Here is a 144,179-nt window from a genome sequence, read left to right as displayed (position 1 = left end):
GATACACAAGAAATTGATTTCTCTCAAGTGATTATATGGTTTTTAAATCGTTGCTAGTTTCCGGTTAACGAAGCAGATAAGCCATGACCCATCACTAATGCAGATAGGCCCTCTGGAGCCATTTGGGAGATGGAAAATGCAGACATATGGACATCGTATTTTTTGTAGCATTTGCTAATCTCAGTTACAGCAGTATTGCTTGTAGACGAACATCCTTCTACAGCTTCATGTACCACCACCAGTATGTATTGTGAGCGTTTTGTCATTTTTGGTATGTTTATCAATGTGAACACAGTGGAGTAAGGGATTCGACTACTGAATAATATCATATCGTCATTAAACCTGCCATTTTGCCATACTGCCCATCATATCACTTAATCACTACCAGCGACAGAACGGACGAATATAATCGTAAAGGAATATCTACAACATTTCGGCTTTCTGAAGGTAGTTTTACATCTATTTTATCTATCTTGAGTATTCATTCCATCAGCGTTTGTACATTGTACATTGATCATTATTTGTGATATCACTGTTTGACACGAATAAACATCTTGTGGGCACACACATTTGAGATAAACTGTTAAGAATCCCATTTTCTCCGTCGCAACCTACAGGAGTAAGCTTTTGCATCCAGTAAGTAGCAACAATAGTAATTTCGTTGGTATCCGGGTTCCTACGAAAGGAGATTTTGATTTGAAAGCTCGTCCTTGATTACAAAACTGCATCCATTATCTGGTTGAATAACACATGGAGAACTCTTTCAGTTCTTAGTTTAATTACAAACTGCAAGAGAATGTAATCCTATTCGCTGCTGCCAGGAGTCGCGTTGATAGTTTCATGGTTTTCATTTGTGCACCAAGCGGAGCTTCTGTACAGTGCTTAAAGACAGATACTGAGGGATTACATTTAATGTCTCCCGGCCCTGCTGAGACAGATGATTATTATAAGATTGGGGTCGTGTACAGTGTGCTTTCCTGTTTGGAGGTTGTCATGTTCGTCTACACACTTATCTCGACTAATGTAACATTTTGAAAACATTCGTGTTTCATTTTGCGTATCATCTTTGTACCATGGTGATTTAGTTTCTGTAATGGATACAGTGCATGAAGCCGGCGTCAACAAACGACAACAAAATCTAGTGCACACATCTATGCAGACGGCAGTGTAAACTGACAACAATGATGGTCACCACCGCTGCTGTCAAAAGTGATATTCAAATATACTCGACATACATGCTACGGGAAAATAATGTCAGCTGTCAAGAATAACTCCTACTGGACTGTATTTTTTTGGAGGAATAGTAAATGACTTCAGTTTTAAGTATATGTAAGTGTGTTTACCAAGCGTGGGAGGAAATTGAATTGAAGTGCCGTGTTTAAAACATCTATAAGCGGTTGACGGTTGTCGGAAGTTTTAAAAGCTTATCACGTCTCTTGTTGATTCACTTTACTCAATACATATGTTCGTAATAGACACGGCTACTTACTCTCAGCTGTCTCTTCAAACCTGGCCAAGATAGTTGTGACTATAAATATTAAACCGCAGATTAAGCCTGTTTCCCGTGGAAAGTGCTAAGCATAAGGTTTCACTGGGACAGTATGGTAATCAATGCTCCATTAGATCAGGAATAGATTACCTTAGGTTGCCTTTTAAAGTGCTCAACGCACCATGATATGTCAGATGCTCTTCTCTCACAGCCAGCCTTGTTTCAGGACCGAGTGTTGAATGCCACTGTGTCACGTTTGTGGCGTTAATCGTATCGGTGAAATCAACGGGCCTCAGTGAGCAGTATTTAATGCCCCTTTGAGCAGTTTTCCAGTTACATGTGACGGCGTGTCAGTCTGAAGTCTGATGTACAGGTCCTAGATGTTAACCACTCTGGTACACCCACGGAAGGATATGATCATATTAAATAATTAATAAGAATCGGGATTCGAACCCACTATCAACGGATTCTGGACTGTCGAAGGGACGCAACTCAGATGTTGCAGCGGTCGGGACTGTTAGGCATTCTAAGCTCCTGTTATTTTTATTTTCATGGATATGCCCGTCACAGACGTTGTGAAATTCTCGCTGTCTTGTATTTGGTACAATAACACAGTCAGAGAATCCAGAATATGTGGCACAGTTCACACGAAGACCGCCGAGTGAGTGCCTCAACTCGCTATCCTCGACTGCGGTTCAGCAGTAAATCATTAATTTTCATATTGAATGCTTTTGCATCTAAGGTAAGGCGATTTAGGCTCAATGTCACCGCAGAAACAGTTTAAGCAAACTTAGCTTCAGTATTATTCGTTACACTCCTCTGCTAAGTCTAACAAAATCTAGCAGAAGGTCGCATATGCCGACGTTCTGGTGCATCGTGTTCATAACATGGTCAATGCATTTGCGTAAGGGTCAGTTACTCAATTTTAGTCACCTTACACCTATCTCGAGAAGCATATGCGGACATGGCGTTCCTCGCAACACTATCAAGATTACATCTACAATCGGTCTCATAGTTGTTTCAGCTCAATTATCAAAGGTTTCGGTTCTAATACCCTGTTTAGTGAGTGTGCAAATTACCCAGGAAGGAGAGTTGCTACGTTATTGATGTAAATAGAATATCATAATTCTCATGAACACACTTAACAAGGAACACGTAAATAACTGTTAGACACGTGAAAATATGAATCCTAGACCAAATCTATTTGCGGTGCAGTAAATTCGTTTAAGTTCCTGTGAGGCTATTGTCATTACACTTGCGGACAATGAATCACACGAGGTTCTGTCACAAACGAATATATATCTGACAGTTTGACGTGCACAATGTCCGGGACAATGTAGAGTCGGCTTCTATAGTGTCACCACCGGTCGGTTATTGATCACCTTCGTTCCTTACATAAGGAGTGGTCGAAAGAACTGAAACCATAATCTTAAGATTATCGTAGCTAAAATGCCGACATGATATTCCACTCAGGTGGAACGGAAGGCTATGATACTCGATTGTACATTACCGAGTGTGATGTTGTCCAAATTAGAACGTTAGATGACCTCTGATACTCCAGTCCAACAATACTGACGTCGTGCTTGGCTAGGATGAATTGTATACATTCAGTCTTGGTCTGATCTGAGCAAGGATTTTGTTGTTGGTGGTAATTGGAACATCAGTCTCCGCGGCTGTTGTATAACTCAACAGGCCAACGCGTTTCTCTAAATTATACAGCCATCTCATCTGTTTCCAGACTTCAAAGAACGTCATACGAGCGCTGCCTGTTGTCTGAACAGATTCCAACGCCTTAGTAACGCATTCAAAAAATGTCGTGGTGGTCTGTTGACTTCCCCCCGTGTCTTCGACCGTTATCACATGGACACATTCTTCCATTGAATCATATTTCATGCACTGTGGTAGTAATACACGAGTAGGTGTAGTCTATAATGTAACTGGGACAAAGGGTCTGTTGTACTCACAATCAGGCGAATACTATTGGGAAAATAGTCGAGTTTTGCTAGTTTTGCTGCTGTATCTGATATTCTGGTTAGTTGCATTTATATGTTATTGTACTTTTATGTGTCAACCACTATATGGCTGAAATAAACATCCATACTTATGCTCTAACAACACACGATCAACACTTCATCGACGGTCTTGCTTCATACTTTAAATGGAGTCTGCCAATACAAAACTTGGCCAAAAACAACCTCGCACAACATAGATGACTGTGGACTCTTGATTCTGAGGCGTCTGGTTCAATCTGAACATGCTGGCCACTAACGACATCCACATGTAAATCTTTTCAATGACATATTCAATGTATATGAGCCTTAGCATTCTGAAACAAGTCATTCAGCATTACTCAAAGCCAATTCAGCAGTTTGACTGGAGATTGGCGTTCTACATGAACCCAATTCCCTCAAGCTACAAAGAAGGACGTCTTCAGCCTTAAAGGTTACTCATGGTCATCCGCGAATTTCCCTCTAGCCCTATATGACCCAGTGATCTGTTGAGCTAGTCATGCCTCCATTTACTACTGTTAAGAATCTCCGAGCCATTAAAAGAAAGCGTTTGAATCGCGGATACAGATGAATGTTAAGGACACAACGAGAGGGGATGGAAAAAGGTCATTTCAATTACAAGTTGCTCTTGTATAATCGAAAGAAATGCTCAGGGTCAGCGGATATGACTATACTAACTCAGCTCTATGCATATACTATAGTTTCGTGCACAGAATACTAGTTTTGAAACAGACCTCGTCCACATTTGGATTTTATACCAAAGGTTGTACAGCACTCCAATATCCTCAAGCATGATACTTTCAGAGACAGACAATACATTACGCACGACAAACATCTTTGATGTCAAAGTAAGTTGTGATTGGCAATCGAAATCATCTCTCAATAACGGTTCAAAGTGCTATTCTGGAACTGGAAGAAATACTTTGGGGTTCCCATTTCGTCACGACCAGCAAGATGTTGACGGTCAAGTTTACTATAACATGCCCTGTGGGATTGTGCTGTTTCAGAAATACATAAATCTTGTTCATGTGAAAGGGCAAATCAGTTGAAGGGAATGTGCTCTTTGGTGGTTAAGTTAATCATATGTGAATGTGTATCTATGTATGTTTATTCACAAATTAGGGAAGGAAGCTTCTCGTTTAGTTCCTCAGGTGGGAGAGTGGTGTACTAAGCTGTTTTTGCAATGGAATGAACTCGGTCTGTGAAGGTAGTGGGTGAAAGTCAGACTTAGACCTTACCCTCACCAAACTTGATTACTAATCCTTAGGTACTTCAACCATTTACGCCCAAACTAAAACACACAATATCAATGTTTTTACAAACAGATTCAAGGATGGTGGCAAATTGCAAGCTTCACCGATATTTAGAGAATGGTAATCTCAGCCAAATGTTCTATCTTCAGTATTCAGCAAGCCGTTCCCTGACATGAAACCTATCTACCAACGCCGAAACCATAACCTGAAATGATGTGGGATATCATCACATGGAGTGTATTTTCACGGAACATTTAACGAAGGAACGATACGTTGACATCTTAAACGATCACCTGCTTGCGACGTCCCAGACACTGTATGAAGACCCAGACACTGTATGAAGACCCAGACACTGTATGAAGACCCAGACACTGTATGAAGACCCAGACACTCCAGCATGATAACAACCCAATACACTTTACGAGCTATACAAAACAGTGGTTGTCGGATGAAAATGTCGGTTTTAGAATGTTCCAGCTACAGCTCAGATCTTTATCCTCTTGTGAATGTGTGGGGACTAATGATGGACAGAATAAACCAAAAATGACTCAGACATATTGTGGATATGGGGAGAGAAGTGGTGGAATATTGAGATACGCTGTCACACATTTTCCTACAAACTTTGATCGGTTGTGTGCCTTGGTTCATTCAATCGTGTATTGGAGGGCAAGGAGGTCTCATAAAGTACTGAAAGGACAGTTGGACTATATGAGAACCATATCTCAACATATTCATTTAGGTAAAACTTATATAGTTTTTATAAATGTATAAGATATTAAACATGTGCATAGACAAATGTTTCAATAATTGCCGTGAATAGTATATATCCTAACCATAACAACCAAACAACCAAACTAGGTGTGTATCGAAAAAACACATTATTCTACATGTGTAGATGATTATGGGTCGATAGGTTTGACGCTTGGTATATTGTAAAAATATGTCCAGAATGTACATATAGACATTACGCTTACACGTGAACGTGTTTAAGGATTTATTTACATCCAAAATGGAATAAACATTTATTCTGTGCAACAAAACCCCGCTTATTGTCTGAAGACGTAAACTGAACTACCGTCTCACAGCCTGAACACATTTGCGCTTTGAAACTTTTAAATCTGAAAACAAAGTTAAAACATATACAATGTACTAAAACATGCATAGTGTAAATCCTGAGGCATTAAATCAAATATAGATAGGGTGTTCATCTATGATATGAATTATAGTAAGATACGCACTTTGGGTGCACCGTCACATGCAAGAGATATACAACAGTAGAAAATGATACAGTGTTATGATAAACGTGTGAACATGTACTAAGTCGGTCAATGGTGGCTACTAAGACAACTGAGTGAGTGCAGCTTCAGCACTATTTCAGCAGCATCACGTTAGACCAGGGATGGACAAAGGGAACTGATGACAACAATCGAACATGATGCAGACAATGAAAGTATTCACATAAATGGACGAAAGTAACCAACCTTCAGCGTAATACCATTTTTATTCAACGAACTACTGATTTGGTACTATCAACTTATGTTGGACCGTAAAATTCTTTTCCAAACTCACTTCCTTGAAATACATCGCTCGTTTGATACAAAAACATTAACTCGTTTAATAAACATGGTATTACATGGAAGCAAGATTAGGTTTCTCTCTTTATCACCCTCACACAACGTTTATACTGCTACAAATAGGTCCCCCGTGAGTTAACAGACTTTCTACTATTTGGCAATGTGGGTCTGCTATGTAGTAAACAGATCACAAATAACACAAGTGACTATAAAAATACACGTTGGAAGTTGTAACAGGCAAAACAGACCTGGCCATACTCGGATACTGACACAATGACATTTTCAAAAGCTGGAAACAGTGTACATTTAGTATCGACTGTCCTTTTCATGCTTTTTCGAATGAAAAGTATATCTCTGTCTTTGTCGCCATATTGTTTTATTTTCAGGGGGACAAGGCGATTGTTTAAATCAGTACCCCAAAAACATCAAAGTATTCAAAATATCAAGTTTTTAAGAGAAAGATGAGAGAAAATACTTGAAAGAGTGCCCAAGTATTCGAAACAACGCGCAGATATTCGAAATCACAAATGTATGGAAAGAAATATGAAGTAACGAGCAAAATAATCAAAACAATGAAAAACTACCCATATCTCAAGTTTTGTCCACAAATTAAAAGTAACGAGAAAATACCATAAGCAATAAGAAAATAATCGCAGCAACGCGGAAAGTAACGAAGCGCTGAAACATTTAGCTGAAACAAATGTTTCATACCACATTAGACTTTTGTACCTGCAAGGGGTTTTCACCTCGTGAAGCACTAAACACGAATGATCTGTAACTAATGACGTCTTCGCTTCAAACACTTCTTTGAACGCTTAAACCACTAGGCTACCACACCGCTCACCCCACCACTCACCCCACCACTGATGTTGAGGCAGCGTTAAGGTGTACATCACTCACTGCTATGTCACAGTCATTTTCGAAAATCGAAAAATATGGATTCAACATGTTTATTTACAATGGATATCTAACGGATTTAACGTATGCAAACGCACCAGGTGACCAGTGTTTCTTCTGTCTTTGCGGAAACCACATTACTGTCACTTATGAGATGACAGGTTTCAAGCTAGCAGACTAATAGATTATTCGCCATGCGCTCCATTGTTTCGCAAGGCCAGCTCGTGAAACAAATTGGACGATAATTTGATGGATGTGTATGGTTGCGGCAGGATTTTGTTATCGGGATGACACTTGCATTACGCCACGTGGGTGGAAAATTCCTTGTTGTCCAAACATCATCAAATATAACTGTCTGGAGTCATGATTCAGGTATATTATCAGCTGTAATTTCAGAATCAGGAGGTGCTCAGGGCAATGCTATGCTCACGTTATGACAACATCTATTTGCAACCCTCGCCGTTATCAGAAGCGAAGTTCTTTTATGTGTAATTTGAGTTTGTGAATGCTTTGATTTGGGTGTAAATTACGAACGGTGCTGTTCGAATGATATTTTCTTATATCACATGATACCAGAATTCAGATAGTTTAAAACCTTTAAATCTGTAAACGTTTTGCTAATGTCTTTACTGTTAAACTGGATTAAGCTGGACTATGAATTCATGGGTATTTAATAAGCAAACGGTTGAGAAGGAATGGTTCTTACCTCTCGAAGTGGTGAAGGCCGTGTCCAGATCTAGTCACAAGATTCTTTGTGCTTGTCAGTTTTTCCTTTCAACTTTTTTTTCCATTTCTGTCCAAATGCTGAAAAACTGATTTAACAGTCGGATTGATTAGTGATAAATTGTTTCACGGCTTTTGTTCGAAGATGTATGAGAATCACCAAGGAAAGTTATGCTAGGTTGATTAGGTTGGCTAGGTTAACAGGTTGATCAGTGGAGTGTCTAGCTGAAATGATTTTGGAGTGCCTTGAGTGGTGGTATAATTTCAAACCAAATTTCAACAAACATCTTTCATTTCTGAAAAGCTTGGTTCTGTCCTTTGCAATTTGCACATATTCGTTCTGCTATGCAGTTTCTACACACTGGTCATTCCCCCTACCATTGAGCAGATCGATCTCAAGAGTTGGATCCACGGCTAAAAGTTGGGAGTGGAGGAGGCACATTCATCTCCTCCCTGGTTTTGACATTTATCGACTTTTGACAGGGAGAAAGGTCAAAGAATAAACAGACACGTGTGTGACAGAATGATGTCAACCGCCTTTTGTCTTTATTGGAAACTGCTTGAAAATTGTTAATGCTTGGGTTTTGCGTTCATTTGTAATTTCTTGCATGACATGCCGTTAAAGGCACAACAACTCTTCTCATGCACAATACATGGGCAGGAATGCAATGTTTTTGTGCACGGATGCGGCATCCTTAATACTGGCAACTGTATTTAAAGAGAACATGTCAACAGGAGGATGGCTTCGTGAAAGCTCAAAGTACGACAACTTGTTTCAATATTTACGTCCCCAGAAATTCCAGAAACAACTTTGAAAATGGCAAGTAAATTCAGTACAACTGACTGTTTATCTGCTGTCAACAATACAGTGTGCTCAGGAATTCCATAAAACAGACACATTTTTGTTAATTCCAAAGTTAACGCTATAAGTTATCTGGAAATCTGTGTACGTAGTACCATGTGAATCCAGCAAGCAGCAAACAGATAAGATGTAATGGGTAAGTATGTTGGATGCGTGCCATCCTTCATAGAGGATTACAGCGTGTTCATCCAGGGTGTGGAGAGGTTTTTGTCGCAGTGGAATTTGCTTGTTAATGACATCCCACAGTACCTTATAGAATTAAGGTCTGAGGAGAGAACGCTTGACATCGTAACATGTGCACGACAATAGCAGGATGGTTCCTGGCATTGTGTTAGAACATGGCACCTTGTGACTGTTGACGAAACAATGGAAGCTAGACAGCAGGCGGCATTCAAGTTACCAATGGCGTCCTACCTTCATCACAAATGGTGTGGCTCCCCACAAGAATTATAGCGAAGTTCAAGGGACATAATCACCCTTGGTCTGCTTCGTGCCAGACCAATGTTTCTTAATCACTGCAACATGCTGCCTACAGTATTACGGTTGCTGTTCAATGTTCTTGAGGCATAGGTCTGTGGTGCCCCCATTTACAACATTCATACGCCCTAGACTCTAACGCTGTTCTTGGGTTAAGCTGGGCATCTGTCTTTATGCTGCATGTCCAGCATCGAACTGATCCGTTTCAAAACATTTCAAAGCAATTTCTAAACACGCAAAAACGTACATTTTGAAGTAAATGTTTTTCAAAACACCGCCGTCGGAGCGCGCGCACCAAATGATTAACTATTTAGCCAAGACCCTAAAATATGCTATCCGACATCTAGTCTAAGCTGCGGCACAGTTTTTGCCGATTTATAGAACCGGGTCCATACTATCTTACGACATCCCGGCAAGGAGCGCTGTTAATAGATACAGTACAGTCCCTCACCAGACTCACGTCCTCCACCGACGCGCAACCGGCAGCAAATAGGTTCCTAATTTTATGACCAGCAATTGGGTAGTAAGGACATTTTCTACATCACCAGCATCCCGGAGAAGAGCGCTTAGCGTTCCTCGGCGTTCATCTTGCAGAATCAAAATTACCGACGGTGAAACTGGCTAGTCCGGTGTTCGAGATTGTGATGAACGATCTACAACGTCAGTGGATCGCGACACCAAGTCACTAAGATTGATCTCACATCTACTGACCAATGACACACACAATACATAATCAGTTAAGATTAGACTCCGAGAATGTCCATCCAATACCTTTTGTCTCGTGTTGCATTGACCTATTCAACATGGCAAATGAAGTACCCACAACGAACACCACCACCACCGCCGCCGCCGCTGCTGCTGCTACTACTACTCCTACACGTCACATCCGTTCCGACCACTTTCAGTTGTTGGCGATCTGTAGCCCACTTTTTATAATTGTATTGTCTTCTTTAATAAAACTGTTTCAGTTTTACCTTCTCGTTTTATATCCATGCCCATATACTTTGTATTCTGTGATACTCTAGTATATTTAGTGTCCACATGCATCGTCAACAGGTTTTACTCTCAAAAATGTTTTCACTTTTCATTTATTATAAATTGTTTTCGCCACGATATGCCGAAATATTGCCAATGTGACATTAAACACTCACTCACTCACTCAGGCTTACCCTTGATAAAACTGCTCTCCAGTAGTAGATGCATGTAGCGAGATGGGGTGGTCAGGCTCACTGAATTGTCAGACACATGTCATCTCATCCAAACTGGGTTAGATCGATGCTCAGGATTGAGAGCTGCTGGATACGAGACAATACTGAATGTTTGAAATATCTAATGCATGTTTACATTCCAGTTGAAATTGATTGCTTGCATTCCACTTCTTTGATAGCAGTGTGCCATAAACGGTAACTGGTTAGCCAAATACATCCTTCAGCTAATAATGGGTCAAAGGATTATATTTCTTAACCTGTCAACTCATACATTAGCTATTACGGTCCCTAACCACGGGACTGTCAACGCGATATTTTACACCAGTCCTTACAACTTTCATTTCCACCCTTAAATAATCAATATGGTCCTACTCAAAATAAGGTTTTCAGTCTTGAATACGGTGTAGTAAGTCCTAAAAGTGGAATGAGACATCCGGTGCGGACGGTACAGAGACATACTGGAACTGTGGTATTAACATTAAATATAGCATACTGGGTCCCGATACACAAAGCGTTCGTAGAGCTACGGTAAACGATATAATAAAGATAGGTCCTAACCTAACCGCTTTGTGGATCTGTACCCTGATGAGAATTGATTGTTGCAAGTCCCAGTGTATTCGACGTTTTTCTGCTTTGATATCATGAAAAGTATAAAATCGAATGATTAACTCACTTTTTGTGGAAAATTCACATGCCCCCTTACTTTGAATCACCCTGGTAATAACATAATAGCTCGCCGCTTATGACATCCCGCACCCGATCGATGGGTTATATAACACAATAATCGCTCAGAAGGAAATTTGTCTTGTCGATTACTTGGAGTCATTAGTTTTGCTTGTAGATTACCAACATTATGGCGCCTGGCACAATATGCTCTTCAGAACAAAGTAACCCAGTGAGAGGGTCTTCTGATGGAACAGAGATTATCAAATTAGGACGTGTTGGTGGGAGATGATGTTCCCTGCAAGACTGCCTCGGGGATTGATGTATGTGATGGCACTTTTCTGTGATAGCAAGCGTTAATACATTTTCGTCAAACAGGCCGGTCATGTTTCACATCAACCAACTGAGAAAGAACCACGCTTTATGACCTTACACGGATGATTAGTAAATCTTTATCATGAAGTCATTATTGTGTCAGAACGTATGAAATGTTGTCATTGTAACTGCACAATAAACAATTGTTGCCATGAAATTGGAACTAAACAAGCCCCGCACACGTTATGCAGTTGGCTATATATCACCGACCACAAAACAACCGTCTTTTCCTCTGTAATAGAAAACGGCAGGAACTTAGAACGATGCCCGAATAATTAAGCATGATCTACGCAGAATTACTGCCGATTTCCGACGGATATTTGCGTTACGAGTGGCATTTTGTATAGGCCTGATTAGTTTAGTTTGTCCATGTAAGATGACGAAATGCATAGCGTATATGGTGTGAAATACTTAAATATGGGTCATGTTTCAATCTTGATCTCGATACGTATATATGTTAGATACAATCATAATGTCCAGCCATTCCTGCGACTGGCATACACAGTGTGCTAAGGATTTTTATCTGTTTTATCAGTCTGTGTGTGTCATTTGCTGTAACCAAAGAAATTTAATAATCCCGCTTCGTTAGACCTGACACAACATATGGACTCGATCAGAAATGTCTAATACATCCACTGCTAGTATTGTAACCGGATTGTAACTGTCAAAAAATACCAGTCCCATAATCCCTCATTTCAAACAATATGTTTGTGAAGTACACTTGACGGACCCCTTTTCTGACACCCGAGAACTGTAGTATTGGTATGTAATGTTAATATACTAACCAGCAAAAGAAACCCTGTTTCGGAAAAAGCAAATCTCATAAAAGTAAGCGTTCATGTTGATGGAACGTGCATGGTGACGTGACGTAATGATCCCAGGTAAGACAATGTCATGCATTTTGACGTCCATACGAAACATTAGCGCAAACTCACCAACAGTACAGCGAAACCATAATTTTAGAACGTGTATTGCTGGTTATGGATGGAAAGATGCATTTCACCCTGGGGTATCTTTCGTAAAGATTTGTGTCAAAAAATATTTCAGCATTAACGCTAGGAGATGTGCACGGCACACAAACGATGCCTAGACAAACGACTGAGCGGAGGGGAATAGCCAATGGAAATTTGCACGGAGCTATCATTGCAACCGATGTAGCTCGCTGTCATCTTACCACTATTACATGACTTGTTCAACGTCATCTGCTAACTTGGGTTGTCCTGATCGCCTTTGTACCGGACGGCTACGAGTGACAGAGTGACAACTCAGGCGCAAGATCAGTTCATCCGTGCCACTCATCTAAGGAACCACACGCAAGCAGCAACAGTAACAGCAGCCTCAGCTCAAGGGTCAAGGGGAGCAGTGTCCAGCGATATGATTAGGCGTCGTTTTCGGGACGGAATCCACTGCCGACGGTCATAAGTGGCACCAATTTTGACATGTCAACAACGTCAACGGCGTTAACAACCCTCACACCGCAAGTGTGTCGATGGGTTATCTGGCTCAGGGCAACATTAGTGTTGTTCCATGGCCGCCTCTTTCTCCAGATATGGCCCCCATTGAATATTCTGGGACGAAATTCGACGCAAGATCGCTGCAGGTAGACAGCTACTCACACTTTCACAGTTGGAACTTAGACTGGTGTTTGTGTGGAATCAAGAACCCTTTCAGACCCTTGTGAACTCAATGATGCAGGGTTGCATGGCCTGTGTGCTAGCTCAGGGTGTCCAGACGCGCTACTAAACAGACTTTTCGCGTTCAGGGGTGTCTCCAATTGACGGACAGTGATCAGTTTGAACTTATTGCATTTTAATGTCACCATCAGTTTTCAGCTGTTACATTGACAGTGTTGTCTATAGCATAAACAATTAGACAACTTCGCCTGTCTTCTATTTAGAAACTTGACAAAGAGCCAGACTTGCGTTTCTGTTGCTGTTCAGAATATATTCTCTTCAAAAAAGTAGGGGAACTGCACTTTCAATGTACGATTGTCGAAATTGGGAGATATATGCGATTTAATCAATGTTGATACAATAACAATGGATGTTTTGAGAATGCATCACCACATAGATTTTACTCAAAGCAAAGCTGTTCGTTCAATGATCCCCCTTGTTAGGTGACTAGAGTATGACATGAACATTTCAGGTTTACAGTTTTCAGTCAGTAGTGTGTGATTTGACCCTGAAAACGCTGACCATGCACGGATGAAAGAAATTATCGGAAAAATGGTCTACAGTAATTTATCGACCTGCCTGAAAAACGTCAAGATTCATAATGACACCCCATGCACGTGTAGGAGGCTCCCATGTTGTGCACGTGCTTCCCAGTCATTGTGTTTGCGTGTGGTGATAACGTGAAATGATGCTGCATACACAAGAGGATTGTCATTGTAACGTTCCTCATTGGCTTTCTGTCTACCAGACTTCAAAGTTCAGGTTCCCCTTCTTTCTTTAAGAGTATTATACGACTGTAAATTGAGTTGACAGATTAAGAACAAGTAAAAAATATACGCATCTATCATGCAACCAGATATTGCTTATCATTCACAGTTATCCATACATCGAATGGAATGTCGTACATCAAATGATATTAACTTGTCTGTGTACATCGCGGATAACATGATTGCCATGATATTGATACAAACAGTGAAGGGCAATTTGTAATGTCTGGTCGTGGTACTCAATTCGTGGACTGTCGATTGCTCCGTGTTCTTTTAAAGGTCCCGATTGGCTGTGGGGCATGTGTGGTGGTGACAGAGTATAGTTACGTTGATAAAGTTAGTTGTGAGAATAGATACAACCACGTGTGGAGTCGTTTGATGTGGATTGTTAGCAGGTTGTCAGGGTGTTGCTATGGTGCGTGCCTACAGATGGTAAGAAGGCTCGAACATCACTACCAAGTACGCGCAGTGAAATTGGACAAAGTACTAGACTATACGTCCCAGCCGGCCGAGCTGTAAATGTGTTCATCGAGAGGATGGAAAGCCGCAAAAGACTGACATCCAGTCATCGGGGGAAAAATACCAGCGCCGTGAGCTTGTACTGGCTGCGTGGATATGTGCTCTACAATAAATAAAGATACGGTAACATAATGATACTATATAGTGAATCTCACCCAAGTGTCTACTGATATATAAAGTAACAAATATCCGAGGCATTCCGAGGATGTGTTTACCTCTATTATCCATACAGTGACACATAACCGAGTAGATAAACTTCGTATGTTGCACACATGTAATAAACCCTAAAACGAATTTCATTGGTCAGTTATCAGACCATGACCTCCATGACCCCATGGAGTGTGGAATGTGGAACTACTTTTTTTATTCATAACGTTTCACTACAAATTTACTACGTATGCTCAGTCTCGCTACTGCGAGAAACAACCAATGAACTGCTATCAAATACAAAACGTTACAAACAATTTTTCTCACACCGTGTTTATTGATATGAGATTTCAAGAAAAGGTAAAAATAAAGTCGGCTCGATAAAGACAAGTGGAGCACACGCCACTGGCGAGAAACGGCTAACTAATGACAGTGCCCGCAAACATTTGATTCAGAAGTTGCAAGACAATAACGTAGCTTCAACGCAAATCATGCAAGTGTCTGGACATAAAATTGTACAGGATGTGAACAATTATTCACGCCTTTCTGATGCACAACACTGGGGAAGTGGGAAATCTGCCTGCCATGTTTCCATGCTCGCGTTGCGCGTCTTCAATCGTTCCGTCATCGGCAGTTTGTCCGAAATAAATCTAACATCCCAATGCATGTCGTACACAAACACAAGCAAAGCCTTGTCTAGTGATGCTGTTCACACCATCTTCAGAAGTCCAATATACGGGGGGATATTCCACATCAAAATGGACAAGTCTTTTATGGCACTGAGTGAGACCTTGCCGTTACGAGCCGTCGCCGTGTTGCTCGCTCTCCTCTCAGTGACTTTCTGACGACGAAAAACTTCCCAGTAACAATGTTTCCAGCTATTCAATTCTTACAGCTAGCCAAGTCGATAAAGACTAAATTTCTCTACACAATGTGTTTGTATGTTTTTGTCTTTGTGCAAGAGTAGCTAGTCAACATGTCGCGCTCTTTTCTTAGTAGCATTACACAGAGAGTTTACGTCCATAGTGCCGTTCCTCGACCTTTACGTCAAGCGACAACAGTTCATGTGGAGCTGTTTAGAAATAAAAAGTTAGTTACAAATGGATAGTAAAGAAATTAACACACTCGCAAGTGTGTCATCTTGTTTCTACGAAACTCGTATTAAAAAAATCCATTTTATGGATTTTTTCTGACACTCGTTGCGTAAAAACAATATGAAACAGTCACTTGTGTATTAATCTCTTTTTATCAACCAATTTTGATATAATTGATATCAGAAGACTTAAGGGTGAGATTGTATTTATCATCCAAAATCATTCTTCGTTAGTTTTCAGTGAAAAATGTACATCTCTTAACACAGCATTGGCATTAGATTTGAAGTGTAACGATGTCGTAGGGTTGTGACGTCATCAAGTTCATGACGTCATAGGATTGTCAGGGCATTGTGCAAACTCTACTGTTAAAGCGATATCTCTTAGGAGGTATCGTCTAATCTCACACACGCGATATGTCCCGTGGAACACAGTTTCCGATGATAAACTAATATATATCTCGATGTAGGAGTCAATACATAGGCATGTTCTAATGCATGACCACGCCAACAGGTCACGCGGGAATAGCATATACAAATGCTGTAACGTGACCTGACAGAGAGGTATGTTTTCCTACCAGAGCAGGTTCCAACTCATCAAGGCATATGGTAAAGTACGTCTGTGTGGTCCTCGAAGAGAATGTTGTGTCTGGACTTGTCATCTGGACGTGACAGCTTAATGTATATTGACTGGGAATGGTTGACGGGAAGCGATGCTACTTGAGTTGAGAGCCGATCTCGCCCTGCAACGTCGCCGCCACGATGGAAAGTATCTAAAATACTACTTTCGTTTTTTCTCAACATGACAACACAGAACAATTCGTCACACATTTGTAGTTACTGCAGATTAACTCCAGGGAGTTCAAACAGACAATATATATACTTACTTGTTTTTAACCACGTTGGGCGTGTATGCTCTGCTGACAGTGCATTATACTTCTGTCGGATTATTCTATTTATGGTCAGTTCAGGATTACACGATCTTTGTTTGGAATATTGTCCTTATTTGTCAAAGACGAGGACTGGTTCTTATTGTTCTGTGTTTTAAAAAGTACTGTTTCACTAGTGAACTGCCGAACCCAGCGGTTGTTGCAGGGGGTGTGATCGTGATCTTAAGTTGTTCGTGCAATGAAAACAATGACCGCAAATGCTTGTCTGACAGACTCGCCTTCTTATTGATTGTATGCAAGTGAGTGAATGAATTTCAGCAATGTCAGAAATGAGTTCCACATATTGTGCACAGGTGGAAAGGGGAACCTTGACCTTTTGTGTAAAGAGGGGATGGTTTAAACACTGGGCTAGCCCCTGCCCGGCGATTGTTCCGTGTTAATTCGAGACATCAGGCAGAAAACGGATGTTGTTTCTCAAAAGTTTCCACAAATTGTCCGATTCATATCAACGCATCAAATATTCTGTCCCAGTGTGGAATAATAATCCACGACTATACAAACCGCAACAAAATTGTGTCATAAAAAAGATGGAAAAAAATACCGCAGCGTCCCAACATTCAATGGTATCAACATGCTACATAACTTACTATTGCTTATGGAATAATTAGACTAAGTTTTAAACTAGAAATGAACAAGGGTGGAGCATAACAAACGTAACGTCGCTACCTCCTCTAAACGTAAGATATCACCGACGGCATATGCACTATTTGAATAATACTGTTTACCTCTAAAATTTACACTGTCCTAATTACCCAGGTATACATACCGTATGGTTGTTCAGCGATTTTCTTATTGTTCCCTCCGGACAAGGACGATACAGTACAACAGCTGCCCCACACGCCTTAAATACCTTTCTATGGCACATATACCTATATATACCCTCTCAAGTTTATTTATGTATTTGAAATTCTGTATTTTAAAAGAGGATGGAAGATATTTTGTTCAGTTTGCGCAATAATCTGTTTTACAAAGCCTAAAGCCTACACTTTATCAAATTTATTAACAATTTTAGACTGATCCCTGCTCTGATACAGAGATCAGGAGGCTGTAAGTTGTCTTTAGATTAGCATTAGGTTATTAAATCTGATATCGGAGTGCATACCTGTCGTCGTGGCCAGCGTGGTAGTACAAATACACATTGGATTTAGAGTGGTATCCTACTGATCACGTCTTAAAATGTACTACTTCGTCCTTTGAAGATAAGGCCTCTAAACATCCAAATTACAAATTAAACACAATGTTTGAAAGCTAATATCTACTAGCTAAATGTGCTTTGCTTTTGCAAAATCCCATCTTATTGTAGCCGGAGCATCAAATGTATTTACTGTTGAAAGGATAGCTTGGAAATAGTTTCCCCAAAGGTAATTCGTGGAGTAGGTTAGACTCAGCTACAGCCAGATCTGAAGAAAAGTGCCTTTTCCAGGAAGCAGATACACACTGAAGCCATCATTGTTTTGGCATACTCATTACATATGACGTCGGCAATACCCTGCCTCAAAGAGTTCTGTGTGTAACAGCATGGATTTCGTTATGGCCATTACAATTATCCTATATTGGGTATTTGATAGTACAGAGACTGAAGAACTAAAGACATCAGTATGTTGTCAGTTACAGACATCAGTATGCAGTGAGATTGCAATGCAAACTAGGCCCCTCTGCAGTTGCTTGGAGATAGGTTGTAAGTATAATCTGAATGTGGATGACATGTCGCCCCATCACGACGATCCCCCAGTCGATCCATCAACTGATCAGGACTCAATGTGTTTTTGACCTGTCTACTGTAGATACGTGTCTTGCAGACAGTTTAAGATGCTGGGCAGATAGCTGCAATTCATTTCAATCACGATTTAACCTTCTTCTGTGCAGTATGTTAAGAAACTATATCTTTGGACGACAGACCTAGCTACAACCTCCCTACATAGCCATATTGTCCCATGATAGATGCATGTGTCACTGTCATCTGGGGCATTTACTTAACAATGTCGGCAGAATATACAACCGTTTTAAAACTTTAGTATACACTCGTATGGTTGATTTTGGTTTACCGATTTGTTTCAGAATGAGCTTGACAGACATGATGAATATACGTTGGCCAATTGGCTGAACGCGTCACTCTGCAGTGGCAAAAAAAACTTTCACGAAACAACCTGGGAGAGTGTCTGTTTAATCGTTTATTGACTGATTGTTTTGGATTGTAAGAAGAGATATTCTGGTCTCTTTGCTTGGTTTGGTTCATGAATTTGCACTAGTGATTTATTGCATAACCGTGTGTTTCTGGTTATAATGTTGATTTATGTTTGTTTGACACAGTCTTTAGGGACAGATGAATACATCCCTGAGCAGTAAACTTTTCCAGGATAGTATCATAATGTTTGCTCTACAATGAGGACCTCACATTCCATTTGCAAGTACGTACAACGTGACTCCAGCATTAGAAGTAGGCTCGCGAGATTTCAGTGACCCACTCACCATTGACATGACAATCTCTGTTGGACGTGAGACAATGAAAACAAGTAAGTACTCTATGCAATGATATGGATTAGTGTCTCGGGAGTCGTAACACCAGTCACTGACCGCAGAGTGCTTCTGGTATTATGATGGGATCCAACTTGCAGTCATACACAACAACACACTGTCACTGAGCCACCCCCAAAGGTTTCTGTTGCATGGATCAGCTCCTTGTGAAACCATACCATTCGTTGTTGTTTTCCAGAAACGTTCAATATGCTGACCGTTCCTGTCGGCGAGAAATATCGCCTCCTTGTGGTGGCACACGTAGTGAGTCGACGTCTTGCGCCGGACTATATTACTATTAGGATTCAAAGTAAATGTTACTAGACATTTAGACATTTATTAGACAAGATAAGTTAGATAATAAAATCTGTCTACTACGGACAGTAAAACAACTCAAATATCTATGCTTACACAATGCCATTTAGAAAGTGGTCAAATATAACATGTCATATTTGGGATTACACTTTCGTAATAAAGTACAAATTCCAGTATTTTTTTTGGGGTTTTTATTTGTAGATTCCCATTCGAGATTCGAATCCGCACCCTTAGAGTCAGGCACCTAATTGCGGGTTCAAATCCCGGATGGGACTCAATAAACAAACAAAAGGACTAGAATTAGTACCTTACTGAGAACGTTTAATCCCAGATATGACATATGTTATAAATGAAATATTACTGCTGGTGGCCATTAAATTATTTTATTGTTTAAGACAATGCAGTATGAACTTGGCTATCTATCGTGGGCAACAGGGCCATCAGTATATATGAGACAACACATGATGACTGACGTTGATTGCCCACTAACATCTTTTTATTCGGGTGGTCAGGCTCGCTGACTTTTTTTTTATTTACACATTTTTTCAGGGTACAGGTCACATGTTATATGTTGTTATCGAGAAAACGGAAGAGTATACAGGGCTGGATTCAAATATTGCTATCCTGCTTGCACCAGGCGGGTGTAACCTATGACAGCCGCACCATTCAAATTTCAAAACTGTACGCTTATAATGTTCGACTTAATGCTGATGTATTTCTCAAAGATTGCCTTGCACCTTGTGCAGGTTAGATTCATAAGTAGGTTCGTTAGGTAAAATTGGTGCCAGTGCAAGCAACAAAGCATTAAATCCAGCCCTGATATGTATTCACAGGTATGTGATGGTGTTAATGTCGTAAACATACATGTATATTGCTCTACATTCTTTGCTTAATTTCAGTGTTAGATATGGACTATATCCAAGCAGGTAGTGCATTACTAGGCAAATACAGTATGTAGTGATGACCAAAATGTTGTAAACTTATCATATGAACAAGCTGTAACTGCTATACATTTTGAAACATAATAGTACTGGCAGCAGATTCTAAAGATATTCTTTTGGTCTGGTATTATTCCATATTTTCGGTTGCGAAAGATTGTTTGTTTAGTAAGAAGCAAAATTATATTCAAAGGATCATTTCGATTTTCCTTTAATCCAAATAGTATGGTTTGTGGGATAAATTTAATTCCAGCATCAGACATGAGTCACTCTTCAATTTTCTTCCAAAGTCTATTTATCACATTGCAGTCCCAAGAAAGGTGTGAAATAGTTTCACTGGAAAATTTACAATAGCTACACAGGGGTGAGTCACTGGCTTTTATTTTATGTTGATAATAGTTCATTTGGAACCATCTTAATTCTGTACTTTGTGTACATCTAAATGGAATAATATTGTTAATTCTCCAATCTGATTCATCAATGTTAGATTCAAGTATGGTTTCCCGTTTTAAACTTGAGGCTGATTTTTTTAATTTTGACGGGAGAAGAGTAATATAAAACAACTTGCTTCCCTCAGACTGTAGCAGTTTATGAACGTAGTAAGGTGCTAGTTCTAGTGTTATGTGGTCTGAATTAAGGGTAGTAATATTTTTGCAGGTGTTTAGCACAACTGATCATACTTTGATAAGATAAGAAATTGGCATTGCAATGAAAGTTAGTTACAAATTAGAGAAATCTAAATATTTTCCATCTTTATCCAGTAAATCTTTGACTGACCTTACTCCTTTCTTGTACCAATCTGGGTAGAAAGGTGTTTGATTACCAATCATTAGTTTGTTGTTGAACCACAGATGAAATGTCAGAAATTCCTCAACACATGGTGATTGTTCCAATAAGGTTTCAGCGTAATCTGCCCAAGCCAAAAGTACATCACTCCAAAATGGATTGTTGATGTTATCTGCATATTCTCTTATTTTGCTTGGACCGATTTCAAAGAAACTTACAGGTAGTGAACAGAGATTTATGGAGAAAAGGTTTTGTAGGTTTGAGTCTTTTAACAAGATTCTTTTTATCCGAAAACGTTTTTGTGATTGGACTGTTCTTAAGATATGCGGTAATTTAATTCCTCCACCTTTATGTGTACAATACATTTTCTCTCTCTTTATTTTGTCAGTCTTTCCACCCCAAATAAATTGAAAACATTTCCTTTGCAGTTCATCAACTAGACTCTTAGTTGGGTTAGGTAGTGTTGAGAAGAGATGGTACAGTTTAGGCAAGAGAAGTGATTTCAGTATTGTATTTCTTCCTAATGGAGGTAATGTTCATTACATTTGATATGTTTTGTATTTTATTATTATATTTTTTTTACCATTACATCCAAGTCTACATCAAAGTCTATTCCTAGCAAATTGAAGCTCTCTACCCATTCAAGGTTCCATTTATTACATAGTTTATGTTTTGATCTCTTTTTAGATCCGATCCATATAATTTTACTTTTTTCAATGTTAATCCTGAAAACATAGCAAAGAAAGATAATTCATAAATTGTTGTATATAAAGATTTCTCAGTTCCATCGAGAGTAATAGTTGTATCATCTGCAAATTGTGAGAGAGTATACTCAGTGTGTCCAGTTTTTACACCTTTAATATTTTTGTTATTTCTCAGCATAATGGCGAGGATTTCTACACACAATATAAAAATGTATGGTGATAATGAGTCGCGTTGACGACAGCCACGAGATATTGGAAAGAAAGGAAAGATTGGAAAGGTGTAGCAAATCCATTCACAAGAATACAAGATTTTATATCTTTGTAGAGTATATTTATCCATTTTTTTTATTACTGGGCCAAAATTGAAAAAACTTAGTACTTTGTCTATATATTTCCAGTCAACTGTATCAAACGCTTTTTCGAAGTCTATTTGAAGAAGCAGTCCTGGGATTTGATAGGTTTCAGTGTACTGCATGATTTCAAAAATAAGCTGGGTGGCTTCGCCAATGTAGCGACCTGACATAAATCCTTTTTGATCTTTATTGATCAAATGTGGCAAGACAGATTTTATTCTTTGAGCAATGACACTTGAAGCTAGCTTATAAGAAACATTAAGGAGTGAGATTCTTCTCCAGTTTTTAATAAATTGTTTAGGTCTATTTCCCTTTGGGATACAAGTTATAAGTCCTTGTTTTTGAGTAATAGATAATTCGCCTGTATCAAAAGAGTAATTAATAGCATTTAAAGGGTATTTGTTGAGATCTTTCCACAAAAATTTGTAAAATTCAGAAGTGAAACCATCAGGGCAAGGGCTCTTCTCATTTTTTGTTCGTTTTAGGGCTTCTAGTAATTCTGTCATAGAGATTTGACTTTCTAATAGTGATGCTGCGTCATCATTTAAGATTGGAACAGTGATATCTTTTAAAACTTTGTTTAAATCAACATGTGATATTGCCTGCTGTTGATAACGTTTATAATAGAACATTCTACTAACATCTTTATCTTCTTATACAATACAGCTATTTACTTCATGTTACATATTGTACTTCAGTTAGGTGGGGTTGATCACGCCAGGAAGAGTAACGAACGACGGAAAGAAGTCGTAAACAAATAGATGCGATTGTGAATGAATATTTCTCTTCTCGGCAATAAATTATCTTTTATCATTATGATTCTCCGAATTCCATTTGAACCATATGATCGCGTTTGACTATGACCGATACCATATGACAATCAAATATGTTTTCATTCTCTCCTGTTGTTCAGTATGTGTGTAATCATCAGTGGTGCGCGTTTCCCTGCAGCAAATAGTTGTTCGAGTGGTTGGAGAGGATAGGCAATTTCAGTTATGATCTGCATACACGAGGGATAGTTGGCAGGTTCTCAACGTATGTGGTATAGGTGGACTACATATATGAGTTGGTTGATGTTGGCACCACATCTACATGTTGGCACCACATCTACATGTTGGCACCACATCTGCATGCTGGCACCACATCTGCTGGTTGGTACCATGTCTGCATGGATGAGTATCGAACTTTTGCCCGTTCGGTTTTTTATACTGGATGACACAGGCCTCGTCAACATAGAATACGTGATGACTGTGGGATATTCTGTTTTACCGTGTGTTTGTTAAAGTGCAGCCTGCAAGTACAGACATCACCGTCCAACTGTTCATGTGTTCTCTACATCCCCTGAATCTACATGACTCATTCTGAAGCTTCCTTACATTGCTATGGGGTTCATGGAAGACTGCACATACTTCCACGTTCGCGATGAAAAGATGCACAAATCCTGATATTAATATCGTCCTTAAGGCAGTATTTTCGATGCTAGCAAACTAGTTATGCAATAATTCCGAAGTTCATTCGCCACTAGACCTAATGACGGGCTGTCACCATGGTTACCGCAGCGGTCCCCTCCCAGCATTGGCAACGAGGTAGATTTTAAACACAAAAAATGTAACTTGCGTTGCAATTACTTCGAGGAAGCCAATTACAAAAAGTATGTCTTCCACAGAAATTATCGTATGACGACAAAGATGTTCTTTTACAGCATCTGTGTAGCATGGGGCGCACACAGACTGATGGTGAACTGAAAGAAACATCCCTCCGTGGTCAACCGTCGCCATATATCGGCCAGGATCAAAGGGGTCACTTCATCTCCTTCCGGCTCTATTATGGTAGTGATAACAGAAACATAATGCACACAAATACATGTAGCTGGAATCACATGCAAATGCACATGTCTGCCTTCACGTGTATGCACAAATTCTATCCCCTAGTTGAAATAAGCTATTCAAGAACATTATAGAGCATAAGACAGAAAGACCCATCTCCTGACTGTATGTGTGAAATATTCTGATCGCAAAACGATACCCACATATTCGTACATAAGTGATATTTGATTTTTGGTCGTCTAAATATCAGCTGTCAAAGATCGATATACATGCCAATCACCTCAAAACGGCAGGAGTTGTGTGAGAATCAATTAGTTTGCAATCAATGGAGACTAATTGCTGCGTGGTACATCCATATGAATGATTTGATTTGATGTATGCCTTGAGCACTTTTCGGGCTGCCACGTGTTTGTTCAAACTCCCTACTGTAGGGTACACCCTACGATATATTTTGACAGCAGAGTTGATGCTCTGGCGCCTTCAGGTGCCCTCCACTGCTTGATATTTCTATAAATATGGAACCTCTTTGGAGTTTATTTCAGCTGATGGCATATCTTTTGAAAACTGAAACAACTCGTGTTGCCAGTATATTCAAGTAATGCCATTTAAGATATACTTTTTATTATATTTGTCTTATACTGAACACTTTGTTCCATGCTAAAACGGAAACAAAGTCTTGTTCCTGAAATTCTTATATGCAAGGTTACCTATATCATCAGAATGAGCTCTCAAAATATATATATATTTGTTACTTGTTGAAAATGATTTAATAATGCATGTGTAATAATCATGATTGCCTGATATAACTTCTTATGTCTCTTTTTACAAATAAGTATAAAAAATAATGTATGGCCATTTTGACCTTTTGGTGTGGCCATTTTGACTTTTTGGTGTGGCCATTTTGACTAAGGGTTGTGGTCATTTTGACCTTTTTGTGTGGCCTTTTTGACTAGGTCAGTGTGGCCATTTTGTCGTGTGGCCATTTTGACCTGATCTCTACACTTTTTACAGCATCAGTCACGACTGCCAGCCATATATTGATGATAAACACTCACATTGTAGCCCAACGTGCAGTGTTTACAATTTTGTCTATTTTAGATTTGAGATGAACTGCGAGAGACCCGTATCAATAATGGAAGGATTACCACCATTAATAAGATATCACTACACTCGATTGTGAACTAAGGGTTACATACAGGTGCTTGGAAAGCTACGACCATACGCACGTGCCTGCTTGTGCTTGTCCAGGGTAAATGAATACCGGAACACATCACAAAGTATCTGTCATTAGCGAAAAGGTTATTTGAGATTCGTGTGCATTGTCCAGCACATTGAATACTGATAATGTGAGCATGGCCTTTGAATGTCAGCTTTTTTCACAATTACATGTTTAAACTTCATGTTTTCTCTAATAACAGCAGTTCCAAGACCGCCACGGAAATCGAATAACAATCTTTCCAATGAAACTGTAATTCATATTGATTCAGGGTATAAATCCTTTAAACCCCAGAGCACGATTTCTGACTCAAATACAAGCAGATAATTGGGTCACCGTAATAGTTTAATGTAAATCCCTATGGAAGCTATTTTTTACCGATAGCAAAGTTTTTCATTCTAAAAGCTAATGCTGAGCCCTCTTAAGCCTGCATAAATTATTCCAGAACCTGTGTGGAAGGCATGCAATGGCTACGATTGAATATGACATTTGTCATGCTTTCTACTACTGCCTTTGTGGTGTAGTGGTGTAGATTACAGTGTCTGCTCGCAGAACGGAAGGTCGCGCGTTCGATCTCTGGCTGCTCCACAGCGAGCCGTAACAAACGACTGTTAAAACAACACCAGCATACATTCACGTGCAACTCCGCACAACCAGGTGAGTGAGATGACCTCACTGGTCAGCCGCTGTTGTCACCCCTCGCTCTGATGGCACAGTATTACATGATGATGTCCTAAACAACTTTTTCCGTGATCGAGAAATAGATGTCAGATTAGGATCCTGTTGGGTACAGAGGTTTCAGTACCATGCCTTTTTTACACTTATCCCAGATAACATTTATTTAATCTACTGAACCCAAAAGAACTATACATATGTGCAGCGAATGCCATATATCAATCTTTGGTTCTCTTTGAAATTAGTATTAATAAGCGAGTGTGCTTAACAGTGATTTTAGTACTATTCCGGTCATCCACGATCATATGTTCATATCAACAGGAGAGAAGCATGCCACGCAAGGAATATTCGTCATAGGCGTTATGTAAAGAGGGAATAACAAAAGTGACAGTTGCGTCTTTTGATTTGTGCTGTTTCTCCTCGAACAGGAAAGTGCTGGTTTATGTAAACATGCTGAACGAAACAAGTCACGTATTGTAGCAGAGTGTTCATGTGTGATGGCGAGGCAGGTTGTCAGAGTGTTCATGTGTGATGGCACGGCAGGTTGTCAGAGTGTTCATGTGTGATGGCGAGGCAGGTTGTCAGAGTGTCCATGTGTGATGGCGCGGCAGGTTGTCAGAGTGTCCATGTGTGATGGCGAGGCAGGTTGTCAGAGTGTCCATGTGTGATGGCGAGGCAGGTTGTCAGAGTGTCCATGTATGATGGCGCGGCAGGTTGTCAGAGTGTTCATGTGTGACGGCGCGGCAGGTTGTAATCCAAGGAAATCCACACTGTCACTTTTGGTAATAGCATGTTCAGGCCATAGACCGAAATCTTGAAAAAGAGGCAAGAGACACTTGATTTCGATCTATTTTTGGACTATTTAGAAAATGGTGTGTCATTAAAGTCCGCAGTTCCATTCCTTGACTAAATAGGCCAACAGCTGTATATAGCTCTAGGTCATTATGTTTGAAAGGACCTCCAAGAGCAGCCTCTCAAAAAATGCCCCCGGCTTTTATTGACCTGCAAGAGAGCAAGATTTAATGTAATGGGAGGCCCAATCTATAATACTAGACACACAAGATTACATTTGAAATGCATGCGTTGAGTGAACATTGTCAGTATGAGTAAATAAAGCATTTTGTCACAAGCCTTAGCTCTTATCTCTCCCTAAACAGCCACTGTAGCCCACATATGTCCACTGTCAACAGTTTGACTTGTTGACAAAATTACAAAATTAACAGCATTTGTAGCCTGTATTTGCGCTCAGGTACCGCAAATCGCTGTTACATTTGCTGACACAAAGCTTTGGAGTTCAGCAATAAACCATCAACTTGGAGACTGTCTAGAGATAACTGAGTCCAGACCGGGATTGTTAGGTTAACGTTTAGAAGATTTATGTTATTTTTCACCATATTCATTAGCGATACTGCAGTATAACTCATCATTTTAAGTAATCAAATCCGGTTAAGAGAGACAGTCCACTTATTATTTTTAATCTATGTAACTAGAGAATAAGGTATACACCAAGCCTTGATCCTTGCTCATACACCCCACCTTATGCATCGACAAGAACAGACTGCTGGAGACACATGTCTGCAACTTTAACGATTGGAGAAAATGATTTTATACAATACATGCTGTGCTATAATGAGACGTAGGTGTTAAAGCGCAATATCTGGACAGCAACCGACATTTCACTCCAACTTTAATGTGTAGTCTGCATCCAGCTGTGACTGTGACTAGCACAGTCGTGCCTGTAGTAGTGTAGTCACGTTTGTTTAAGAAAATGATTGATGTGAAGTAATTCCTACTTGCATCCATTCCTGCCGCCACTGTGCATTAAACTACATATCAGCGCTGGACATGTGCTTGAGACTAGTTTCATATGAACGATAACGACAACCAGTTCCATAGAGTCCGCTGTAACGAACTGTACAGAACTGTAAAATATCATGATATAATTTCTCTGAAACATATTCTACCCATTTTTACCTTCTAAAGAAAAGAGCATAGTCGATGTTATACTGTGCGGAAAAAGAAACGCACAGACGAGAAATTTGTTGCGGAAATGTATTTTCAATCTTGTCTAACATTAATAGACTTTAGTGCGTGATATTTTACACCAGTTTAGAAGAAAGTAATGTGTATTCAACCAAGTGGATACTTTTAGACAACGAAGACGCCGAGCGCGATGATGACGACGTAGCACGACCCCGACGTCAGGTTTCCAGGCTCTCAGACCAGTCTCTTTCAGCTTGTTTCGAACGCTTTGACCGGATATCTTCTTAAGTCCAGGCACCCTTGCTACTGTGCTCTCACCCGTGGCGCACGCAGCTGTATTACCCGGATGTCTCGATCTTGAGTAAGTCGAGGTCTGCCTGTACGGATACCTGTTTGGTTGGAACGAGCTGCAAGCCATGATATCTTGCTCAGACTAACAGCCAGGCGCCTGGAAAAAGAAGACTGTAATCTCCAGCATGCATTCTTTTAATGGCGATGTTACGAGTAGCAGAGTCAAGACGTGACGTGGTGATTTCACCTTAAAACGCCCTTAAAACGAAAGCCAGTTTCTGAACGTAATCTTGAGCTTTATTGCCAGACAGTGAATGCGTTTTGCTGTACAAGTTCAACTGGAAGCTGATTTCTGTTGCATTTCTAATCCTTGTAAGAAATCTCATTAAAATCAACATTTTCAGGGAGAATCGATTTTTTACTTATTGCTTTCATGTTATCAACACTTTTCTTACATATTTTGACGATTGTTTAAACACAATAGACAATTAATATTAGAAATTAGAAATATTAGAACAATTAGAAATACAAATAGTATGTGCCTTTCTTTTGTGGGAAAGTATAATATTGTAGTGACGCTGCACCCGTCTTCTGTAAGCCTATGTTTGTCGCAAAACGATCGGGTGATCAAGCTCGCTGACTTGTTAATGATGCCATGCGTTTAGAATATTGCTGAGTGCGGCGTTAAACAATAAACATCTTTATACATTGTCTGAGAAGGATCTACAGTTAGTAACCCCTTACTGGCTACATGTCTATAATTAGAATACGCCAGCACGCACAACATAGCCGATAATCTTGAGAAAACAGAAACCGCTTTCAACAAACCAGTTATCTTTTGCCATCTAATCCTGGTGCAGGAGGCAATGCTAAGTTAGTGCAGGTCTCGTGTGTTTATCACGTTGGTGTAGCCCATGAGCACTTAGTCCCAGACCTACAAACACTATCAGGGCACTGACACTGGTTCGAGTATTGTGAGTATAAACTTACGAGAAAGAAAATGAAAAGCCACATGTGTAAGATACATCTCAAAAGGCGCTTCTTTTCCAGTCATTGTCGGACCATATTACAAAATACACCACGGAGCTGCCTTTAATGAATCATTTTTGATACAAAACAAGCTGTATATCGAGAATGCCATCTGCCAGAGGGATTTGCTCATACCAAGACTTCGCTTTTGTATCTGTCAGAGGGACAATGAGGACCGTTTACAGCACAGTGTTAAGAGTAGATTATACGACTCTTCGCTTAACACGAAGCCCTCACGCTGCGATTTAGGTTGACCTAGCACCTTCAGCACTTTACATAGGCAACAAAGTCAGCATCTCCCGATCGTCGAATGCCCATGCTATTGCTAGTGCGTTATTGCTTGTGAGCAACTGGTATTGTAACTATTTGACAATGATTCCAACACATCTTATTGACAAAATCGAAATTCTTGTGATCAACACAAAGAAAAACGAAACTGGCCTAAGGAGAGGAAACATTTTATTGCACGGCAAAGACATGTACACTTCAGTTGGGAACTTTAGTAGTGATGATGTCTTCAGTGCCCTTACTTTGATGTCTGTTTTGTCTCCGATTACCTGCCCTTGCGCAATACAATGTATCGTGAATATGGACGGTATAATTCCAAACGGTTATATTCCATGTCAGTACAGAATGAGATCCAGATTTGTTGTACCATCATAACCCAAGACTTCCCTTGCTATGAAATGCCCAGATGATGTGCCAGCGGGAAAGGATTCGTTGTTTTGTGAGAACGTGCGTTTCGTTAACGCTGATTTGGGCAGTATCACACACGTCACGCTGACGTGCGAGGAGAGACAAAGTGATGTGGATGTTTGATGGAGGTGTATTTTCAAATAGTTGGGGAACAATCCAGGTGTTGCAACTAGGTCAAACCGGTATCCGACTCTAAGTCACAGTGTTACTCACACCGAGAGACGCAACTACACACCTTGAATACCAAGGAATCTCTGCTGAAAGCGGAGTCGATTGTACAATTATTGTTACCAAACGGCGTATTTTCACGTGTCGTCCATGAACACGTCATGGTGCCAGCTACTCACCTGTGTGAACGTATTCCCCCTGAAAGAATAAAGTCATTAGTTTTTTTATGTGGTTGTAAGAGTTGATGAAAGAGTGGTGGAACGGGTTGCACAGCCAGTGTTACCAGTCGAGGGCGGACTGTAAATAATCCTTGTACATCGATTTAGATATTAATTTTAACTTGCTTCACACCCTTCTAATTCGTGGATCGGTGTATACATCAGCCTGCACAGGCACTTCCATCACAGCCTCGCCCTGTTTAATCCCCATAATCTGCATCCATTCACAGCGGCCAGAGTAAAAACGCCGGGGCTTACATATGGTTTTGAAAATGAAATTTGGGTGAACTATCAATATAATATAGATATAAAAAGCCTTGCAACCTATCGGGCTTACACGAGACAAATGGCTTGCTACTCGCATGCACACTGACATTGCTGTCTCTTTCCGTTTGTTCTGCACGCACAACACATCAGTAATGTATATTTATAAATATACCAACATTTACAGAAAATAGACTGAATAAATATTTTTTACTGATTCCATCTGTCAGATGATGATTTGTTGTCATTACAGTAAGTCATATTCCAATAACAAGTAACTATTGATGCTTCTGAAATATATAATCCCGCCATTGCAATCAGTAACACTCTTGAGTCGAAATAGATACAAAGTGTAGTTTTCTGTAGTTAGTATGACAATGTTGTCCCTGGGAAAAATAAGAACCATGAACAATGCGGTTCTTCTCGGCGACTATTCACAGCATTATATGACGATGTTCCTGGTCCTGTTAGACGGGAGATCAGGCACACTCCTTATATCCGCTAACACCTTGGGTTTGCCTTTAGGTCTGTCATGGCTGAATGAATTATGTCCTCCATGCAGAGGTACATGGGCATTTTACGGCGCTACAGGTACCTGTAACACCTCCAATTGCTTTTGCTTTTCTAACATAAGCGTGTAATCTGAATAAAAAGGACCTCTGCATTCACCACGGAGACAATATATTCTTATCGTCGAATACCGATACTATTTAATCTTCTCATGGCAGCATAACGCCAAGACAGTGATTCACAAACACATTGTTATGGCATACTCCTAACGTACTAGTTATGTACGTGTGCCAGCAGGAAAGGATTCGTTGTTTTCCCTTATGTGGTAGAAACTACATGTGTATTTGAACATACACCATATATAGGCGGTCTATTCATAATCGAGTCCGGATCAGGAATAGCGTGAGAATGAGGCAGGAATTCGTGGTCTACAAACTTGCTAACATGTGGCTTAAACAAAAGTAAGGTCTGAAATCACGCTCTTGTCATTCCGATGTTACCCTATACCAAACCTTCCCCAACGACAATAGTGGTCGACAACTGAAATGGAGTACACACTTTGTCCTGCCAAAGTCTCTGCTGTGGTGGTGGATCAAATATCTCCTCACTATCACCTGCCTCATCATCACCTGGCGAATGAGGAGCAAGTGAACGCTCCGAAATGCCGTGTTATTCACAAAAACGAAGTTGACGTCCATAAATCTTGCACTTCTTTTCTTATGCATTCCACTTCTAAATGCCCTCCAAAGATTTCAATACTTCCTCTACAACACTAGATGCATCGCAACAGTGTCTTAGTATCACTCTGTACGGCGTTTCCAGATCTGAACCATATAGTGTGTATGTGGGTTGAACTCTACGCGGACGCACCAATGTTCACTCTATGCAAAGATGTGAAGAGCAGTGTACATGGTCGTCACACCACGTAGAAATATCAGAATGCCCCTTTCAGGCGAACTTCTCTTGTGACAGGAATCGAATCACTTTGAAAAACAAAATTAGTGTCATATGCATCATATGTGCACACATGACTGTTGCCAAGCGACCATTGTTTTTGTATTTTGTCATGGTAATTAAACAATAGAAAGTGACATCAGTGAAGTGAGTGAGTGAGTTTAGAGTTACACCGCACTCAGCAATATTCCAGTGGAAGCTGTCTAAATCGACTTTCACTGGGACTGAAGAAATAATCCCGTTTAGACAATGTGCCGGATTGTAGAGCTGATGATAAATGTACAAGCTGCGGATGGGACTGAGATTTTAGGCCTGTGTTTACAACTTGCCAGATTGGACAGATGCCGGTTTAGACAGCTTCCACTGTATATGGCGTTGGTCTGTAAATAATCGAGCCCGGACCAGACAATCCAGTGATCAACAGCATGTACATCGATCTACGCAATTGGGAACGATGACATGTGTCAACCACGTCAGCGAGCCTGACCATCCAGTCGCCTCTTACGACAAGCATAGTCCCCCTTTTATGGCAAACATGGGCTGCTGAAGGCCTATTCTGTCCTGGACCTTCACTGGGTCTTACTGCACAAACTACACGAAAAAATGGATGAAAAAGAAATTATAACAAGTATGAAATTAGATTTATACGAAAGTGGTGTGAAGTTATGCATTGCAAGAGCATTTCTCACTCGTTTCATACATGTGGTATGGCACAAAGGCTTGCCTTACAACCTCTATGTATTGAACAGTATCGATTTTTTTCAGTGGTAGCCTATGCGATGCCATTGTTGAGAATCTACACGAGAAACCACTTCAGATGTCCACGTCTTGATATTATATGACAAACACTTACTCTGCATACTGACAGAACAAGTAGGGTGTGTGCTGACATATGCATGTGTTCACACTGACGTACGAATATACCCTGAATGGACAAGGTTGCTGGCTTCAGGGCGCAGCCCAATTTGAAGCGCAGGTAAAATATGCAGGCTTCGGCGTTTTCCCAGACACTTCAAACCATCCCAAATGAAATACACTCACCGGAATATTGTAGCACTGTTAGACCCACTACATCATTGCATCGACGTTAGCAGGTTTGTGTTTGCACATAGTCGAACGTCAACACAAATATACCCGATCTCGTGAGCTAAAACATGAGCTACATAATTCCATGGGGTTTGAAGAGGCAAGCGTAATTTGTTGTTTCACTAATATGGACAACAGCTCCTAAGTAACATTTTGATTTGAAATTTCAGTTCGATTTATCTAATTTCGTACATTCGCCGGTCATAAACGTGGTGCTCCGATGGTGACAATTTTAATTTCCCTGGCTACACCCAATTCAGTAGCACCCGAGATAAGTCTTCAGGGGCAATCAGAAACTCTGGAGGAATCCTAGTGCTTATTAGGAACACATTGGCTAAGTATATATCATACCTACCTTCTGAATCCTGTAATGTGCTTTGGCTCAAAGTGCAAATACCTGGTAGCAACGTAGTGTTCTATGGGGTGGTTTATTATTCACCTGCAGGCTCCAGTCAACACGCCGAAGAGAACCTCTTTGATCTCCTCTTACAAGACATAGAGAAGTACAGATCTGCACAACCGCACTGTGACATCATACTGCAAGGGGACTTCAACGCCAGAACAGGAGCCGGAAACCACTGCGATTACATTGAAAATGACGACGCCCACTACTTACCCATCGATGACGATATAAACTATATAGAAGATACCCACCTTCCACGTACATCTCAGGATCACGTGGTTAACAAACGAGGACATGCCCTCTTGGACTTCTGCATGTCAACTGGACTCCGCATATGTAATGGTAGGATAGGCAGTGATCAGGATCATGGACGCTTTACATGTTTTGCAAATAGTGGTAGTAGCGTTGTAGATTATGTATTATGCTCAGAAAGATCATTTGTATTGTTTGAAAAATTTGATGTAATATATAACGAAGTAGAAAGTACACACATGCCTATTGCCTACTCATTGAAAATAACAAAGCCTGAAGGATATGTAAACACAACATACGATGAACTGCAACGTGTTAGGTATTCTTGGAGTGACGATCAACGAGGATTATATCTTGACCATTGGAATCGCCAGAGAGACTCTATTGCTCAGGACAATTTTATATATCATATTAAATGTAATAACACTCAAAAAGCCTTTACATGTTTCCAGGAAGTGCTCCATCACTGTGTCGAACCGTTCAAGAGGCAGAGTTTTGGTACTCAGCCTGTTGTCAATCGCAACAATAACAATAGCTGGTATGACAACGAGTGTCGTGCTGCACGTGCAGCAGCCAGACAAGCACTTCGTGAACTACGTGACTCTAACAGTGAAATGAACAAGGACAGATACCGTGAATCCCAAAAGATGTACAAAGAACATGCTAACGTGTTTAATAATTTTGTACAAACTTTAAACAGTGCTTTACTATCCAAAGACAGTAAACTATTTTGGTCTTATTTTAAATCATTTAATACACAACGTAATAATATCTCATGCGCAGATTGGAATGAACATTTTTATTCATTATTTCAGGGTACAAACTTTGCAGACAGCGAACAAGACTTTTATGCTTTTGTCTTTGACTTTATTGACTCTATTAATGACGAACTTATCGACAGTACAGTTGATAATGACTTTCTCGATAGAATTATTTCACATGAAGAAATTACTGAAGCTATTAATGATATGCAGCCAGGAAAAGCCCCAGGTTTCAGCGGAATACCCCTTGAGTTTTACAAATATGCACCGTCTGCGTGCTATGAGATGCTTAGATTATTATTTAATATAATTCTACAGACTGGTAATTACCCTAAAGAGTGGACGTTTGGAATTATTATCCCGATATACAAGAAAGGTGATCCTAATGAACCAGGCAACTACAGACCAATTACCCTTCTTGAAGTGGCATCGAAGATATTCGCCAAAATAATTTGCAACAGGTTATCAATTTGGGCCACGAGAGAAAATACTTTAGCTCCAGAGCAAGCAGGATTTAGAAAAGGTTTCCAGACTACCGATAATATTTTTGTTTTAGACACTGTTATAAACAAATATTTATCACTGCATAAAGGTAGACTCTACTGTGCGTTTATAGATCTAAAATCAGCTTTCGACTCAGTCCCCCGTAATGGCCTTTTGTATAAGCTATGGATTGGCAACGTTAAAGGTCGAGTCTTTAGACTTATTAGAAATATGTATGAAAACGTAAAGTCTTGTGTTCTTGTAGGAAATAATTGTACTCAATTCTTTGATTGTAATTTCGGAGTTCGTCAAGGCTGCCAGCTTTCCCCCTTTCTCTTTTCATTTTTTATAAACGACTTAGTGCAATTTCTTGAGCAGGATAATCAGTGGTCTATCAGTATCGGTATGCTGCAATTGTTTATATTACTGTTTGCAGACGACATAGTGATGATGGATAGTACAGTTAAAGGTCTCCAGAAAAGGTTAGACAAATTGTCAAGGTATTGTGATAAATGGCAGTTGCTAGTTAATTTAAATAAAAGTAAAGTTATTGTCTTTCGTAAGAAAGGTAAACTTAAAACTTATGAAAGATTGTACTATAATGGCCAACCCGTGGACATAGTTTCTTCCTACAAATATCTAGGAGTACATTTTTCAAGCTCCGGCAAATGGTATATTGCTCAAAAAACTTTAGCTCTCCAAGCTACTAAAGTTATCCAGTGTTTAAAGTCTAAGATATATAATTTCTATAACTTGCCTATCAACATGCTATGTCACATATTTGATGTTAAGATTCGGCCGGTTTTATTATATGGTAGCGAGGTGTGGGGTTTTCACCCCTCACCAGATGTAGAAAGAGTCCATGATCGTTTTTGTAAAAAGCTCTTATATTTACAAAGATCTGTACCGAATATTGTAGCACGTGGTGAGTTAGGTCGCCATTCACTTAGAGTTAACTGTTATGTAAAGATTATCAAGTATTGGATAAGACTCTTGTATCAAGATGATAATGTTATTCTTAAGAAAGTTTATTCCTACCAGTTATCATTAGCAAATCAGGGTTTGAGCTGTTGGGCATTAAAGGTAAAGTCGTTATTATTTGAGTATGGCTTTGGTGAAGTCTGGAGTAAGCAGGATGTTGGTGTTATAAATCATTTCATTTCCTCTTTCAAGCAGAGATGCATAGATATTGATAAGCAGCGCTGGTTTGAAGATCTCCACAGATATAACAAACTAACTTTGTACCGCTCTGTAAAACAAGAGGCAGGTTTTGAAAAGTACTTATCTTGTATTTCTGTTAAGGTTTATCGTATTGCCCTTACTGCATTCCGCTGTTCTGGCCATAGATTATTCATTGAACAGGGTAGGAAAATAGGTTTAGCCAGGGAAGAGAGACTTTGCCCCATGTGTATAGTTAGACAAATTGAATCAGAATATCACTTTTGTTTGGTATGTCCTTTTTATGATAGTCTAAGACGCTCCCTCATTCCTGCATACTACTTCACATTTCCCTCAGAAACCAAATTTCAACAGTTGTTAGCATCAAAAAATGTTCATGTATTATCACTGCTTGCAAAATATGTATTCCTAGCAGTTAAACTACGATCACGTTTTGTATTGCCAAATGTATAACTGATGTTCCAGGCGCTTTGTTGTGCTACACACTGTATTTCTCTTTTAAATGTATAATGGGCCAGTGGCCACCCATACTGTCAATAAACTCACATTCGCCGGTCATAGTCTTTTGTGAAAATTCCATCGAAGAGTTCTCTTACTCAAAATCACGAGTCGCTGATATACTGTTTGTACCATCTCTCTTTGTACCACTTCACCTTGTACCACTTTACTTTGTCACCTCACTTTTTGTCTCCTCAGTTTGCGCTAATCACCTTGTGCACCCTCAGTTTGTACCCTTCACTTTGTACACCCTCAGTTTGTGCCCTTCCCCTTGTGCCCCCTCGGTTTGCGCCCTTCACCTTGTGCCACCTCGGTTTGTGCCTCCTCAAGTTCGGAAATATATGTGCAATCTACTGGGAAAGTAGATACTGTTATTATCTGAACACGTCTATAACACCAACGAGCACAAGTGAATCAGAAATACTTCTGCGCCGTGGATACATTTCCACAAGACTGAGTATGTTCAAACGGTTGTCAGGCCTGTTGACGGTGTGTTCTGTTAACAATGTATTGCAAATTAGTTACCCGACTCGAAAGTCTAGAATCTAAATTATTAACTGGGCTCCATCGTCCCTCTACGGGAATATTGCTGAGAGTAAAGAGTGTGAAACCCTGGGAAACGCAAATCCCACTCACCCACATCTGTAGCTGCTTGACGTCGACGCCAGTTTACTCCTTGGATAACCACAAAACAGATGCCTTTACGGCGATCGCGGGCGGTATAGCAGCTTAGTGGTTTCAGCGTTCGCGCGTCCTGGGTTCGAATCCCGTATGGGTACAATGTACGAAGCCTTTTTCTCTGTCCCCCGTCGTGATGTTGCTGGAATATTGTCAAAAGCATTCTAAACCACCCTCACTCACTTGAATCCTTGAACAAAACTCACTCAATACAAGAAATCGCTTCCAGGAAATATGGCAAATCCCAAGATCCTGCAACCCAGTGATGTGGCACCTTGAAACGCCGAGACAAACAACCACGCCCATTTCCGTCATAGAACTCAACCCTATGAATGAACCATAGACCCCAAAGATTCAAGGACCAGTTTCCAAGCCACAGCTATAATTCCTGGATGTTGTATTAATTTATTTAACATTGCCCAAGAGACTGCGGTGAACTGTCATTCTCAATTAGAAACCAGAATAAAAGTTTAATTTAGGATAATCAGATGGAGTGCTTTCTAGGTGCTTAGTTTCCCATCCCACAAATTCTACATTAATCATTTCTCACTGTCCTTAGGGTCATGGCAGAGTAACTAAACTAGCTAACTATAATTTCACTGACTCGTCACGGGATGATATATCATATTCTTTCGCTAGCAACTTCGGAGTTTTTGTCCCCGGCAACAGAGATAAGACCACCCAGTGCACTGTGAAATGTACAGTAACAACTTTTATCTGTAAGAACCCTACAACAGAATTTCAACACCCAGTAAATGCAATTTCAAACTACACCATATTAGGATATAGTTATTAAATACCAACGACGGGGAATACCCAGACTCCATTACCGAAACAGATAATATTTGGCGCAAACGGCAAAAAGGTAACATGGATACCAATGGGTCAATTAATAACAGAGATGACACAGCAATGTCCTCGTTTAAATGGGTCAGTCCTTGTCATGTTTTTAGCAAATATTAACCATTAATTGCACAACGTTTTAGTTGTTAGATTCTCTCCTAACTGTTTATCCAGAATGCTGTGCCCACGGTATAAAATGTGGCGGACAGAAAATGAACAAGAATGGTAACTAAAACCTAGCTTAGCTAATAACGGTGCCCACGTCTTACATCATCAACTCTAGGTGTCACCTTACGTTATTCAACGTGACTCAGACCAGATATGTTTATCACGTGGCGTTGAAACCAACCTGGACGGGGATTGCACCCACGGAAAAAAAACTGAACTAGTTTCATACGATGTCACATCCTAGAAAGTGGTCCAGTGACCCACATGCATGTATGTAAAAATCAGATAGAGCTTCCTTCTAGAGTCAATTACACAGTCCCCGGTGGCTCGGGAGTTTTCCGGAACGGCAGTCAATGTGGATCAAGGTCATTCTTCATTAATCACTTCCAGGACATGCTCTAACGTGGTGGCTCGACTCCATATAATTGGTCGTGGTAATAATGAGTGGGTTCTGGTTTTGCATTTAGACGAGGAGGCAATCTAAGTGAGACCCACAGAACATCAGTGACGTGAAAATTGTACTGCGTTGTTCAAATACTCCTACATGTCGACGCTCGGCAGACTATAATCGGAAGTCTGGGATCATTACGTGCCATTGTTCAGTGTTTTTTGTCCGGTCTCCCTTTATTGAGATGAAAGAGATTACTATTTTCATTGTAATTGGTTTTATTGTGCATTATGGACTTACTACTACTTGTGTATGCGACATGAAATCAAATAATAACGTTTCAAATCCGACAATCTTACAATAGGCTACAACCGGCGTTAGTAGGCTACAATAGGTTGCAATAGGCTACAACAATCTACATCAGTTGCACTAAACTACGACTGACTACAACAGGCTACAATGTATAGGAAACAATAAGTTTCGAATCACACACCTAATTTTAGCTGTTCCGTGTCAGTGCAATCTGTCTGTGAACTGTGAGAAAGTTTAAAGGTAGTATGTGCATGTGACGCTGTGTTTGTAGGCCGGAAATACGTTAGTGTAACCCTCTTCGAGTGTTACAGGTCAGTGTCACGTCCCTGCTTGGCCCTGATGGAGTAGGATACATGATGTAGGAAACAGTGGGAAACATTTCAGGTTTATTCCACAGTTCACACAATGTAATTGTCTCCTGTTATTCTGTCTGCGTCTTCGAGAGCACCTAAGCTCTGATCATCCTTTTTGGGCGCTGCATCTCCCAAGCCTGGCTTGAAGATGTGCTGGAGAATTGAGGCTGCCATACAGTCACCACTGACATTTGTCATTGTTCTCATACGGCCCCTGAAACAGAAACACACACATTCCATATGTGCACGCTGTTGGTGCTGACTATAGTCGTGTGGAATATATAGTTTTGTGTATTTTATAGTCATAAGTATATTATAGCATATATATCTGGTAGTAGGTAGAAGAACTATTGACATACATTTCTTCCTTGACTGGTTCTTCTGGTTGGACTATTTGGGTCTTCACCCATCAGTGATCACAATGCTCTTGAAAATGGAAACTTTAAGCCAAATTTACAATTATTGGCGTCTCAGACAATCACATTCAAAATGTGCTTTGTTGCGTTTTGTTTGTTTGTTTGTTTGCTTTTTGTGTGTTATTGTTTGTTTGTGTGTTTGTTGGGTTTTTGTGGTTTTTTGTTTGATTGTTGTTGTTTTGTTTTGTTTTTGTTTTTTGTTTTTGTTTTTTTTCGGGGGGGGGGGGGGGGGTCTGTTGTTTGACGCTAAGACAATCGGACAGTGTGAATGAGGAACTAGAGATAATCGAGCCCTGAGAAGACAATCATGAGACTGACATCATGACCATCCACATACGCATTTGGGATACGACAACATGTACTAGCCATATTACCGAGGCAGACCACCTGATCACTTCTTACGTGATGCTGAACATAATTCTTCACCAGTAATTAATATGACCTGCAATACGATATTCCTCTGTGTGTTTTCCCATCATCAAGCATCTCCTGTAGACAACTGTACTGTTCCGGAACGGGACCTTACTAGCATATGGCATAGCTGGTCCTCAATAGTATATGTACTCACAGACACCAGTCGACAGCTAGCACCATGTATAGGTCCTTCACCGGCAGTCCCACAGAGATCATCACCATCATCGTGATCATCAACCCAGTGCCAGGAACTCCAGCTGCTCCTATACTGCCCAGCGTGGAGGCAAGGCTGGAACAAGAAACAAGACACTTGTGTCCAAGATGCTTTGAAGCACTGACCACGTGTTTTATTGTGTTGATGGGACAAGGTCAAACTTCCTTTGCATACCAGTCTAGGATACTCACGTACTTGACACGACATTTTGATGTGATCGTTTCGACAGAGGTTGTAGCAGCTCATGTGATAAAGAAGCTAAACAATGAACGCGGTGGACATACGTCATTACCAACACCAAGTTAGCAACATTCCGACCAACCACCACTAAGCACACGAACACATGGTAACGCCCCAGATCAAAGCTCAGTACACATTTCTCCATCTCAGTATGATTCACAATCCGATATCTGTCTATACGGTAGTCGAGATTATCTGAGAAAGGACTGGAGTGATGCAAACGTTACTAAACCTTTTACTCTTTGGTGAATCCTGCAAACACGTGTATGCTATTGCAGACAGGGAAACGTAATCAACCCTTAATAGAATCAGAACTGTTGGTTCCATGCGGGAACGAGGGTTATGCGTGTTTTCGACCACGACTTTAGATAAATCCGTTTTCACATTTGAGGTTCCCTCAAGAGAAGACTGGTCATCATTTTTTCTTTAGAAAACTATCGGCGGAAACCTTTGTGTTATATTAGGTCAACAAGATTCGAAGTCAAGATTGTCTTCAGGGTGACGTAAAACAATAGTACGCATGAAGTGAAATTGGAACAAAGCTAGTACGTTTTATGAGCTCTTATTCAAACCTGGGAGCATAATAAATGTTAAGTACCCCAGTGTAAGCACTTGTAAAAATTCCAAATGAATCCTGCTCAACTGAGCCAGGTAGACAGAAGTGACGACTTGGAACATCGCACCTCCATCCATGTTAATGGTAGCCCCTATTGGTAGAACAAAACGGGTGATTGTCGGGTCAATCTTCAACTTTTCCTCACAACAACGTATTGTCACCGGAAGTGTGGCTGCACTGCAAAGTAAGTTGTTGAATCTAAGTAACTGTTGCAAAATTGTTGACTTATTGTGAATGCGTATGCGTGTTGATAGATATCGTAAGCGACGACTGGGAGTCTAAGTGTGAAATCCACTTTGTAAGTAATTCATACTATGCATTATTCGTTTAAAAATTAGTTTCATGCAAGGGGAAGAGGAGCGCAGAACTGTAACAATGTGAAAAGGTCGGACCCTAAATTGATTCTTTGATGTTATACATGCAAAGACTGCAGCTGATAGTCAACTGTAGACAAACCTTGAATCAGTTCCCAAAGCTGTGGCGAGAGCTTGTAGTATTCCAAGAGACACTCTGAATGGGTTCTTCCTTGTGAAAGCGAAATAAATCAACGGAATGATGAACACAGTATGAATAAAGAGACCAGTTAGACCAGTGACCATGTACATCCCAAGATGCTGAGCCGTCCCTGCAAGATCTTTTGCACCTAGAATCTTGCCAGTTACCAGAGAGAGGATTCCAATCGGCGAGTACCTGAGACGACAAGAGGCAAACTTACATACTGATAAAAACAAAGTTCCTATGTCTTGCCTAGCGTCACAGCCATAAACATACTGTCACTGACGCCATGCTTGGAAGATTTTGGTCTGTCATCCTTTAATTAATATTAATATGTATTTATGGATTGTCTCAAAATTCCGATCCACGGTTGATTTTGTGATCACAGTGATCACGTTTGTCAGTTTTTGAGATGCACGAAAGACGCAAACAGACATAAACACCAGTGGCTGTGTAATCCTATTTGAACTGTATTTTGACATCGGGCTGGTGCAGTCAGTTAGCAATGTACATGCTATATCGGTTGTAGGAATATACGTTCACGTTACTTTAATTAGAGGATATTCGTAAGCAGAGTCGTGTGTAATGACATCCAACAGCACACACTGTCCTGAAGGACCCAAGACGTTCCAATCGAAACCCTCAGTGGACAGCTGCCACTTTGATATTAATTCAAAAAAATCCAACTTTGTTTCACTACCACAACAGATCGACTTTCAATGGAAAGCAATTAGTGAAGAAGATATCTGTATCACTAGAACTAATGATGACAGAGGGTGAACCCGAAAAGGATAAACGTGTCCTGCCCGACTGGAAGGCGCCATAACTTGCACCATTTAAAAATGTATTTGCTGTCTGTATGAAAAAATCTGAATTCGTCAGTATGACGATTAGGAGAATGAAGTTACAACACTGTGTGTATAACGGCGTTGCTATGTTATGACGTCACTAAGCTATGATGTCACAGTGCAAAGGACACGGAGCTCTGCATATAGTGTGCGTCTAAAGTACATCAATATACTAGCAGTGATATATGATTAATTTCATTGCATGCAGATGGACAAAAATGGGTGTACAATTTAAACAAATTTTTTTTTGAACCTAAAAGGTTTGATGAAGTAATTTTCTTCTATTTTTTTTCATCACTGTCCGACAAGATTTTGTAACTGGGAATATTGTAAAGTTTGGTTGTTTGTTCCCAGCACATATTTCTACATGTCCACTCAGTGTATTTCAACGACAGGAGGGGTCCCAAATTCTCACTCTTGACCGCAGGACATCTCCCGTCTGTCCGATATACTCCTCGCCGCATCCACCGCACTTTATGACATATATGACATTCTGAGATGCGCATGCCATAGTTTCACGTACTTCGAGGACATGACCACTCTTGCATGTACCTCAGTTTGGTGGCACGCATTTGGTTACAAAGTGTATGTTTAAATTTGCATTTTCTAGATTGTACAGTTTGCTTGATACTCCTACCCTGTGTTTTGCTTTTAATTAACTTGACGTGTGTCAGTTCATCTTTTAAAATGTCGTATTTTTTGTAAACTTTAAGGCAGGAGAATTTCACAAACTTTAGTTAATAGTTCAGGATTTCGACGGTTGAAGGTGGATACAAACTAGATCTATAGCATCTTTAACTATTTGTCTCGGGCAGTTTCTTTGTAAAGCTTGCAATTCATTTATCTTGAAGTCTGCACGAGGATCATACATCAGATTGCTAAGACACATGCATGTGTACGAACAATTATCGTGGAATTTCGCCACTTTTCACTGATGTACATCATTTACAGAACTCATTTACCGAACCTCACTGACGATAATCTTTTCAACGAACCTCAATGACGATAATCTTTTCAACGAACCTCACTGACGATAATCTTTTCAACGAACCTCACTGGCGATAATCTTTTCAACGAACCTCACTGGCGATAATCTTTTCAACGAACCTTACTGACGATAATCTTTTCAACGAACCTCACTGGCGATAATCTTTTCAACGAACCTCAATGGCGATAATCTTTTCAACGAACCTCACTGGCGATAATCTTTTCAACGAACCTTACTGACGATAATCTTTTCAACGAACCTCACTGGCGATAATCTTTTCAACGAACCTTACTGACGATAATCTTTTCAACGAACCTCACTGACGATAATCTTTTCAACGAACCTCACTGACGATAATCTTTTCAACGAACCTCACTGACGATAATCTATTCAACGAACCTCACTGACGATAATCTTTTCAATGAACCTTACTGACGATAATCTTTTCAACGAACCTCACTGGCGATAATCTTTTCAATGAACCTCACTGGCGCTAATCTTTTCAACGAACCTCACTTGCGATAATCTTTTCAACGAACCTGACTGACGATAATCTTTTCAACGAACCTTACTGACGATAATCTTTTCGACGAACCTTACTGACGATAATCTTTTCAACGAACCTTACTGACGATAATCTTTTCAACGAACCTGACTGACGAGAATCTTTTCGACGAACCTTACTGACGATAATCTTTTCAACGAACCTTACTGACGAGAATCTTTTCAACGTTACGGATATTGTTTTACAATACATAGGTCCTTGTGCATACAATACCTTTAAACAGTATGGAATATTTTGCAAAATTTAGTTTAGGACTGATGCCTGAAGGACGTAGCTATATTCACACAATTCAGTCCAAACTTTTTACGGGAAGTGAACATTTCAGAAAAGTATGGCAGTCAGTCAGTGAGGCCTTAGACGTCTCCTCGTCCAGTAAAGAGCTCGTTCGAAATCATCGGATGACAAAGTTACTTACCACATGGCTGAGCGAACCATTTTCATTGTGATGAAAGAAATCGCGTTGAAGAATTTGAGAAGAACATTGCCAGGTTTTGCCATTTTCCCAAGTACGGCTCCAAACACGCAACAATAAACCAGCAGGCCTGTAGAAATAGTAACATATTACAAAACACGGTTCAGAAATTGAACAATAACATGTCATTAATAAGATTATTTCTGCTGACCGTTTCATTTTGCATGGAATATGTGTCATAAGAATTCGTCTCAGTTCTTATTGCTTGTTTATCACTTTCCCTAAAGCACATGAAATATGCTTTTCGTTGGGGTAAATATCCCCCAAATCATCTATAATATCAAGAGAGTATCCTTTTTCAAAAGAAATGTTGTTTCTTTATTGGACATGTTTATCTCCCCGTGAAGATCTGGGTTATGTGTTTCCAGTAACCCACGCTTGTAAGAGGTGACTAACGGGATCGGGTGGTCAGGTTCGCTTGGTTGGTTGACACACGTCATCGTATCCCCATTACACAGATCGATGCTCATGCTGTTGATCACTTCATTGCCTGGTGCAGACTCGTTTACTTACAGACTTACTTATTTTACATGCGGCTGGAATATTGCTGAATGCGGAGATAACAAACCATCCACCCAACCTTTCTGGAACGGTGCCATGTTTTATGGAATACAAATGACGCTTGTGCCATGTGTTCTCCTCAAGAGAGTTAAAGAACATCAGTTTCATTCATATTACAGGTGTTAAACTGTCAGGAAAGAATTTGTTGTTAACTTTTTACAGTAGTATATAATGAGTAGTATTTATTTTAATTTTCAAGTTAACCTATCGGAGTTAGCTGAAAATGCTTAATTTGTGAAAACAACCCTTACCGATGGTATTAACTCCGTCCTTGTATTCAAGTTTTGCCACCCACGTGGGACTGCTTCCATTATGTAACTTCATCTCCATTTCATGTTGTACTTGGGCTGATACATCTGTTCCAGAGACAGACGGGTTTGTTTCATTCTGGTCTATGTTTTCCATTGATGTCTCTTTCTTCGTGTACCCTGTGCCAGTAGTTTGAAAGGCCGCACGCACTATGTTCTCGGGGAATAGGTTTCTAAATAAATGAACCAAAGATGCTGTTCAGTGAATGCCGAAACGTTTTTTTCCGTGCAAATTTACGGACTTTAACCAAAGACTCGGGACAACAGATTTGCAGCCCCTAAGAAGGCTATTCTACACGTCTTGAACCTCTCCTGTGATACACATGCGCACACATATATATGGGCTGGACTGGGTACATGGTCTGTAGAGTATGTTACGTCTATGTGACAGTTTCGTCACTATACTAAACATATTTTGGGGGGGTATTTATTAATCTGTAAATATACTAATTTTGTCCAGTGTTAAAACTTTCTACCTCACCAGGTCCATGAAAACATCCCTTGAAGAAACCATACGAGTGTCATCGGGAGTATGCTCAACCGAGGTGGTGACGTCAATATCTCCAGGTTTGATGGCAAAGACCAGAATAAACCCTGTGATGATGGCGATAACTGTGGTAGATACATAATACACGAACGTGAAAAGTCCCATCTTTCCTGATGTTTGACGATCCATGCCAGCAACACCTGAATGAGCAGTGGAGATGTGTGGCGTCTGAATGTAAAAGCGTATTACCACATCGCAGTTACAGGTAAAGCACGTGTCATTTTTGGCAGTATCATCTGAAAATTTATGTCTTTGGAAAAACGAGCACCAATAATATTTTTTGGATAATCAAAAAATGTTTGGCTACCGTTTCGGAGAGTAACGTGGGATGTTTTATCTGACTTGCAAAATGCAAAGCAACACGCAACCCTCTGCCAAACCAACCCTAATATTGTACAGCACCTTTTTAAACAGTACAAGTTGCTCTTGGTGAGGATTGGAGGATGAAAGATTAACGCTTGTCTTAATTTCTTTCTTTTGACTCAGATCCATTGCATTGCGAAACTAACGGTACCTACACATGCTGACACAATCCAGGAAAGCAAGAACGTTTTCGTCCGAATACGAACTCACCTGTGATCATGCTGGACACTATCAGGGGAACCATCAGCATCTTCAACATCCTCATAAATATTTCTCCTGGAAACTCCACCATGGCAATGGTGTCTGATGAAGGGCTAAATCGTCGACAAAGAAGCCCAACCGTCGTCCCAAGGAACACTGACACTATCGTTGATATAAGCAATGCGTTTTCGCGAAGCAGTGGCAGGACCTGTCAACGTGTACATGGATGAACCATGTTAATCAACTTTTTCAGGCAGGTATGATTCTTGCCCCTGGAAAGCTGTTGTTGTAGCGTAAGGCAATATTTACTCAATCATTTATTGGAGTCAGATTAAACAACTACATGTATTACTAACTGCGGTGTGAAAAGCGGAGTTGGAGCATGAATCAAATGTATGTGTTGTTGGGTTATAGGAGCGACTGGCATTCGAACTCACAATTAAGGGCGTTCTGCAGTTCCTTTGGGAACTGGGAAGCGAGGGGCCAAATCTAAATACATTTAATAAAACAGGATTGTCTCTCATCATTAAGCATTGTCAACCAAGCTAACGATGCGTCATGATATTAGATATGTTGTGGGGTATTTCCCGTGATTAGGGGACTTGATACCAACTGGAATGAGTGCACGTTCGCCACACGTAAACATTTCACTGAAAAACTAGGTTTGTCATCTTTATTGTAAATATGTTTCTGCGCGTGTAATGTCCACAACAATGCCTTCAGTGTATAATTCCGATCCGAAATTCATCTAGATCTGAAAATCACTTTTTGTAAAATATACATTTTTCGTCGGGAATAGCTGTAGGTTGCTGATGCATTCACTCACCCATCTGAAAATTCTGCTTCTACGTCATGTGAACCATTTTGAGGTTGATTGAGAACATGACAACATTTGCTTTGAATTACAATTGTGCTGTTCGTGGTGATGGTGGCATTCTCAATAAAACATAGCCATTGTCTGTCAGGATTAACAACTATAGTCAATGCCTTGTGAACATGAGTTGGTGAATGCATTAATTGAAGATCCGAGGAGTTGGATTACCATGGCGATCACTGAGTGAGTGAGTGGGTTGTGTTTAGCAGTAAACAAGATATAACTGAGAATCATTTGCAATTTATGCTTCTACATTCACGTGAACGATTTTGGGGTTGATTTCATCCCCAGGAAAATGACAATATTTGTTTAGAATTTAGTGTGGTTCGTAATGGCATTTAAAAGATTTTTTACATACCCATTGTCTACGCTGACTCCTTCCATCTTTCATTGTGATATAAGGCGCTGTTTCAGAACTGCAACTATTCAGAATCCAAACGTGAACAGTTAGATGCTCGCGATCTCTCACGCGTTTACCTTTGTCGGCTACATCCGGTGTTTACTGAAACGTACAATTACACTACAAATAAGCCAATGGAGCTGACCTGTTCCATTTACCCAGTTGACTAGCCTGTTTCCCGTCAAACCGCATTAACCAGACGTACTCAGGAAGTTCGTCGTGTCAGTTTGTAAAATAACCATTTTAACTGACGGAGGACCTAGTACCAAAGACATATTAAAGCCCCGGTTGTATTTTGTCAATAGAACAGGCATCATACAATTACAACAAAGATTCCTTGAGATTGTTAAAACGGTCTTGTCGCTTTCATTAAATGTGGTGTGGCTTTTGGGGGGCGGTGGCGGAGAGTAGTGTTTACAGCATTGGCTCGTTCGATTCCCTATTTCGATGTGTGAAGCTCCGATCTGGTGACGTGTTGTTGCTGGGATGCTGCTAAAAGCGACGTAGAACGCCTTAACAAGCCCGTTTCATGTAGTGAGTGAGACAGTATTGCTGCCATATCGTGACGAGAACAGTGTTTTGTATCAATATTAAAATCAATCAATAAATAAATAAACATAAAAACCTGTCATCGAAGGACAGTAAAACACTATACTATTACAGATATGAACCTAAAACTAGCATATCAAACTAAAATATTGTAATTAAAGACGACAATACAATATAAAATACGGGCTATAGATCACCAACAACTGAAGTTAGATCACTATACCAAGGACCATGGAGACTTACTGTTATCCAATATGTCCGAGATGAATAGACAGATCCCAACGCCAAGATCCCTCTACAAGATGGTAACGCAACTTATTGAACTTGTATTTTGTTTCACACCACACACATCAGTATTACTTTTACACTAACGACTTTACAAAAACGATTCATGAAGAAATAAACATCACAATGACTGATACTGTAAAGGTCGGGCACAATAATTCCAGCAGATCATTCTTATCGTAAGAGGCAACTAAAGGGATCGTGTGTGATTAGTCTCATTGACGTAGTTGAAGCATGCCACTGTATCCAAATCACGTAGATCGATAATTAAAATGTGAATCACTTGCCTGTTGATCACCAGAGTCGATAAGTTACAGATCGCAGTCATATGGTTGGAACGTTGATCAGATCGGTTGCGTCAAGCAAGGACCCAAAGAATCCTGTACAGTGAACAAAGTCAAGGGAGTTAACTCAACAAGACAGTGTATTTTCCCGCCTTTGGGAGACCGCCTTTGGCTGTTGACAGGGTCGGGCGTACTTGTTAACCGCTCTGTTGTAAGGGCTTTCGTTGGGTTTATATTTTCTTATTCATTACTACTTCAGTAATATTATACAGGTAAGTGTTTGTAGGTTACCTAAGGTCAAATATTGACTTATTTTGCCTTATTTGAGTGTTTGTTGTGTCGCGTTGACTTCCCATACCAGGTGGCTCCAGTTTTCGCGCATTGTGTCTGCGTGAACTTTTCATTTGGAATTAGTCACAGATATATTTGGGTATGGTGAGCGACAATGATGGGGATGGGGATGATCATATTCATTCTACCTCAACTTCGACAGATGCTGAACTTGCAGAGAAGTACGTGTCGATGATTTCCGAACGTTTGAAACGAAGACATGAGGATGATCGAGTTGTAAACGAGGCGATTTCGTCATTACGTATTAAGTTTGTTGTCACTTTTACTTTTGTTGACCCAAGAATACGTTTGACAAACTTGAGTCTTATTGCTTTGGCTCGGGAAAATCATAAAAGTATTAGCGTTGCGGAGCATATGAAAAAACTGGAAAAGGGAGATTCAGTGATACACTGTAGGACTGCTGAGCAACTTAACCTTGCAACGTGTATCTGCGACGTTCGTGTCAAGAGATATGTCCCAAAGTCTCTGAGTGAATCCAAGGGAGTTATTTACAATGTTGACAAAGATGTAACTGAGGATGAGATAGTTGAACAATTGAAGAGTCAAAAGGTCAAATGTGCCCAAAGACTTTTACGCGGGAAAGAAAAAGAAGTTACTACCTCCATTCTACTTACTTTCTCAACACCACATTTACCTGAACGTGTTAGGATGTATTATCAATCCTTTCGTGTGCGTCTGTATATCCCACCAGCAATTAGATGCTACAATTGCCAGAAGTTTGGCTGTGTTTCATCCCGATGTATAAGTAAAAAGTCTGTATGCCCAAGGTGCAGTGGTGAGCATAATGTAGAAAATTGTTCAGAAAATGTATCTAAGTGTTGTGCAACTGTGGTGCTAGACACAGCGCTGCATACAAGGGGTGTGCGATGAATCTGATTTTAACCAGAGTATATGAAATTCAACTGATACAGCTCAAGTTAGCTCTCGACAAATTACCAATCCATTCCTTAGTACTTCTCCTCAAACCTTTTTAGCTTTCTTGTTTCAGGTGATTTCAGGATGATTTAATGCAACAACCAAGGAGGAACAGATGAGTCGTCTTGTGTCGGCGGCAAAAATACATCTTCACATCGATGTTCCTAGTGATCTGTTGAAGGTGGTACACGTTGAGATGAATGATGGATAAGGCTTTAGTATTCCTCACTATAATGCAATGGAATGCTCAAAGTCTTATTGCACATGGGGATAATTTAAAGCATTTTCTATCAAACAGGACACCACTGCCGGATATTACTTGTGTACAGGAAACATTTCTATGGCCAGAGAGTCATTTTAGAATAAATGGCTATCTTGGTCTTCGTCAGGATACACTAACCAGCAATCCGAATACTAAAAGTCATCGGAGAGGTGGCTGTGCTATATTTAATAAGACTGATTCGTTGTATCAGGTTCATAAATTACCAAAAACGGTTTATGAGGCTAAAGCAGTAAAGATTTATTATGAGGAAGACAAAGTTATTACTATTGTTAATATCTATAATACAGGTAAGCCAAACGTAGATGAATATCTGAAGATAACTTATCCCAATGGAGGCCCTTATTTTATATGAGGTGACTTTAACAGTCATAATTTAATTTGGGAAAACAACAAGACGGATTATAATGGCCAGATTGTTGAACAGTTTCTAGATGAGGCACATCGTGTCCTCTTAAAATATGACGGTAAAATGACCCGCATGGATCTTAGCAAATGGACCTTTTCTCCCTTAGATCTATCAATGATATCATAACCAATAGCTGATAAATGTAACTGAGATGTATACCAGGTAGATGCGTTTGGTAGTGACCATTTTCCAGCATTTACTGAAAATTAGATCTTGATTCTTGTGATAGTGCACATCGGTGGAAATTTAAGAAGGTTGATGGGGCACTATTTTCTAGCATGCGTGCTGAACATATTACATCCGATCTGATAAATGGTGATGTTAATACGTCTAATGAAAATATCACAACACATTCAGTCAGAATTGCAGAAGAGTCGATTGGAAAATCGTCTGGTCATTCCCGCCAAAGTTCTGGTGCAATGACAGCTGTGAAAAAGCAAATATCGCAAGGAAAAGGTATATAATAAGGTTCGCCATTCATCTTTGCCATGTGACCTAGCTGCTTTTCGTAAGAAACGAGCTCCGTCCCAGCGTATAGTAAGGAGTAATATACGATTAAGATGGAGGGAATATATATCTAGTATTAATAGATTTACATCATTAACTAGTATCCGGTCCAAGGTGAAAACGATCGGTGGTAATAATCATTCACCCTTACCGTTAATGGGAGAAGCTGGAGAAAAACTCTTGCTCTTGTTGAACAATTTAAATCTGTTAGCAGTTTTGAAAATTACCGTCATGAATTCAGAGAATATAAGCAAACATTTTGAAGCACATTTTCTGCCCGAAATGTCTTCTGCCATGTTGGAAAGTAGCTTGGAAACTAATACACCTATCACTCATGATGAACTTAAGGCAGCCATATCAAGAACACATGATTCGGCGCCAGGGGCAGATGAGTTATGCTATGAAATGTTTAAACGTACAGTCAGGCCGCGTTAGTCCGGACCCCGACAATCCGATTCCCGCGATATCCGAACGATAGCTAACTGTAACCAATCTTGTTTACTATGTAAACTCATTACCTGTTGATTCAGTAATCCGGTGCTTCACTCTCCGTATCCGAACGTTAATCAGCGGTAACAGATTAGCTAATTACACATAGTTTTGCTTCATTAATCCGGCGGTACATCAAAAAGGTTGGGATAATCCCTTCACACCATGAGCCCCATTCAGTGGTAATTGTTAAGTGACACTGCTCTAGCTGTTATTCTGGAACTGTTGAACTTAAGCTGGTGTTCTGGATCCTTGCCTAGAACATGAAGACGTGCAATAATAGTTCCAGTTAGGGAGAATTGTTACTAATTGACTGAACTATTATCTTGAACGGAATGAGCTTCTGACGCACGTCCAGTCAGGATTCCGAAAGGGGCGTTCATGTATAGATCAACGTCTGGAAACTGAAGCACAGAAAATTGTATGCAGTCAGGAATTCATGTTGTGTGTGTTCCTGGATATCGAAAAGACGTACGACATGATTTGGAGAAATGGTTTGCTTTTTAAATTGTTGAAACTTGGAATTAGAGGTAACACGTTCAAGTGGATATGGTCTTTTCTGTCCGAAAGAACTATTCAAGTTCGCATAAGTCATGAACTGTCAGGCGTGCATATGATTGAAAACGGTACCCCACAAGGAAGTGTAATAAGTCCAGTTTTATTCAATATCATGATCAATGACATTTTCGAGGAGGTACCTGTAAACATAGCTGCAGCACAGTTTGCTGATGACGGATCGTTTTGGAGACGTTTTGGTAATCTTCAGTTTGTCTTAGAATCTATACAAAACTGCTTAAACATAGTCAGTAAATGGTGTTCAAAGTGGGGGTTTAAGATTTCCAAATCAAAATCAGTGGCAATGATGATCACTAGACGTAAAATTCCTCATAACATCAATCTACTTCTTGGACAGCATAAACTGGAAGTGGTGTCAGTGTTCAAGTTTCTTGGTGTGTATTTTGATCAAAGACTAACATGGTCTTACCACATCACACATTTTTATAATACATGTACCAAGATCATCAATTTATCAAGGTGTATTTCCCAAACGAAGTGGGGTGCTGATAGGTCAACTATGTTATTGCCGTACAAGGCCCTTATCTTGTCAAGACCTGATTATGGTTTCCAGGTCTATATGTCGGCAGCTAAGTGTCACCGTAATAAGCTTGAATTCAGTCTAAAGAATATGTACTGGGGCGCATGCTACAACTCCAGTCGCAGCGCTTCAAGTTGAGTGTTCAGAAATGTCCCTTCACCTTCGACAACAGGTATCTTTGAAATTATTTTCAAAAAATGAAAACCAAAAACAAACATCATGCAGTCACTGAGATTGTTAATGATTGTGTGGAATATGTCATGTGTGACTGGACTCATGGCAGATTACCCTTTGGCTTGAATATACAGAGATTGACTGATCAACACATTTACAACTGTAACGTAGTTTATTTCAATTTCAACCAGTCCCCAAAGATTTTGAAAATGTTTTATTGAAATCTGTTACAATGAGTTGGCAACAGATGTGGGACACGGAGAATACCGGAAGTCATGTGTACAAACTTTAACCATCCTTGAAAGCTGGTCATAAAAGTCGTCGTCGTAAAAGGCGTGATGAGGTTATTCTTTCACGACTTGGACTTGGACACTGTGGGCTGAATGCTTACGGGGTATTATAGACAAGGTGGCCTCTTCTAAATGTGGCCATTGCAATTCGGAGACGCCAGAAAATATCGCACATTTTCTAATTCCATGCCCAGGGCACAATAACATTCAACACAATCTCAGAAGTGCCGTACTTGAGGTTGATGATGTATTTTCATTAGAAACAGGTTTGGACCCCAATATATCATGTATGGGTCTGTGCAACGGGCAGTTTTAGATTTTGTCTCGTCTTCTGGAAAATATATATGATGTTATCTAGACAGACTCTCGAATACCTTAGATGTAAGTGTATGGTTTTAAAACATTTTAACACTCGGTCATATGAACCTACTGCTTATTAATGAAATGAAAGTGGTTACTTAAGGTTGTTAATCCGTAACACTAAGCAGAGGTTATTCGATATGCTTATTTATCTATCTAAAGTAATATTGATACCGTTGCCGTTTCTTTTACTTTAATTAACCGATTCCCTTTGAAATTACAGTGCAGTTACATACGGTCAATGATGTCAATGTGTTGGGCGCAAATGGGGTTTTTACTTGTCCATGTCGCCCTAAAACTGCAAAACCAACCAGCCCAACCTTTCCCGTCTCTGACATAAGTGACTGGGACCTGTTCTAACCATAGGCCCTCGTGTCATTAAAGACTTCTTTTAAAAAAATATGAACAATTTTGAGATGATCCCCGACTTGAAACACTTCATAGTACATATATATCTAAACATATTGTACTGTGAAGCGTTTCAAGGCAGGTGTTATCTAAAAATTTCATATTTTAAAAAGAATCTTTAATCCTCGCAATGACACGAGGGCCTGTCGTCCTAACCACGAATCTTCGCGTATTTCATGTTTAGACGCCTTTGGATAGCTTTGGACTTTACTACATCTAGAGTATCAAAGATTACATTTAAAACGTACTGTAATATTGCTGAAACAAATATATTCATGATATAGTCACAACTGTACAATCGATTGCTTCTCGGAGAGGTGATTTAGGGATGTAGAAAGGGTTTTGTCGCATCTAGTTTGAGACCCCAAATTGTATATATGGCTTAATCGAGCTATATATTTCAAGGAACTAAAGGTTGATCACCTTTAAAGGTTGAAATTTTGAAATTGAAAAGTGTTTTTGCACCGATTGTGTTTTCTTTTCAAACCCGTTTCTTTTTAATGGGTTTCTCATCACTACAAAAATGACTTGGTTTCCAGAAACCTGGAAACCATCCGTAATGTGGGTAATTGCGGAATCCAGTTGGTTTCCATTCCCTAACAGAGTTTCCAACTAGATTCCATTTTGGAAATGTGATTTTGGTATTTCTGTAAATGGAAACCAAAATGAAACTAAGTTCGGGGGTTTCTTGTTGGTTTCCATGCCTGGAATTTGCAACCCTCAGATCTAACTAAATGGAAACCAACATAAAAGTAGAAAATGTAGTTTCATGTTGGTTTCCGTTGCGCTGTTTTGAACTAACTAACATAAAATGTGTAATTGTTTACCATCCTGACATCCATTTGGTATCCATTCAGTAAAACGGGGTGACCTAGTTTCCAAATAGAATCCATAATGGATACACTAAGCTCCAGTGATGGAAACTGACACGAAGCTATGGTCATGTGTTGGTTTCCATTCCTGACTGAAACTTAGCTTTCACGAGGTGTTATAATTCAATCTGAATGTGCCTGGGGAAGGAATAGTAGATTCGTATCATTGCTTAGATGAACAAGACAACAAAAGTAAAATGTTGACGCTTCATTCTGTGGATATCACAATATTAAATGTGGCTTCAAACTGATGATTCAAGATCAAACTATACACTTTTTTCCTTCACATTCTTGTTTATTCATGATGTAATGAAGCATCATATTCCAACTACCATGCACACAAACTTCACAATAAGCGTACTAAACATGCAAATGGTGAAAGGACGAATGGCTATAAATGGCCTTTGCCCAGCTATGTGCGCGAAGCACACTTAGTTCCGTTTCTCTAGATTGGGATGAATGGGGCAAGTCCAGGTTTCGGTTGTCTGCTTTGTCAAATTGAGGATCAGACGCTTTCTTTATCTGAAAAGAAATAATAAAACAGTGATATTTATATACAAGAATAAAAGGTGAGTTGACTCTGCATAGAAAAATTGCTCAAACTTTTATTATATATTAATTATAACTTATTGGATCATTGAGCTGTGTACGGGCTTGTATTCCTTTCAGTAAATATATTGTATAAAAATAAATAAAATTAAAGCCACTTTAGTAATAGCAATAGTTCAGATATATATTAATAATTAAAAGGTAAATGATGCAATATATTAAAAAACAGGCTATATATAATGCCAACTCCTGGGAATGTGAAAGAGTATAAGCATTTAGGAAGATTAGTATAAGTAATTAAAACAATTGTCAGTTCGGTACTTACATGATGATATTTATGCAGAATATACGTTTATTATACAATAAACTGAGGCAGTGCGTAAAGTTTTGCGTTAAAAGCATTTATAGTTGGCATACTTTGACACAGAGTTCAAATACTTGACAACTAATTAGTGTCAGGTCATTAGTGTGTCGGGGTTCGTGTGTCGGCTTCATTGGGGCAGTCCCCACTTAACAGGCTCCTATTATCAATAATTAGCTAGCTGTAAAAACAATAGAACTTACCTGAGTCAGGTGTTGACCGACAAAACCAGAAGTAATGAACCGGTAATCCATGGGCACGCGAACTCGTGACATTTTATAAAAGCAACAGTCTTATGTACTGAAGTTGTCGTTTTCAGTCTTTGTCTTAAAATCACATCCAAATTGGGTCAGAGAAGGATTTCGTGCCTGCCAATCGAAAAAGGATCAGGTATTTCTTATTACCCACAATGCCCCTACGCACGGTTGCCGCCATTTTGTCACTTGATCCCAAGTTGTTTTGAGACGACTATTTTGAAAGCAGTTCTCACCCGGTATGTCCAGTAACGACGACAAGGACCGTTTTCTTTTCTCTAGCCATGGATATTGTAGACGAATGCTTGTTTGTACTGAAAACTGTTTGTTTTCTAAATTTCAGAAGCTGGAAAGCAGCTAGGAAGGCTGTGAAACGATTGACTGACCGGAGGAGAAGAAGCACACAGTTCTTCCTCTCTTGCGGAAAGAGCTAACATTTTTCAAACTAGGAAACCAAGTGATATGGGCTGGTCTACAGTGTGTTTAAGAAAAATATTCCGTACTCACTGCTAATTATTCCCTTGCTTTTGTTTCATTTACTAACTTGAATATTCCGAATATTATTTGTTTACAAACATATTGTTGAATATAAATAAACTTTTAATGAATTTGTGTTCTATTCTGTTGTTTGTCATCCTGAAGCCTTTTACCATTATTCAATTGTATAAAATACCTGATTTGCTACATGTGAGACATGAAACAACATCTTTTCCGGAGGACCGGTAAAGGGCCGACGCAAGCAAGTTTCAGTTCATGGAAACCAGGTATTAAACTACGTTGGAAACTGCAACACGGAAACCGGGTTGAAACCTACAGTAAACTCATACATGGAAACCAGGTTGAAACCTGCAATAAACTCATACATGGAAACCAGGTTGAAACCTACAATAAACTCATACATGGAAACCAGGTTGAAACCTGCAATAAACTCATACATGGAAACCAGGTTGAAACCTACAATAAACTCATACATGGAAACCAACTGGATCCCGCTTGGAGGAGTGGGTAATGAAACGAACTGGAAACCATCCTGAAATGGTGCAGTTTCAGTTGCATGGAAACCACAATGAAACTATAGGAAACTCCCTGGAAACCAACTGGAAATGTTGGTTTCCATGACGTTTCTTCTCGGTTTCAGTGTTCCGGAAACCAGCTTATTTTTGCTGTGCATCCTTTCTGGGTACAAGATAACCTTTGATACTTAGATCCAATTGTATGATGACCGTCCCGTTCATTACGGAATCTAGATTGTCCATCTGCCATATGTAGTGTTTGCAAGCAGAATGCAATTATACCAAGAGTCAGTAAGTAAGGTTCGCAATATTACAGCAACATCACGGCACGGAACACCAGGAACGGACAACGTGGGCCTCGAAACCGTTACAAGAGAATCACAAGGTTACCCAGCTCTCACAAGGAGTCTTTGAAAATGTTAATTAAAATCACATCAATATAAGTTCCTTTTGAAAGTTATCTCCCCTCTTCCTGGTGTGCATCGTTTTGAAGTCTACCCACTACCTGTTATAATTAATGGTGTAATAATGTAGCGAGATTATGCTTTCTTGGAAACAAACATACATTTCTTCCAAAGTCTCAAATTGTCACACACAGAATATTGCCACTGTTCACCCTTTACACGATCTTATTTGTTCTAATATACACGTTTTGTTCGTTGAGTTCAGTGACAACCTTTCGTATCTGGTGTTTCCTGTTTCCGTAATTTCAAAGTTCAGACGAAATTACAAAGAACACCAAATCACACAGCACAGAAATTTCAAACCCTTTGTCAGTGACTGATGATTTTAAGGCCTCTTTCTCTATTTTCCAAGACCACATCGATGTTGTAACATCTCCAACGTTATAACAAGTTGACACAATGATTGCTAGGCTATCGGTAATAATCTGAACACTTCCTGTATAACCCTGACCACGGAACTGACTAACGTTTTCCATCTACATTGTCTTTTATGTCATCGTTACATTGAACATAATACCATGTACGTGTGTTTCCTATACCGTCAAATCTCGGTTTTAAAAACAAACATTTTTCTAATTAAAATGTTGGATATCTTTGTGCGCATAACGTATGCGACCAGATGTGACAGTAAGAACGTGCATCTGTTAGTTTATAATTTTACGCAGTGATTTCCCTTCTAACTATGCTTCATTATGTTTTGACCACACTAGCATTTATCCTGAGATAAACCTGGGCAAGAGTTATCTCCCTTATCAAATTTGATTTAGGTATGCTGTTTCAGTTGGAGATAATGTTGATACCCTCTGGTAAGATTTATTTTTATTTTTTATTAATCAGTGTAAATATTTACGACGTAAACATTCATTTTATACAAAATCTTGTTATCATACATTTTTTTATTGATGAATCAATATTATTTTCTAATTTTTAATGGGTTTTTTTAAAGTTAATTAATGTGTCGGATCCTACATAGTGCCTTAAAATTGTTTTTCCTCTTCTATTTCATGTGAATACTGAAATATCTTTACCCAAAGAAAAAAAAATTACTGAAAAATGTAAGTACGCTTGAAGAGAACCTTTATTGACATATTACCTTTTACAGACGGTGCCACAACTGGCCTCATCTTTTTTACGAACTGACACCACATTTAGCAATTTAATGACATTTTGTTATTTTGTATACAACCTCTTTAAGGTATTTTCAAATCCCCCTTTCTCTATGCCTGGTTATTCAAAAGACTCTGATTTAAGCTAAGAATTCTGACGATTATGCAAAGCATTTTTTATTTAAATGTGAGCTGTGATAATACATGATTAAATTGGAAAGTAGCGTCCAGCATGGTGTATATTGTCTGTACCACCAACTCCAGCGACAAACGTAAGGATTGTCCGACTTTCTCCCATCAGAGACAAACAGGTTACTGCATGTACTATGTATGTCGTGATTAACAGCGCAATAAATACAATCGTATATACTAATTACATCTCGTCGATTGACGCGATCTTTTATGCACTTAATAGTGTTCTGCCTGACGCCTGTTCTGTTAGCACTCACCTTGTTAACGTAATCGTAATGATTAAAATACCCTCTAACCGTAGCATATGTTGACCAGGCACAACGAATAACTAACTTACATATCAACAGACTGCTCATTGTCGACTAAGGACGTAAAAGTAAATTAAATAAAAACACGCCTTCCATGTTCGTGCAGGTGACAGCCAAGTGGCAGGCGTCAACTTCACAGACCCGTGAAGATCTAGGTTAGGATTGATCTTCAGCAGCCTAAGAGGCGACTACCGGGATCAGGTGGTCAGGCTTGCTGACGGACATGTCATAGTATCGATGCTCATTCTTTTGATCACTGGATTGTCTGCTTCAAACCTGATGACTTACAGACCCCGCACCATAGCTGGGATATAGATGAGTGCGGCGTAAAACTAAACTCACTCACTCATGTTCTTTATAAACATGTAAATCGACAACCAAGTGTGATAACCCATGTTCATGCCGATGTGAGAACAAATTTGTTACGACTACTCAGTTACACCGTATTAATTACTCAAAAAGTATGTTTATGTTTTTTAAAGGCAAAATGAAATTTCGTTGACGTTTCCCTTCTTCAAATAATTCTCAAATGCTGTGTTATACAATTTCCAGAAAATCCATGTAAGGCCTCTATTCAGAAATCAGTCAAAGCCAAACCATCCTCTCGATCTGTAAGGTCTACTAACTCTGTCAATGCATATTTGATCATCTTCAATAGACATCGTTATGCACAGAGCACAATACACTTCCAAGCCTAACTCGGTGAATGAGTGTCATGGCAACCTATAATGTATATAATGTTTTCCATTCTTTAAGAATTAGTCATGATACTCCATATAAATTACGACAACAACATTTACAGTTCAGACTGTGACATAACAATAGCCAGCAGTATGTGATAATTTAAATTCTGTGTCCATGACTTCACGGTTGTTGACAAGAGTCCCACATTAAACTGCCCCGCTATTTCAAGGCACACAAACAAGCCATAATTACGTTTTCCAATACATAAATATCCATGCTTCAATGCAGCTTGAATCTGAGCAGCCCCGATGCTGAATATCTGACCAAGCAAACAAAGCAGACATTCTTGTTAAACATGAAGCTGATCACATCAGTGTTTAATTGAGTTTCCAAAACTTTTCATTTGCTGAAGAACCCTTATAAACGTAATTAAAAGTGTATCATTTATCACCGTTCCGTAAATATCGCTCTTGCACAGAAAACATTAGGCTATCAATTTGGAAACGTAATTACATTTTCCATGGACGTTTTACATTTGGTGACCCTCTGTTGTTGGCAGGATTCTCGTGCATGACTGTGGTCCTTCTACATTCAACACAGATTACTTCCGTTCACCTCTGACACCCGTATTCCCGTCAGCCTCACACAGTTTCTATAATCATATCAAATGTTGAACGACCTCTCAACTCAACATCCGTATCAAGGGATATCATCAGCAAAAAAAATCTCTCAATCGTTGGTTCTTTAACTAATACAGATTATAAGAAATTTCATTGTAACTTCAAGAGGCGGTTACTAAATTATTCCCCTTTAGACTTACATCGGTCAACACATTGCCCAACCTAAATGTGTATATTATACATTGATACCTCCACGACATATGTCCCTCCCCGAGAGGAAAACAGAAATGATTATTCGACGTTTATTTGACTGACACCAAGGCATGCCCACGTCGAATGGTAAGAAGCCTGTGTGCGCACAGCGAGGTTCTAATCAAATTTGATTGGATAAATTTCAGAAACTAACGCCTTGAAGCCGCAAAAGTTTTCGTAATGGGGAATATTAAATCAAGTTCTCGCGATCCGATCAACACAATGAGGCGAGCGTTGTAAATTACATTTGGAACGTTCTTAAAACCACCAAGAAACACACATGGATAGCTATTTCCAGTCTCGACTCGTAGACGATGAGGACCCCACCCTCGGACCAGACCGACGCTATTACCACCCGGGGACGCCCATGACTGACTTCGGCGTGCGCCCGACCCCTGGGCCCTACTCAGTCAATGGTCTCCTTGCCCCGTCCCAGCCTGCCAGTAATCACCACCCCAACACTCCACCCAGAGAAAACACCATCCACCCAAGCCACCCTACTAATGGTTTCGACGACAGATATTTAGGTAAGTTGGTCCACTGCTTCCAATTAAGCATCTTTATAGTAATTTATGTAATAGCGTTATACACCAGCTGCAAATTCAGGTTGGACTGTGACTAAAATGATCATATGTGAATAAGGACAAATTTTGCTCTTGTTACTGTGGTAAGATCTTCTCCAAATGCTTAAGTTTGGATCCATGTAAGAGAACGGTTGAGACAATGAAAGCTAGGTAAAGGTTGAAGGTCAGGGTTCACTTCACCACGTGAGAACAATAACAAGAGGTCAGTTCTGGTGCTCCTGGCATACGAAATGCCGAATAATGATAAGAGTGGTTAGATAAGACACTTCTCTTAACTAAGGCTAACACAACAATTATCCTATCCAGTTGGTATCATCATAACACAGGAAAGTTTCGTTTTGTATGCCGAACAAGATTTAAAAGTGCAATACGTTCGCAACATGTGGGTGTGGAGATTTCCTTTCAGTCTGTTTTTTCCTCTCTGTAAAGTTGTTGTATTCATCAGAAGATTTATACTTCTCTGGCTGTATCAGATATGTGATGTGTGTATAATCACTATTCACTTATTCTAACACACCCCGTCAGAATGATGTCACAAACACATGCAAATGTATGTCAATATTCACTGGGCATCAGATCCTTTGCAAATGAAAAAATCCATCAAATGTAAATATTGCGACCGTGAAAACGTCTCCAAGCCACAGTATTTCAAAAGTCGCACAAAGATGAACATCACAATTCCAGGCACAGTTTTTGAGACTAGGTAGAGCAGCGTGGGTGGCCTTATCTGACGTGCCTTTCACCGATTTTGGTCATTGTCCAGATTGCTTCTAGAAACTCACCGTACGTCTTCGAAAAACCCAGTCACTCGTCACAATTTGTTCCTACGTCCATAAGCCAGAAACAACTTACCAGAAAATAACAAAGCGGACAACATGTAATTTACTGTTAGTGTTCGATTCCCCATGTGGTAGGACGTGTGAAGCCCATGTCTGGTAAAAAGCGGCTAAAATCATACTTCCTCACTCTCAGCTAACAAAAACAACGTGTGGTGATATCGATGTTATTAGATTAAGCATCTACAGATTTTGTTGATGCCTGAATCATTTGCTGCCTTCCTAGAATAGTTTTGAACATCGTCATGCTTGAAAAGCATCATCCGCAGTCAGCACTCTCACCCCGTCGTTCTTGGTAACTGTCGGCTCTTTTTATTTGTCTATGGCTTCAATGTTATTGTCTTGATGACATAACTGTGTTTAGATTTTAGATAAATAGCTTCCTAATGGATAGAGGAAGGTAAGGTTCGACATCATAGCTTCATCGACAGTATTCCTGCCTCATAAAAAACCTATTAATTAAAGCATGATAGAAATTGTTATATTATGTTATATTATATTATATTATATTATATTATATTATATTATATTATATTATATTATATTATATTATATTATATTATATTTTGTGGACCGCAAGCATCAAATATTTGTCCATATAATACACAAAAGAAACGTGTTCATTTACAGTTGTATTAAGTAGATAGTTCTACCGAAACGTAATATATGTTGCACAAAGCTATCAAGTCATATTTGATAGCAGTGTTGGCTATTAGTGAAGAAAAGGAAGGGTCTCATATCGTTTAGATTATAGTCATTGCACCTTTGATAATAACAGGAAGTTACCACTATAAGATTAATCTACAATTATTGCTTGTGATCTCTTGCCTGAATCTGTATTGTTTTGTCAAATTACAGTTATTGCATTATAATGTCAATCAAATCTGTGATAATGTAGGCAGTGTATTGTCTCTCGTTATAATGTTAAAATCAATCATTTATAACATTTTTCAAGAGTCAATTACGGCGAAACATTGTCCATATGACAATTACATTGAACCCACTTACCATTCTAATATGATGGCACTCAAGCATTTAATACTGTAGATATTACCTGTAATTAGCTGTAGTAACAGTAATCATACTAGTAACAGTAATCATTACCGTAAAAGACGTGATAACAATTTCGTCTCTCCTATATATGCAAACATTACTAAATTGTTTTCTAATATAATTACTTTTTTGTGATATCGATGTAAAGATCACCACATGGTGTTAACTGAGATTGAGTTTCGAGGGATTATACAGAAGCCATAATCATAACAAGCGTGCTAATGAAATTCGGAGACTAGACCAAAATACAATCTTCTGGGAGACATGTACAAAAGTTGGTATCTCGCCGAACACACCGCCGTAGTGTCTCAAGAACATGGCAATGGCTTCTTTGTCAGCACGCTTGACGTATAATCAGCGATCAGCCAAATATCCTCCCAACTTAATTCTGTGAAGCCAAAATGGTTTCGACAGCTGAAATACACCATAAGGGAGAGAAGGGCTGTCTTGATTGTAATCATACCATATATCGAGACTCGGTGTCGTCCAGAAAATTGACTGAGGTGATAGCATTGTAACAGAAGGTAGCTGCAAACTTTCCAGTTCAAGATAGTTTTCTTTCAATAGTTTTGCTGGGTTTCACTGACTCTCCAAATCAGTTTGAATAGGCTGTGAATTTCGGTAGAGCGGCGTTAGAGAGTGGCATGCTGAACTTGGCCACCCTTCGCTTGTTTAGATTAAGAGGTGTTGTTAATATCGCTTCCTCATTCCCCAAAATGGCCACCATGATCACGTTATTCATATTTCTTTGAAACAATGATTTACAAATTATTTATAAGATTTACTAATAGTTTAAACTAATCACTGGGCACGTAAGGTGGCTGTGGTGTACAGTTATGACTGTGTACATATCAGTATGTTTGAACATTTTGAAGTTTCAGTATGCAGATGACACGGAATGTCTGCTGGGATTGTCAGTGCAATGTTATTTAGCAAAGAAGTTGTTACTGAGCTCTAGGTTTATTCATAATCTTCAGTAGTTCCACAACGAACAAATAGTCAATCCTAAACTGGGAAAGTGTTGGCCTCACGTTACATCTGTGTATTACACCTTTTCCACAATATTGTAGAACAAGAGGGAGGATTGCAACTTTTCAAAGGTCAAATTTAATTCTCCAAGATCCCTTTGAGTTACGAACGAGTTTTTTTCCTACCAAGACTCCATACAAGGTCTCTTTAAGGTATGCACAGCGTTTTACATCATACCTTTCAGGATACCATCACTTTTCGCGACAACATGGTGTCACCACTACTTGGTAGTATTATATAAATCGATGTCCATGTGATAGTTGGACCGATTCTGGCCACTGTTTGAATATGGAATGGGTTTGTCGCTTATATTTAAAAGAATCCCTACGTGAATTAGACGTCACTAGTTGCAAAAACAACATGCTGCTTGGACCAACTTCAGAGGATTCCTTCGTCGACAGTCGCGCACTGCCGATGCTAAACTTGTGGTCAGTGGACAAATGAAACCATATATATTAATTTGAAGGAGTATGCAGTCCCTGGTATACATGTCCTGTAGACTCACTTTAATACTCTCGGACATGCGGAGGTTGGAGGGTTTCAGTCCATGGCTTTGTTGAACCTGATGCTTCTTCAGAAAAAAAAACAATCCTATTATGAGAACTGGGAGTAAGTGATTCTCATTTTTCTGGAAGAAAAAATCAGATTGTAAGGTCACCTCGTGCAATATTTTTTCTGTATAAATTTGAAAAACAATCGATGTTGGACATGATTTTGTTTTGAGCTTCAGCGGGATCACAGCATTAACTTACATTGCTGTAACATACATTTGAACAAAGCATTGATGGTTCTTGTTTCCTTGAAGGGATTATGGCCTACAAATACTTACAACAGGCCAACATGTATTGTTCTGGTGTTGTCTAAATTGCTGGACTCCTCGTTACCGTGACGTAAGCAGGTTCTCTCCTCTATGAGAATGTTACAGTTAAGCTTTTTATCCGGACACTACCGTTACCATGGAAACCCATTTCATCGTTGAAGGATAGTTACAATTACCCGTTTCCTCTGTATGTTGGCAAACCCGGAACATTGATGCAATGGTCGTCACCAATGCTTTAATTCAACCGGCATTTAAAAAATGGAAAAAAAAATCAAAACAAACAACTTCATGCAATATTTATCATATATACTCACATACTCTTGTCTGTGGCCACTCATTGGATTATCAGCACATGCTTTGTATCCAACTCCATTCTAGCGAAAATAACAAGATCACACGCCAAATGTGTTAAGGTCCCTCTAGTGTCTAACATGGATGTGCAAGGGTATCCTGTAAGTCTGACATTGTGTAGAGCAAAACACTAGCCCTCGATCTTTTCTTTATAAAAAACAAGGGGGACATTTTCCTGGAATATGACCCTCATTGAATCTCCATTTTATTTGGATAGAAAATAGCTCCACACTTGATGTCATTTCAGTCTTTTGTGAAAAGTGTTATTAATTAAAACGTATTTTTATTATTTTCTGTGTCATGTGACGTACAGTGTTAGTCTTTAATGACCCCAAGTCTCCAACGAAGCCATGGTAGAACACTATGATTTGCATTTTCAGGAGTTGGAGAGTCAGATAAGGAAACATTTTACAGAGACATTGCCATAGGCTGTGGTTTCGTCTACATACAACCAAATTATGTTTACTCAATTGTTTTTCCATGTATACCCTTTACGAAAATGACATTTCTAGGAAGAAAGAACGGTCCAAACTTGACCTTACACAAATTAAATGTAGCACTATAGAAGCCCTTGATACACAGCAAATGTCTGACTGGGTTAACTCCAGTGCAGACATCATCTTTTGTGGGTGTAAATAATCATGTCTGGACCAGACAATCCAGTGATCAACAGCATGGCGGATATGCACCGTTGGATACAATGGCATATGTCAGCCAAGTCAGCGAGTCTGACCACCCGATCCCGTTTGTCGCCACTTATGACAAACGTGGGATGCTGAAGACATGTTCTTACCGGATCTTTACGTGTAGGATCATAACAGGTAGTTCCGATTGACCTGATAAAGTACATACTAATGCACTGCGTGACCCTGCCACAGCTGGTTGGGTCTATTATTGTGGAGGGGTGCGACTTTGTCAGCTGATTGTCAATATGTCAAAACACCCGAGACAAGATCGCTGTTTAACATCTCAGAAATCGTCAGCAATGTCCTAACTTTCTTTAAACAATTAGCTACAGATTGTTTCATGTTTCCTATTCGGGCTTTAAGACAGCAGTGAATCAGATTGTAAAAGTGACTGAATTTACGTTGTAAACCAAAGTTGTTACTTTATCACTGTAACAGACAATTCACTGAAAACATGAAATGATTGTTTTTCAGAAGAGTTGTTATCCGGGACAAGTTCTGTAACGAATCCATGTATGCATGTTTCGCAAGAACGCACAAATTAACCACATTCTCTGTTCGGCTATTTAATGAATTTAACTCGACCAGTCGTTTGTGCCATTTGACCTCCCGGGTCACGCTTATGTAGAGTAGCTCAGGTCAAGCTGAACAAGATGTAGGTACTTTTTGTATGCTCCAGGGACACAGAAGAATTACAGTTAGTAGTGATACAGTTTGGAGAGAGTATCCTGTGCTCGAACTGAGCATCCATTCTTAACAGTTTTTTTCGCATTGATATATGTTTTCGAAAATAAGCATGTATTGCGTCACAAGTGCCACCCAGAAGAAAACTGCAGATACAGCATATGGTAAAACCGTCACAGGTCGCCATTAGCTTCGAGTTTTTTCAAGTATTTAATGTAAAGCATATCGTACCCGTTCTCACAGAAGAACATTGTCACCTTTTTGGATGTGATGTGTCCCCCTTTAGAAACAGAAAGAAGTCATCACTGTCTTTTATCTAAATGAACTTGTTTTGGTTGCAAACATTGGCTAGGACGGGTATGGCAAATTGCGACGCTGGCTGAACACACGCATCGAAGTTCTACACAGAATTTATGTCGTTCACTCAAAATGTATTTGTTCATTTATCAGCACACAATATGTTTTAATTTTGGAAAATCGTGTACTGGTACTAGTATGCACGAGAGTGAAATTCACCTTGCTCGAACAATGTTAGTATTGTGACTGGATTTTAATTTTAATTTCATTGTATATAAAAAAAACCTTGTGGTTCCAAATGGAGTTGTTTAGTTATTTACCTACAAACATTCTATCTTGTGTAGTTGTACGTTGACTTGACAATCTGTCTTTCTGTTGTGAGGCCGACAGTGTGCCAGGTAGTAAAGTTCCCGACGTGTTCAAGAATCAGAAGGTTCAGATTTACTGACACAAACTCAAGATGCGTTGAGACCAGTTTGTGCGGACATAACTGGTATAGATGTAGTTTAGGCGTTTAGGGTAGGAGCACGAAGAAAGGATATCAGTAAATGAATGAAGAACTTCTGTATTACAGTGAGAGTCAAGTCTTGCGTTATAACGGTGTTAGTACTACACCGAAACGTCGCCCGAGGTCGTTGTAATAAAGAAGGTGTTCATGCATAAGCTGTTATCCTTCCTCACAATCACTGATATGGGTTAGGAATGTGTAACGACAATTACTGGGAAATATCCTGAAAGGATAAGCATTGTTATCGGCTGATGTGAATGAAACACAAGAATGCACAATTTCAGAGATTGTTCAGTTCAGTTGATATAAACATAAAAAAATTAATGGGACTCAACCAAAAAAGTACTAGAATTTGTACTTTACTGAGAAAGTGAAATCCCAAATATGACATATGTTACTAAGAAAGTGAAATCCCAAATATGACATATGTTACTGAGAAAGTGAAATCCCAAATATGACATATGTTGTATAAACAATTACATTTCGATTATGTATAACACGGGAGAGTTAACATGCATTTACGACATTGATGACAATGACACTGACGGATAAAGCAAATGTGTTTAAGTGAGACTTTAAAACGTTCATTTTTGTTTCCAGGCTTCACGCCGAATTCAAGCTCCTCCTCCTCCTCGGCAAAAGAAGACAACGAACCAAGGCTTGATAATTACGATATATTCAACCCGGAATCTAAAGTCAATTTTGATGCGAGCACTGTTCGTAAGTATTCTCTGTCCATACATCAGAGGATGTTTGAAATGGATATCCAGTTTTGCTTCGGCGTAACGGGATGATGTGGCATCATTCTTCCAGGGTCAAATGTAGTGACTGCCATTTCATAAATATATTATAGCAAATACACTGAACTAATGCTTCAGCATGACTTCGTGTTAGACATGGCGCTCGCGAAAAGTAAATATCCGAAAGGTATGTGTGCCACCCTACACAGAAGTTTTAACACGATGGCTTTATCACTTTGATACACACAACCAGGGAGAATGTAATGACACATCAACGACCATAGTGGTGGTGATGGTGGTGCTGTGTGTGTGTATGTGTGTGTGACTGTGTGTGAGTGTGTGTGTGTGAGAGAGAGAGAGAGAGAGAGAGAGAGAGAGAGAGAGAGAGAGAGAGTGTGTGTGTGTGTGTGTGTGTGTGGTGAGTGCGGGGGTTGGGGTGTAATAATCACCGGATCCTGTCATAGTTAAGGGACGCAATACTGCCTGCAGGTTGGTGGGACTAGAGTCTATATTTGTCTTTTAGTAGCTTTAATCATTATAATCTTTTATAGCTTCCAAATCATTTTATGCTGATTCGTATTGACTCGGTTGTTGTCCTAGACCAGGATCGTTAGAGCGTTAACCACTGCTCAAAGGGTCAATCACAGGATACGTTGGTCACAACTTGCTTCATTTACATGTAGCTATAACAGCAGTGTTGAGTTCGGCGTCACACATACCAAGCCAGATTAAACACGAAGTCAAACTTGAGTGTTGCATTTTAAGTAATCTTACAACCAAATGAGTATTCTCAACCCTTTCAAGTAGAATGTAAACAGAATTATACGTTTACTATTAAAAATAATTTCAAAACATTAAATGTGTAGTTACTTTACACCCACTTGCATATAGCATAGGATTCATGTGTCGAGATTTGGAATAATTATCTGCAAACTCCATGTAAACTCTCATTCTGATATCAAGCGTATGATAAAACAATTTGAGTCAGTGTTAAAATGGCGTTTATAATTGCCTGTCTTAAATTTTCAAAACATACTGACAGCGTTGCACTTGAAAAATCTGCATTTTACATGGAAGGTGAAGTTGTATATAAAGACGACAAGGAGTAACATTTGATTGTACTTGATGAGAGTTCATGCAGTTTCATCTGCATGTTGATGGATCTGCATGGTCTGTAAATAATCAAGTCTGGACCAGACAATCCAGTGATCAGCAGCACGAGCTATGATATATTCGAGTTGAATACGATGACTTGTGCCGATCCAGTCAGTAAACCTGACTACCTGATCCCGTTAGTCGCCTCTTACGACAAGCATGGGTTACTGGAGATCGGATCTACACAGATGTGCTCATGAAGTATGTAAGAAAACATAGACAGTGTCTCTGATAATTCTCCACGGTACCTTGCACCTTGGTCACAGTTACTAGACAAGTTAACGCTTACTTTCATGAACACGTAATGCATGTTTCTGTCAAATTGTGCATAATGTTTTCATTGATCTTATTTATATTGATGCCAATTTCTATAATAATTATAAAGATATCGTTACTTCAAAATGGGTGCCTCCTATAGTTCCAGTTCTCACGTTACCCGTGCCGGTGTATTCCCAGGCGGGTACTGGCCTTCAGCGACCAGTGTTTTCTGCATGAAGGCCTCTTACCTTCAAATAACCATCAGCCACACCCACACCCACACCCACACCCACACCCACACCCACACCCACACCCACACCCACATCCACACCCTGCTCTTCTTTTGTCACGGCAAATTCTTAACCGTAACCCTAGTCATGAATTATGCACAGTCTCTAAAGTGTGCTCAATATTAATTTTCGTCATGGGAGGTCATAATTTACTCTGGGTTTTGTTCACCATCACATTTAATAGGATATCATTTTACACGTTTTCATACCAGACAGATGTTGAAAATGATGACCACAAATACATATCGCGAACTAAGTGCTGACTTAATATGTCGCATGTGTTTTCAAATCACAAAAAGGGATGACTAGTTGTAAAAATTTCACACTCAAGATAAACATCAAAGCTTCAAAAAGATCCCAAGCTTCACTAAAGAACAAAGACAAGCCTAGTCTTTTTCTTCAAAGAAATATCGATCGAGCAGCTCGACATGACAAAGCTTGGTTTGTAGCGGCTTAGTGCCCTGCTGTGTGCTACTGTTAGGTTTCAATGCTGGAGGGACTAGGATCAGATGTCCCCTTGAGATAAAGACATGTTTGGTCACAATTATCTTACACGCGCTGCGTTCGTTTAGTGGGACATTTGAGAGTAGTCAAATAAAAGGATGGGAACTGGAGAGCTCTCAACCACCGTTGTGTTGTCATTTCCTAACCATCGTACAATTACGATGCATGTCAGTGTGGTTGAATGGCATTTATGTTCTGCGTTGGAATTAACGGACGTGTTATGTTATGTAATATACCCACATTAAGTAGATTTGTAACTTTGATGCATTAGTGACTTAATACAATGAAGATATTTACACAATGGAAAAATAGCATGCTTGAACAGAAAACCTTGGAAAGTTTTCTAAAACTCCAGCATGTAGAAATAGGCATGCAAAAAGTAGGGATCATGAAAAAGCTTGAGCATGTTTTATTTGCGTGAAAGGCAGCCATTTTCTGATCAAAAGTTTTAATTATTTGCTCAAAATAGCGAAGGCGATGTGGAATCCTGTTCTTCGTAGGTAGCTTTATAATTGAACATACAAAGGCCGACAACTTCTGTCTGAGGAAAGCACTGGTTTGGCTTCATCCTTGCGCCATCGTGCCTCGCAGCGAGTTCTACAATCACGTGACCCCAGGCCGCGAGAGTTCCGGTGCTGCGAGACAATTTCGCTGAGTGAAGGCTTACAAGAGGGAGCGCGAATAACAAATGGAGGGGAACCCGTACTTGTGTAAACTCTGATTATATCGAATGAACGCTGCCGTGGTAATTTGACAAATTTTGTTAGTTTAATTAAGTTTGCGAAATGAGAAGAAATATAATACCTCCAGTCAATTTGTTTTGTTATAAACAACATTGCTGAAATTACATCAGAGGCTGAAGAGCCCTTCACGAAACATGATAAACAAATCAGTTTTAATCTTGATGTAAATGGGAATTATAACTTTATTGTAATGATGGTGTTTTGATACTGCAATCAGATGTCCGCTTGTCTTGTTTTAAGTTTCTTCCTCACGACACCCTCCATAATCCTATTTCCGAGGTCTCCAACCATCTGTTTCATCTTGACTGTTGCGAAATCTATTGACTCATCAAAGATGTCTGTCCCATGTCGAGGGTCTGTAGATTCTTTTTATTATACACAAGGTGTTTAAATGCTTTTCATGATTTTGAAGGGTTTTGTTTAGATGATCATAATGCTGATGTTGAATATACTTGTCCTAATTCTGCAGATGTGTATACTATTTCATCACTGTAACACATCTATCTATCTATCTACCTACCTACCTATCTACCTGCCTACCTACCTATTTATCTATCTATCTGTGTATGCGTCTGCGTGGTATGTGTGTATATGTAAAATACTATTTCATCATTATACATACATACATACACACACACACGCACGCACACACACACACACACACACACACACACACACACACACACACACATACATACATACATACATACATACATACATACCTTCCAATATTTTACAGATAACTAAACAACAATCATAAACTATTAGAATGGCATAATGAACTCTCTGTTTAGTAGAGATTTCTTATGAGCAAATAAAACCCCTTTCGGTCGCTTTTATTTACAAGTTTCAGAGGATGCTACACACACTTCTTCTCAGTCTTGGTTGTATTATCATTCTGTGAATATTTTCAGGGTCTTCAAGTACCTTTAAGTACTCTTCACAACATCTTCCAATTTAAGCTCACTCATATTTTAACATTATACACTTTTGTTTGAAGAAAATACATTATGTATTTGTTAGTAAAACTGTCTAAATATGATATGTAAACATCTGTAAGAACTAAAGATGATTTTATTGTGAAAAAGTATAATATCATTCACTCATGTTTAAAGGTTTTAGATGTAGTGTTTAATATGCTTTGGACCAACATGTAAAAGTGTAAACGATGCTTTTTGAGGTTCATGATATTTTACGGATCTTTGTCAGATATGTTGGGCGACTGAAAAATAATCCATACAATATAATCGATCAATTTACTTTAAAAGAAACTAATCGAAATTGATGAATGCCACGTTAACATAAACATTCAATTCATTTACCTACGTTTTAATTCAGTATAATTTGAAAATACTTAACTTTTGAATTAAATTAAATGTAAAATCTTAATCGTTCTCACATTTGCTGATCCAATGGGTGGCTATTAATGTTCTGATCCATATCGAAATTTCTCTAAGTACAGTGTACAGCAAGCAGTACCCACGGCGCGGGACTGAGTGTGCTACGAAGGGACATAACTCTTGAATCCCTATGGCCAAAGCTCTGACATACAACCTATCAAACGTTTACACTCACTAGTGTTATTGTGTCCACTTACTTCAGTCAACTGTTGTAAACTAGATTTTGCAAAATAATCCATATTGTTTAAAGGTAAATATTACATATGAACTGGTGTATTGAAAAAACAAACTCCATCTGAAAGGATTATTGTCATGCGTTCAATACGTGATGAAACTCGATAACAAAACGGCAAATTGTTATCCAAACTTAACACCAACACGCAGCTGTTCACATGCACGATATTTGCACGTTTTGCAGCAATTTGATGAATGATCTTCCTGCAATTAATCTGCATAAGGTTTACAGTAGATTCTCCCAAGTTAGAGGAATCATCTTCGTTGTAACAATGTGTACATGCATAACATATACTGAGTGTCTTAAGTGAATCTAAAACTTTTGATGGGTAGTATAGTAACCATATACATTAAACGTCTTGCTACTTACTTCTAATTAGAATCCTTTCGTAAAATGGATAGCTACTGCGCAAATATTACGTCTGGTCACAAGAAAAAAAAACAGTGACGTGTATAATCTGACACACTGTGAAAATGTAGGCTATGCAAAATATACCTCTTACTAGACTTGGCTAAAAGAAATAGGCAGTATCGTCGATGGGTAGAATGCCATGGTGATAACAAAATACTGTGTCATCGATAATTTCGTACTTAAACTATTGTGATGGAATATAATTTACTTGCCACTAAATTATGCTCAGAACGCCGTAATCTGCGCATAAATGTGTCACAGAGGAACAATTTGCTCAGATGACTCCAGTTTCGTGATGCGAAATGTGATGAACTACTTGGTATTTTCCCCCACAGTGTACCTTTGCAACGTTTGTTTATCGATAACCGGTAAGGCGTAAGGTAACACGATATGAGATCGTGTCAACGATGGTTGGTCGTCACGTAAGGTGAGGTGGTCTGTCACGTGATTCCCAGTTTCATACGATCTTGAACAACACTGTATAAAACGGTGTCCCAGTAAATCTGAAAACGATGTCCCAGTAAATCTGAAAACGATGTCCCAGTAAATCTGAAAACGGATCTTAGGTTATGTGGTATTTTATCTCCACAATCAGTAATATTTTATGCTTTAAGTGTTATCCATAACAGACTGATCGAGTCTCGCCTATTTACTTGGTAGTCACTACTTTAATTAATTAATTCAATAATTTCAGGGAACAGAGTGTGGAAATAGCTTAACTGTACTTGTAGCATAAGAAAGTGTAGATTTAGGACAACACCGGATGCGTTTCGTGTTGCAGTATCATAGAATGCATAATTGTAATACACCGGTCTACTCCGAAATATTTGTCAAGAGATGAGATATTGCCCCGTACAACACACAACAAAGATAGGAACGTATGCCGAGAATGTCACTAAGGACCCGATATGTACATTACGCACGTCACCAAAACCATCAGCGTGTAGGCATCAGATATTGGCAATTGTCTTTTGACTCTTCTTGGAGTGGCCGTTAAGTTTTGAACAGAATGTGTCAGTTTTCACTGTTGCAAAATGTTTAGTCAGTTGATTCGTGTATGAACCGTTGTCTCAGCTCTTCACGCCGTGACCCGTGAAGGTCCAGGGGTAGACTAGGCCTTCAGCAACCAATGCTTACCATAAAAGGCCACTATGCTTGTCACAAGAGTCGACTAATGGGATCGGGTTGTCAGGCTCGCTGACTTAATTGACACATGTCATCGGTTTCCAGTTGCGCAGATCGATGCTCATGTTGTTAATCACTGGATTGTCTGGTCCAGACTTGATTATTTACAGACCGCCGCCATATAGCTGGAATATTGCTGCGTGCGGTGTAAAACCAAACTCACTCACTCACTCTTCATCCCGTCGTGTAATATTCTAGACTTGTCAAACCCAGTGCCTGAACTGTATCTGGTGTTTTATCCCTGCATGTGTATATATCTTCCAGATGGACAACCGAGACGCAAACAACGACGTTACCGCACTACCTTCACCAGCTTCCAACTGGAGGAGCTTGAGAAAGCTTTCCAAAGGACTCATTACCCGGATGTATTTTTCCGCGAGGAGCTAGCATTGAAAATAGATCTGACAGAAGCACGTGTTCAGGTGCCATGTACACATTTAATGTCATGTAACACGTTGTAGTGTTCTATCTCTCAAACACCAACTAGTATATAATCCAGATTGGATTAGGAAAACAAGTGGTTAAGATAATGAGCAGTGATTGGACACGAAGACATGATCGGTTCATCATCATTATTGTCAGTCCATAACTTACAAGGACAGCCTAGGTGACCTAGTTATTTAACCGCCGTAAAATTATGTTTATTCATCATCAAGTGTAGCTAATGTAACATGAATTAAAGTCGACGAGAATATATTAACATTATTCGCAATCGATACTGACACGCATAAGAGTGTATTAAATACTTATGCTGGGTTTTTTTTCTCTCATTGAGATCTAATGAACTGCATTTATTTTACCTCAATTACATTGTATGGCCATGTATCTGGCATATTGGTTTGGCGTGCAATCTTGACCTGGATGTATTTCTTTTTTGGGTACAACCAACTCCCCCCATTAGGTGTGGTTCCAGAACAGACGAGCTAAATGGCGGAAACAGCAGAAACAGCAAGGCAAAGAGCCAGAGACATCACAAGGTGGGGAACTTGATCCGCAGTCAGAGTTAGCTGAGCACGTAATTTACTGTAACAAAATCACGCCACACGAAAAGCATGGTACATTCCGATCTAGGGTAATAAGAGAGCATGTTAGGGTACATTCATTTCTTATGATTGTGTTGTGAATTTCTTCGTATCCGTGGTCTGTCGCACATGGGCTTGTATTGCTGAAAATAATACGTCCTTGGTCCAACAAGCCTACACTGATATCCATACCCATATAAAGAAGGAAAGGCATGTAACGCGCACAAAGTTGTCGAACACCCCACTCTCGATTATGGGCGAATTCTGGGTGGGAAGTTGTGGAACATACAGCAGCAATTCTTACTGGAACAAAAAGCCAGATAAATTCCCTTTCGAATAAATCCAAAATTATCAAAATCGGTGCACTATGTAAAGAGGTTTGCACCAACGACGAGCTGCTCTCTGATTGGTCAAAAACAAAACACCAGTATCATTTATATTTCGTGGTGCAATATATCGTGTTGGTGCGAGCCTATTGAGGGTGAGGGACAAACATGGTGGAATCGATCACTCGATACCGCTAATTTCCCAATAAAGTCGTGTATAGCAGGTAAAAGAATAACCTATTTCATTTGAGAGGTTGTAGAACGAAAGCGAAATATCTATCGATTACGGTAATGCTGTGTTCTTTGCCGATCGGGTGTTTTAAAGTGAAATACATCGTACGAGTTTCTTCGAGAGGCGATGATTTTCGTAGGCATGTTTTTGGCGTACAAATGAAAAAGTTGCCTTTTCCCGAGTTCTAAGCAAAGTTACTCGGTACATAGTGCACCGATTTTGATAATTTTGGATTCATTCGGAAGGGAGTTTATCTGGCTTTATTCCAGTAAGAACTGCGGCTGTATGTTCCACAGTTTCCCACCCAGAATTCGCCCATAATCGAGAGTGGGTTGTTCGACAACTTTGTGCGCGTTAGAGTCCCTTTCCTTCTTTATATGTGTATGGATATCAGTGTAGGCTTGTTGGACTCAGGACATATTATTTTCAGCAATACAAGCCCCTGTGGTCTGTCGGCAACATATCAGTGTTCCTTCGATCACACATGTACCTTACTCCTGAGACATGAGACTTTGGGATTATTATTTTCTATTTCTCTTTTTCTATTTCACTTTTTGGAATACAGCTGATCCATGTACCGATAAGTATTGATGTACATATACTAAGGCAATGGCAACATGTATCTCAGCGTGTCTCTGCCCACATAGTATACGGCAGGTACTGGTCACTTCACTGTGTGTAAATGCGTCTTATGAGGCGACATGTCTGTCACTTTGTTGCTTTTTACAGTGCTTCCACCAAATTCCAAGATCCACAGAAACTGTCCGTCCAATGGCCTCCAAAATACCAGCCTCACAAGCGTCCCCTCAATCACCGGAGTTCCCCTTCCCAGCATGTATTTCCATGGGAACCTAAGCGTTGACTGGACTCCCCCCTTCAGTACATCAGTTAGCCAAACCTCATTGTCATCCTTCTTCGCCAACGCCGGCAAGTGCTCCAGTAGACCCGTCCAGTCTGATGGTAAGTGCTCCAGTAGACCCGTCCAGTCTGATGGTAAGTGCTCCAGTAGACCCGCCCAGTCTGATGGTAAGTGCTCCAGTAGACCCGTCCAGTCTGATGGTAAGTGCTCCAGTAGACCCGTCCAGTCAGATGGTAAGTGCTCCAGTAGATTCGTGCAATCTAACGACAAGTGCCCCCATAGATCGGTCCAATCTGATTGTAAGTGTCCCAGTAGACCCGTCCAGTCTGATGGTAAGTGCTCCAGTAGACCCGCCCAGTCTGATGGTAAGTGCTCCAGTAGACCCGTCCAGTCAGATGGTAAGTGCTCCAGTAGATTCGTGCAATCTAACGACAAGTGCCCCAATAGATGGGTCCAATCTGATTGTAAGTATCCCAGCACACCCGTCCAGTCAGATGGTAAGTGCACAGCAGACTCGCGCTATGTGATGGTAAGTGCCCCATTAATCCCGTGCTATGTGATGATGAGTGCCCCAGTAGATCCATGCTATCTAATAGTAAATACTCCAGTAGACCCGAGCTATGTGATGGTAAGTGCCCAAGTAGACCCGTGCTATCTGATGGTAAGTGCCCAAGTAGACCCGTGCTATCTGATGGTAAGTGCCCAAGTAGACTCGTCCAGTCTGATAGCAAGTGCCCAAGTAGACCCGTGCTATCTGATAGCAAGTGCCCAAGTAGACCCTTGCTATCTGATAGTAAGTGCCCAAGTAGACCCGTACTATCTGATGGTAAGTGCCCAATCTGATAGTAAGTGCCCAAGTAGACCCGTGCTATCTGATGGTAACTGCCCAAGTAGACCCGTGCTATCTGATGGTAAGTGCCCAAGTAGACCCGTGCTATCTGATGGTGAGTGCCCAAGTGGACTCGTGCTATCTGAGGGTAAGTGCCGAAGTAGACCCGTGCTATCTGATGGTGAGTGCCCAAGTGGACTCGTGCTATCTGATGGTAAGTGCCCAAGTAGACCCGTGCTATCTGATGGCAAGTGCCCAAGTAGACCCGTGCTATCTGATAGTAAGTGCCCAAGTAGATCCGTGCTATCTGATAGTAAGTGCCCAAGTAGTCCCGTGCTATCTGATGGTAAGTGCCCAATCTGATAGTAAGTGCCCAAGTAGACCCGTGCTATCTGAGGGTAACTGCCCAAGTAGATCCGTGCTATCTGATGGTAATGTGCCCAAGTAGACCCGTGCTATCTGATGGTAAGTGCCCAAGTAGACCCGTGCTATCTGATAGTAAGTGCCCAAGTAGATCCGTGCTATCTGATAGTAAGTGCCCAAGTAGACCCGTGCTATCTGATGGCAAGTGCCCAATCTGATTGTAAGTGCCCAAGTAGACCCGTGCTATCTGATAGTAAGTGCCCAAGTTGACCCGTGCTATCTGAGGGTAAGTGCCCAAGTAGACCCGTGCTATCTGATGGTGAGTGCCCAAGTGGACTCGTGCTACCTGATGGTAAGTGCCCAAGTAGACCCGTGCTATCTGATGGCAAGTGCCCAAGTAGACCCGTGCTATCTGATAGTAAGTGCCCAAGTAGATCCGTGCTATCTGATAGTAAGTGCCCAAGTAGACCCGTGCTATCTGAGTCCAAGACACAGTACACTTGCATTTTCTGACGTTAAGTGTTCTTGCAAAAAATGTGACTGCAAGTATCTATCCTTGTAGTGCCTTACTAAACTAGGCGGCAAAAGAAAGTATAGGTCGGAAAAAGCCAATTTACTGTGAAAGTTGATAGCTGGTTGAATGTATACATTCAGACAGTTGTCTCCAAGCACATGGATGCAAAATCTCATTTCCCAAACACATCAAGACCGGTGGTGCCACGCTGCACCAGAAAATGGTAAAACACGTGCAAAGGCTGCAGAGGGAGATCCACGTGCCGAATTGGCGTGTAAACAAGGTGAAACAATGGGTTGACAACACAGTTGACAAAAGCACACAATTGATATGCCTAGACTGACAAGGGAGGAGCGAGAAATGGCGATTGGTATGCACCAGATGGGAGCAACACAGGTCCAGATTGCACAAAGGTACGGATGCATACCTTTAACGGCATCAAGGCAGCTGCAACGTTACCGACAGATAGAAAGGACTGCAGACAGACCCAGAACGGGAAGACCACGTGTCAGAACACCCCAAGACGATCGACGAATTCGAACAATTCATTTACGCAACAGGTTCGGCGAGGGCGAGGGCGAGGGCGAGGGCGAGGGCGACGACTGCAACAGCGCTGGGACATTGCATCAGCCAACGACGACTTCACAGTACTCCGACGACTTCGTGCTGCAGGCATCAGAGCCTACCGTCCCTTCAGAGGAATGTTCCTGCCAGCACAACATCGACGCCGAAAGTCACAATGGGCGAGGCAAGTTCGAATCTGGCAAGTGCGAGAATGGCGCCGAGTACTGTTTTCTGACAAGAGTCGTCTCCAGTTGTTCCAGAACGACGGTAAACAAAGAGTTTATCGCGAGGTGAACGTTTAGCACCACCATGCATCCGAGAGGTCCATCCGTTCGGAGGGGGAGGTGTTATGGTCTGTGGAGGGATCTGTGGGGAACAGAAGACTGACCTGGTCATTGTGCAAGGGAACTTGAATGCCGTTCAGTACAGAGAGCAGGTTCTGCGCCCTCTTGTGCTTCCATTCTTGCGGAACCAGCCACAGCGGATAGTGTGTCAACATGACAATGCCTGACCCCACACAGCAAGATTGACACAGGACTTCCTCAACCGCCACAATGTTGATGTTCTCCCTCGGCCTGCCTGTTCACCCGACATGACAGCCATAGAGCATCTGTGGGACCATCTGAGCAGACGGTTAAGGAATCGTCAACAGTTGTTGGACCCCACCATCGTTCAACTAACGCCCTCATGGTATGTGCTGCCTGTGTTCCAGTCATTTTGTGGCCTATTAAAGATCACTGACCCTTCTTTCACGATATGCACACACTTTGCCAATTTGATTTATTGTGTTTTGTTTAACATTCATCAAACTCCACCTATACTTTCTTTTGCCGTCTAGTTTAGTTGCGTGTACTCTAATGACCAGTGTACCTTCATGTTCTCCACAAAATCAAAACAATAATATTAGGGGCATTTGTAATGCGCTGCATTGCACACTACAGAGGAACATGCTGAAATCGCTCCAGTATGATTATTGTTACCTCGATACCACAAACTGCATGTGAGACGCTAGAAGGTCACAAGGCTATCCCACCGGATAACTATTTTCTGCTTGGTGAAGAGAGGCACTTTTGAACAAACTCTCTTGCCAAAGGTGAAACAACAAGTCTCATGTGTGAGTTAGGGCTGAAGTCTTAGAAACTCTCTATAGTCAAGCTGCCAAACACGACTGATTGTGACCTGAGCTCTATACACAGGGCCACACGCCACCGACACGATCAGTTGCTAAGCGTCACTACAAATAGTCAGATTTGTCCAATCAGATTGTAAGTGTACTAAGAAATGCTCCTGGAAACCCATAGAATCTGTTGGGAAGGGTCCAAATCCGAATAAAGTGTCAATGATGGAAGGTGCACTTTCGGGAGCGAGATAATCATATTCATTGTAGGCGATACGAACAAACATGGTGTTGAAACCTGCTCATTCGACCATGAACACATATATTTGTGGCGTCGTTTTGGTCATTAACCTCGTATAAAATATGTTTTGAAAAATATTTGAAACTCATTTTTCATCTGACGTTTTACGTAATACATCTAGTAGTGATCAGTGTTGTGATAACCATCTGAAGTACATGTACATGTACCTTTTTTTAAGGACGGGAGTTCACCGGCCACGATACACTAAACCACAACGGGGTCCATCTGGACAGTGGCAAGTGTATGGCTGAAGCCAATCCCAGGTCCTCAAGCATTGAACAGCTTCGCCTCAAGGCCAAGGAACATTCTCAGGCTCTCGCTATTGCCCAGTGAAGATCCGACAAAACACCTTGTACCGTTCTCTATCTACAGGGGTAGTCAGTTACTCTATATAGACTATTTTGATGGTTCATCATAAAGACCACACTTAATCATACCACTTCTCATATTATCACAGGCAGCTCTGTCCTCTGTCACCAGTTGTAAGCATATAACTTCCACTCTATCTCATATTGATTTATATATATATGTCTTTATTTTGTAATTCACTGCTTTCAGCAGAGGTCTTATAGGATTATTTGTGAATAAATAAACGAGCATTCCCCATATGCAACCTTGTGGTTTACAGGACCCCTGGAGATAGAGAATTTACACAACATGTAAACGACAGTTATTTGCGGACGAAGTAGACGCCTAGATGAATATTACAATTTAGGTTTTGTGTTTTCAGTCCTAATTGCGATTCGGCATCAAATCAAAATCATAAATCATATTGAATCTACTGAAAGAACCTACGTACATGAAGTTATATCAGCTCTCAGAAACGTATCTTTCATGCTTATATACTATACATGTATTACTTCAATGGTCCAATTCGCAAGTAGTCCATGAAGGTTTAACTTGTATACTCAGTCTAAATCCTTTAACATATACTTACATCGACTAGCATTCATGATTGACGCATGTGTTTTAGCAATATCCTATCATTGTTGAAGTGAACATGTGTCACAGTTCTATGTTTCTGTCACCTTGTTACTCCTGGATGACACAAAGAAGCTTCAACTGATATTGGAAATTAGGAACGCTGCTCAGAATACCCTCACACCCTAATAGAGCATGTAATAGAACATGCAATAGAACATGTAATAGAACATGTAATAGAGCATGTAATAGAGCATGTAATAGAACATGCAACAGAACATTACATGTAAACAATGACAAACTGATGGCCATAGAAGTCTTGCATGGACATGATTCACGTATATATTACCTCCTGCCATCCTGCCGTTGTTTTTGATTCGATCTTCGAGCTTTTTTGTACGGCAATACATCGCAAAGACATTCTGTGAATACCAACGTGTATCTGAAGATGAATACAAGACTTACATCCAATGACATCATCTGGAAACAATGATTGAACACATCTTGATCAAGGCACACTGGCCACATTTTTAGGATAACAAAACTAATATGTACTTAAGTACATAGTTGCAATGTTTTGACCGTTCTAAAACTGACAGTTTATAAAAATCAGACAATAGAATCACAACAAAAGAATAACATTTTCCCAGCCCCGTCATTGCATATCATCGTAGCCCAATCCCCCTAATGTTGTGATGTTGTGCTTCTAGTTAAACAGCATATGTAGTACCGGTTTTATTGTGTATACAAGTTGAAATGTGCAAGTGATGATCCGGTGATATATGTGACCAATATGTACCATTCAAAGGTTTAAGAACACCCGATTACTGTAGTAGTTAACCTGTCTGAGTCGTATGTTTGTCTACTTCAAGCTAAATTCCAACCAGCCTTACTGGCAGCAAGGGAGACAATTTTGTTCCCCTGGCGTGATCATCTTGCAAATTCCTGTTTACAGAAACACGGCTGATGTTTCCTTAAGTTTGTTACAGCTGACATTCTCTTGCAGACAATATTTCAGTCATGACAATAGTACATAACCAGAATATCTGATAACCAGAATATATAAATATATTAATACCTATGTGATGTTAATGAAACAGAGACCGACTTTGTCAATTGTAGTTCAAACGAATTACTGCAACTACAGGTAAACGGAGGTATCAACTCTGCTATGGTTATATATTCAGAATATTATCAAAGTATTGTTTAATATTATGTCCAAATTACTTCTATCAAGTTATCGTATGAATCAAAACGTATATTTGTGGAACATTGTGAATGTGCTGTCATACTGCATAGATAACGCATTATTGTGAACTGACCGAATAAAGGCATATAATGAATGTATGTTGATTGTTTTCAATTGTACGTTGTTGGTTAATATGTTCCTTGGCTGAGATGTCGTCTACGCTACATCAACTTTCTGAATGGTTTGAACTGACCCAAGGGGCAGTGGGGTAGCCTAGTGGTTAATAAGTTCGCTCTTCAGGCCAAAGAACCGGGTTCGATTCGCCTCATGGGTACAATATGTGAAGCCCATTTCTGGCGTCCCCCTCGTGATATTGCAGGAATATTGCTAAAAGTGGCGTAAAACCATACTCACTCACTCTCTGGAAGTGACTCTGTTGAGCGGTTCTAACAGTTTGTGGGTGTTGATTGTGTTACAGGGTTTATGTGCGGTTGAGGTAGCTCAGTGTTTCTGTTGCCAAGATCAGTGGATGCGCTGCCATGACCTTTGACCCTCATTTGACTTGCTTGTTTACCAGTTGCAGACATATATCAAGAATATCGACACGCAACAAATGAACATTTACATTAAGGATTTTGCGAGCGGTGGATGTTTCATGTAGCAAGGGACGCGTTGACAGTTTCAGCCAATGGCTTGCGTCATCAGTGTTGTTCATTAATTCATGATAACACTACAGTTTCTTTCGATGGGTAGTCGAGCCTGAATGATAACACATGGTATTCCATCACAAACTGAGAAAATAAATCTTCATTGCCACTACAATTACGACTGATGGCTCTTCAATAATGCCCGCTGATCATATTATATTCTACACGTAAGATTCAGTGCACATGATGTATGTGTATATATGTCCTCAGTGCTTTCCTTTGTTCAAATGCTTGGTATCAACATTTATAATTTAAGCCTGTACGGTTGTTTTAAGGGAGCACAATAGAAAAGTATGATACTATCGCGCCATCTTATGCACTTCTCTGAGAAGTAATGTTGCTGGATTATTGACCCAGATGCTTTCATTTCACATAACCAAAGACACGTGATCACACGTTTCCTAGACACATTTATCTGGCTCTCGCAGGCGTTTTATCAAAAACCCAAGCAGCGATTAACAACTCTGTCCGCCAACAGTCAACAATCGAAGACTTTTTCAAGCCGATGTTATGTTATGTTATGTTATGTTATGTTATGTTATGTTATGTTATGTTATGTTATGTTATGTTATGTTGAATAAAGAATGTCCATGTAGTTATGTTTCAAGGTTATTTTTAGTTGATTCAGGTATCCGATTGATTCGTTTGTCCGAACAATTCAATAAGAAATCAAAGTGTGCGGATAAACGAGGTCTGATTGTACTTGTGCGTGCGTACGTACCTGTGCGTGCGTCTGTTGGGCACCGCAATATTCAACCTGTTTTACTGGTGAAGCAATGCATCAATGAAAGGTTTGCCTGTGTAATTAACTATTTCAAAATATCAAGAGACATTCACAAATTGTACACATGCACAGCATAACGGTTTCAGTATCTTGTTTTTCATTTCGAACTCCACAGATATATGTGCAATAAGTTTCCATACACATTGGTTATCACAAATATAATTGTTATTGATATTGACATTTAAGTGCATTTTCTGATGTAAAGTAGATGTTAATTTTGATTTTTAGAAATTGTCAACCCAAATGCCTGTGGTGTAAAGGATAGTTCACAGGGATCACGTATGTTAGACATTCACAAACACACAGGTTGTAGGTTCGAATCCAGGCTGCTGACTACACTTTTGCAAATTTACGACAATGTACATCCTGGTAATCGAACACATGATCGGAAGCACATGGGGTCGGTCAGCTAGAAGACCTCCATGTTGAGAAGAACACACATCGAGATGGCAGATCACGGATGTGAGGTATTTCTTGAATTTATGTTGCTTCTATACGAGAAAACATATGTAATTAATCGCTTAAACATGGATTTTGAATATCTGTACACTTAATTAGGTTCCAGTTTGTACTGTTTACTCAACAAGTATGTTGTTTCTCTTTTGTAGTTTTTCTGAACCTCTCGTCCACTGTTTGCTCAATTATCGAATCCAAGGTCGTGTTCAACATTTGAATGTGCATTCATCCATACGGATGATTTCCTTTGAGACAGAAATGATGATTGAGTTGGGATTTTATCAGCCACATCCTTTAAAGCGGTATAAATTAAAGTATTTACCACTGGCATACCCAAAGCTTGTGAAAGGACCATTCTATTGGTTATAGACGTGATATAAACAGTCTTGCACAGACACTGACCAAAGAAGTCCCATTAGTGAGGAAATAGAGTGAATAATATATCCAACTACATGATAACTAAGGGCTGACGGTAAATGTTAGTGAAATGGCTCTTACAATTCGTCATTGATTTTTAGTCAGCTTTGCAAACGAATACAGTGACACTATTTAACATAGCCCTGGGGATAATTCATTTTTAATTACATATGAAACGGCCCTGGTTTAATGTGTTTTATTGTTTGAAACTGAGAACGCTGGAGTTGTCACAGAGGTATCAGCCGAGCCGTTGGCAACCAACAACACGCGAGTGTTGATGTAGGTTTTATATCTCCAAGCGAAGGAAAATGATTTGGATTTGGACGTTCGTGTCACTGTTCTTTGGAACAAATATACAGGATTATGCAAATGCATTTAACACCTCGTACAATGAACATTTCCGTCTGACAGAAGAGTTGCTGAAGAGCAAGCAATATAATCCGATACTGCGTCCTGTTTTGAATTCCAGTGATACTGTCGATGTGGACATTGTCATCAATCTTCTGAGTATTTTCCAAGTTGAAGAAGCCAAACAAATCATAACCCTGAATATGTACCTTGATGTTTCCTGGACGGATGGGATTCTGCAATGGGAGCCAACTGATTATGGAGGAGTGGACTTTCTCTCCATACCTCAGAATAAAGTCTGGCGTCCGGACATCGTATTAGCGACTTCCACTAATCCATACAAGAAAATGGGAAACAGTGAAATACAGCTGAGATTATCAAGCACAGGATTTATTGCATGGTCTGTAGGTGATGTAGTCAAATTGTACTGCTACATTGACATCACTGCTTACCCATTTGACAAACAAAAATGTTTCATGGACGTAACGACATGGTCTTACACCAAAGACTTCGTAAATCTGCGAGGGAGGTATGAAAACGCGGTGCTGGAACACTATCAGGGGAATGGAGAATGGCTGCTGCAAAGCACGAGAATCACCACAGATGAGGAGTTCGTTGCGGGGAAACGTTTCAGTGTCGTTACCATGGAGATAGATCTTATTCGCCTTCAAACATTCTATGTCCTGAATTTGATCCTGCCAATACTCCTGCTGTCCTTTCTTAACCCGTTTGTATTTGTTATCCCAGTCCCATCTGGAGAGCAGCTGTCCGTGTCCGTCACCATGCTTCTCTCCTTCACAGTGTTCCTCTCGTTCCTTGGAGACAGTCTTCCGAGGAACTCTGACAGTGTATCGCTCCTGTCCCTCTACCTTGGAATCATGATGACATTAAGTGTCCTTCAAGTCATCCTTACAGTCCATGTACTCAAGATCTACAACCGTGACACTGGTCCTGTCGGTGAGAAGATGTCTTCATTCTCCAGGTGGATGCTGAATGCGAAAAATAACATCACGGATAAGGCTGACTGTTCAGATGATGAGCTCGGATGGCAAACAGTGTCAGCGGCAGTGGAGAAACTGTATTTTGTAATTTTCCTTATCCTGACAAGCACCATCACAATTGTATTCTTTGTGGTGGGAAACGCTTTGAACTATTGAGCCATAATGTGGCTTTTATGTGGCCATAAGATCTGGACAGAGAACACGTTAGCCACCAGCTAGCCTCGATATACAACTGTATATACATGGCTGATGATGGTTTTTGTTGCAGGGAGAGTGAATTATTTCATCTTAAACGAGTAAGTGTTACGGCTACTGATTCGAACTGTCATTTATAACAGTTTACTATATCTGCTCCTTGTTACCATTGCAGGCTGAAAACAGTGTTATATGCTTCATAGATTAGGGTGTATTCGTTTCTGGGTTTCCGCTGGATAATGTAGATCGCTTTGACTAATACAGGTCGCATACTCTAACATATACTACCTGAAAGAAGTTACAGAAGGATATTTTGGTCTCTGTGTCATGTACTCTCTCTTTGGCAGATTAACTGTGTTCTTGTACAATGGTCAGCTGCATAGATCGTATCAAAAGAGCTTTATACAGCAGTCGAGGAGGTCGGGTATCTTCATGGTTAAAGCGTTCGCTAGCTATTTAAAAAGAGCCATATTCGATTCCCCGTATAGGAACAATGTGTGAAGCCTATTTCTGGTGCTCCCCGCCGGAATATTGCTGGGATATTGCTAGAAGTGGTGTTAAACTAAAACCCACTCACTTACTGTTTTCCAAAGAACAGACTGATGAATTTAGTTAAGGTACCAGGTTGACACACGGTGAGATGTTCCCGGCCTTCAACAGAAGGTATATATGGCAGGGCGTCGGTACGGAGAATACTAGTCAGCAGGAAACCAAATATCCACTGATTGTGTCAAGAGAACAAGTTGTTAAAAATTGTCAAATGACAAGCTGTCACCATGCCGCCACATCAAGAATCTGTCAGTTACGTATTTTGATGTTAGGCCTATTCCCTGATTGAACGTCCACCTTTCTGCTAGTAATGCGGAACGTACCTGAAGTGTGATGGAATGTGATGTTTAGCTTGAGATTTCAAGTTTGGAGTATCCAGAAATATTTGGCATCTTTTGCAAGTTAGTCTGTAGCTGTAGAATCCTTGTAATACTCGTATCTGATAAAGCTAGGATACCTTACGGCTGTCTTGCTAGTTTCCCAAAACGCTATTTTACAGCGTCCCTCCTACATTACTTTTGTACTTTGTTTAATGCCAAATATACTGGTCTTCAGGTCCATTCCCCCTGCGTGTACAACCATAAACACTTAGATTATAGCTAATCGGCTTCATATACCGTTCCCAATGGTAGCCTTCCATTTCGATTTTCCAGTTTCCTCTGTCTACCACGCTGTGATATACCTGTTGTGTATTAAGCTTCGTTGTGCCGTATGTGTAGATCTGTGAATATAAGGTTTGATATTGGGCACCACGTACGGTTTGACAGTGTTAACCTTCAATGTATATCCTCGAGTTTCTTCTGTCTACCGTGTTGTGATATATCTACTGTTGTGTATTCGTCACTATGTGACTCTGTTCGATGTGAAATGATACATTAAATAAATGGCCACACTGTATACACCTGGTTCTAGTATTGTTCTGCCAGGGTCATAATTAGATACATAGGTTGAGTTCATAATCTTAACTACTTTTAAGGATGTCTTGGCTGACGTGTCGGCAACAACCATAACAAATATGTACTGGGCAACTTCATACAGCTTGGTTGTTTGGGAGTCTGCCCATCGTAGAAATCAATAAAGAAGAACATTTTCAGCTCGGAATAACTTCAAGTTGCTAAATTACCACCGAGTTTATGAACACATAGAGACAAAAACAAAACACAAAACTGAACATGCAGGTTGGAAAATCCCACGGATACATGTTGTAGTCAGCAGTCTGAGGTCATGTCAGTTAAACATGTCTAATCATCGCCTGGCTCTAGTAACAGTTTTCTTCCTTACTTTGTTTGGCGTCCAACTGTTTTTTCAGATGGGAAGAATGGTTTGATGAACTCACAAAGACGCTTTTCCTTTTTGAAAAGGTGTCGTCTTGACGTGACATCACAACTCCCGGTACAGTTACAGAATACCGTATACACTGTGTCACGTAACCCTTACCCTAACCCTAACCAGAAATCTTACCCTAACCCTAAATCGTACCCTAACCCTAAACCTTACTCAAACCCTAAACGCTAAACCTAAACATTACCATAACCCTAACCTAATGCCTTCAAAGATGGCAGGTGTCCGGCATTCTATAATCTAGTCCAACTCCCTAGCTGCTATGTATGTCCACCTCCATGCTCGCTGGAGTGACAGTGTGTACACAAAACTTGCATTTTCATTCCATAATTGAGGATCCGATATAGTTTTTCACTGCTTACTGGTCGTACTGACATATCGATGAACGTCGATGAACTACTGTTGAATCCAGAGAACGAAGTTTCGTAGGAATATGATTAGTAGTCCCAAATGAAAAAAGGCCTAAAAATTCAGAACATTTATATGAATCATCAATAGAACAACACGCATACATGATATCAGTTTATCAACTTTTGGCTTAACTCTAAAACCTACCTCAGTGTCATCTGCAGTCTACTGACACTACAGTTTATGAAACACCGCACCTCATCATCCATAACGACAATATCAGCTTGGAGTGGGGTGAATAAATTTCAGACAATAATCCCACGACATGTTTCTTAGTAGTATGATGTTACTGCAGAATTTCTGCTCTTACGTGTGAAGTCTGAACAAAGTGTTGCGAAACGTTAAGCTTTAGGTAAGTCAAGGATCTGATGTCTTTGAATATTCATTAACATCAATTCCCTTCCACGTCTTCATTCACCTGAACTAGCAAAGAACGCTTTAGGACTATTGATAAGATGTTGTCTGAACAAGGTCACAACATTCAAGGGCACAGTATTGCTGGGAAAGAGGTTTTGTAAAAGACATTAGGTGTGGGGTGGGGTCGCCTATGACGGATTCAAAGTACGAAGTCCATTTCTGGTGTCATCCGCCGTGATATTGCTGGAACGTTGCTAAAAGCGACGTGAAAACATATACGCTCACCAACGTATTTGACAACGTTGCTGACTCCTTGCCCAATGTTTGTCAACTCATCCACGTGGACAGGACATAAGGCGATTGGCTTGAGGATTGATTATTTTCATATCGGTACAAAAGGTGTTGCAGCTACTGGTGTCCCTTGACGTCCTGTTGTAGTTTTGCCCATGGTTTCTTCATCAGCTTTGGATTGACAGTTATAACAGTCAATAGCAACAGTGTCAATGAGCCAGAATAGCACTGTCACTTGGTGAGAAAATTAGCGTTCAACAGAAATGATCTTCTGGAGATATCAACAGAGCTGACATTTCTACAATATAGACAGGATACTTCTGTATTGTAAAAATACATTTGATGTACTGAATGTTGATCATGATCAGTGTTATATTAGAGGAAGAAAAAATTTGCCCAATTATTTGTAAACGTTCAATCGAAGAAAAAGACACACATTTCTGGTGTCCATATACAGGTGTACTCAAGTCATCTCAAACCTTAATGACCAAGAGCTTATGACGCAAGTGTGTTGAGGGTATGGGTGGTTGTCCACATCAGGCATATCTAGAGTCCACCGCCACTATACTGTTGGAATATTGATATTTGGCTAAACGCGACGCGAAGCCATACTCGCTGCAGATCTGTGTCCAGTCACTAATGAACGGAATTTGACAAACACTTAATGACCAAATGATACTTTGTCATGTTGTGCAAGTGTGAAACTGCTTACAAATTAGTACTAATACATCATCTGTCGCTGGTTGCTGTTTTCATGTTAGAATCAATGGCTTGTCTGAAAACATACACCTGTAGTATTGCTGGTTGGGGCCTTTGACAGAAAACAAGCGTCTATCTATAGGTTGAATATAGGTATATTTGGATACGGCCAGTGTCCTTGAAAATCATACTTTGGTTGCGTAAGGCTTAAGGCTTATCACTGAATTGATATAACACCTGATATGTCACATTAACTGAAAAGTCAACGTAAATGAGGACTGTCTGCACGATCTGGAATCCCTTTACAGTTATTACACAAAATACAAGTCTAGTCTACCTATTGACTGGGGTAGTCTAGTGGATGAAGTGTTCGCTCGTCACACCGAGGACCCGTGTACAGTGTCTAAAGCCTGTTTCTGATGTCCCTCTCCGTGATGTTGCTGGAATGTTGCTAATGCTCAGTGAATATCAGGTAACACCGTGGGTCCGTGTTAACTGCGTCATCTAACTCCGACTGCCCACACACAAGTTATTGTGTATGTCATCTATCACAGCTGTTCCTGTCCAGGCTCGATTAATCACAGGACGCCGCGAAGTTACATTACACTCTCGCGAACCACAGTGTTACTTGCTTCAGTCCCCCCAACACATTGTAGTTATTGGATCCAAATTATATTTGGATATAACAGGTGTTGTGACTTGGGATTTAACAATGCATGGTAGAATATGGTTATAAAGCAGGGTGTAGGAGCACCTACATGCGTGAATGTATGACACGTTTTATACATAACAACCTCAGATAAGGGCAACAGTTAGGAATGAGTAACTTCTTTCATCGGGAGATCCGACGTTTCGATACGTGTTGATAAGAATCTGTATCGAAACGTCGCCTCACCTGAATAAACAAGTTATTCATCCGTGAGATTTGTCCATGTCTGCCTTCTTTTCGTTATTTACATGACCTGAAGGAATACAAACAGAAGTTATCATCCTCAAGACGTGTCATATCCATGTATTTATGTTCGTCAACCTCAGCATGCCTTTCAAGAACTTCACCTTTGTATGTCAGAGTGTGCGTGTGCTGGTGCGTGTGCGTGTGCTGGTGTGGGTGCGGGTGCTGGTGCGGGTGCGGGTGCGGGTGCGGGTGCGGGTGCGGGTGCGGGTGCGGGTGCGGGTGCGGGTGCGGATGCGGACTGTAAGTGCGTTTGTTTGTATAACTTCTTGTACTGATATTGGTTTTGTCATTTTTGTCCACAGAGAATTAACGTGGTCACGAACAGAATATACTGATGCCGATCTGACCAGACCATGTTGTACCATCTCCTAACTACTGACCAACAGGCAGTTATTTATTTAATTGTTTCATGAAGGTCTTCAGATACTGAATGCCATGTTCATATCCCGAACACAAATGTTTAAAAACCAACTTGGAATGTGATAAATTGATTTAAAGACTGAAAACTGGCACAGTGGCAATTGAAAATTAACAACCATAACATATTCAAAAGTTAAACCACAGTGAGGTATAATTTTCATACCGAGCTATTTCTCAAAATTCAAAGTACATAATTTACTGTTCATTAATTAGTACATAAACACTTTCCCTGTGTCATCGATGTCCTCTTTTCATCTTGGCGCATTAACGCGTAAATGTCATGTTTGCTAATGTCATTTTGCCCAATGTATCAATTCGTAAGATACATAAATTACATCCTATCTCCTCTCGACCATTTGATATAATTCCTGGTTCAGCTGATCTCGAACAGCAGTCCATGGAGTCATGGCACAATTTTGATAAAGATCCATATAATAGTGTCAGGATCTGCTTCCAGTTAACACTGCCGTGCCTACAAGGAAAACACGCTTATTTCCCCATTTGCCTGTGCAACGTAGATTCTGTCAGCACCGTCCAGCGATAGAGCTACTGGGTTCTGAAGACCCATGTCTCGTGTGACAACATCACCAATAACAGCACCATCATCACCAGAAATCTTCACAATGCAGTTTTTGTCCTTGTCGACAACGAACACATCTCCTCTGGAATCACAGGCAACTCCGACGGGACTGATGAGTTCCTGGTCACGCGGCTCTACCCTCCACAGAAGACTGCCTTCAAGTGAGATGCAGGTGACGTCGTGGTTGCCACAGTCGCTGACAATAATATTGTTATTTGGCGCGGAACACAAATGGGATACTTCAGTGAACATTCCCTCCAGCGGCGCCGTGTTGATGAACTTGTTTGATGGTTTTCCCTTCACCGTCAAGTGATCAAGAACGGCTAACCTCCCACCTATTATCGTTGTGGTCGTTGTGTTGACGAAACCGAGGAGTTTTTCCTGTGTTGTCACTGTCGTCATACATGTGTACCACTTCTCGCTCTCAATGCTATTCACTTGTTTAAGATCTGAGGTAAACACGAAAAACTTATAGTTCATGAGACTAACAATGACTCTTTCTTCCGACAATTTGGCAATAGATTGCGGATAACCGCTGAATCGATGGGAACTACTTTTGGGCTGGCCATCGACTTCGTAGAAAGATTTCAAACTTGCATTGTCATAGTCGAGAATTAATATCACAGGTGACGTTTTCGGTTGGAGGATAACGATATTCCTTAGTTCGGGATCATAGTTGTCTTCATCAAGCTTTGTGTTTATTGTTCTTTGAAGAACGTAAGACGGGCTGTGTGGTTGTTCGGTCGGAATCGGGACTGTGACGGGAGGCTCAGGCGGTCGAGGTGATGGATCAGCACCGTTGTCTGATGAAGCTTCGTGGTCTGAAATCTCCTGTAGTCTCGGTATGTTCAACCTCTGATCTGAAATCTCCTGTGCTCTCGGAGCGTCATATCTCTGTCCTGGAGTTTCCGGGACAGTATGTAAGTTATGCCTCGGATCGAATGTTTCCGGCACTGCGGGTCCGTGATATCTCTGCATTGCTGGGACTGAAACCTTTTTCTCTGGTTGTGTGTTGTTCTTCCACGTCTCTAGGCCCCCAACCGCATTCATGGCTTCACCTTCGGAGTTTGACCATATCGACCCTAATTCCAGGCTACTCATTAACGACTGAACGTACTTGACATTTCCTTGAAATGAAAACAGAACGGGGCAACTATCGACTGGTGGATCAGTAACAAACTTCATGACATCTTCCTGCTGCTTCTGAATTCGTGGCAGGCACTCCATGGTTGCATACTCCGATCCAGGGGACAAGAGACGGTCAATCAGACCAATGGTATCTTGTGTTTCCTCTACCAGCTTCTGAAAACGTTTTATGTTTTCTACACTTTCAGTTTTCTTTATGTCATAAGAATTGTTGAGGTCTTTGGTGAGGACCTTTTCCTTTCCCTTGATGTCTCCTATCAATTTTTCAACATATGCTTTAATGTCACTCTCTGTTTCGGCACGTGTGTCCTCCATCGTCTTGATGGTCTCTTTCTCAGTGTCAATTTTAACCTGAATGAAGTTTACAGCAGGTCTGAGGACTTGCAGCATCGTGTTTAGTTGCGATTTACGATCGCTAAAATGGCTTGGTGATCCCGTCACTACAATAGCGTCAGGATGAGCCCTCTTATCTGAAAATAAAATGACCAGTATAATGTAGTGTGAACGGTAGTTCAAGATTCATGTATTTTTCCCTTATTTTTCTTTGTTTTTATGTTCTCTAAAACGAAATTACAGCGTGATCTACTGCCATCGCCATTATAAACATAGCATGTAAATTTATTACAATAATTAACTGCTTTCACCTCTCTCCATTTGCCCTAAGGCTTCCAATATCCCAGCTAGTTTGAAATCTGTTTTGATGAGCCCTGCCCATTTCTGACGTGGCTGAAACGAGTCTTGTGGGACTGTCACGTGTCGACAGACAGGACAAGGAATTCCCCGGATGTGGTTGCCATGGTTGATGTGATGCTGCAGACATTCATGGCAGAAGGTATGAAGACACTGCAGCGTCTTCGGCTCGGTGAAGGGTCGGTAACAGATACTGCATGTCAGATGGTCGTCCTTCAGGCTTTCAGCTGTAGCCATCTTGACAATCTGTCTGATTATGAAACACTAGTCAAAGCAAGTGATAACAGTAAAACAACACCTGTAATTGATTATACAGGTAAACCGTGAAATACTACTGAAGCGGCGTTAAAATCAAACCAATGTTATGTTATGTACGCGTGTACCAAGATGCAGTGTCTGACAGCTATCAGACGAATGTGTGAGTGCATATAATGTTACACAGAGTCACAGTAAGGTAGTGGAGACTTCGGTTTTTTGCAGGTCACGAGAAGGCAGTTCTCAGTGTCAATCGACGTTCAATAAACTCCTACTTTGCTTCTGTATTATCTATTTGAATGGAATCGATTTTCCACGTGTACACCCACGGTTCTCTCCATAAAACAAACATAACTAGATTTTCTTGGTAGACGTTCCCCATAAGTGCTTTTTGTTCTCTTGTAAATGGAACGGATGTAATTCCGACTGATTTGCGTGTTAAGACATTGAGTATATATCATATTTCATGTAGGTTTTTCAGTTCGTATGTATGAAGATACCACCATCGGTAGACGTAATATGTCTGAAGGTTCCCAGGATCAAGTTTTCAGTTTTCGCTTTAAGACCCATGCCTCGCCATTATTTTATCATTAAAACATATATTCATGATATTCATCAACAAAAAAAGAGCTGGTGTAGATCAGATGAGAATTTAATCCACTCTACCTAATCCAATTTTGGTTTTGCTAAACTGAATCACTCATTTGCGATTATTCACTATTGATATCAAAGCAATGGCCATATTTTGAATATATGTGTTTGTCTGAATAAGTCGATTACCCTATGTGGGTGGATTGATTGGAGCAATTTGCTCAGGAAATGTATAAAATTCATACATTTTCCAATTCCTTTCATCACGATTAAATGTTTTCTTTTATTTTGACACCATCCCCAGGGTTGATCAATAAGTGGGACACGATGAATGTTTCTAGGTGGCAGATGGTAGAGTCTTATGCGGAGTCTCGGTGAATATGCAAACATAGTTTTGTGGCAAATATGCATGAGTGGGCGAGGAATTTCGGGGGTCTGGTAAATAACATCAATTTCACAGTGTATATATGCATATATATTATACTGTCATGACGACTTAACGTTACAACTGTTGTCCGTTCAAACTGAATAACGTCATATCACACCATATCATGTTACACGTGCTACATGCCCTTTACGTGCAGGAACAAACGTGCTGACATGGGTCTGGATTTTATAAGTGTGTTAATGTTTGGGCGTAATACCAGAAACACACAGTGGAGAAACGTGAGAAAGCAGTTTTACAGTGTAGAACGATTACCAAAGACCCATTCTTGATTGCCTCGACAACAGGAAGACACACTTTCCTGAGCTTCTGATGGATCTAATTACATTGCTTTTCGATTAATATATTTTAGAAACGATAGCTCTATATCCGGGAATAAATGTACTGGTAGAATTGCTGTCTGTTACCCACCCTCGAATATCCGTATGATAGTCTTCAGTGCAACGGTCTGTTGTTTTAAAGAATTAGTCTCATAGTTTAGAAAGACAAAGGTTTAACCTTAGCTGCATCCATTGTATATTAATAAGGTTTTAAGGATTTCAGCTTCCATAATGAAATAATATAAGTGGTCTACAGTCCGTATCGCGACATCAGTCGGACGTTGTTGGTGTAGTATACACTATGTCTTCATTTATAATTTAATTCACCCGCTGCCGGCTTTTTTTAAGCATTTAATATCACAGTATCGGAACATCGAAACTAAATATTCATTAATTTCATGCTAATAAATCAGTAGTCGTGGTTTCAGCTACGAACAAAAGAAAAAATTCATCACTCAAACCTGTAAGCAATGCTTTAATTACTCACCGAACTATCCTGCTGTTATCTGCCGTTATCTGGTAATGAAGGGGCCAGGAATATGTTCAACTTTACATACACATTATGGGCGTTAGGCTTCTGACAAAGTGGACTGAGGTACTAGTATTCCGAGGCGTATGTCTGTTCTTTTCATGTCCCTACATATAAATTGGCTGCATGCAGCTGTACAGCGCAATAACTCGCGACTAGATAGTCGATCCCGTTACAAATTCCACAATAACGGCAACAGGTTGTGTGTATTGAACGGCGTCCCGTCATGTTCTCGTGTAACATTGCTGCATTGGAACTTAACATGAGCTCCAATAACAACTGTAGGATTGCTTGTGCTAGGTATGATATTCTTCGAATACAACAGTACGTTCTCTGTGACTGCCAGTGTTCAAACCGTGTTTGAAATCGATAATTTAATATATTGATCTGTAATGTTTAGATTGTGAATTCAATCGGAGCGGTCACAAATATGATTTTTACTGGGTCCTTGACAAGAACTGACAAAAGGTGTTAAAGATACCTTGAATTATAATACAACAAAAATATAATGAACAGAAAATACCAGTTGGTCAAATATGATAAAAACAACATGCTTTTGTATATTTGCGTGTCAGTAGAGGATGATTACGTGTAAGGACAATTCAAAGTTTGTGTTTTATTATGTAATTTATGTATTTTATTATCGATTAGTTTATTGATAAGGTTTTTGGTCCAGCAAAACTGTTATAGAGCGTTGCGTGTTGCAAAAAAACATTGAAGAAAGATAAAACATTGTTCTGTCATGATGTCATGTTGAACGATGCTTTTGAGAGGGTGTTGAGTTTTGTTCAACGCTCAACGTCGTTGGTAACGCAGATGTCTCATCGGGAAATGGCGACATATGGCAGTCGTTATTACAGGAATATATACAGACAATCGGAGGAAAAATGCCAAACATAACATATGTTCACTTTGTGGTGTTTTCAGACATCGCCGATGTCGGATTGCATACGGGTGGCCATTATAGTACTGGATGAGACACAGATTTTAGTAGAATGTGAACATTACTCCGATCTGTAGCGTGATTTCTCCACATACCTTCTCCTGCATATATTTACTTAGAAAGGTTAGCCCCGGAAGAACAATTTGCACACATTATGCAAAATGTTAGCTTAGTTATTCCCCAACCTGCGTGTTAGAGGAGAAAGTTTGAACTCGCACTGTTAATATTGTGCTTCTGATCAGGAAACTGACTCACTATTCCCACTGAATATGTAACTACATTTCCCCCATAATAAATAACCTGTATGATACAGAGGATTAAGTCATAATTTATCTACTAATACAAAGATATTTTTAGCTTCATACACTCTCTTAATTTTGATATAACTTGAATTTTGGCTAACTGATTGGTTTATACTTTTATCCTACTGTTGCGATTTCTCAGATACCCCGTGTCTCATCGGACAAGTGACCGATGGTATATATTATATATTGTCGTGTCTTTGTGATATGGTTGTATGTATACCGAGTGAAACATAAGTATATGTTTTTTTAACTTATCTTTGTAAATTCAAACTACATTTACCGGTTGAGGGATCATTTTGGTATGTGGTTATGTGGCTGCCGCCGAGTACCCTGAGTAACAAGACTTTGGAAATGAAGTTCGCTCTACCCCAATGTGTTAAAGTATAGTAGTCCGAATGCTTTGATGTTATAATAGTTCAGGGCAAAACTATACTTTATTACAAAACTCATTGGGGTAGAACGAAATGTATTTCTTTTCTAAGATGCCAAATTTAATTTTTTCTAATGATAATTACGATTAATCTAAGACAGAAAACAAACGGCATCGGTGACCTAAATGAAGAACTAATGCGCTGTTCTATTGACGTGTCTGTCCCGACACGCCAAGACGAACGTTTCCAGTAAAAAAACAAATGATAAACGATTTGATAACGGTTTACGATCGGATTAAATATCGTCTCTAAATTATTTTAATTGCATCTCTTATTCATGTAAACCATATATGGGGTAATATGAAAGTCTCATTTCTACTACCAGGGTATGTGTAGCTCAGCACATCCAGATGAAGTTGACACGTCAAGCGACATTCCACGACTGCATTGTGGGAATATAAACATTGCGAACGTTACAGAGTGGGTGATAAATTGCGAGTCGAACTGAGACATTTTATCCCTCGGAAAACAGAGACGCAATGTTTCCACCAGGGATGTTAGCTGAGTGACGCAAATGCAAACCAAGAACGGGGTGCACCGGAGTAGGGATGCACTCTTGGGGTGTGTTGCAAGCCGAAAATCTCTTAGAGTAAGCAAACGAATCGCTTATATCGGGCTTGCTCGTTTGATACCAAATCATTCACTCGTTTGATAAATAGGGTAACACACGGAAGGTCGTTTAGTATCCTCAATATCAGCGCCTTTGATAATTCACATCCTAGAAATGGTCTTTCATACTTACATATATATGGCTGGGTTATTTCAGCGAATGAGTGAGTGTAGGTTTACACAATCTTCCTGCAATATCAGGGTGGATGACACCAGGAATCGGCTTCACACAATGTACCTATATGGAGAACCGAAACCAGATCTTCGACGAGACGGCGATGGTTTTAACAGTGGTATTACAATTAAATAAATCAATACAGATTACTGCAAAGGAACCAACATGTTTTGTGTGCTCTAGAACACTCTAGACTGTGTAACATTCTAGAAACCTGCATTTTTCATGCAAAAAATTAGACGCATAGATTCTGACATACTTAATTTTAGACAGTACCCTAAAACAGCAACCTATAAAAAAGCACATTTTGAAATAATTCAGGATTGTAATGAAATTTTCTAGCGCATAAGATCTGGACTAAATATTCATGATTATATTTCTGAACGCACCCTTACAAAACCTACCGCGAACTCTGATTCTAGATTACTCTTGACTAACTGTGAGCAAGAACGATGAACGATGAACAAAAACAATGAAATGCAATAATGCTTCGATTAAAAATGAATGTCTGTCTTATAGAATTAGCATGAGAAATATCTGCTGAAAGAAGAGTTCATGGTTCATGATAATATAAACAGTGGTGACGTGATATATGTGTGGAAAGGTGAGTACTGGGCAACACAACTGGTAGTAACGTCACAAACACCTGCAAAGACATGTCAGTTGTGGCTGTTCCCCCACCTCACATGCCCTCGTTACCTCCATAAGCGAGTGAATGAGACTAGTTTTACGCCGCACTCAGCAACATTCTAGCTATGTAGCGGCGGTCTGTAAATAATCGAGTCGGGACCAGACAGTCCAGCGATCAACAGCATAAGCATCGACCCGTAAAACTGGGAACCGATGACATGTAACCAGCCGATCCCGTTTGTCGCCTCTTGCGACAAGCATCATGGGCTACTGAAGATCAATAACTCGGACCTTCACGGGTAGTTACCTCCATACGATTTCGTAGCATGTTGTAACCGGGAGACGGTGTTGACAGTTGATCACCAGTTGCTCATTCGCTGCTTGCTGACAGAGTAATGTGGTTGTAAATAACCAACCAATAATCCTGTATTCTCTGTCAATACAGACATGGTGAAAACCTTCAGCAAGGTATTTTACATAGATACATGTCGGATATCAGTTTTAACTGGTTGCAGGAGTTGTTGGAACAAAATTTTATTTTTGCCTCCAATTTTATAGACAAATGTTATTGTTCCCTGGCCGTTGTTGGATGTCCTGAAAAATCGGTTTTAAAATATACAGTAACACGTGTTTGTATTGAAAATACATCCTGCCCTCACGCCATGCGTCATGAGTCGTGCGATATTAAAACTGATGTTATTTGATGACGACGACATGACACTGAGTGGCTAAGTAACAAGCTCCCCGTAACACGCTTTCAGTCATATACTAGTACGTTCATTTGCCAACAAGAGCGATGGTAGACGACACACCTCACGCCGTCTCTATCAATAACCATCTGTTGAATATATCGAACAGACGCTGTGCACAGAGAGAAGGAAATCAATCATATATGTAGGTGTACAACACCTGTATTCTTGAACGCTGTAATGCAGGTCACATAGATGTTTAACATATGCTGTACAGTAGTGTAGACGTGAATGAAAGGAACTCTTAAGTAGCAAGGCGGTTTCATCTGCATCCATCCGTCGTCTCCAGCCTACTGTTTCGTGGCTTCGTACGTTGTCAGTGTGAATCCAATGTCTGTGATATTGCTTAAATAATGCCAATACGCTATGGCAATATGGTTGGAGACCCACGGGTTGGTGGTGTAGCCTAGTGGTTAAAACGCGCCGAAGACCGGTTCGACTTCCCAGATGGGTACAATGTGTGAAGCCAATTTCTGCTGTCCCCCGCCACGATATTGCTAAAATATTGCTAAACTCGGGGTAAAACTAAAATCACACATATCAGAATTAACAAGAAGTGAAGTAATGACGATGAAATCCCGACGCATATAATGTACGAGTCATCATCATATTGTCATACATGGTCAGCAGAAGAAGCAGCAAGGCCGACGGAGTAGTCTTAGGTACCGCATTATACAGAGTTTAGTCCCCTAGGTGAGCCAGAAGTCGAGGATGGGGGTTCAAAAGACGGTTCTTGCTGATTGTACTCATAGCTCACCCACGTGCTCGTTGGTTTTACCTGGCACACTTCTAAAACCAGAATAACTTCACCTTTTCACTCATACCGTCAGCTGGAAGAGGACGCCTCATATGCTGAAATACGCGTGTCTCATGTACAGGCTATGAGAAGGTTATGATGCTCACATGTATCATACTGGCTGCAGAAAGAATCGATGTGCCGATCCCTTTAAACGATTTTGTTATTGCTGCTGGGTGTCCCACGCGGTTTTTCTAACAGATACCACAATGTGCAAGAATCGTAATTTACAAGGGAAAGGCAGCACGAGTTTTGAGCCATGTCGCTGATGACGTCGCATTTTGATGATTATGTATCTCACCAAGCATGGTATTCTAATGTACAGTGGGAAAAACTGAACTCGTTAACTAAACTGTAAATGTTCAAGGAAAGTCCTTAAAGTGGGATTAGATCAAACTTTGCATGGATAGGAGTGAAACAGAATCACTATTTTCGTGGCGACTCACTATTTCGTGGATATGTTTCTTTATGAAAAAAATTAATAAGGGCTTTTCAACTGAGAAGGTTACGCCCTATGTAATCTGTTATTATCTGAAATTCACTATGTATAGGAGAAAACACGTCTCCAAGGATTTGGTAGACAATGTAAAACCGGAGGGATTTCCCGACCCCGATGGTTTTACATTGTCTACCAAAACCGAAGAGAAGTGTTTTCTCTCTAACATATATACCGTCAATGATGGGCAATTACAGTGTAGATGAAGCTACATAATAATAACTGAAGCACGCGTAATCAATTTAATGACAGTAACTTTAAGTAGATAATTTAACCCCGCCACCTTCTTCGGCCCGGTGGCCATGCGGTAGGGCGTCTGCCTCCGGATGAGGGAATTGCGATTATAATCCCGCTTCTGGAAAACCTTTGTGCTGTGAGTTTAATCTAGAACGATATTTTTAAATTAATTTCAAACACTCATGTATCATTTGAATGTTGATGTTCATGTAAAGTTAGGTAAACTAAACCCTTTGAAGCGGTCTTACTAATGAAAAGTAAAACCTGTCCCGCCAAAACAAAAACCTCAAATGCGGTACGGTCATTCTGGGAAATCAAGAGATGACCTAATATGTAGTGAGAAGCACATTTGAGGCTTATATAAGGTGTTCATCAGCGCATAAAGATGTTTCTCATCTTAAAACTAAAATTTGGGATTATCTTAAATACGTCACTAAACAATGTTTAAACGTTCATGACTAAGCAAATGCATTCACCGAACAGAAGAATGCTCAAAATAGACAAATGCAACACAGCAAACAATCTCAGTTTTACTGTATTTACATTTCAAGTAAGACCGTTTTACTCTCAGTGATATAGTTTGCGTGTTTATGATGTTTACAAAGATGTGTGGTTTTCTTGGTTCAGCTTTACACAGTGTTCCGCTGTACAGGGGATCGCATTTCCAAGCTTCTGTTACGGCTGCCACCAGTAACTGGTAGGCAAAAAACTTACCGCACACAGAAAGTGCATTGTACATGTTTTAGAGCTACTATCTACCAGTTAGGTAAAAAATGCTACTATCCCGCATAAAACTTTACATGTGTTACGGCTACTACCAGTTGGGCAAAATACGCTTACTATCCCGCGTACATCAAGTGGACCTTACATTGCAGTGGAAGTTAACTGGCAAGCAAATAAACTAACTACCCAAAATTCAACACAATGCCATAATGAGTCATGTAGAAATTAACAAATCGACGAACTTGAGCTCACTTCGGGGTTGGGGTAGATTTGTGACTCTGAACTCTGGAGGAAAGTCTGTGATTTTACTGCACGCTGAACAACAAACGGTTTCCTGTTTACGTGAATTGTTGTCGTAGGAGATTGTCAGCACTGAGGAAACAGACAAAATGGACACATAGTCTGCCCATAGACGCTTTAATAGATACACAGTGTAATACTCAAAGAATTCAGTGTGTATGCGGAACTGAATGATTATGGCAGCGCGTGTTATCGATTATTATTTTAGTGCTTGCAACACCCTATTTGAAAGAATGTCACGCTCTGTCATGTCCTGTCACGTCAATAAATAGCAACCGAGAAACCGCTTCACATCTCAGAAAACACTGACCAGTAAGCGTTGCATACTGAGCCAATGTAGGACAAACACTTGTTTCTACTTCCTGGCACATAGTCAAGTGGCTTATGAGATTCCTAGAAAGATATTTTGATGAAAGCATGTCATAAATTCGTTTGTGTTCATCAGTTAAAGGTGTTTGGTTTCAAACCATGCATATTTGCTTGTTGAATATGTTTTTCATATGCCTTCAGTAACCAAAGCCTTTTTTATTTCTTTCAGTCTGAAATTAACACCAAAACGTTATTTTTAGCTCTAAAATTTAACGATGGTGAACATACACAGTGCCAAATAGAAACGCTATTTCAGCAAACATCATAGATTTTATAGAGCTAGAACATGAAAATATTACATATGCCTCTAATCCGGTTTATCAGTTGTAGCAACGGTCTTCACAATAACACTGAAAGTGAGATCCAGATACATATTCTTCAGTGAAGGAAATGCCGTCTTGGGAAGAATTTATTGCGTTAGTATAAGAACAGTTATTTCATGTAATTCCAATGATAAAACTGTCTGCAGACAAAAAGACAACAGAACAGCAGCCTTCTATTTTTGTGTTTCTGTTCACCTGAGCCTACAAAATGGCGTCAATGTCAATACTTCGTATGAGCACCTTTGCCAGCAATTACTGCTCGGTACCGTCTCGGCACAGACTGGATAAGTTGACGAATTGGTTAAGTAGCGGAGACAGTGACATGTGCTGTATGTGAAGTAGCGTTGTTGTGCTATAACAACGCCCTCTGTCGGACCGTAATCGGACGCACGTGACGTACAAAGACTTCCATGATGTACCGATTTGTTGTCAAATTCATTTGAACCACCATTAAATCAGGTCTCTATGTGCTGGATATTTCACCCCATACCATGCCACTATCCTCACCTATCGATTGCAATCAGGAGCAAAATGTTTTATCTCGCCGGTGAAGATGAAATCGTGATTCATCATTGAACCAGACACGCCTGCAGTGTCCAAGGTTCCTTACTTTGCCCCATCAAAAGCTTTTGTGTTTGTGGCGAAGTCTCTCAAAACAAAAACGACAACTGCCCTGTTTGCTCGAATCCCCACTTTGCGCTATCGATCCCTGACAGTTCGGTCAGAAATTCTGTTCAAACCAGGGATGCAACTGTGGCAAGACGATGACCCATGTGAGCAGCCCGCGTGTGGGGGTCTTGGCCTTGGGTGGTAACCTTTGGGCGACCGCTTCTCGGGAGATCCTGGGCGGAACTGGTCTACAGGAAATGATGCCAAATGTGAGACATGGTGCTCTGATGACAGTTGAAATGTCCGGCACCTGCAAACTCCTAGCTTCAAGGCGGCCTATGGCGATATTTCCAGGCTAAAACGACATCAAACAGAGAATTTGCCTTTTAATAGTGATCGACACCGCATGCTGTTTCCCTCCCATCCACCTGCAGTTTGCTGTGCATGTCTAAAATGACCAGAAGGCGCTGAAGATGGTTACAATCACACACATGTGGCGTTTTGAAAAGAATTAATATTTGTATTGTTTTCGCCGCAGCTACATGAATGTAATGTTCTCAAAATCGCCTTTGCGTTTAAAGAATATAACTATTTAAGGCCTTTTCTCATGGTCAAACACGAGGTGGTTGCCATGATTTCATCAAACTGCCGTGGCTTCTAGAACAAACAATCGATTTGGTACGTCTTTCACTTTGAATGAGGTTGATTTGAGTTGAACAGATGTCCAGTGATTCTTATCAATCGTTATCAGTATCACTCTCTGAAACACTGAACTGAATGGTGAAGACATTTTCACTTTGAGTATGTACACATTTTAGTGCACAGGAGTCTGTTCTTGTGACACATGTACTTGTATCTGAGAGAAGATCTTGTTGCAGTTCACCCACATTTCACCAGCTGACTGTTCGGTGCAGGAGACTGGTTTGAAACCAACATACTTTTCTGGAGAAGGCTTGGAAATGTGACCCCAGCATGTCTAGTTTCAGTACAGAAGAGGTTGGTGGAAGATGTTGTTTCTATTCTTTGTGAACAACCACCAGCGTGCTTTTGAAACACAGCCAAAGTGTCTATAGCAGTCAGTGTCTGACCAAATTCCGAAACCAATTTGTGGCACCTGACCACATCAGATTTTGATAAACACTGGCGATCAGATAGGCAAAAAAGCATAGCTTTCTATTTAGCCAGCTGCAGCACTTTCTGTTTTCTAGAATTTGCTGGAAAGTTTGAACTCTTCACTATGTATAATTCATCGGGACCTTTGTAACGTAAACGGCATTGGTTTCATCCAGGTTTAAAGCAGTGCTTAGCTTGACAGTTAATCGTGTTACTGCTTGCTCTGTTCTGTTGCTTTATGTAGATTGTTTACCAGTTTGGTCAGTGAGGACCTGTCAAGTTCCAACTGTCTACTGTCTCCTACAGAAGAATAAAAGTTTTGGAACAGGCCTAAACTTGTTTATATTCAGAGTGTTTTTACAGCAGGAACGCATACAAGCTTGCCCAGCGTTAGTCCTCATGATTATGTCCCACAGCTTATCTCTTGAAAGTGTGGATCACTATACTGTGCTCGTTCTCTTACAAAGTTTAGTCATTTTTCATAACTTAAAGGATTTTGAATAAGTTATTCTTTTGTCTTTTGTTCATATATTACACACTAAAGGAACAGATTATCTGTCTCTGACAGGTGTGCAATTGGACAGTCAGATTCCACATCGACATCTGTCTTTGAAAATAGTGCTTTCTCCCCATCATGTCATTCTCATCTTTTTTCAAGAAAACTTGCATTTAGAAAAAAAGGTTTCGAACATATTAATACAAAGTTGATAAATCATAACCTGATATTGACCAAGTATATTTTGAAGTAAGAACTGTTGGGACACTTGGATAAAGTCAATGGCCTCTGACTTGAGGCATTTATCACTTATAAATGTTATTCTGGCCGTTTAAGAAGCTGTTTTCACAGCCATTTCATGCAGTGCTCAAAAGTGCTATTTATTGAACATCAAAGTAGCATGTATGAGCAATGAAACATACACAATGTCTTGCTTTCATCCCAAAACTTCCACGGGACATCGAGCTCTGGGAACATAGAAGGTACATCAACCCATGCCCCCTACGTGACCAGTGGACAGCTTATATTGTTGTTTTGTATCCTAGGTAAGCACGAGGTATTGACACCCCATGATCCGACACCAAGCTGTTTAGTTTGGCTGGAAAATACCCTGGCAGTAGCAGTTCCTGAGCTGTTTAGGCTGCTGCTGACTTTGTGTGTGCTGGCGATTTGGTGGTGTGGGTTCGGATCCCGAATTGATCTCAACCAAAAAGTACTAGAATCTGTAAAAGTGTAATCCTAAACATAACACATTATACCGGTAATCATTGTTGACAGTGGTTACTGCGAAAGTGTAATTCCACTTACGTGGGCAGCGACAGGTAAACGGTCAACGAAAGATCTTAATTAAGGTAGATTTGCACGTCACTGAAGATGGCGAAAATAAAATCTCACAAAAGTCAGCGTTCATGTCTTCTATTTAAAAACTTGACCAAAAGCCAGCGTTGCATTTCTTTTGCTGTTCAGTATACATATGCAAATCTCATGTTATTTGGGCCGTTGTTATCCGAGATCCGAATCCGGTGATTCCGACAGTTGACATCCGGATCCTGGCCGGGACACAATGGTACTAGACTCTGCACTTTTTCTGTGAAAGTGAAATTACAAAGGTAACATTTGTTACAAATATTTTCATCCTTAGCGCAATCAAAATGGTAGTCTGGTATAGAACCATGATTTTTACATACAACCCCCCGTCGTATAAAACACTGTTTCACACTGACGTGTATCTATCATCGTCATATGCATTCTTCGTGTCGGTATTTAAAATCCTCATTCTGTATTGGAGCAGAAATTACTATATCCCTTGCTTGTTTCTCTTACTTGTCACATTGGGCAGTTGGGTAGCCTAATGGTTAAGACCTTTCCCGGGTTTGATTCTCAATATGAGGACAATGTGTTGAGCCCATTACTGGTGTACCCCGTGAAATTGTTGGGATATTGCTAAAATGGGCGTAAACCTAAACACTCTCTCTCACTCAAACTTCCGGTTAAAAGATAATACACATGAAGAGAAGTGTTAAGTTGAACGTTTCATGAATTTATCGTCCAGAGCACATGCCTACAGAATGTTGTGCAGGCTGCCGTCATGTTGCCCACAAACACATGTACCTATGAAAATTGGGAGTAGTATGCGGAAAGTCAAAACACAATCAGTTTGCACGAAAGTACTGTCCTGCAAGACCCAGGCTCGAAAGAAGACGCTAGAAACATGATACGATGGTCGGGCAAGATGACGAATTACAGAAACCCATTTCATTTTGAGATATATTTCAAAAGATTGTGACGATTACAAACCCGAGGTCCTAAAATAATGATCGTTTTATTGACGGTTGACATGGATTTGTCTTTGGCAGAACGTATGAAGGCAAGCCGTATCCAGAACGTTTAGAAATCCACAAGACCGATCACAGATAATCGGAACGAAAATAATGCAAACTAGTATCTGCATGTCAGTTCGAAGATATGCACTGTTTTTCGGTAATTGCTTTGAACTTGGTTCTTGCACTCATGGCTTCAAGGTATCATATGCAGTATTTATTTGCACTACTTCAGAACAAGTTCTAGTTATTTCGTGACTGTCTCTTGAAATACACTCTTTGTCATGCCACTACCCCGAGACATGGACTTTGTGAAAGTGCAGTAATCACGTTTTGTTCATTACGGACAATTTAAAGTGGTGAAAATATTATGACCAATACACACTTCTACAAACAATGAGGAAGGAAATTTTGGAGGAAATTTGGCGAACATGAAGCATGAGTTCGGTCAAGGTAGTAGGAGTTCACAGAAATATCTCTGATCCTGGATTCGGCAGCCGGTGTCGTCAAAGTCCAGATCTGGCTCGATCTCTAAACAATCAGATATTCCTTTCCTGTTAAATCCTTCCACCAGCGAGTTGTCCGCCACCCACCTCCACTCTCCTTCCTTGTCCGAGTCCCTGGCGCCCAGAAAGTATTCTCTGGTTCCATCTGTGAACACACGTACACCCTAATTATATTTCCAGATAACAACTAAAACAGCAGTAGTAGTAATGATTTGCATAAAATCAAAAGACTTTATCGTGCTTCTATTTTCATTACTCTGTATGTTGTCGCATTTTGAACGTATGAGGTATTTTCGGAGCACCAGTTAGATAGTTATAAGTTCAATATGTTCTGAGTGCATACAGAAATGCATGCACATGCAATCTGGATTGATTAAGTAGCCATAGTTACATACAGTGATGAGTGGATTTGGTGCTTTGTAAGTATGTATGTATGTAATCTTATTTCAGGTCCAGATACGACCTCCCCAACACCTTAAAACGGATGGGAAATTAGATATTTAATGTGTGTGTATTTCGTCACTTTTGCCCATAACAGATGTTTGTACCTGTAGGACATAGTAGAGCAAATAACTTCAGTGGCGTGGTAACGTTCAAAACATAAATACAAAGTTGTGTCTACAAAGTGCAGATAGATGGATTGTCAACTTGCTATGTTTGTTTACATCGGAACGAACGTATCTTATATGCCATATTTTGTGATTGTACCATAACGACTTAGCGACATTCTATCAAATAACGTCTTACAAACAGCCAAGGCATAGCCATAGTGGGGTAGTTCAAGCCATGTCTGTGGCTTGATGTACAGGGATATATACGCCAGAGACAGTGTAATAATTGTATGTATGCAACAATTCTCAATTCATCATTGCCAGGGGTCAATAATAAGAGACAGCTAAAGTCTATGTGTGCATATATCATATACTATATGATTTCTCAATATGGCCATCTACATGCAACCAATGAATATTGTGCATGTTTCCAAACGTAGTGAGGATGTAAAACTAAGTAATCATTGTCTTGTCAATCAACATCTGATTTACGCTTTCCAATTCTACTACTTTTTTTATCTTGTGAAGGTTATAGCATTTCTAAACTTGCAAGCAATATCAAAGTCGGCTACGGTACTTTCCATTTCAATGAACACAGTTTAAGTGAGTGAGTGAGTGAGTTAATATTTAACGTCACATCGGCAATATATCAACCACATCGTGACGAAAACAAACAATATATATATGAAAAACGAAAACATTTGAAGAATAAAATCTGTCAAGATGGACACTAAAATACTAGGGTATCACAAGTATGAATGTAAAACTAACATGGAAAAGTAAAACATTCTATTAATTAAGCAGACAATACAATATAAAACACGGGCTATAGATCGCCAACGGCTGAACGTAGATCATCATGTTTGGGACCATGGGGACTTACAGTGCCTCTGCCACATGCATGGACCCTAGCTGGGTTTATATCATGCCCTCAGCTGATGACGATTGTATGCAAGTTTAGACAAAAATTAAAATGACAATAATACTACAGCAAAAAAGTGGAAGATAGAGTTTGACATCGAATGTTTTGGGACTTACGGTACTCTCCGTTGAGGGTACAGCCACTAGCGATCTGAGGTCGTCATTTAAACTTCCAATGATAAAATATTTAACTATTTAGAAATCAGCCAACAAATCTAATAAAATTATTCTTTTTAAAATGCAATAATTAAATGAGAGCTTGTATTACAAAAAAGATCCTGCAAAATGCATAAATAAAATACTTGTCCCTTGTGATGGGGGCACAGTTTAATATTATATATAAAACTAATATAAACACTTGACCTTCGTTATATTTGTTTGGTTACATCTAGAGAACATCAGCCGAGTGTCATCTGATATCATCACGTGTAGTGATATCATTTTATCAACAAATGTTAATATATTTGATACGAAGACGAGATTGTATTTGTCATAAAAAATCTTGATTAGTTTTAATGAAAAATGTACATCTGTGAACACGATATTGTAATCAGACTTGCAGTACTAGTGCACCCATGTCATAGCAGTGTGATGTCATCAAGTTTTTGACGTCATAGCATTGTCGGTCATGCAGCTGATAATGTCAGGGCATTGTACAAAATCTGCTATCAAAACGATATCTGCTGGGAGACTTGCTTTGATCTAACACGATGAATATTTCACATGGAACACAGTTTTGGCTGATAAGTTAGCGAATATTATTTCAGTGGGACTTTGTGAAACCCATTGCCGCTATTCCCCGCCGTTATGTTGCTGGAATATTGCTTAAAGCAGCGTAAAACCATACTCACTCACTCACTCACTCAGTGGGATAATTAGTTTAAGTTGGTTGGTTGGTGCTTAATGCGGCACTCAGCAACATTCCAACTATATAGCAGGGGCGTGAATAATTGAGTCTGGACTTATGGATGTAACCTAAACCATTGCATTGTCAATTATGTGATTATATTACACCAGTTTTTAATATCAGTGCCTTTACTGTAGAAGACATAATCACATCACGGATGTGTTTGCATCTCAAAATATAATATTTGATGAACAATTTATGTCAGAAGGGTAATTTACGCGACTAATGTCGTATATTATTATTATCATTAGCGTCGTAAACAATAGTGACTAAATCAAGGACCTGATAATAGTTGTCAAACATACAAAAACAGTTCAGTTACAACGCATCGGAAATGGATTTCATGACTTTCAATCTATCAAAGTTTCTACATACGCCTGATGTAAATTTGATGAAATATTTTATTATTTTTATAACGGTAAAGCAAGCAGTTGCAGTACATAACCCTTTATCTACAATTTGGTCTGAAATGGTACAAATGAAGACATTTTTATGCAGCTGCGGTTTCAGTCATAATATTTTTGCTGTTCGTGTTGATATTCTGTGTACAGGCTACATTATCAGTAGAATGTTGAGTTGATCATGCATTTATTTATATATTTCCTTCAACACTTACATTCACTATGATTTTAACCCCGTCTGTCCTGTGAATGTTATACCATATCCCTTGCTATGTTATTCTATATATTTTCTTTTCTTAACTGTGGCACGTCATCAACAAGAATATACTTAAGTTACAACATATATCGTAATGAAAGTACAACCTCCTTGTTAAAAATATTTACCAAAGGAAGTGCAAGTTGACAGGCAAGATATTGCTGCTACAGTAAATGAATGATCAAATATACTAAAGAACATGGAGGATGTTCCACAATTATAGTACAGTCATTACAGTAATTTGTCACGGCATTCTGTTTTTATTTAACTATCTGAGTGAGTGGGATTAGTTTTACGCCGCACGCAGCAATATTCCAGCTATATGATGGCGGTCTGTAAATGGCGGCTGTCTGGACCAGACATTCCAGTGATCAACAACATGAACATTGATCTACGCAACAGATGGGAACCGATGACATGTGTCAACCAAGTCAGCGAGCCTGACCACCTGATCCCTTTCGTCGCCTCTTACGACAAGCATAGACGCCTTCCTATCTATCCATCTATCTATCTACCAAAGCAAAGCCGTGTTGCTTCCCGAGAACTGGCCATCTCTCGACGTATGCAAGATCAAGTCGCAACAGCATCGGTTGTTCTTAGGATACGTTCTAAAATATAAGGATTTTCATTGAACCGACCAGCACAACAGTAAAACTTAAAGTTCATTAGTGTGGCAGTAAGGGGGTCTTGAAGACTTTGTATTTGAAATTAAAGCAAAATATTTACAATGCACAGTATACGAACGAGAAAACAATGTTATTATGCTAATACTTGAAAAGTTATGAAAACCAAACATTTAGAGACATATGTCTAATCATATTTGATGGTTATCTTCTAATATTGTCATTATCGTATATTTGTTACTATGTTTTCCTGTGTTGGACGTTTGAAGATATCAAAAGGTTACTGGTACAACCATATTCATATCTCTTTGTGTCTTAACTATTTTAGCAACCAAAGAAATAGAAATTATCAGACACCGGTGCTCAGTCATGGTCTTTTATTCCTTGTGACTGTAAGCATAAGGGGATTGGTATATACCGGTATATACTATCATGTTCAGTTTATATGTAGTACCGTTACATACAAGTGGTAATAAAAAGGTTGTCTCTCATGAGTGGTATAATAATTTGCGGCAGATACTACTACTTCCCATAATGGACGGAATAACTACACAGTCAGTAAGTACGTCGTTTCTTGCCTTTTCCCACAATGTCATAGATAACGCTCAGTTTAGCAGGTGTGTCCACCTTGGCCAGCTCTCCTCCTTCGCTGTGGCACACATCTCGTGCCTCCTCCCACATCACCATGTCGGTGTGGACCTTGTAGCAGAAATACGCCTCGCTGTCGTACACGTAGCCTGGTGTCGGCACGCATTCTGGAACAGTCACACAAAGATACACGAAGCTAAATACGATTTCAACGTACGCTGGGATTGCACTTTCAAAGTAAAGTGCAGAACTCGTTTCAGTTAAATCCCATCTCGGATTCGAACCCTCGCAAAGTGAGGCACCTAATCCTAAAGTCAGCTAACTAACCTACTGAGCTAGGCGGGATTCCACTAACATGGAAGTGTCAGTCTAGATGACATACTGTTTCTGTACCCCTCCGCAATTGTAAATTGATACGGCTCCCATTGCCGAATGTAGATAAAGCAAGGCCTTCGAGAAGCTCAGGAACAAAAGTACAGCATTGAAATCAACGCAAATAGTGCACATGCATGTAGATACATGCTATGGCTGGATTTATATGTTTGTAGATAGTTCCTAAATTCGGACATATATTTCGTACAATGATGTACCTTTGAAATATACGCTCATGTGTGCACAAGCACCCTTTTAACGAATACTATAACCGAATTTTCAGCTATTTACATGCATGTATCCATAATTAAGTACCCCGGATGATGCGTGATCATAGTGCATATCAAATGTTTGCTATTGATCGCAGGATTTTCAATAGATATGTTTTGACTGAGGTTAATGTAATTTAAAAAATAACCTATTATTAATGGGATTGATGTATCGTAAAAAGATTGTCCGTTGATGAATGCCTTAAAGTAGTATCATACATTGCAGACAGTATAGTATTATACTGACGTTACATTATCACTCACTCACTCACTCACGCACTCACTCACTCACTCACTTACTGTTTTTTCCCGATTTCGGCCTAGGTTTAGTAATGTGGAAACGCGAAAATTTTCAAACTTTCAGATGCTTCCACAAATTAGATATATGATGTCGGATATGAATGTTTTGTATGTACACGGGGTTTATATGTCCATCGGTGCTCAAACAAGATGACCATATGTTTGCATCATGAAATAATTGGTAGCTTCAATTTCAAACATTTTACTCAACGTTTATGTGGCGTAATATAATCTTACCACTTGAAGAACGGGGCCATGAAAAAAGCAGTGTGCAAGCTAACACGTCTTATGAATTTGCATTCGCTCTTGCTACATGTATCAGTTATGCCTTGTGTGCATTGTGCAAATATTATGCAGTGTTTGTTTCGAGGAATTAAAGTGGTGGGCAAAGGGCGATACGCTTCCTCTTTGTTTTCGCAAGTGTCCCTATCTATTAATGGAATTGCCCTCTATCTCTGTTGGATCACTCGTCACAATACGGCTGAGATGCTGCGGATGGGACGTTACATTTCCACTCACTCACTCACTACTGGAGCACTGCCTAGCACCCAAGGCAAACTAAACCGTAATTTCAAAGTTCCTCAGTTGAAGCAAGACTGTTGTGTAAATTGGGCCCGTACATGAAATATCACTGTACGTCACGCGGCCTTTTCATAGTTGCACAGAGCCTCCTCAACCATGTCACTTCCGCTTTCTCATTTATTAGCACTTTCCTTTGTCCGCATTTGTTTCAATGACTCAAAAGTATACGACTACAAATGATATCATATCAAATGATGTGTTCATGTTAGACATGAAAGAGAAATTGACGAATGGAAAGTTTGGGGAATTCTGTGATACGGCATTATGGATAATTGTAAAGTTTTGTCACTCTGAATGTTTATACATACATACATACATACATACATACATACATACATACATACATACATACATACATACATACATACATACATACATACATACATACATACATACATACATACATACATGAAACAGTTGAGGTGGTCTCAAGTTCAAGTTCAGGTGGCAAAGTCAGTTGAAGGTAATTAATCCATATTAAATCATCGATGTAAATGAAGCTTAAGTTAAACTTCTTGGTCAAGTTACCTAGTTCTTATATTGCCAACCCAAGCAGAAATTCTGATTCATAAGAAACGAATGTAGAGGGATGTGAGCAGATACCTACTGCTTTGTGAAATGTTGTCTCCCCCAAATTTATTTAAAAAGATGTTATCAACGAGAAAGGCCAGCATTTCACATAATGTTTTCTTGGTAAACATTAAATGGCATTTGCTTTCATTATGGACAAAATGTCCTGAAACCTTGGTGATAGATATGAAGGTATGTCGTAGGTGTTCACCACGTTTGTTACAACTCCCCTTCCCCTCCCCCATTAAAAATGTTAAAGGAGAATGGAACTCTGCTGTCCGTTCCTGAGATCCTGCAAATGTAAGGGTATCCTTCGAGTTTTTGAGAATCCATATGGTAATAGTTCCATGTGTTTCAAACATTTTCTGTGAATATTACGAAAGTTCTCCCTTAATAGTATTAAGGATTATAATTAATCTCTGAAGTAGAGATTGGGCGTTGCATTCGCTGGAACCAGTAATAAACGCCTCCTGGTACGGAATTGTAAGTATGTAGTTTTGGAATACATTACAAAAGAAGAATAGACATGTCTTCAGGTTTTTACAGGCCAAATGTTGATAGGGTCGTGGAATAGGCTTGGCAGATTTCATCCTCAGTTATCACCCTAGCCTTATATGTGTCATACTTGACATGTCACATATACCAAGCTCTTTGACGAAATGTAAAATGTTTAAATATACTGAGTCAAAAAGGAAACTTCGCACTCTTTTTTCAGGGCACTATAAAAGAACAAGAGATGGTAAGATGGTTACATTGTTATTGTTTCACTGATGAGACTTGTGTGATGTACTCAATACACTGACAGTGACACAATCAGCTCCATTAGACTACACCGCCGTTCCAAAACATGGGTATACAGAATGTCAAGTCACAATATGGACGTCGAGAATGGAGATTGGCAGCCCGCAACCGATTTCGAATGGTCTTTGAGGACAGACCTCTAAATATCTCAGCCCTGTAGCCGGAAACAAATATGTCACGTAGGTGACGTAGGACGATTTGATGGTCTTCTGATTGTGTCGTAACACGTGGACGATCCGACCTTGGGCGATCAGAAGTGGTGCAGGTCACAGTACGACGGCTGCATCCCATTGCCCTTGCGACGTCAATAACTGAACTTCCCGCTTGCAACATGCCATAGGCACGTACACGTTGCACATTTGACAATCGTGGCATTTAGGGTGCCGTTAGAACTGTGGTTTAAAAGTGTGGGGGTTTTTCAGTTCTTGAGGCCAATGCAAACGAGTGTAAATGAAGAAAACTTCGATGCGAAGATCACCTGCACGTGATCGACTGCTTGTGCAAAACCTGATATGGCACTAACGTTATTTGCACGACGAATGTATGGGTTTGAGTGGGTTTTGCGAACGTTTTTCTAGAATCGAAAGATAGGGATCCCATTTCGGAAACATAGACGCATCATCAGCGAAAAATTATTCATTATTTTAAAAAATTACATGTTGTGAAGTTTCTTTTTTTTGACTTATATACGGTATATATAATGGCCATGTTATCTGAGGCCTTGTCAGTGGGAATAACGTCAAACTTGTCATAAGGGACAGAATTGTGAGGGAAGCTGTCTGAAGAATGGTTTTTTTCCAATGCCTCTCTTTTGCTTTGTATATTCGACTAAAGGGAACATCAAGTACTGACTTAACCCACTCTGAAAGACATTCCACAGGTTCTTTTTGCTCGTGTGGTCCATTTTTGCAATATGCCGTACGCTACGCTTTAACAGCATCTATAACGATTTTAAAATTGTCATTACAATTGGCAAGAGTTTGTTCACGACATTCTGGTTCATATTTAAATACTTGACGAATGTTACTATATTGTGACGAATAGAGAAGACACCTGAGATTCACATATGTCCTACAGGTTGGTATTGTCAACGGGTGTCATATATGGTTGGTGCGTCGACTGGGGATCGGCTCATGATTTTGATGAACACTACATTGACGAAGACAAATGAATACGTTGGTGAAGACGAAGGCATGGTTTAGTTGTTCAAACTTCTTTAGTTGGTTTCACAAGACATGAGAAACAAGTATACATAAATGAGGTACGCGGACTTCCAGCTCAACCCCCGGGCCTTTCCAGCGAGCGGCATAATCCTGCTCGCGGTCGTCCCTACAGTGTCGGAATGCCGGTCTCCACACTCACATACATACATATATATAGTTTTTAACAACAATAGACAGGCAAAGATTCAACAATGGACAGATAGAGAAACTAATAGCACTTCCTTCTACAGCTGATGTGATGACAGACACAGCCAAGGGGGATGACCAATAAAGGCCATAAATGTCATAAACAGTAATTAATGGAAGTGACAAAGAGGAACAAGGTATCTGACAAAACAATGTACTCTGCGGTAGTGATAAAGATCAAGATTGCAGATTGAATAATAATAACTAAATATCATATATCCTGGCTACATAGATTTTGGTCTGTAGAAATATTTGGACAGGGCTGTCCTGAAGTAGACACTATAACAGTATCAAAACTTTGAGTCCTAGCTGCCACATAAGGTGGAATTTACATCGTGATCTGCCAAGTCAGCGTTCTGCAACTCGTCTCGATATTTGATTTGTTAGAGTAGAATTCTGGAAGGTGGTGATATAAACATGACAACACTTTACGGATGATCGACTTCAACGTTTCGATAAACATTTCCATGCCTTTTTCAAGCATGTGAAAAATGGTAAAATAATCTTTACAGAAACGTCGCTATTGTAAGATAGAGAAGCTGATCATGCATAAAGTTTTGCATATGCAGTTAAAAAAAAAGCTGCTATGAATACAGTTGTCCCAATGGTGACTAGTGCTATGTGTGCCTTGAGGAACGGGACTCAGTGCTGTGTGTGGTGTTTGGAAATGTCGCTAATTCAGGAATAACAATAGGAAAACATTTTGACGAAGAACCTATTACACAGCTAAAAATAATACGTGAAGAATCCATCAAATAACATAAATAGTGGAGGAATGTTGCCCTTGTAGAGCAGATTTACACCCTGGATGTATACATAGATGGCTACAGTCTCCGTGAATTTTTGAATTACCAGATGACCTGTCACTCTTTTTTTCCATCCCGGCGGTTGCGATGAATGCATACCCTAATCATGAATATCTTCTTAATCTTACAAACCAATAGTTATTATTTGATAATATCTGTATACCTGTATATCAACCGACACTTAACCCACATAGGGAATATTTCAAGTATAAGATATAGAGGGTATTACGTGAGTGACCATGTCTTACTATGTTTACATGAGTGCCCAGATGTTGGTATTTCCCGAGCGAGGGATATACCGTTAGTCTCACATAAGTCGCCTCTTACTAACATCCGCACGGGTGCACACGAGGTTAAACTTCGATGCTTCCTTATGTAATTAAACGCTTCTGCTATAGTTACCTGCTCTGTACAAACTTGTTCCTGTGGAATCTATCAACGCTATGTCCTGTGGCAGAGCGGAATGACACGTGCATCTTCCAGTTGAATGTGAAAAAGACGTGGATAAGGAGCCTTTCTCAGCTGCACATAAACCAATACAAACTAATGTGCTCGGCGATATTTCCGATCTTAGAATGAACTTATTCGCAGTTTTTCCAGAAATATACCTGCGGTAGGAACGTATTTTCAAGGGAATTCCTACGGAGGTAGTATAGTGCACAAATACTAGTACCCCAACTATTTGGAGGTACATATCGAGGCGCAAGCGTAACGCTACTTGATTCTTTGATGTTCTTCACACAGAATATTATATTCATGTATTCTGTTTAGAAAGGCCTACTGTGCATTGACAGCCAGTAATGCTTCCAGTGAAAGGTATTGATTCTATGGCTTTTGATATTGTCTATTTTCAGCGTTGATGCCAAACTCACGTAGTGCGTATGGCTCAAATGAGGTCCGATGAATTACAATTTAACTCGAAAACTAATAAACCTAGCACACTCAATGAAACGCTGATCATAAGCAAAACATCATATCAACACTGTGAGGGTTTTGCAGATCAGCATTATCCATTGACCAATTGCTTATCCTAGATGTATCTGGAAACCGACAGTAATGACCAACAGCTGGGTGTTCCACGTGATTCTTCTAATTTATTCCACAGTGTACACGAATTGTAACTACAATAGAAATGCAACACTAAAGCTACTTCCTGTGTAGGGATAGAAACTATACGGAGGGTACAGGTTTTGATTTCTGGTAACCGTCTCTTAATGCGATAGTGTGTAAAATGTCTTTACCTGTCCCGTATGAGACTCTATAAGTCCTGAACTTCAAAGCACCTGCACTTGAAGGTAAGTTTGAAGGATATCTTTTTTCGTATTTCGATCATGTCCTTGTCGTCTTTTGATCATGTCCTTGTCGTCTTTTGATCATGATGCATGCACCATGCTGACTCATATAAAGTGTGATGACGACAAGGTAATATGAAAAACCTCTAATATCCTTGGTCCCGATGTATTTTTCAACAAGAGTACATTTACAACAGTTGGGCAAAATAAACTGCTCGCGTACAACACGTGAACTGTACTTGTGTTGCAGCTACCAGGTGGGTAAAACATGATGAGTATCCCGCGAAGAACTATTGGTCTTTACTTGCGTTATGACTGCTACCAGGTGGGCAAAATGAGCTGACTGTTCAACGCACAACAACATTACTTCTCACTGAGTCATGACAAAAGTGGACAACATGAACTTGAGCTCACTTCGGGGTTGGGGCAGATCTGTGACTCTGAACTCGGGAGGAAAGTCGGTGATTTAACTGCACGCCGAACATCAAGCGGTTTCCTATATGGAGTGACTTGGCATAATAGCATAGTGGCAAAGTGGCAGGATGAATAGACAACTACTAAAAATTATTTAGATAACAAGGACGGAGAATCATTCTGTTGGGAGGCAAGCGTCACACTACGCCTAAGGGAGGCAACTCCAAACAGCGAAATGGTGCAGGCCACCAGTCTTCACGATATAAACACGATCCTGCTTTGATCTGGCTCTGTGACAAGAGTATTTGTTTCAATATCCAGAGATATGGCATAGATTTTAATTCGGAAATTTTTCGAACTGGCTATTTACAAATACGTTTGCATACAAAATGCTATTCAGAAAGTGGTCAAATATAACACCCGAATTCTAGATGGGTCACAATCCAAGAAACGTATTTGAGTTTGTACTTTTCTGAGAAAGTGCAATCCCAAAATATAGCATTGGTCACAAATACTTTCGTCTTGGACTTAATCGTGTGACGTCCCATGGTATGACCTATTGTTTGACATGCGACGTTAATCTAATCCCAGATCGTATTCTTCCTCACAGTTTTTGAAATCTCAATTTCTGCATTCGCCGAGAAATTACTCATATCCCTAACCTCTATGAAGTAATAAGAAGTGAATGTTGAAAGTTTAATGGATTTGTGGTCCAGAGCAAATGGCTAAAGAATGTTTCATGGTTGCTATCTTGTTTCCTACATGCACTTGTACCTATGAAATAGGAAATGGAAAGTCAACACATACAGCAGAACAAACTTAATCTGTAGTGGTACTTAAAAAGTCCAAATTTGGAATAGGACGCTTCGAACATGAAACGGTACTCGAACAAGCTGGCTTGGTTGTAGTATGTCATTGTGTCCCAGGAGCTTAGATCGATGAGTCACTGAATATTCCGATCCACACACGGTGAATGTTTGAGAACCTCCATGACTGAAAGTAGTGCTACGACATACAAGCCCAGAGCTTACAATTACTGATCGTTTTTATTAATAATTTCTACATTGAAGATGGATTTGTCTTTGACAGAAAGTAAAAAGAAAAGCTGTGCCTAGAATGTGTATAAATTTAGGTGACTGGTCACAGATAATCACAAAGAAAATAATGTATATGTATATATGTGTGTATCAGCTCGAAGAAGTGCACTATTCCTTTCCATCACAGCACCAAGATTTTAACTAGTTTTTCGGTAAACTGTTTCGAGACATGCGTGTTTTTCGTCGTCAGTGCTTCCAGGCAGCAGATGCACTATTTATTGTCATCACCTCAGGATATGTCCTAGTTATTCGGTGTTATATCTAGCTGTGGTACTGTTGCTCTACTGCCTCACGAGATGCACTGTTTGTTATGTCTCTTCTTGGAGACATGCACTTTGTTGAAAGTGAAATAACCGCATTTTGTACATGACGGACAATCTAAATTTGTGAAAATATAGTTTCCGATCCACACCCCTACAAACCAGGAGACAGTTTCTGGAGGAAACGTGGAGAACCTCGAGAACGTCGAGTTCCGTCAAGGTAGTAGGAGTTCGCAGAAATATCTCTGATCCTGGTTTCGGCAGCCGGTGTCGTCAAAGGTCAGATCTGACTCGATCTCTAAACACTCAGTGCTTCCTTTCTTGTCAAATCCTTCCACCAGCGAGTTGTCCGACACCCACCTCCACTCCCCGTCTTTGTCAGAGTCCCTGGCGCCCAGAAAGTACTCTCTTGATCCATCTGTGAACAGAGGTTTACTCTAATTACATCCCTAAGTAACAACACAGCAGTAACAGCAATAACAACAGCAGCTGTAGTAATGTACGTTTGTTGCGTATGGGGTTCATGCCGTCATTATAGCAGATTAGTGTCCACTCTCAGGTCCTTATCAACCACTGGAGTATACGAGCTAAGCTGATCATGCAGTTTGATCACACACGTGGTCTCGCTCTTCTGTACGCCTTGTACCCATGTGTGGAATCGAATCCTTTGATGTGAGCGCTTTAACCACTGTGCTAACCCACCGTCCCTTGTATTCATTCCCCATACACAGACTCACACTCACAGTTGACCAGCGTTGATCACGGCTAGATGTCTCAACATCGATATTGATCTCACGTATACAAACTGGTCATGCACGTGCACCTACTTACTGTTCACTTTCATTATGAGTCATGAGTGTTCAAACATATGAACAATACAAACGATATATAGATCGTAATCTTTCATTTTAATCAAATACTGTCAGATATCAGCATCTGTTTGTGATGACTACGTACAAAACACACATAACCATGCATATTAGAAATAGATTCCTTACATCACCATGCATATTGTTCACACAAGCACGAGTCTCACCAATTACACTTATGATCCAATGACTCACATCACAGAAAACATATTACCAAGCAAATACAATATTTAGTGAGCATACAGTGTGTACCCATTAACCCACACATTGATGAGCCCTGTTGATACCAATAACAGATCAGACACTGATTCAGCATCATTACGACATGATATACATTGAGTAAACACCAGCACCATCTGCATACACAATCATACACACTGCCTAATGAAGAGTAAAGTGATAATGTTTGACGTAAAGCCATTAGCATTAGAGACAGGTTTGCTCGTTATACATGCAGTATCTTTATCATCAGTTCAAGACTTGTTAACTAATGTGCGGGATATGTATCCCCTGGCTGTGTAGCACTGTGTCGTCGGCGATGTTTCGAGCTGTTTCTAATTTTTTTTTCTGAACCATTCTCTGACATTATTAACATCGAGGCCAATGTGATGATGGTGATATTTTATCGGTTTACATCAAGCTATTCCATGTTGATTTTCAGCAGTCTCAGTTACTGCTACGTTTGCCCCGATGTATACTTGTAGGTAAAAACATAGCACGATGACAATCCATTTATCTGCACTTACCAGACACGACTTCGTATTCATGTTTTGAATCATGTCAAAATACGTTACCACGCTACTGAAGTCATTTGCATTGCTCTGCCCTAAAAGGTACAAGCACCTGTTCTTCTCTTTTGGGGATAAAGTGAGGAAGTACACACAGATTAAATATCACATTTCCCATCCTTTTCAAGGTTACAAAGTATCAATCCACTGCCTGTGACTATGGCTACTCGCTTAACCAAGACTACATGTGCTTACAAAACTGTATGTACTCAAAGCATCTTGAATTTATAATGAACTTACTTGTGCTCAGCAAATACTAGGCTGTTACTTTACTTTATCCTCACCAAGACGTCACGGGCCGTTACACACGACATCAAAAGCCTTGCGTCTGTCCTCGATTATTGCAGGACGCCATCATATGGTTTACATAATGTTGAGTTAAGCAGATTCAATGACAAACTCATTCAACAAGGACATCTACGTGCTCATAAGTAGCTTATATGTCATACTTTGTGATTGTACATTAGCGTGGATATAAGCGCTAGTCGCGGTGTAACAATTCTATTTAGCATCCAATGAATTGAGAATTGTGGTATACATAGACAATCAGACCCATGTGCCTTTTGAGAGCAAATGTATAACCAAGAATTCATAACGTTGCAAGTTTATTTGTACGTTTAGCGTTGATATAGGATATCAGAAGACACGAGGGAGAGATTCTATTTGTCCCAAAAATCACTCTTCTTTAGTTTTCAATGAACAATAACACCTCATTCAGAATTGCAACGCAGCGTAGTCATAGTATTTGGATGTCATCAAGTGTATGACGTCAAAGCATTGTGGGTGATGTAACGGCTGATGTCATGGCATTGTACAAACTCTACTGTCAAAACGATATCTCCTAAAAGATATCATTTGACCTCACATAAGCACGATTTCCTGTGTAATACAGTTTTGGATGATAATCACTTCGTTTCGATTTCACATCTCAAAAATATAATAGTTAATGAGCAATATATTTAAGAAGTGCATTATAGTCACTATTAAATATCGTTGATCATTACTCATTGTTTCAATGGAATGCGAGTTTTACACTTCTAACATGAAAAATACACTTTAGCAATTACAAAATGCCTTGCACAGTAAGTATAGCTTATATTACTGGACCTATAAGTAACTTAATAGTTTTGTAAATATTAACGTGCCGTTTATATGCTCGAGTGCCAAACTCAGGGTCCGGATCATATCAATTCAAACATGTGAGAACACAAAGTGGAAATATCTCCCCCTGTAGAGTTATAACGGAGAATATATGCCACTTATGAAATCAAGTGAGTCTAAGGGGTTTATTTTTATTAAAGTAAACTAGATTAAATTCAACAACCTACAATCGACGTCAACAGTGGTGACTAAGTCAAGAACCCCACAATAGTTGTCAAACCTGTTCATTATACATGTACATGTTGACAAGAAATGAAATGCAGAGTATTACTGATTCAAGAAAAGATCAGTCGTTACAAATGCTAATGGCGCCATAAAACAAAAACAAACACATTACTACAGATTGGTGACATTTCGTTTCAGTCCCTCACAGTTTTTACATATACCTGATGTGATTGTGCAATATGGGACACAATATCATTTTTCAAAGTACACACGATAAAGTATATCCCTTTGTGCCAAACACACTTACGAAAGTTTGACAGTTGATGTATTTAAATCGTTTGTTTAGAAGGAGCCGCGAAAGGCACAAGTGTTTAACAGCCTTAATCACTTGTTCAAACACTTCAGAACCTCTGATGAAATTTTTTGTATACGGTACAGCAGTTGTAGTGCGCATGACTTTATCTACAGATTAGTCTCAGAATTGTACAAACGAAGATATACTACCGATAGAAAATATGGTAAATAAGAATTCGAATGCACCTAACGTTGAGGTGTGAGTGTCCAATACCTTGGCGTGTCAGCTGAACATTCCACATGGTGCGTGAACAGCCCGGGGTGCACATGTACACAGAAGCTAAGCTGTCCATCTATTGCAGAACTCACAATCAGTAATAAATGCAATTATATGAAATATCAATTTAATACGTTCTCTATATATGAATTAGCCATGTAATAAAGGAGAATCTACCCTTTTTGGACACTGTATTTTGCGTTTTTTCATGAAAAAGGTGTTTGTTTGAGGAATCAGTAATATGTATTGTTTTTTCGAAGCCGTGTGCCCTCCTGAGAAGTTGTCATATATGTTGCTATAGAAAGGTATTAACCTTCATTTATCTCTCGGCGTATACGTGTAGGTGAAGTAAAACAGCAACGGTTATATTGTCCTTTGGATGCGTTCTAAAATGGATTCTAAAGCAGCTGAAACGATTTCGATTTCGAATTGGTTCGCATTAGAGCACAAGTTAAAAGTAGTTGTTGTGACACAAAGGGGATTCAAAAGGCCTTATATTTGCAGTTAAAAGCGACGTAATGTACAATGCAGTGTAAAGAAAGGCCGAAACAATGTAATCATGTTACTGCATGAAAAACTATGAAAACCATTAATTTCAGAACAATGTTTCTAATGTTTGCTGTGTAATGTGTTCATTAATGTGTACGCCGTACTGGAAGTTTGAGGATATGAAAAAGGTTACGAAAATACGAAAAATATTCGTAGCTCTTTGTGTTTCCTCTTACCAATTATTACAAATCGAAGACATAGCAATTATTAGAGAATGGCGCTACATCTTGGAGTTTTATTCCTTGTGATTATAAGCAGATTCTGCAGATACAAATGTATGTACGTCAAAACGCTGCATACTTCTCGTAATAAGACCGTAATAATGTTGCCTTTGATCAAGTGGTAGAATAGATTAGGACTTTTTCATCACCTGAATAAGAAAGGATTTTCAGGAATGAACGCCATTACAGATGGAAAATAACTGATTTCGTCTTACAAGCGTTTAGATTTTCTACGTCATGAAAAGAAATTCACAACTTATAGCACGTTGTATAACTGTCACATAGATAGATGGATGGATGGTGGATGGATGGATAGATAGATAGATAGATAGATATTACCACTCTCTAAGGACGAAGTAACTACGCAATAAGTGTGTTCAACTTGTGTCTTGCCTTTTTCCACAATGTCATAGATAACGCTCAGTTTAGCAGGTGTGTCCACCTTGGCCAGCTCTCCTCCTTCGCTGTGGCACACATCTCGTGCCTCCTCCCACATCACCATGTCGGTGTGGACCTTGTAGCAGAAATACGCCTCGCTGTCGTACACGTAGCCTGGTGACGCCACGCACGCTGAAACAAAGGTCACACAAATATACACGAAACTAAATATGGTTTCGGTCATACCACGTAAATGGAAATGGCAGTCTAGATCACATATTTTGCGTACCCGTCTGACAAGTGGAAATTGTCTCCACCTCCCAAGTTTAGGATGCACAATGCCATTCAGAAACATAGGACCAAAATCAGGATTGTACACCACTGAATTCAACGCAAACATAGCGAAATAATTGTTATGACCGGATTTGCGTATGTTAGCAGACATTTCCTAACTTCGAGCATATATTCGAGCAATATTATACTTTTGAAGAACAAGGTTAACGTATGTGTTTGTGCGCACAAGCACCCCTTTCAAGTATGCTATGACCGGTACATCCAAACATGAGCTCAAAATCAGGTATGATGTCTTTCAGCGGTATTATGAGATTGTGAGAGATGACCAAGATATATCTTTATGGAGTACATTTCTTTAGTCTTTTCCACACAACGTTTCCGGGTCATTCCAGATCCTTTCATCAGGTGAACTGACACTTGACACTATGATAGTATGATGGTATGATAGCGTCAGTTCACCTGATGAAGGAATGACCTGGAAACATTGTGGTGAAAAAATTAAAGAATCCATAAATATCTTGGTAGTAAAATCAGGTAGTTGTTACGAGGGTGCATTTTCTGTAAATTGTATTATTAATTGGGCACTAGTTATTACTGAGTCACAACGGTTAGTGTTTTGAATGATAATTGTTATGGGTCACATGTCGTATCATAAATGTTCAGTGGTATTAGTATTTTTTTTCGGCAGGCCTTGAAGGTAGTTCTCTAGAGTTACCTCTCTTTGATGTTGTGAAATAAACACGAGGATCGCCGAGAGCATTCTTCGGTGATGGCAATGGTCGTAGGTGCTCGAACAACTTTCAGGTATTGATGACTGAATATACATTTAAGGCCTGTTGTCGTATTGTCGACACGGATACACAGATTAACTGGGGTACATAACTCTGCCTCTCCGTTAACGCTTGACCTTCATAACTGCTGCCTGATCGCTCGCTGTGTTACGTTCTGCATAACTATTTCTCACTCTCACATCAAGACTTCGGTGAGTTGACATTATATTAGTGACCCATACTTTTTGAATTGACTCATTCGCATTGTACATGAAACCTCCCTTGTGATTTTTTGTATCTTGGTTTTGTTTCGCTGAATACAATATTATTGAAAAATGTAGACTTCTCAGTGTTATATTTTGCTGATTCTGAGGGGATTTCTTATACCTTTTGTCATGGCACATTTTTTATCGTAACATAGTCCAGCAAGCACGTAATCACGGTGTATTTATGATGCAGATTTTTAATTGCAGTATGAATCAGTTATGCCTTGTGTAATTTTTTAAATATTTTTGGCAAATATTGTAAGGTGTTTGTTTGGTGGACAAAGGACGATCCGCTTCCTCTTTGTCTTTGCATGTGTCTCCATGTAACGTTATCGAATAGTCCTCTATCTCTCTTTACAACACAACCAACACCCAAGACAAATCAAATCGTAATTTCATAGACTAATCAGTTCAAGCTACACTGTCATGTGAAATGGAGCACATACATGAAAACCATTGCACTTCTTTTTGATAGTCCCGCAGTGCCTCAAACAAGTTACTTCCGCTTCCGCTCAGCCTTTGCTATAAACATTTCATGTTGTCCGCATTTGTTTCAACAACGCAAACGTATACTACAACAATGTCATGTCAAATGAGGCATTAAATGAAGCAGTCATGACAGAATGATACACATCTAAATTCAGAGTTGGGTGTTAGTTTATTTTAACACACATGTAAATCCGACAGCAAGAGGAGACGTAGATTTCAAAGGTTGTTCATATGATCACCGGATGAAATGTTCATTTGCTCAGGTAACTAAATACTGCTCCTTCGTAAGTAACTCGTCTTCCTGTATACAACTGATTGTTTTGTAAGTGCTTTGTCATAATCAGTGAACGTGAGGTTAATTACTTAAAATGTAATGTAATTTTCATAACAAAATATATAAAAATATTACTCACTTATCACAATGGTTTATTGGTATCCTCGTCGACGTACAACAGAGCTTTTCGAACTTTAGTCATAACAATACGTATTATAGAGCAATCTCTCTATCGACAATGGAGACAAGGAATCGCCAAAACGCTAATGCAAAGTGCCAGTAACATGTATCGTACAGTTTTCTAGTACTGATCGTCATGTACTCACACAACATGATAACTTCTCTTGGACAAGAAAAGGCAGTTTGAAGACGACAGGAAAGAAGAAAGACGCTATAACACAGCTATAAATGGTATACGAATAAATGAATTTAGATAAATAACATCAATAATAAGTACATGTTGTACCAGCGCTAGAAACTGTATATTTCAACCGACACTTAACCCATGTAGTTGATAGAAAACGTAATGATATATAATAATGGTGTTCACTGTTGTTTTTGTAACAGTGTGTGCACAAATGAAAAATAGATTATGTAGTTCAGATCATATGCGCCTGAAACGTGCGTACATACATTGAAATACATGACTTTGTTATATTAGTGCCAACACTGCAACACTCCATATTTCCCTTTACCAATCATTTAGGGGTGTTTTAAAAATATATGACAAACCAACCCTGGTCATTCAACATTTCAAGGGTCTTAAAATCTTTGTAGTGCATTCAAAGCACTAACGTTTGTTACACATGCAAAATCACAAATGAAATCAATGACCGGATTTACACCTGTGAAATAATGTAAACTCAGAGTTAAGTGTTCGTTTGTTTTAAAACATCTTTAATCTTGGAAGCAAGATGATTAAATTTCAAACGTTGTTCATGTGGCCTGCGAATAAAACTATTTTCTAACGTAAGTGAGTGAGTTTAATTTTAAGCCGCACTCAACAATATTCCAGCATATGGCGGCGGTCTGTAAATAATCCACTCTTGGTCGGTGACCAACAGCTTCTGCGCCATTGGGACACGAAGACATGTCATAACCAAGTCAGTGAGCCTGATCACCAGAACCCGTTTGTCGCCCTTTACAAGAACCATTGGTTATTGTGAAGGTATCTATGCGTCCAACTGTCTTCACGGGTCTCTAACTTAAGACCAGTACATTTGGGAAATACTGCTCCTTCGTGGTGTGAAAGTGGTCAAAAGAAACGTGACGGAAGGGAAACATCCTGAAAATAAGCGTAACATCCGAAGTCACATTATTCTAAAATATTAATATGCTTCATGAAATCCGTTTTAAGCACGATGATGTCAGGCGATATGACAGGCGATTCCGTACTGTGTATAAAGGCAATATATTAAGTCTTACTACATGCTCGCCTGTTAAATACATATCAAGTATTCGCTGTGTGTTGTTTAAAGCCATGTACTCGTGCGTTACGGCCGTCTGAAAATAATCAGTAGCAGTAACTCACATGTAATATAACCCTATACTGGTTCCATTTACTTGGGTTGTCAGTCAACATTTGAGAAGGCCATTATACGACGATGTCGTATTGGCCGTTCAAGTTATACCAACGAATACCTGTGAAAATGTGAGGGTCCTCATGTGAAAGAATCACGATCAAGCATGCACTGCCTTGCTGTATTGGTTTTTCCATCACAAGAGAAAAACATTCCGGTGTCAAAACAATAAAGCATTTTTTCATAATATAAATTATCATTCAATATTGTTTTTAAAGAAATGGAATTATTAGGAAAACTTAAACCAATATGTTTTGAAAATAAGTAAATGTTATTTTATAAATGGTAGTATGAATCAGCAACTGCCATTGTTAGCGGCTTTATCTTCAGTGGTTAAAATTCGGTTCTACCATATGTAATTAAACGCTTCCACTGCAGTTACCTGTTCTGTACAAACTTGTTCCTGTGGAATCTATCAACGCCATGTCCTGTGGCAGAGCGGAATGACACGTGCATCTTCCAGTTGAATGTGAAAAAGACGTGGATAAGGAGCCTTTCTCGGCTGCACATAAACCAATACAATATAACTTGCTCGGCGATATTTCCGATCTAAGAATGAAATCATTCGCAGTTTTTCCAGAAATAAACCTGCGATAGGAAAGTTTTTTTAAGGCGATTGCCACGGATGAAGTATAGTGCATAAATATTAGTACTCCTACTATTTGGGTGTACATATCGAGTCGCAAGCGTAACGCTACTTGTGAGGCATGGTTCTTCTTCAGACTCAATATCATATGCGTGTATTCTATTAGGGCGGGCCTAGTGTACAGTGCTAGTCAAGAAGGCTTTCAGTTAAAGGTATTGATTCTATGGATTTGGATATTGTGTATTGTAAGGGTGATGCCATATTGATCGTAAATCAATTCAGTTACTGCTCAAAACAGACAAACATTATTCTTTGACCAATTGCTTATCTTGGATGTGTCGGGAAACCACAGTAGTGTCCATCAGTTAGACGCAGAGTAACGGAATTGCAGTCAATAAATAATAAATCAAACGCTTGTCCCATCATCACGTGGATGACCTCGGATAAAAACGTCCAGGTTAACAAACAGAGTTATCGAATATTGGACATGAGTGTTGACGTTTAACGGTCCACATAAACTAAATCGCAGTCCGTCACGGATTCCATCGAGTGCATGGTAAGTGACATATGAATCTATTTCACTGCTGAGGAGGTCACAGGCCTATAGTACATTTCAAATATAGTTTACTTATCGACATGGTTTAATAAATGAAAACCGCCACAATTCTTTTCATTTGAAGAATTCAAAAGAGTTTATCAACTGATAAATGGACTAACAGAGTTCTTTAATATATTTTACGTATAGTATTATATGCTGGGTATTGTAGAAGAAAATTATATTCGCCTTCTGTAACGTTATTATTACAACATCTACAGATTCTGTCCCCTCTTTTGATATTCATATACCTAACTCTTTCAATGAATAAATTATGAGAACAACGGGTACGAGCTAAAGTTATCATATATTTCTTGACATTAATACATGATAAGCAACGTTCAGTATAAACGTATGTTTTAAAGACTGAATGATAATTTCATTTTAATACTTACATTTTGAAACAATGAAACTGTTTCAAATCATTTCTGCTGGTAAATATCTTTTAATCTTTGCGTGAATGTTTTAATGAAACAATGACGAACATTCAACGTTTTGTTCATGCCATAAATGATCAAATCCAGTCGAAACTAGTAGGTGTTGAACATCTGTTATCCAAATGTATTTACCTTCTTTGTCATACAGTAACATCATATCAAAGCATTTGGGGGTAAACGGTAGGACGGCATACTTTGTAAACATATCCAATATATAATCGCCCTGATTTGTGAAGATATGATAAGCGGGTATCTGCCACATGCTCTGTATACCGTAACATTTGATGTGCTCATCTTTACCCCGAGACATTTCTTGCAGGCAAGTAAATGTACCTTTTCTGTGGAATCAAATTATTTAAATCTAAATACTGTTTGCTCCATATGTCGAATGAGTTTGATTTTAACATCGAATATTATAAAAGCATGCTAGATTGAAATCCTGAAGTATTTTTCATATTTCTCAATATAGCTGTCAATGCATTTCATGCTTGAACAGATGCGTATTTTGCATGAGCCAACTTCTCTTGGTTTTGCTGTTCTCATTGGTGTATATGGTCCAGTAAATACTCTGCATTGATTATATTGTAATATTAGTAACATGATTAATTAACGGCACGGTTAACCGTGTGATACACGGATGGACACAAGTATAGCTTTGTAACCATGAATGAATGAAAGAATGAGATCTTATTTTTGCTTCGCTCAGCTACAGCCAAATATGTAGGTCTGAATACTGTATCATTGCTGAGGATTCTTTGTATATGTTCGTTATTAACATGTCAGTACATATTATCATTCTTTTCTCTACAGACAAGCATTTCATACAGATACAACAGCGTCCCCAGGTGTGAAATAAACCTGGGCCCACACACCTGGTAGGTTCATGTATCTGAAATGAAATACATTTTGTACACAGTAATTGGTTACTGAAGCGGCTATTTTATGAAGTTATAGCATATGTATGAGTTATATGTGTATATCTGTGTTAATGGCATGTGTATATTGCTACATTTATTACATTGTACACCTGGTTGTTTTAGGGTTATTGTTTTCACCATTACTCATCACTAATGTCACTAATGTCTAACTAACTAAGAACAATGTCATTTGCAAATAATAAAAGGAAAAGATGGAACATATCGGGCTGCAACTGGAGACCACGTGAACAGTTATGTTGAATCTGTACTGCTACGTTATTTATAAGAAAGGAAAACACAAATGGACACAACACAACCGTGCCTTACTCCAAAAGTTATGTTGGACGTTAGTGCCAAATGAGGTTTTGCACGTGCAATCGATCATGTGATCTTCCCATCGAGGTTTTCTTCATTTGCACGCGTTCGCATTGGCCTCGAGAACTGAAAAAAACAGGCTTAAACCACAAATCTAACGGTACTTAACGGTGCTAAGATTGTCAAATGTCCAGCGTGAACGTGCCGTTGGCATGTTGCACTCGGGAAGATCAGTTATTGACGTCGCAAGAGCAATTGAATGCAGACGTCGTACTGTGTATGACTTGCGAGGTCGTCTACAACAAACTGGCACCACTTCTGATCACCCAAAGTCGGGTCGTCCACGTGTGACGTCACGAGGAGAAGACCGTCAAATCGACCTAAGGCACCTACGAGACAGATTTCTGCCGGCTACACGAACCAGGGCTGAGATGTTTAGAGGTCGACTGTCCTCACAGACCATTCGAAAGCGGTTGCGGGCTGCCACCCTCCATTCTCGACGTCCATATCGTGGGCCAATATATTCATCAACGTCAACGTCTGCTGCTGGCCCAACGTCACCTCAGATGGACCCAGAGAGATTGGAATCGAGTCGTCTTTAGCGATGATTCCAGTTTATCCTCAGATTCGCGGTCGGCAGGCACAGAGTCTGGAGACCACATATTGAACGGTATGTTGTGTACAGGAAGTCGACAAATTCGGGGGCGGAAGTTGCATGGTGTGGGGAGAGTTCTGTAGGAACAACCGTTCCCGACTTCTGGTCATCCGTGGAAACCTCACAGCTGCTGCTTACCGCGACCAGGTGCTCATCCCTGAACTCGTTCCTTTCAAGGCGGCTCATGGCCCAGGTCTACAGTTCCAGCATGATAATGCTCGGCCGCATACCGCTATGTTGACACGAAATTTCATTCAAAACGCTGGAGTCAACGTCATGGACTGGCCATGGAGGTCCGATGGCCTTAATCCAATAGAGCACGTTTGGGATGCACTTGGGAGAAGGCTTCTTGGTCTTAGGAACCAACCTCTGAATTTGCAGGAACTTGGTGCTGCCTTGCAAGAGCAATGGCGCAGAATCCCCAACCACGTTTTCAAAAGCATCAGGCTGTCGATGAGGAGACGGGGCGGCCATACACAATATTGAACTGAGGGAAGTTTCGCATTTTTATTCTTGTGACTTGACATTCCGTATACCCATGTTTTTGAACAGGGGTGTAGCCTAATGGAACAGATTGTGGCGCTGTCAGTGTATCGAGTACATCGCACAGATCTCAGCAATAACAATGACAATTTAACCATCTTACCATCTCTTGTTCTTTTATAGTGCCCTGAAGAAAGAATGAAGTTTCTTTTTTGACTCAGCACAGTAGTGTGAGCATGGTGATAGCAACTGTGTATAATGCTGCAATCAGCCAGGAAACAACACCGATGATGAAGAGTGGCTTAGGCGATCAATTTATTGAACTGTTAATGTATTTCAGTCGCACACTCATATTGCCCTTCAACGCGAATGTCACACTTTGGGCACAAACAGTGAACAACATGTGTAACCTCTCAAGTCGAGCGGAACAACAGACAGAAGAGCATGTCGGACCACTCTTATCGGAAGTCGTATTTATTGGTCAACGAGTGCTTGGCCAAGCTGTTAACAAGTCGTCGGTTCACTTATCTGCTGTAGCACTCATCTCCCAAGGCCATACTAAATGTGTTCGATTGGGTGCAAATCTTGGGAGTCCATACCATGAATTTGCTCTTGAGAAGTGCAGTATTTCAGTCCAGTGTCACTTACTTCAATCACAGCGGGTAGGTGGCGTGGCCTTAGAGTCAAAGCGTCAGGGTGCAGATCCGGTTTCGATTCCCCACATGGGTACATTGTATGAAGCCCTGTGCTTTTGTTTTTGTTTTAGGTTTGTTTTAGGTTTGTTTGTTTTGTTGTTGTTGTTGTTTCCCCGCCGTTATAGTGCTGGAGGTGGGGTAAAACCACAATCTGTCACTAATTCACTCAATTATAGCTCCGTTTCAATGAACATTTGTTGAAAAGGACATCTGATAACATGTCCCCTGGGCAGTAATTCATGCTTGGCTGGTAGAAAAAGTAAGTAGAGGCGGGGGTAACTGAAAAAACTCAAGCGCTAAAAAGTGAGTGAGTTAGTTTAGTTTTACGCCGCTTTTAACAATCGTTTCAACAGTATTCCGCGATGTTTGGTGGTCGTAAACAAAGCCTGAAAGGGTGACCAAATAGCATAATTACGATGACATACATCAAACAAGTCTGATGTTGTAGTAACCAGTCTAGATCCACGTAGATCTGGGTTGGAATTAGTTTTTGGTAAACCATGTTTGTGGTAAGAAGTGACTAATGGAATCGAGTAGTCAGGGACGCTGACTTGTTGTCACATGCCATCACATCCAAATTGCGTAGATCGATGCTCATGTCGTTGATCACAGGATTGTCTGGTCCAGACTCGATTACTCATAGACAGCCACGATATATAGCTGGAATATTGCTGATTGCGACCTTAACCAACAACGAACCAGCCAACCAGTTCCTACTTTGCAATATAAAACATTAAACACGTCACAATATAATTCTATACTCACATAAGTCCAGAAACACTCCGCACTGTGGCCACTCTATCACAAGGGATTTGACAAAAATAAACAGCAGCTGTTATGAATATGTTCCAAGGATGAAAAAATGATAATGTTTTTTCGTAAGCTCAATATTGAAGCTCGCTTGCGCATGTGCATGCCCATGGGCTGGCTCATGGACGAGAATGTTTAGTTTCGTCCAGGATTAATGTTTTGGAGGTTTTAAATTGATGAAAGTATTTTTATAAGTATCATAACACAAATTTCAGCTGGTGACTTGACTTCGCTGATTGAGAGCGATTTTAAAAACTCTCGCCCATGGGTGAATGTAATTTTAGCCCATGGAGGAGAATATTTACTTTTACTCAAAACACGTGTTTCTTTCGTAATTTGCAGTTTGTAAACGAATGAAAGTATATTAATGAGTGTCATGGCACGAAATTCAGCTCATTTTGAGTTCATTCTGTTTTTAAAAATCTCGCCCATGGCGAAAAATATGTTGGCACATGGGCGAGGATATTTCCGTTTACTCGAATACATGTTTATTCATGTTTTGGGAGGTTGAAAATGGATGAAAGTATGTTCAAGAAAAAGAATATGTACTTGCACTTAAAATATATAGGGTTTTTTAAACTATTTTGGAGGTTGTAAATGAGTGAAAGTGTGTTTATAAGTATCATGGGAAAAATGAAATCGTTCTGGTCTTATTTGACTAATCTCGCCGTGAATGAAAATATTTTCATTTGCGTGTTTTCTTTATTTTGCAAACATATGGTTAAAATAGATGAGAGCATAATGACACATAATTCAGTTCAATTTAGTGAGTTTAGCTTTACGCCGCACCCAGCAACATTCCAGCTATATGACGGCGGTATGTAAATAATCGAGTCTGGAATCCAGTGACCAATAGTATGAACATCGATATGCGCTATTGGGATCAATCCAAGTCAGCGAGCCTGACCACCCGGTCCCGTTAGTTGCACTATTCTACTCCAGATCTTCACGAGTCCTGAACACAGAGCTTTACTTTCAGCAACATGTACACTTAAAATACTACGCCTTGAAACGCTTTTGAAGTTAGGTATTCTATAAATACTAACAAAATTCAAGATATATCTATGAAATTGAAGTTATTTGTGAAAACCCTGCTCAAGAGTGACCGAACTCCAGTGACATAAAGACTATGCTAGGAAATATTAATAAACAATGTTGTGAGATTGTCAATCCCACTGACACTCGCCAATAAACACTTAAATATAAAATGTATAGTCTGTGCTTCTTCAGAACAAATAAGAGTTAATTAAATAGGCCCAACTGGGAAATTAAGGAAAGAACTCAAAATACTGCCACCTTCTGTTCAGGACGTAACACGTCGCAAATTGCTTTCTTTACCATTTGTACTAATTAACATGTGCTTCGCCGTGCTCCAACGCACAGAGGGACTTGGTTAGTTTCCAGCGCAACTTCGGCTGCGTTTACCAGTACTTCAGCTAGTTTGCTGTATCAGTCGGAATTTTACAATGAATGAATGAATTAATTATAGTAAGAATTAAGATAAGAAATATTTTTGAATGAAAGAAATAAATAAAGAAAAAGAAAGTACAAATGTGAGTGCATGTAAGAATAAATGATAAACCACGGCTATACCTTTCAAAGAATGTTAAAGAACACAAACCTATCGCTAGATCACACGTGTTAACATCTGCTTGTTAGTGTCTCCCAGGTCAGAAATACCAATTGTCAGACAGGTTAAAACAACGAACTATCTGGTTGACTGCACAGCTGCCTGTTTCGGCCCATGAACATCTGAGCTATTTTACAGATTTTAATGTTATCACTATGTCATCTCTATTGCTGATGGCTGCAATACGCCGGACAGTCTACCGGACCAGTCCATCTTGTCTTGGGAGATGTGTGTTCCTAAATATGTGAAGCTCGACGTGGATAAAGTTGTCGGTTGTGATAATAACGGTGCTTTTACACATAAGCAGTAAAATTACAAGTATTTCCTTGCAGGATTCAAATATAACCAGCATGTTAAACCAGGTAATAGTCAAAATTGAAACTCAGCTGAATTCGCAACAAGACATTATTGGGGCATACGATGATTTTCTTAAGTTTTTGCACAAAGAAATGGATAAATGTGCTCTGGCTAAACCTTTTAGACAAGGGGGTAAGGAATGTAAACATGATGTTAAACCTTTTTGGTGCCCAGAACTACAAACTTTGTGGGATAATGCTTGTTCAGCTGAGCGTCAATGGTTGAATTTAGGTCCCCATGTAAACGCTCTAACATGCGACTTCCCTATGTTTCCGAAAGAAAACGTTTCGATAGAAAACTCCGCAAATATAAACGCTCGTATCAACTGGATGAGCAAAGACGGCTGTTGGATAAATGATAAGGATTCGCGCAGTTTTTGGAAAACAATCGGTAAATTAGGCATTGCTTCAGATCGTGGTAGTACCATCCCATGGGAGGTAACTGTAAATGGTGTCGTGTCCACACACAAACTAACTGTTCTCAACATGTGGAAACGTGACTACTGTTTGCTATTTGAGTCTGTCAGCTCCTCTTGCTTTGATAATGCTCATCTGCAGCGACTTCGAGACGAAATGGACAATTGGGACGTTTGACACGTGCGACCTAGACAGGCCCATAACATTGACGGAGGTCGAGTGTGCGGTCGCCCGTGCTAAACGTGGTAAGGCCACCGGTCCAGATTGTCTCCCTGCTGAAGCTCTAAAATGTGGAACGTGTTGATTTATTATTTAGACTGTTCACATTTTGTTTTCAAAGCAATAAATGCGCGGATATTTGGCGTACCAGCTTTATAAACCCGATCAAGAAACCAGAGGGTGATCCACGCGACCCATTGGGCTATCGCGGTATTTCTTTGCTTTCAGTACCATGTAAAATATATTCAGATAATCTTAACAGTAGATTTACAAAGTGGTTAGAATTGCACGACGTGCTGGTTGAGGAACAGAATGGCTTCCGTTCCAAGCGTAGTACACTGGAACATATTTATACCCTATATTCAGTAATCAATAGCAGAAAGCTAACCAAGAAATCCATCTTTGTGTGCTTCATCGATGGAATGAAAGCATTTGATGAGGTAGTGTTACGGTTAAGAATTTACCGTGACAATGTAACAAATCCCTTTGTAAACCAGCAAAACAGAACAGAGACAGTTCGCTTATGTTCAAATTCTGTTACTATGCAACGAGAGCAAGGTGCACAAAGTCACAAGTCAATATAACACTGCAGATTTCAGGTACAATTCAAGAGAGACAAAATCTAAGTCAGTGGGTCACAAAATACAAAATAGCAAACTCACCAAAGTCTTGGTGTGAGAGAGAACAGCTTTTGCAGAATGTCAACACAGCGATCGGTGCGACAGCAGATAATGTAGATTCAGGCGTTGACGGGATTTCAAGCGTTGGCAGTAATGTGAATGAGTGTGAGCGTCAGCCTCCACACGGCAACCACGCTATTTTATATATAAACTAAGTCATTTCCCGAAAGTTCTGGCACAAACGAACATCGTCAACACTGTAGAATGGTCTCGAAACAGTATCCCGGAAGTGAACATCGAAAACTAGGAGCAGATAAATTCCGGAAAACCAGAATGCTACAGGTGTTGACCAGCTATTAAAACGAAATGTGACCCATCATATTTACTATTCAAAACACTAAATCTTGTGACCCAATAATAATTATTACCGAATTAATAACAAAAATATACAGAAAATACACACTCGTAACAGTAGATAGAAATTGTCTATAATCTAAGCTGTTAAAACTTGGAATCAACGGAATTTTTTAATACTGTTCACTCGATGTAGAATAATTCTAACGCTCGTGTACGAATAAACAACCGTTTTACCGATATATTTAGTGTAAATTCCGGTGTTAGACAGGGCTGCGTAATGTCACCGACCCTGTTTTCTATTTATTTTAATGACCTGGCCGAAGTTACTAACAACGTTAATTGTGGTGTTAATATCGATGGAGCTATGGTGAGTACACTATTGTATGCTGATGATATTGCTTTGATAGCAGGAGACGAGTTGTCCCTCCAGCGAATGTTGGATTGCGTTGATAATTGGTGTAAACGTTGGCGTTAAACTATTAATAAGAAGAAAACTAATGCCGTTCATTACCGACCCCGTTGTTTCAGTAGGTCACAAGTTGTATTCCAAGTTGGTAATGTTACTATTGACTATGCCAGTGCGTATAAATATCTTGGTGGCTGATTACAGGAAAATATTGATATGAACTTTTCACGGCTAAAGAAATGGCTAATTCTGCAAGCCGTGCACTTGGTGTTATCATGTGTAATTTTAAATCTTGTGGCGGTTTGGCTTATAACGTTTTTAATACGCTATACAATAATCTTGTCCAGCCTATCTTATCCTATGGGTCAGCCATATGGGGTACAAAACAGTGCAGTACAAAATAAGGCCTGTAGCTTCTTCCTAGGCGTCGGCAGTAAGACCCCAAATTTAGCTGTCAGAGGAGAAATGGGTTGGACGACTTCTTTCTCTGAACAAAAAAATTGAAATTATCCGTTTTTGCCGTAAGCTCTGCTGCACTGAACAGTCAAGAATACCGAGTGCCATATGTAGATGGTCCAACGCTTTTTCCAAATCCTGGAATAAAATTGTAGTTACTACTCTTAACAATTTACACCTCCCTGTGGTGGACTTGTATAATATATCTAAAACGGAAGCTTATTATGTCTCACAGTGGGTACGATCTTTAGATTGTCAGAATTGGAATAAGGAACTTTGGAACGGCCGAGGGAAACCTAATGGGAATAAACTCCGTACTTACAGAAAGTTTAAGAAATTATTAACAGTCGAACCATATGTCACTGAAAGTTTGCCGAGATCTCACGGTAGTATCCTTAGTAAACTATACTGTGGCACCCTACATCTGGAAATAGAGGTGGGTAGATTTACACGCCCCCACACACCCCTAGAGGATAGAATTTGTAAATTTTGTGAAAGCATTACGATTGAGAACGAAGTCCACTTTTTAATTAGCTGTCCGTTAAATTCGGACTTACGATATGACTTGTGGGAAAATGCACTAAATATTAATCCTCCCTTTTCTCTCTTGTCGCCTACCAACCATGCGGCATTCGTACTTAGTAATGCTAAGTTAATTAAACCTGTAGCTGCATTGGTTACTAAAATGTTTAATAGACGTAAACGCATATTGTAGTCCTCTAACTAAATATCTTTATTCACCGGTGAACATGGAACTATCGATACGTTATTCACTATATTCACTTTTTTTTACTCATCACTGGTGCTTATAGATTGATTATTCACTTCATGCATCTATAGTGTCTTGTGTCTCGTAGGCCATAAGGCCGGATGTTATATTTTAGCAACGTTTTAGACTATGTATGTATATTTTAGATATGTGTAACATGTGACACATAAATAAACATTTTCTCTCTTTTCTGTCTTTCTCCCTGTTGACGTAGAATACCCACATCACCTAATTTTCATGCGTAACCTTCATCCACATCTTCATCCTGCATTTACTAAGCAGAGAGCACAGCATATCTGTAACCACTGAACCGTGGAGTCTCCCAGGAGCGGGCTAAGTTCCCAAGTTGGCGTGTCCTTCTCTACGTTTGCCATTAATCTTTGCAACAATATCTAAAAAGCTCAACACATGCAACTTTTAACAAAAATGTGATGTTATACATATTTTTAAAGTATTTTTCTGTATTACATATAACATATAAATATCGGTATTCAGTTGATAAATTATCATTTTATGATACGTATATGTATGACATGCTGGTTTACTGCTAGGGCCCCACTGAGTGAGTCTGCTTTGATAACTTTAATTATGTTGTGACGATTGACGAGCGGGACATGAAGTGTTGTGATCATGTATGTTATGCAATTATGTTATTGAAATTAAATATGCTTTATGGTTCAACTTCTTTATTATACAACTTCACAACGTTTCGGGACAGTTCCTAGTCTCTTCTTCAGGTGAAGTGATGGTAAAACTAAAGGGATATAGTATATATACAAATAACAGTAGACAGATAACAATGGGTAACAAGATATACAGGTTTCTATTAATTGATGTACAGGCTTCGATTGATTGATGTACAGGCTTCAACTGATGTACAGGCTTCAACTGATTGGCGTGCAGGCTTGTATTGATTAGCTTAACGAGTTAAGGTAAAGATGTTCAGATAAAGGTTAGTCACTGAGGATAAGGTGGTTCCATGCATTGGGTAGGTAAGCACCACTGTCTCTGTTGATTGAGGGCTTGTTCAGCTTGATTGCAAAGGCTTCTGGGAGCTTTCGTCTTTTGAAGTCATTGCCGTTCCTAAATAATGTCCTGGTGTTGTCCCAAACAATCTTATGATTGGGGTTGTGCATGATGTGTTCTCATACAGCAGACGTCACAGACACGCATAAGATTGTTTGGGACAAACAATTCACCTTCACCTGAAGATGGGACTAGGAACTGTCTCGAAACGTTGTGACCTTGTATAATAAAGAAGTTGAACAATAAAGCATGTTTTGTTTGAATCCATCAACTCCTAAATGCCTTTGAAACAACAAATTATTTTATTGGTTGTGAGCGGCATTGATTTGCATGTTTATGTTTGCCACTCCAGTCACGATTACTTAAAGAATTTAGTTTAAACTATTATAGGGGTAACGCTATTTTTCAGGGTATTATCATTTGCAGAACCCGAGGTCTTTCATAACTGCCCGACGAAGGCGTTCTAGCTCTAGTTCTCCTTCCGACGAAGGAGGGCAGTTGGAAAGACCGAGGGCTTCTGCAAATGATAATGCCCTGAAAACAGCGTTACCGTTATAATAGCTAAAATGAATAGAATTTTTAATATAACAAGAATGAAAATAGCGGCATCGGTTTAGAAGCATTTACTGCCAACAACAAAACGACGGAGGTCACTGACACACATTTTGCAAATATAGACACGTCATAGAACAACACATTCGACCTTGACCTTTGCTCATACCACCAGCCGCCATTGTTTTCAGTCATCAACAACGTTAGACTTCAAGTCGATATTTTCATTGCTGTATGTTGTCATTTATGGTACAATTGTTATGGCTGACACAGGCAGGAAAGTGCATAATGGCAGAGGCAAATGTGACGAATGTGAGCCAGATATATGGTCGATAATGCACCCAAGTTCATTCGAGCCGTAGCTGATTGAACTTCAACTGCTGAGTTACTTATGACGTCACCTAACAACGGGCTTGATAATGACCCGTCGTCAAGCATTTTGCGGGCATTATCAAGTTACAGTGGCCCGCTGATTTCTGATGACGTGCGGTCGTTTTAATGATAATTCTGTCCATTTTAGCTATAAAGATTATTATAGTAATTTAGATTTCCCATGATAATGCAGGGTTTTGGGAGCGGGTCATAGAACTTAAAGATCGCTTTTGTGAAATGTTGAAGACGGAGAGGTATAGAGAAAGCATAGTGAAAACGCCACATGTAATTGTCACTGCAACAACCTGCAGATTAGTAGTAAGTGAAACAGGGCTGTGGATAACGTTCTGTTTGACTAGGATAGAAGATCCTCCAGTGGCCCTATCATCCGGAGGGGAAAAACAATGATATGCATTAAAATGACGAAGGTCAAATGTATCTGTCTGTTTGAAATATGTCTCCTGAACACAGGTCTCTGATGTGATCTTGGACTAATAGCTGCAAATCATTTAAATTCTTCAGTCCTCTGCAGTTCCACTGTACAATGTTATTGGAATAAACTGTCTTTTGGGGGGATTTATTAGGGATCTACCCCGCACTTTTATGGAGGGCAAAAAGGGCGGCTACGTGCCTTTGAAGGAATATTTAGTGAACCATATTTATTTTGGAGTTTAATTTGATTATCTGATTTATTTGGTACTCTGTCACTGTGACGTCTTGTAGAAGACTCTAGTCTTTGTTTAGGTTTACTTTTACTGACCTGTTTGATATGATTTCTCCTGTGCTAGAGATGAAGCGTGATTACTCGTTGATTCAGACTGGATTGTGACGTGCTGAATCTCATCTCATTAATAATACTGCATTGCATTTTGACAACAATACATGGTATGGGCACAACAGATTACTACTTCACAGAAGTGCCAACTGTGGTTCTGCTGGGGTTGGGTTTTCAGTCAAAAATACTTTATGTGATGTATATGATGTGGAGATTTTAAACAATTCATGTGAAGGTATCCTGTGGTTGCATCTGAAGCATAAAAATACCCCTGACTGTCAGTCAACGTTCTGCGTGTGTTACCTGCCGCCTGAGAATTCCACCCGATGTGTTGAGTTTTAGGCACTCTCCTGTCTCAGGTGTACCAGGACCAGATTAAGAACATCAGGTATATATGCGGAGATTTGAACAGCAGGTGTGCACATCTATGGGACTTTTTTAGAGGGGGTCTACTTTTCGCCTCATAGAACGTGTATTGATAAACAATATTAACAACCATGGGCGTTTGTTCTGTGATTTTCTTTGTAATGCCAATATGTGTATTGTGCGTGGAAGGAAGGGAATGAATGATTTCACTTTTGTAACTACAAGAGGTAATTCTGTTGTTGATTTTTGTGTTTGCAATTATGAATGTTTGCATAGTATTACTTATTTTCGTGTTATGCGACCGAGCGTGCTGGTGGAGGAAGCGGGGTTAGTTGGTGTGTTAGACGCTGAAGCGGTGAGCAAGCTTGACCACTCTGTGGTAGTGTGGAATGTGAATCTGGACTCGTATGTGTACAGCAGTACCCCTATGCACGAGGGAGATAGTGGACCAGGTTTGAAACTCAGGTGTGATACTAGCAGCATACCCGATAGCTTCCTTCCACCAGGAAAGGCTCGTGATAAGATACACAGTATAATCTCAGTGCTAGAATCATCCAATCAAGAGCAGTGTGATATTGACAATGCTTTTAACGTGTTTCAAGAAACTGTTTTAAATGGAATGCACAATGAACCGCCAACAAGACGTGTTTTAACTTCTCAAATAGACTCAACTCTGAAAAGAAAAAGATGAAGAAGGCCTGGTGGACAAAGTCACTGATGCATCTCTGGAACGATATGTGTGGAGCTGAACGCGCCTGGTGCACGTGTCGTGGTCTTAGACGTGTCAGTCTTAAAGCTGTGTATGTGCAGAGGCGTTCGGTGTTTTATGAAGCTGTTAAGAGGACAAAGCGTGCTCACAGAAACAGGACTATTACAGAGATAGAAGATATGTGTGACTCAGGATTAAGTCAGTTTTGGAAAAAGACTGGAAGAGTTGGGGTTCAGCTCTTTGAGTGGATTGTTCCGGTGAAAACGTCTCAGGAGTGTCAGTTTTCACCCATGTCAAATCTGTCTGGCACGTTATTGATGCAGTTATGACTGTTGATAGTTTGGGGTGTGTATCAGAAAGTGATCTGACAATTGCATAAGTTTCCGTCAGTACTGGAGTTTGTACAAGCTTGTTTGCTCCTGCAAAACTGATATTTTCACTGACTTTAGTTTTGTTTATCGCCATTTGGAGTTTCCATATTGGACAATCCTTTGAGGAAGATGAATGAGCCCGAGAGCAGTTCACACACTTTTTGTAGTTACTGTCACAATCTTCCGTCAAATGCGTCTTCTCACAACAGTGAGCGCATGTGACAGACGATGTGCAGGTATTAATGCCGTGGCCGAAC

General features: G+C 39.8%; 6 protein-coding genes across 7 annotated transcripts; 2 read left to right on the top strand and 4 right to left on the bottom strand.

Annotated features, from left to right (window-relative positions):
- Window positions 1-39,540: 39,540 nt before the first annotated feature.
- LOC137256005 (excitatory amino acid transporter-like) lies at window positions 39,541-48,140 on the bottom strand. The gene is made up of 9 exons (XM_067793645.1): window positions 48,001-48,140; window positions 46,778-46,976; window positions 46,134-46,344; window positions 45,601-45,830; window positions 44,732-44,858; window positions 41,877-42,110; window positions 41,403-41,597; window positions 40,505-40,639; window positions 39,541-39,734 (listed from the first exon to the last, which is right to left on the bottom strand). Exons 1-9 carry the CDS (start codon window positions 48,031-48,033, stop codon window positions 39,566-39,568), a joined length of 1,533 nt encoding a protein of 510 aa, XP_067649746.1. The 5' UTR covers window positions 48,034-48,140; the 3' UTR covers window positions 39,541-39,565.
- A 13,254-nt stretch (window positions 48,141-61,394) lies between these two features.
- LOC137256622 (retinal homeobox protein Rx1-like) lies at window positions 61,395-81,343 on the top strand. The gene is made up of 6 exons (XM_067794506.1): window positions 61,395-61,641; window positions 68,563-68,682; window positions 75,148-75,305; window positions 75,785-75,860; window positions 77,193-77,423; window positions 81,189-81,343. The coding sequence occupies exons 1-6, from the start codon at window positions 61,395-61,397 to the stop codon at window positions 81,341-81,343; spliced, it is 987 nt and encodes a 328-aa protein (XP_067650607.1).
- A 4,449-nt stretch (window positions 81,344-85,792) lies between these two features.
- LOC137255564 (acetylcholine receptor subunit alpha-like) lies at window positions 85,793-86,989 on the top strand. The gene has a single exon (XM_067792990.1). The coding sequence runs from the start codon at window positions 85,793-85,795 to the stop codon at window positions 86,987-86,989; it is 1,197 nt and encodes a 398-aa protein (XP_067649091.1).
- Window positions 86,990-92,103: 5,114 nt separating this feature from the next.
- LOC137255997 (tripartite motif-containing protein 2-like) lies at window positions 92,104-96,769 on the bottom strand. Of its 2 annotated transcripts, none has more exons than XM_067793634.1 (3): window positions 96,563-96,769; window positions 94,419-94,714; window positions 92,104-94,244 (listed from the first exon to the last, which is right to left on the bottom strand). In XM_067793634.1, exons 2-3 carry the CDS (start codon window positions 94,699-94,701, stop codon window positions 92,521-92,523), a joined length of 2,007 nt encoding a protein of 668 aa, XP_067649735.1. In that variant the 5' UTR covers window positions 94,702-94,714; window positions 96,563-96,769; the 3' UTR covers window positions 92,104-92,520. The 2 variants fall into 2 exon arrangements, with proteins under 2 accessions (XP_067649735.1, XP_067649736.1); XM_067793635.1 differs by having other exon boundaries at window positions 94,419-94,710; window positions 96,563-96,761.
- Window positions 96,770-108,176: 11,407 nt separating this feature from the next.
- Window positions 108,177-116,279, bottom strand: LOC137255563 (C-type lectin domain family 5 member A-like). Its single transcript, XM_067792989.1, has 3 exons — window positions 116,237-116,279; window positions 112,472-112,648; window positions 108,177-108,379 (listed from the first exon to the last, which is right to left on the bottom strand). Exons 1-3 carry the CDS (start codon window positions 116,277-116,279, stop codon window positions 108,177-108,179), a joined length of 423 nt encoding a protein of 140 aa, XP_067649090.1.
- Window positions 116,280-120,868: 4,589 nt separating this feature from the next.
- LOC137255562 (C-type lectin domain family 5 member A-like) lies at window positions 120,869-129,453 on the bottom strand. The gene is made up of 3 exons (XM_067792988.1): window positions 129,411-129,453; window positions 125,371-125,547; window positions 120,869-121,071 (listed from the first exon to the last, which is right to left on the bottom strand). Exons 1-3 carry the CDS (start codon window positions 129,451-129,453, stop codon window positions 120,869-120,871), a joined length of 423 nt encoding a protein of 140 aa, XP_067649089.1.
- Between the last annotated feature and the right edge of the window lie 14,726 nt (window positions 129,454-144,179).

This window comes from Haliotis asinina, chromosome 11 (genome assembly GCF_037392515.1).
Source record: "Haliotis asinina isolate JCU_RB_2024 chromosome 11, JCU_Hal_asi_v2, whole genome shotgun sequence".
Taxonomy (NCBI): Eukaryota; Metazoa; Mollusca; class Gastropoda; order Lepetellida; family Haliotidae; genus Haliotis; species Haliotis asinina.
Note: the sequence above shows the minus strand (reverse complement) of the source record. Positions and strands in the feature narration are given on the sequence as shown.

Bases quoted from the DNA above. Each gene is read 5' to 3' on its own strand.
- LOC137255563 (XM_067792989.1), bottom strand. From the start codon at position 116,279: ATGGACCACACGAGCAAAAAGAACCTGTGGAATGTCTTTCAGA. The intron at 112,649-116,236 runs GTGGGTTAAGTC...TGACTGTTCCAG, and splicing joins CCTGTGGAATGTCTTTCAGA to AATGCGTGCCGACACCAGGC. The intron at 108,380-112,471 runs GCAAGAAACGAC...GTGTGTTCACAG, and splicing joins CTATGACATTGTGGGAAAAG to ATGGAACCAGAGAATACTTT.
- LOC137255997 (XM_067793634.1), bottom strand. From the start codon at position 94,701: ATGGCTACAGCTGAAAGCCTGAAGGACGACCATCTGACATGCAGTATC. The intron at 94,245-94,418 runs GTGAAAGCAGTT...TTTTATTTTCAG, and splicing joins CTTAGGGCAAATGGAGAGAG to ATAAGAGGGCTCATCCTGAC.
- LOC137255564 (XM_067792990.1), top strand. From the start codon at position 85,793: ATGATTTGGATTTGGACGTTCGTGTCACTGTTCTTTGGAACAAATATA.
- LOC137255562 (XM_067792988.1), bottom strand. From the start codon at position 129,453: ATGGCGTTGATAGATTCCACAGGAACAAGTTTGTACAGAACAG. The intron at 125,548-129,410 runs GTAACTGCAGTG...CCTTTGTTTCAG, and splicing joins AACAAGTTTGTACAGAACAG to CGTGCGTGGCGTCACCAGGC. The intron at 121,072-125,370 runs GCAAGACACAAG...CTCTGTTCACAG, and splicing joins CTATGACATTGTGGAAAAAG to ATGGATCAAGAGAGTACTTT.
- LOC137256622 (XM_067794506.1), top strand. From the start codon at position 61,395: ATGGATAGCTATTTCCAGTCTCGACTCGTAGACGATGAGGACCCCACC. The intron at 68,683-75,147 runs GTAAGTATTCTC...TATATCTTCCAG, and splicing joins TTTTGATGCGAGCACTGTTC to ATGGACAACCGAGACGCAAA. The intron at 75,306-75,784 runs GTGCCATGTACA...TCCCCCCATTAG, and splicing joins TGACAGAAGCACGTGTTCAG to GTGTGGTTCCAGAACAGACG.
- LOC137256005 (XM_067793645.1), bottom strand. From the start codon at position 48,033: ATGAAAGATGGAAGGAGTCAGCGTAGACAATGG. The intron at 45,831-46,133 runs GTAGAAAGTTTT...TCATTTATTTAG, and splicing joins GTTTTCATGGACCTGGTGAG to AAACCTATTCCCCGAGAACA. The intron at 40,640-41,402 runs GTACTTAACATT...TTCTTGTTCCAG, and splicing joins TTACAAGTGCTTACACTGGG to CCTTGCCTCCACGCTGGGCA.